Genomic DNA, 144,179 nt, shown 5'->3' with positions numbered 1-144,179 from the left:
AATATTAACAACGTTCATACATAACCTCACATGGGCTTTGTTTGAAATATGTACTGTTGGGGCACATTGAACCAAGCTCTCCCGGGGCACAATGAGCCATGGTTCATTGTGCCCCAGGAATCTTTTAAGTGTCCAATACAAGCACTCTGTACTTTGTTTCCTTAGCATGGGTAAAACATATGTGTAGGAATTTAAGGCTTTTAAATCACAGGCGTTCAGCAGTCCTGTTTTATATTATCAGGTTTGAAGATGGTTCTTTCATACCGCAGGAAGACGGACAGAGGTAAAACTGACCATTACGTTATGCAAGAAGCTCTACAGAATGTTCTTAATAAGGGCATGGCAGTTCACTAAGCAGCTAAATCTCATTTAATACCTTACCCAACTCTTCATTGATATGTTCAAGACATTAAATGTGGTTCCAGAGAAAGATTGACACCCAACTGTGACAATTGTAAGGTATTTTCTGTGGAGCAGGAAAAAGAATTAGGTAAAGGATGAAGCTTTTGTTCCAGATAGCAACATACTTTATGTGCTCCCACGACCTGCTACTGATGGTGTGACAAAGAGACAAAAATCATATTTCAAATTTGAAATCAGCTTCGAGTCCATTGATGTTCGGTAATTCCAAAATAAGTAACATGATTGTGTGCCTACAGATTTAATTATATGATTCACACATGGAATATATGTACACATTATGTTTAAAGTATATTTACACTTACTTTGTATGCTAAATAGGTTCTTTCAATGAACCTGTTTAAAGTGGTTCATTGTACCCCACATTACTAAATTTTCTTCAAAGGCCTGCAGCTAAAAACAAATAATAACAATGCAATCATATAAGGCCATTTGATACTTGAATGATTAAACTGTAACATCTGTAAATCACAACTCTGTAATAAAATTATTGGATAAGTAACATGGAGAAATATTTTTTATGGTTCAATGTGCCCTACTCTCCCCTACGTGTACACTCTACAAACTGTTAGGCTGGTATTACACTATCAAACTTCCTTGTCCAAAATTTGATCAAAGATGTGATCAAATATTCGTCAAATATATTTGACAAAGATCTTTGACGTGGCGCTAAAAATGGGTATTACACTGGCACCATATTTTTCGTCAAAGTTCAAGATGGCTGACAACAACTTGTTATTAACCGTAGCAGTTGCATGTACCACAATTGCGCTGTGTGCACACGCGGAAGAGAAGCAGGGGAGGAAAAGGAAACGTACCTGGGTGAAGCCGTGGGTTTTACGACGACACGATAAAAGCATTAAACAAAACATGAGCTTATAGTGCAGGATATCAAGTCGTACATCAATTACTTAAGAATGGATTAGCATACATTTCTGTATGTGCTCAGTGAAGTGTATCCTCATATCACAAAGCACAGTACTCACTTAAGAACTACTATACCTGCAGAAGACATGCTCACTGTAACACTCCGATTCCTTACTTCAGGAGAGTTAGGTTAGGTTAGGTCAAGTCAGGTCTCCAATCTTCTTAATTCATTTTTGTATTCAGGCTGCCTCACGTTGTAAAGCGTGTCATCGGCTTCATACATCTCTATTAATTTTGTAGTTGTCGGTACACACCAACTGTATTTACCGGCAAAATTTATAAAAACCCTACTGGTGACAGAACGCTGCAGCGATGCTAGCGCTCCACGTGGTGGCATGTCACATTGCAGTGAACAGAAGACAAGCGACTTCTTTTATCAAATCTACAGTGAGGTCCTAGATTTGATCAAAAATTTCTTTGACAAAGATATTTGATAGTGTAATACTGGCCTTACCAATAGGGTCCCAGAGACTACTTATTTTTTAATTTTTTAATTTGCTATTTTATCATAGTCTCTTATCTATACAAAATAAGAGGCTGAATGTTGCACACGAACTGGCCTGAATATAGCACATAACTCTTTAACATAATTTCAAATGTGTTAGTAATAATTAAGTGTTATTCTGTTTAAAAGGGAAAAAAATGTATTTAGAAAATCTGCATAAAGAAAAAATAATAATAACTTTAAAAAAGTCTACATACTAAGATCTGGCCATTTGGCGCACAGATATCTGTTGATCCGGAATCCAGAGGGCACACGCTACTGGTCTGTTGCACTATTCTAGACAACAATAATATAAACAGCGCTACGGTAGACAACACTATGCTACACTACTGTCTTGGTATCGGAACCAAGCTGGATTTCCCAGTTGTCTGGATGATTAGGCCCCGACGCACTAAGATGAAACTCAGGATTCACAGGGACTGCGCCGCTATTCCTCCCAAGGTGTGGTTATTGTGAGATGGCTCGCAAGATCTCAAGAAAACCTTCCACGTGATCCCCTAGGTTCATATCCTCACTGCTTCCAGAAGGGTGCCGCAAGTGGATGTTCTGCTGTGGCGCGCCTCATTATCATGATGTGGGGTCTCTTCTTGGTTGTCAGTCATATGGGCTTGCAGTTCGTAGTCTGATATTTTACCTGTTCGCGAGTTCATCTCGTGCCACAGTTCCTCTTTCCTTATTATACGCCGGCCGTGGTGGCCGTGCGGTTCTAGGCGCTTCAGTCCGGAACCGCGGGACTGCTACGGTCGCAGGTTCGAATCCTGCCTCGGGCATGGATGTGTGAGATGTCATTAGGTTAGTTAGGTTTAAGTAGTTCTAAGTTCTAGGGGACTGATGACCTAAGATGTTAAGTCCCATAGTGCTCATATCCATTTGAGCCAGCCTTATTATACACTACTGGCCGTTAAAATTGCTACACCAAGAAGAAATGCAGATGATAAACGGGTATTAATTGGACAAATATATTATACTAGAACTGACATGTCATTAAATTTTCACGCAATTTGGGTGCATAGATCCTTAGAAATCAGTACCCAGAACAACCACCTCTGGCCGTAATAACGGCCTTGATACGTCTGGGAATTGAGCCAAACAGAACTTGGATGGCGTGTACAGGTACAGCTACCCATGCAGCTTCAACACGGTACCACAGTTCATCAAGAGTAGTGTTTGGCGTATTGTGACGGGGCAGTTGCCAGGCCACCATTGACTAGACTTTTCAATTGGTGAGCGATCTGGAGAATGTGCTGGTCAGGGCAGCAGTCGAACATTTTCTGTATCCAGAAAGGCCCGTACATGACCTGCAACATGCGGTCTCGCATTATCCTGCTGAAATGCAGTGTTTCGCAGGGATCGAATAAAGGGTAGAGCCACAGGTCGTAACACATCTGAAATGTAACGTCCACTGTTCAAAGTGCCGTCAATGCGAACAAGAGGTAACCAATGGCACCCCATACCATCACGCCGGGTGATACGCCAGTATGGCGATGACGAATACACGCTTCCAATGTGCGTTCTCCGCGACATTCATGATGCTGTAAACAGAACATGGATTCATCAGAAAAAATGACGTTTCGCCATTCGTGCACCCAGGTGCGGCGTTGAGTACACCATGTTCGGCGCTCCTGTCAGTGAGGCAGCGTCAAGGGTAAACGCAGCCATGGTCTCCGAGCTGATAGTCCATGCTGCTGCAAACGTCGTCGAACTGTTCGTGCAGGTGGTTGTTGTCTTGCAAAAGTCCCCATCTGTTGAGTCAGGGATCGAGACGTGGCTGCACGATCCGTTACAGCCATGCGGATAAGATGCCTGTCATCTCAACTGCTAGTGATACGAGGCCATTGGGATCCAGCACGGCGTTCCGTATTACTCTCCTGAACCCACCGATTACATATTCTGCTAACAGGCATTACATCTCGACCAACGCGAGAGGCAGTGTCTCGATACGATAAACCGCAATCGCGATAGGCTACAATCCGACCTTTATCAAAGTCGGAAACGTGGTGGTATGCATTTCTCCTCCTTACACGAGTCATCACAACAACGTTTCACCAGGCAACGCCGGTCAACTACTGTTTGTGTATGAGAAATCGGTTGGAAACTTTCCTCATGTCAGCACGTTGTAGGTGTCGCCATCGGCGATAGCCTTGTGTGAATGCTCTGAAAAGCTAATCATTTGCATATCACAGCGTCTTCTTCCTGTCGGTTAAATTTCGCGTCTGTAGCACGTCATCTTCTTGGTGTAGCAATTTTAATGGCCAGTATTGTATTATAGACTGTTGCATTTCGAAATGCGTTCTTGTCCTGGTCTGTAACATCTTGTCTAATTGCAAATTCCCTGACGATATGTCTGGCGTGCGCTGTTGTATTTTTAGTAAGTAGCTATGATACAGACCATTGTCCCGACAGGTAGTGTGTAGCCCGCATGGCCAGACGAAAGTATGTCATTCTTTTTTTTTCTCTAATGTTTGGAAAGAAGTGGTAGATTCTCCTCCGTTTTTATGCACTGTCCCAGATTTCTTGCCATTCTCTATCTACATATGCCCTTATTTCTTGATGAGTCACGGATCTGGTGCCCAGTATCTCCCGTGCCTTATGATACTCACTCTTTTTGAGCCAGTTTTGTGAAACTCTCTCTCTTACTGCTAGGTCTAGAGGTAGCAAACCTAATATTACAAGCCGCTCCTCAGTCGTTGTTCTATACGGGCCTATCTGTGCTCGCCGTAGTTCCTGTGCTGTCTTTACCTTTCTGGTTCTATGAGCCCCAAACACTCGACCCCTAGCCCACAGTAAGGAAGTAAGACAGTGTTGTGGTGCGTTCTTATTGCACTTAGTGCCAGCTGAATACTTCATTGGCCAACTGTAGAAGTTTTATTTAGTATGTTAATGCCGAGAGACTATTGGCCTTAATCACAACGGTCAAATACTGCGGCTATTGCGGAATTACATCACGCTTTGCAAACTGCAACCATTTGGATGGTCAGAGACTAGTGGTGCCAGTCAGACTGCTCCAGTGCTCCACTTATTACTGGGGAAACATGCATACTCTACCAACTGCTTCCAGTCACATAGGCAGAGACTAGTGGCATTAGTTCAAGTGGTCAAACGCTCAAGTTATTTTGATATCTAGACACACGCTGCACGGAGAATCCCAAGAACGTTGGGACAAATTTAGAGGGATTGTAGAGGGTGTCTTGAACAAATCGAGGATAGGAACTCGTGTCCAGAAACGTCATTCAACGGCGTTACAGAGCGTGGAAGCTGTAGGCCATCCCTTCAGCAGCAAACGTGACTTTACACGCTGACGGATCACAAGTGGAACGCCCTGCAGTGTTGGTTGGTTATACAGTGATCGCGACTGATTGCCACGATCTATTGAAGAAGTTGAAGCTAGCTTCTGCGTAGAAAGGCATTGTTTCATATTACTGCGTTGCTCTACCGCCTCGGTAAACAACTGCAGTTTATTTTTCTCCTGGCACCCTCTAAAATCGCCGATGTTTTTCGATGTTGTTATCTTCAGTCTGAAGGCTGGTCTGATACAGCTCTCCACGCTACTCTATCCCGCGCACGCCTCTTCATCTCTGAGTAACTGCTGCAACCTACATCCTTCTGACTTACTGTATTCATGTCTTGGTCTCACTCTACGATTTTTACTCCCCACACTTCCCTCCAGTACTAAATTATTGATCCCTTGATATCTCAGAATGTGTCCTACCAACCGATCCCTTCTTCTAGTCAGGTTGTGCCACAAATTTCTTTTCTCCTCAGTTCTATTCAGTACCTCCTCATTAGTTACATGATCTACCCATCTAGATTTAAGCATTTCTCTGTAGTACGTCATTTCAAAAACTTCTTTTCTTTTCTGTACAGTTTATCGTCCATGTTTCACATCCATACATGACTACACTCCATACAAATACTTTCAGAAAGGACTTCCTGACACTTGCATCTATACTATTCTTCAGAAACGCCAGTCTACATTTTATATCCTCCCTACTTTGACCATCATCAGTTATTTTGCTTCCCAAATAACAAAACTCATTTACCACTTTACGTGTCTCACTTCCTAATCTAATACCCTCAGCATCATCTGATTTTATTCGATTTGCTTTTGTCGATGTTCATCTTATATCCTCCTTTCAAGATAGTGTCCATTCCGTTCAACTACTCTTCCAAGTTCTTTGCTGTTTCTGACAAAATTAAAATGTCATCAGCAAACATCAAAGTTTTTATTTCTTCTCCCTGGATTTCAATTCCTACTGCAAGTCTTTCTTTGGTTGCTTTTACTGCTTGTTCAATGTAAGGTCGAATAACATCAGGGATAGGTTAGAACCCTGTTCCACTCCCTTCTCAACCATCGCTTCCCTTTTATGCCCCTCTATTCTTATAACTGCTGTCTAGTTTTTGTACACACTGTAAATAGCCTTTCGCTCCCAGTATTTTACCCCTGTCACCTACATGATTACAGAGACAGTATTCCAGTCAACATTGTCAAAAGCTTTCTCTAAGTCTAAAAATGCTAGAAACGTAGGTTTGCCTTTCCTTAACCCATCTTCAATGGGAAGTCGTAGCGTCAGTATTGCGTCGCATGTTTCTACATTTCTCCGGAATCCAAACTGATCTTCCCCAAGATCGGCTTCTACCACTTTTACCATTCTTCCGTAAGGGATTCGTGTTAGTATTTTGCAGCCGTGAATGATTAAACTGATAGTTTGGTAATTTTCACACCTTTCAGCAACTGCTTTATTTTGAATTTGGATTATTATGTTCTTCTTGAAGTCTGAGGGTATTTCGCCTTTCTCATACATCTTGCTCACCAGATGGAAGAGTTTTGCACGGGTGGCTCTCCCAAGGCTATCAGCAGCTCTAACGGAATGTTGTCTATTTCTGAGGCCTTGTTTCCAGTAAGTCTTTCAGTGCTTTATCAAATTCTTCACGCAGTATCGTATTTCCCTTCTCATCTTCTTCTACGTCCTCTTCCATTTCCATAACATTGCCCGCAAATACATCTCCCTTGCATAGCCTCTCTACATACTCCTTCCCCCTTTCTGCTTTTCCTTCTTTGCTCAGGACTGGTTTTCCATCTGAGCTCTTGATATTCATACAGGTGGTTCCGTTTTCTCCCAAGGTCTCTTTTATTTTCCTGTAGGCGGTATATGTCTTACCCCTTGCGATACATGCTTCAACATCCATACGTTTGTCCTCTAGCCATTCCTGCTTAGCCATTTTGCACTTCCCGTCGATATCATTTTTTAGACGTTTGTATTCCCTTTCGCCTACTTCATTTATTGGGCTTTTATATTTTCTCCTTTTCTCAATTAAATTCAGTATCTCTTCTGTCACCCAAGGATCTCTACTAGCCCTCATCCTTTTACCCATTTGATCCTCTGCTGCCTTCACTATTTCATCTCTCAAAGCTCCCCATTCTACTCCTACTCGAGGTCTAGCGCGACTGCCATCTGGCGGTAGGACAGGTGGAACGCAGAGAATTAGCAGACACATTATCTGCACACGGAAACTGGTAGCAGTTCCAAATTCCCGTATATGCGTACTAGACAGCAATAAAGGGCACATGCCTGTGTGGGGGTACTCCGAGAGTGCTTTCTACTCGTTATTGTTTACGGTTTACTGTTATTGTTGGTTCAAAATGGTTCAAATGGCTCTGAGCACTATGCGACTTACCTTCTGAGGTCATCAGTCGCCTAGAACTTAGAACTAATTAAACCTAACTAACCTAAGGACATCACACACATCCATGCCCGAGGCAGGATTCGAACCTGCGACCGTAGCGGTTGCTTGGTTCCAGACTGCAGCGCCTAGAACCGCACGGCCACTCCGGCCGGCACTGTTATTGTTATCTGTGTCTAGCAGCTAACTTCAGGTTTGTACATAAGAACTTCCACGCATTTTTCAGTGAGTAAATTCTCTTAAATGCAGTAATTAAACAAATCTAATTCTTTTTGCCGGCAGCCTTCCTTCTATACAAGCTGCTTAAATGCTTGGTATTCTAGAAATGGAATGGACCAAACAAACATTAAACATCTTAATCCAGGTGTATAGTGATTGGTTCAAATGGCTCTGAGCACTATGGGACTTAACATCTGTGGTCATCAGTCCCCTAGAACTTAGAACTACTTAAATCTAACTAACCTAAGGACATCACACACATCCATGCCCGAGGCAGGATTCGAACCTGCGACCGTAGCGGTCCCGCGGTTCCGGACTGAAGCGCCTAGAACCGCACGGCCACACCGGCCGGCGTGTATAGTGAGGAAAGGTGTCTGTATGATCCTCACAACCAGTTGTGTCGTAATAGGAAATTTGGCATTCGTTTATTTCCGAGTAAATAAACACGTAACTTTACATGTGTGATTTTCGATTTGTGTACTTCGCTCGTTAACTGAGTAAAGTTCATGTTTGATTTGATTTCATCGTTTGCTTTATTCTAGCAGGACAGTATGTAGTAACGGGCAATAGTCGACAGAGTGTCTGATCACAAGCTGCATAAAGAAACGATTTAATTGTTACTTCTGCCTTGGTGAAGTTGCCTCCTCCATTTTTCTGCCACTTGAACGAATTCCTTTCTGAATCACTAAAAGCAGCTTGATAAAATAAACAATGTCTATTCTCACGAAGTTCCGAAACACCTGCGGATATTCACTCCACAATTCCTTCATTAATAGGCTATATATGCACCCGCCATCGTCAGTTCTTCCCAGCCAGAGTGGAAACTAACAACGTCTGTATTTTCGTCGTCGTCGTCGTTCTGCCCTTATCCTAAGCGTCAGAGACACGGCCAAGGCAGTAACTCCAAGCACACTGCGTACTCTATGTACAAAATTTAGATAAACATATGTTTGTGCGAACAAGTGACCTAACATGAAACAAACAGTTGACCCCATGATTTAAAACGGTAAAGACATAATTCCTTGATAGCGACATAAGAAGACAGCCATTACTTAGTAAACAAAACCTTGAACTCTCTGAAATTTGTAATTTTCGTTTAATATTTAAAATACGTATATAATATTTATTACTTAATATTTAATAATTTAAACTGAAATTTAATTTAATTTTTTTCGAAGGGGTGACTTCCCAAGAAATGAGACATCCACAACTTTTAGAGTTTCACGCGTTACTGTCCCATAGTACGTATGCGCGGTTTCGAGCCAAGAACATCCCACCTGACTGTGTAATCGGGCGACGCGAACCAGTCTGCTGCAGAGGTGTACACTTTAGATGTGTTGTGTAAAATGGGCTTTAGTCGTGCTGGTCAAATGCTCCATTTATTACAGAATCGACTATTAGGTCCGAAGACTATTATCTTAACCACTTACTTGGTATCTACACGTGTGCTTTATGAAACGGTATCGGCTGTATAGCCTGAGACTGATGACCTTAGCCGTACTGTTGACATACTTGTTACACCTTGTACAGTTTGTTGCAGCAATATTGAAGAATCTCTACATTCCATCCTCTGCTCTCCTCTCGCCATAATACTTCCTTGCTGCTGTGCGACATAAGGATCTCCATCTGTTCTGAGACAGTATGGCTCTTCTCTCGTATGTTGTTCCCTCTTACTTTTACTGATCGTTGTTTTCATGATTGTTGGTATGCTTCAAATGTTTCGCTGCTGCTGTTATACTCTCAAACAAAAAAAAAAAAAAAAAGCCCCAGCTCTCCTACCTGTAACAACACGAATTTGACCATGGGTGACCCAGGATCCACTCACACTGCTCTCTCCGATGATCTCATGATCTCTGCTTCTCCCCTGACGTATTGAAGTGCACACCATACTTCATCACGTTACTCACCTGATAGCTAATAAATTAATCATTCATTTATTGCCATCGAGAGGGATAAACAATGCTCTTACGACCTGGAGCTGCTGTTATTTTATTTGCCTCTCGCAGCTACGTATCCTGCAGGCATTCCACACTGCGCCTGCCTTTTCAGATTCTGTAACAGCCACACTAATACAGTATTTACTTTGTTCCTCCCACGTATTGTATGTGGCTACCGACAGATATTTCTGTTTGTCTAACTAGTGCTTTGATCAAGAATATGTAATCAACAGATGGAAAAGAGATTTAACTTCGCCTCACAACTTGATATAACCATTTATTTTCATTGAAACATGAAATGAAATATTATGTTCGTAACTAAACCTAAGATACAAATTTTGTTGGAACTTAACTTTTGCTAGTTACATCATTTGAAAATTCTCATCTTTACCGTAACTATTCCCCTCTCATATAACTATAAATAAAACTTATTTTTTCCGTAGTATTCGTAGATTAACTACAAAATTCTGTTGCTCTCCGGTGTAAAATACACCGTACTCCTAGAACTTCTTAGAAAAAAATTACTTTCTCTGTGAACGTAATTCTTTTAATACTTGTTTTATACAATAATTCCGCCTTCTTTTGTTTAATACGTCGCTGCTTTCTACACTCTGTTTCGTTGTTGCGTTCAAAGAGCATGCCTTTACCGTCTATTTTTTTATATACTAATAATCTTTCATAATCCAGATTTCGTGACATATTGATAACAGGGAAGAACAAAATTTAGAGCCTAAGTTCGTCCCTTCACATACATTAATTATTCCTTCCCACACAAAACTGGAAAGGAACGAAAAGCTTACGTAATATTTACGCACGTCATAGCAAAGTGTGATCTGACAGACTTGTGAAACCACTTCTACTGATAATCGCAACAGGTACTAGAGCAATAGGCTGTAAGCTAGTCGTCAGCAGTGGTATTTCCACACCATTAATACACTTTAAAGGACTGCTGATACTTGGCTGATCTTGACTTTGAATGCAACTGAAATTGACAAGTTGCACTTTGATGTCTCTAGTAAGGAAGCTATCATATCCAAGTTACTACTCATGTTTCTAACGCTAGTTTGGAAAATTGATATAAATAAAAAGTAACATTTCCTGACATGACTTCAAGAAATTTTGTTAACATCAATGATAATAACAGGAATCATTGAATACTACTACATCTTAAAAGCATCTGTGATTTCGAGTCAGGGTTATTCGAGTTAGTTTTAGCTAAATTTATGCTTGGAACAGCGCCTTTCGAATTTGCAGTGTAGGCGACATTTCACAGAGAATTCCCCCATTTATGTTAGACTGAAAGTGCAGTTACCTGGGCGCTACAGTCTAGAGCCGGGCGACCGCTACGGTCGCAGGTTCGAATCCTGCCTCGGGCATGGATGTGTGTGATGTCCTTAGGTTAGTTAGGTTTAATTAGTTCTAAGTTCTAGGCGACTGATGACCTCAGAAGTTAAGTCGCATAGTGCTCAGAGCCATATGAACCATTTTTTTGCATTTACCTGAATGAGTACGTCAAGTCAACCTCATCTGTTCAGGAGCCGGCTAATCTTTCCCGACACTGTACCACAGAAAGGCAAAAACAAGTTTCTTTCTTTCTTCTTCGATGGTGTTCTCTTCTCTGTTGGTGCGTTTCTTGCGTGTCACACCAGATATAGCCTGTGACACCTGTACGTGGCTGTACCCGATTTGCCGGTAGACTTTTCGGAGGTGGTTCAGTTCTAGTGGCAGACTTTCAGCGTCTGAGACGACTTTAGCACGATGGACGAGGGTATTCAGAACGCCATGTTTTTGTGCCGGACGGTGGTGGCTGAGAGCGTGCAGATACCGATCTGTGTGTGCCGGTCTCCTGTAGACACGGTGTTCAGGGTGTTGTAATGGCAACCGGGTTTTACTCCAGTGGTGGGCGCTCTTGTTACCACTTGCAGGTTTTACCGTGAACTCCTGGGCGCCAGAACCAAATGCAAACAATCTTATTGTTCAGTTTTATCGTGTTGCGACAAGTCAAATGACGATTTGTATCTCGCATTCAATGCAGAGAAACTCTCAGTAGACATATTTCTATTCAAGGGAACAGTGTTGGCTACAAGAGGTTGTGTTATTTCTCCAAGCAGTTTTTCTTATATTTGTGGTGAATACACTAATAAAAGTCAACAGAGAAACACGAGTGATTTTATGAGGAAAGTTTATTTTGTTTACTTTAAATTAAAACTTAGTGATCAAGATAAACCATGGGCCCCGCATAAGGTGTGTAGAAGATGTGAAGAAGATCTTCGTTTGTGGTTTAAGGGTAAGAAAAATGCATTTCGATTTGGAATTCCTATGATATGGCGTGAGCAGAAAAACCATACCACCGATTGCTACTTCTGTTCAGTTGACGTAAAGGGATTCAATTCAAAAAACAAAAGACGCATAAGTTATCCTAACCTTGACTCAGCTATACGTCCAGTGTCCCATAGCTATGAAGTACCTACCCCACAGCCACCTTCCAGTTTGAATGAATACCCGAGTGAGTTGGAGGACGAATTTACTTTACCTCCTCAGGGTGAATCAAGCTCAAATTTTTCTTCGGATGAAGATGAAAGGCTTTAACTATTTTCTCAAAGTGAGCTCAATGACCTAGTAAGAGATTTAGATCTTTCAAAAGATGCAGCCGAATTGTTAGGTTCCAGATTGAAACATTTTCATGGTACAGACACCGAGAAAAAGAATTTACCCAGTTTTTCTCAAAAGAAGGAAATTTAGTTTTTTGCAATGATGTGGAACGACTCATGCATTGCTTTGATATGCATTATGACTCATCTTAATGGCGCCTATTCATTGATTCATCCAAAACTAGTCTTAAAGTAGCATTATTGCACAATGGAAATAAATTGCATTGCTTCCGATGGGACATTCTGCATATGGACGAAAACTATAACGATTTGGCCATTATCCTGGAAAAAATCGAATGTCAGGACCGTCAATGGATGGTTTGTGCGGACTTCAAAATACGATGCTTTTGGGTCAGCAGGCAGGCTATACTAAATACCCATGCTTCTTATGCCTATGGGAAAGTAGAACCTGAGAACAGCATTGGACTAAAAGTGATTGGACTCGCCGAGAAACTTTAAAACCTGGAGAGAAGAATGTTATCAATACTACTTTGGTACCACCAGAAAAGGTTTTGTTGCTCCCTCTCCATATCAAATTGGGGTTGATGAAACAATTTGTATAATCGCTGAAAAGGATGGGGACTGTTTTAAATATCTATGACCAAAATTCTCATAGCTGTCAGAAGCAAAGTTGAAAGAGGGAGTTTTCACTGGCCCCAACATAAGAAAACTTTTAACCGACACCCTCTTTGTGGAAAGTATGAATGAGAAGGAAAAAGAAGCTTGGGTATCGTTCAAGGATGTAGTGCGAAAGTTTTTGGGAAATGCGAAGGATCCTGAATACAAAACCATTGTTCAACGGATGCTAGCAGCATAGGAAGCTCAAGGCTCCAAGATGAGCTTGAATATCCATTTTCTACACTCCGACATAGACAGTTTTCCTGAAAACCTGAGAGCTTACAATGTAGAACAGGGGGAGCGGTTTTACCAGGATGTCCTTCATATCGAGAGACGGTACCAAGGAAGATGGGATGTCACTAAGCTTGCCGACTACTGTTGGGTGCTTAAGCGGGAAACTGAAGATGGAAATCGGAAAAGGACTCGGCGAAGTATCAAGGAAAAGAGAAAAAGATTTCATAAAAACGTGAATAAGTATAATATTGTTACTATATGTCTCAAAATAATGTTTCATGGGTTGTAAAAAATATTATGTTTGATAATTTTGAATAAATGAGTGCTTTTACCTATTTTTGTGTTTTAATCTGCGAAAAAACCTTACGTGATAGAAAAAATGGACATCACTTCTCAAATCAGTGAATTCTAAAACATAATTCAATAAAAATATGTTATGCAGTTGACAAAAAAATAATTTTGCAGACCTGTATAACAGCAGTCCTATAATCAACATCAGCAAAGCGAAAGAAAATGAATAATTTCATTTTAGACCAACATCTTCTTATTTACGGGTAATATAATAAAATAAAAATTGTCCAGATGTGAGTAGGAGGCGCCCTCTGAGCGTTCCGTACAAACTTAATTATGTATACAGACAGTTCATCCATTCCGAGAGTTGAGAATATTGACCGTTGCCTGCTTTCACTTATAGCGGTCCCGGGAATGATTTAATTTTAAGTTTGAAGTCGGATAAGAAACGACAAAGGAAAAATTTTTCGTATCAGTAACTAAAATGTAACAATTTCTGATTTTTTTCCTTTATTTGCACTGTGGAACCTCGTTTCTTGCCAAATTTCATCATTCTAGGTCAGTGGGAAGTGGGCTATAGGTTTTGATGAGTGAGTTTTCGAGTATCAAAGTATGTTACGTAAATGGTCGTACGTTTTGATTGTATTGACTTAGAAACTTACATTTATTAACCGCCAAGAGACCGTAGGACTCACTACGTGACATAAATGTCAACTTGACGTATCTCTTCATTCCTGAGAAAAAGGATTTTTAACAGTCGGACACACAGACAGACGGACAGCAAAGCGATGCTTATAAGGGATCCATTTTTACCAACTGAGGCTCGGAACCCTAATAGTCCTGATTAAGCCCAGATGGCAAACGGGAAGAAAATATGACTTATACTGCTTGTGTCAGACAGCCACATGAACATCAGATTGTGTTACTGAGGTATATTCTTTTTCTATTAATGTTTTTATAAATGGAAATAACACTATCTCAAAACCATATGCACTAGGATACAAATTAGATGTACCCACTGATATTGGCGAAACCTCATCAAAAAATGTTTGGGTGTTAAAAAAGAAGAGTTTTCAAGACAATACCGAATTTTCCGTAATTATATATGAGGAAGCAAACATTGACAAACAGTAAGCTTCAACCACAAATTGAATACAACTATTAAATTTGGAGAATTGCTATATGGGATCGACTGTTATGTACGACACTGAATATTTCATGTAATATCTACAGTTATAATATTTGGGAGAATAATTTGATTATGAAATTTTGTTTTGATCATTACTAATCATTAATAATGCTATGATTTCGATATCGTATTTTTGAAGTTAACTAACCTGGATGTGGATATCGATCACAATAAGTAGTCAAGTTGCATTTGGCGAGCTATATTATGAAATACAATGAGTAACTACTTGACAATTTTGAACTGTGTGTGAGTTCCTAAGGGACCAAACTGCTGAGATCATCGGTCCCTAGACTTACACACTACTTGAACTAACTTAAACTAATTTATGCTACGAACAACACGCACACCCATGCCCGATGGAGGACTCGAACCTCCGGCGAGAGTGGCCGCGCAATCCGTGACATGGCGCCTCAAACCGCGCGGCTGTAACTAATTAATGAACTGTAAAATACGGATAAATATTTAAAGACAGCACTTCACAATTACATTGCTCAACGAAATTAAAGTACCATTCTTTCGAAACCCCGTAATTGTCTCCTATTCCGACGGATAAGTTTGAAATTTGAAATATGGCTCAAGACTCAAAGGCGCCTACAACCTTCCCCTATAATGATGCAAAATATACCGCCCTGCTACGTCACCCTCAGGCTCAGCGACTCTTCAGACATCAGCTCAAAAGTTCATATGAGCTATGAACTAGGTTAATGATCTCCCATGTCATGCGGGGGGGGGGGGGGGGGGGAGTGGCATAAAGGGCATCAATGAAACCACTGCTTCCTTTGGAGCCTTGTTTTCCACACATTTCGCTGCAACAGGACGATGTTCTTGACAACGTTCGAGGCTGCTGCCGTACCATAGGCGTTTCAGCCCTACTCCAAGGACACCGTGATGCTCCAACCCTATTGAACGTGACCTAACTGCCTTGGAGTGCACTGCGACCGCAATTTTTGCTCCGGTATATAGGGTGAAACCAAGAGGGACTGTTGAAAACCACAAGGCGAAATTTGAACTTGATCCGAAGCAGTAAAGGGTATTTACGTTTTTTCAGCTCTCCTGTTTCGACACTGGCCTTCTTTGGCGCGATCACAGGGGATGGGGTGCGGGGGCTGCAACATGAATATGTGCGTGAATAAAGCGGCAAAGGGCTCCTCTAAGCGATCCCGTCCCCCCCGTCCCCCCCCCCCCCCCACAATATTAGCTAGGAACTAAGTTAATGATCTCACATGGCACCAATTTTCACAACGATACTACCGACAATGGCTCTAACACGGCTAGACTATAGCTTACGCTTACATCTTCTGTACCACTCATTCGTCTACTTCGATCATGTCACGAATGGACCTCTCAGGAAGTTCGACAGACATTCATCCTCGGTCGGCCGGAGTGGCCGAGCGGTTCTAGGCGCTACAGTCTGGAACCGCGAAACCACTACGGTCGCAGGTTCGAATCCTGCCTCGGGCATGGATGTGTGTGATGTCCTTAGATTAGTTAGGTTTAAGTAGTTCTAAGTTCTAGGGGACTGATGACCAAAGCAGTTAAGTCCCATAGTGCTCAGAGCCATTTGAACCATTTGAACCATTCAGCCTCGTGGCTCTTCTAGCACCTGAAAGCAGGAAAACTCCAGCTAAGGGCTATCGATAGGGTTGCTTAACCCTCCGGCGCTATAGCAGCCGCCAGGTGACAAAGTTTTTGACAGGTACATTTGTAGCATGCTCAACAAAGTAGCGTCAGAATCACCGGGGGTGTTGCCGAACTGGGGATCTTAGAGCGAACCTTCACCGTTTTATTGACGCACCTGTTAATGTTGCACCTTTATTCACCCCTCTCCCCCCTCCCCCCCTCCACCCCCCCTCCCCATGTGGTCTTGCCACAGAAGGCCGCGAAAAAGAAGAGCTTAAAAAGTCTAATGACCGTTTGCTGCTTCTGATCACGCTCAAATTTCTTCAAATGTTGTTGGAAGGTCCCTAGTGGTTCCACCCTCTATAACGGAGCCCAACCTCCGGTCGCCCTACACTCCAAAGGGGTCAGATCACATTCAATGGGGCTACAGCCCCACGATGTCCTTAGAGTAGGGCTGAAACGCCCAGGGAATGGTAGCAGTGTCCTGTTACTCATCGCGCTGCGAAAGGTCGTTTCCGACCGTGAAATTTGTGAGAATAAACGCTCCAACAAGAGGGGTGGCCTCATTGACGCCCTTTATGCCACACCCGGAAGCTTGCCGTGTCGATTCCGATCGGCGGTGTGACTGAAATATTTTCCTCGGCCACCCATAAGAAAACGACGTGATTTGAACGCTGGGAGTCGCGGGTCTGACCTCCATTGCAGAGGCATCAAAAGAAGGGGTGAAATGTGGGTATGTGTGGATGTAACGACCTTCCCATCGTGTGTCACGTCCACAATGGCGTTGAGCAGTATTGTGGTGAAATCTAGTGTGTAATGTGAAATCATTAACGCGCCTCACATGAACTTCTAAGCTGTGGCTTTTTTCTGGTTTTTTTTTTTTTTTTTTTTTTTTGCGTGTGTTGACACCTTTGTTGCTGTTTGAAGCATCGTCGATCCCAACGGCGACGTCGCAGGGCGCCACTATTTTGTACCGTTACAGAAGAAGGTTGTAAACGCCTTTGAGCCAAATTTCACACTATGCATTGGAATGGGAGGCGATTGCGGTGTTTCGAAAAAGTGATCTTTTAATTGGATGCTTAGTAACAAGTAACAATGACAATAAATTTACTTCCATATGTTTTAAGAATTAAAAGATAATTTTCATAATGAGACCATTAAACTGGCAACACCAGGAAGGATGGTAAATGAGAAAATTTTTCTTCCTATGCATGTACATTACAGTATGAAGAATTCATTACTAAATACGTCGATGATTTGGGTGTGTGCTGGATGAGAAATGCAGCACTAGGAGCTGCGCAACCTGGTAGCAACAATGGCTCTAACACGGCTGGACTACAGCTTACGCCTACAGCTTACGCCTACCGGGCATTAACTGAGGTAGAAAAGAAATATTCCGTTTATGAACTGGAGGGTTTGGCTGTGTTGTTTGGATCTGAAAGGTTCAAGGAGTTGGAAACAGACAGGAACATGCAATTCGTTTTATTATGCGCGTGCATTTGTTGTCAGTGCGTGACGGACTTGACAGCACTGTATAGCACGCAGAACTCTAGCGGCAGCGGCGAGAGTGAGGAATGTTTTTCATATTTAAAGTCGTGGGTACCGCTAATACCGAGAGTCGACTACAAAACTGCGTGTGTGGCATGTTGACAGGAATTGTTGACTTGTGATGACGGCTTGAAGTGGACTTCCTTTTCATCGACTGCAACGATGGATGAGACATGAATCCGATTTTACAGAAATCAAACCAGAAGCATTAGCAGTGGTCATGGAAGCTTGGCAATAACGCCGTGGAAAGTGTGTACGGTTGTATGGAGAACACGTCCAGAAGTGACAGAAGTTTCATAGTTTTCGTCTGATTAGTTTGTGACAAAAATGGTGGAGAAGTTGAATGCAACTAATATATCTCTTTGTCTTTAATATTGTAGATTTGTCAGTCCTAAGTTGTTAGTAAGAATATTGTCAATAGTTTTTCGTATTGGTGGCGCTATATTTAATCGGTTTCACCTAGATGCAGACCTTTAGAACTAAATGCAGCACTCTAAAAGACAAATCGATATTTCCTGCGCTAGAAGAGAGAAGAATGCATATTTTGCTGCGTTGCTTCACTTATAGATCAGAAAGGCATCAAGGTGAGGATATCTTTTCGATCTTTACACTTTGTTTTCCTTTCTTATAGGGAAGAGCGTCCTGGAAATTGAAGATGGATTCCTCTCAGGTTGCTGAGCCGGTACCTTTTTGCAAGTCTCTAAGGGCTGTACGGAGAAGCGGCAAACAGATAGTGAGGATCCCGTTTCGACTCTGTTCTGTTAAGATCCGCATCGGCTTGCAATGCAGGGCAGTGCCAAAACCGCCAGCGCTCCGAGAAAATGGCATAATTTCCCGTCAACAGTATGACGAATTAAAGCCACAGTATTTCTCATCGCGCTCGGCTGTGCTAAATCTTCAGTTTAGTGCAATTATCTGCAAAAATCTCTATAAATGCGTAACAATTCTGCGATAAATAAAAACTACACCTCCAAGATCCAGGAAGGGACATACGCACCCGTTTACTACTTTCTCTTCCTTTGCCTATGGAGACACGAGATTCGCCTTAGGCCGCAGAGCGGCAGACATGACGACAGACGGGTTGTGCGGGAAGCAGGCAACTCACCGTCAGGGGCGGCTAGCTTAACGCTGAGACGCTGCTAGACGAAGCGAGGCGTGGCTGGTGGGGGTGGGGTGGGGGCGGGGCCGCTGCGGGCGCCTCCCCTACCGCCCCTACCACGCCGCAGCACGCCCACTACCGCTCACCACTCACTGTCTACCTTTTTTTCGAACTACTCGCTCTTTCAGATTTTCAGAAAGCGGTCGACACTCGGCTTCTATAGTACTGTATAAATGTAGTGTTTGATTCCTAGCGAAATTTCGTAATGAAAGCACACTTGTTGGTTGTAAAACATCAACGCGAAAAGTTTGTGGCCTGACATACACTTGTTTATTTGGTGCAAGAACGTTATGCTCTGCTTTCTAGCTGCTCTGACGGACTACACATTCCATTAATGACCAACTAACCATCATGGTCAGGACAGTAAAAAGATTTACAATTAAGCATTCGTCTATACAGCGCAGTCTTAATGCACGATAACACTGTGTAAAGTAGCAGGTCTGCTATTGCTTTATGCAGCTTATTACAACTATGTCTAAAAGATATGAAATATGCGGAATTTTGAAGAAATCTGAGAGGTTACGAGAGGAAGGAATGGGTAGAAAATAGGAAAAGATAGGGGTAAGTCCCTGTCGCAGCCGCCGGTAATTGTGGCACTAGGATACGTATCCAGTCTCCATCAAAGAGCGTTCCTCCAGTTTTTTAAATGTTTGACAACATTCTCAGAATGGCGAAACCGTGACTGAGAACATTGTGTTCACCTATAATGGATTAATTTAACAATTTTTGTTGCGCATGAAGATGCGGCTTTAATCTGTGAAACTGGTAGTGAGGTCAATTAAAATCATGTTTTACCAGCTGTCTGCGGTGTTTTAATTAATCATGACCTTCAGCAGCTAGGCTGCCCTGCATATAAAATTTTAAAAAAAGTCTTCTCAAGAGGAGTAGGTTTTAAACACCTGCAAGCTTTGTTCAGACCACGTTCCACAGTTTTAGCTTGAAATATGCGTGTGGCTAGGAGTTCTGATAGCCGGGGTGATGAAAACTTTTTTTGATGTGTATATGTTCATAATGTGGCTTATGAGACTGAGGGAGCTAATAGTTTATCTTTTGATTTTATTTGGGATAAATGTGTTCTTTTATATTTGTGGATCTATTGTGTTTTGTGCAGGTCCTGTACTTCGAGAGGTTTTCTGCGTGTTGTAGGAATATATGAGATGGATTTTCTGCGTACATGCCATATACCAGAGGATCACTACATTAAACCCTGTTAGTCGACTCGCGTGGACGTCCTGTACGTATATGCGGTATCTTCTTTAGAATATTACAAGTTCTGTTGGTCTTTTTGGAGTTTGTCAGTATGTATAGTCATCACATTTTAGTTAAAATATTGCAAATGCACCTGCAGATGGGATTCACGTCCTGAAACCTGGTTGTGGTGTCCTTTCATTGGAAAACATAAGTTACACAACTGCAGCAAATGTTATCACTCATGAGTAATGCATACAGTAGTTTCGAATGTCCTGTCAAGAAAAACATGTGAGTAAGATATAGATTCTACTTCATTTACTTTCAGTTTCTTTTTTAGAACGGGGGGATTAACGGAAGTAAATTGCTCTGTTTACGTTCTTCACCCCCCACGAAATCGTTCATCTTGTTCTGATGCCAGTACAACCGCAAAACGATACGTGTGCGAAACACGAAAGACAAGCACATGAGAAATGTGTCTTAGCCAGCACGACGAATAGACTTCGATGGTTTATTACGAGAAACCAGCCGCCTACACCCACTGAAATAAACCTACGGTGAAGGCTGGAAGTTTGTGCTGGACTGGGACTCGAACCCAGATGCTCCGCTTCCCTAGAACGTTTGTCTTGAGCGCCTGGGCAATCCGGACACGCTTCCCGTTTAGCCCAAATTCTCAGCATGTTACGCGCATGTAGCGCCCCCATCCATTAGCATTTATTAAGTACAACAGGAGTTCAGAAAGTATGGTGGATAAGGCGTGGTGGATCTACACTGGAAGTATCTAGCGCCGTTCTCGCAAATATGCCTGATAGAACGGACGCCCCGTGCCTATATTCCATGGATCACGTATAAAACTCTGTTTAAAGCACCCTACGTCTTGAACGAACACACGGGGATGATCTATTGATTTCCCTTTACACAAACAACGAGTTTCTTGAAACTGTTGATCCCACCGTCGAATGCTTCGATCAGCTGAAGATTCAGTGCCGCACTCATAACGAAAATCAGGAAGCCAAGTTTTAACTGAATCGCACATGCTGAAACGGAGGACGCAAAACGACCTTTGTTGCTGTGTTGCCGCCATCTGCGGCGGTGTTCTTATCGGGAGGTGAATATCATATCCAATATTATTAAGTCAGCTGACTCTCCCACCTTCCCGAGCCTGATCAAGGCGAGGTGCCACATAAAGGGCCTGAACTAAATCGTCTGATAAGGCGCGATGATTAATAGTGTCTGCCTGCAATACTACTCTTATTACGCCCCTTGTGTCCCTCATTAACCTTAAGTATTTTCAGTTAGTAAAAACACAAAGTTAATTAAACTGAGTGTTAGTCAGTACAGCATACAATCCAAACAAGAACTGAACCTCTTTTGCGTCATCAGTCTTCTAATTGGTTTGATGCCACCCGCCACGAATTACTCTTTAGCGCTAACCTCCTCGTCTCCGAGTGGCACTTGAACCCCATGTCCTCAATTTTTTGTTGGGTGTATTTTAATCTTCCCCTACGGTTTTTACCCTCTAGTACCATTAAGGTTATTCCCTGATGTCACAATATATGTCCTGTCATTCTGTCCCTTCTTCTTGTCAGCGTTTACCGTATGCCCATTTCATCGCCTATTCTGCGGAGAACATCCTCATTCTCTATCTTGTCAGTCCACCTAATTTTCAACATTTTTCTGTAGCACACCATCTCAAACGCTTCAATCCTCTTCTTTTCCGGTTTTCCCATTGTCCATGAATCATAACCATACAATGCTCCAAACGAACATTCTCAGAAATTTCTTCCTCAAATTGAAGCCTACGGTTGATCCCAGTAGAATTCTCTTGGCCAGGAATGCTCTCTTTGCATGTGCTAGTCTGCTTTCTATGTCCACCTTACTTCGTCGTCAAGGGTTATTTTGCTTCCAAGATGGCAGAACTCCTGATCGTTGTCTACTTCGTGATCATTAAATTTGATGTCAAGTTTCCGCTGTTCTCATTTGTGCTGCAGCTCGTTCCCTTTGTTTTAGTTCCAATTAGCAGGTATATCAGGTCAGCAACTGGAAGCAGTTAATTCCATAAAATATCTGGGAGTATGCATTAGGAGTGATTTAAAATGGAATGATCATATAAAGTTGATCGTCGGTAAAGCAGATGCCAGACTGAGATTCATAGAAAGAATCCTAAGGAAATGCAATCTGAAAACAAAGTAAGTAGGTTACAGTACACTTGTTCGCCCACTGCTTGAATATTGCTCACCAGTGTGGGATCCGTACCAGATAGGGTTGATAGAAGAGAGAAGATCCAACGGAGAGCAGCGCGCTTCGTTACAGGATCAGTTAGTAATCGCGAAAGCGTTACGGAGATAATAGATAAACTCCAGTGGAAGACTGCAGGAGAGACGCTCAGTAGCTCGTTACGGGCTTTTGTTGAAGTTTCGAGAACATACCTTCACCGAGGAGTCAAGTAGTATATTGCTCCCTCCTACGTATATATCGCGAAGAGACCATGAGGATAAAATCAGAGAGATTAGAACCCACACAGAGGCATACAGACACGCTTTCTTTCCAAGAAGAATAGAAGGGAGAACCGATAGAGGTACTCAAAGTACCTTCCGCCACACACCGTCAGGTGGCTTGCGGAGTATGGATGTAGATGTAGATGTTATTCCCAATCTATATTCTGTACTCATTATGCCGTTCAATCCGTTCAAGAGTTCCCGCATGTCTTCATCACATTCACTGAGGATGGCAATGCCATCAGCGGATTTTGTCACTGATATCCTTTTACCCTGAAATTTCCCTCGTTGCTTCTTCGATGCACAGATTGAACAGCAGAGGCGAAATGGTACTTTCCTGCCTTATATCCCTTTTAATCCTAGCACTTTATTCTTGATATTCCAATCTTATTGTTCCGTCTTGGTTCCTGTAGATATTGTTATCACCCGTCTTTCCGTATAGCTTACTCCTCGTTTTCTCAGAACTACTGACATCTTACAACGTTTTACATCGTCGAACGCTTTTCCAGGTGGATGAATCTTATGAGCGTTTTTTGAGTTTTCTTCAGCCTTGTTTCCATTATCAAGCGCAATGTCAGAACTATTTCTCTAGTTCCTTTAGCTTCCCTGAAGCCAAACTGATCGTTATCTAACTGATCTTCAGTTTTCTTTTCCATTTTTCTGTATATTACCCTTGTCAGTAGTCGAGTGCATGAGCTCTCAAGCTGATAGTGCCTTAGTTTTTGCTCTTATCTGATCCTGCTGTCTTCTGAATTATGTGGATGATTTATTATGAAGGTCTGATGGTTCGTAGTCAGCCTCATAGACTCTACACGTCAACTTGAATAATCGTTTGGTTGCCACTTATCCCAATGATTGTAGAGATTCTGATGGAATTCCTTGTGCCTCACTGAATCTTATTCTTCCAGAAGTCTTTAGAATTCTAATACTGTATCCTCTATGTCACACCTATCGATGTCAATTTCTTCATCTATCACGTAATCAGACAAGTCCTCCCCCTCGTTAATATATAGGGCTACTACGTATAAATGATTCATTCGTTTTCAAAGTCCTATATTTTCCAAAATATTATCTGTACAAACATGACTGATGCATTAGTAGAACCATAAACTCACCGAGTTTGCATTATTACCACAGGTCGGCGTTACGAGAGAAGTGCCTTGACAAAATGGCGAGGAAGCGAAAACGAGTTTTTACGTCTTGGAATATGCGCGATGTTTATCGTTTACAATGCAGCGTGCATTCAGAAGCACTGATGGAGAAGAACGGCCATGTACACAGAACACTGTGCCTTGGTACTGACAATTTAGGGAAACAGGTTGTCCCTGTAAACAGAAAACAGTTCGATCGAGGGTGCCAGATGCAACCGTGAAGAGGCTGAGGGAAAGCTATGTACGTAGCCCAAAAAAAAAGGTCAATGTTTCGCTCAAGCCACGAACTTTGAATAACGCAGCAAATGGCGGTTCCATTTGAAACAGTCTGCAGCTCCGGGAGCAGTTAAAACCGGAAGACTACGGCCTGCGCCTTCAGTTTTGTATCACAATGAAGGAAGCATTTCAGGGTGAACATTTCGTCTAAGCTAACATTCAGCAACGTAGCAACCTTCCACATATCTGGAAAGATAACTCGCCACGGTGAGAGTGTGGGACACTGAAAATCCTGACGAAATTGTCGCGCATGGACGAAATTCGCCGAAGGTTAATGTTGTATGTGCAATCTCACAATCGATGCTGTATGGACCGGGTTTTTGTTTCTTTTTTAGAATTCTGTGACGGTCACCGCCTTCATATGTTGCAGTTGTGGTTATTCTAATAGTCAGGAAGAACACCTAGTATTTGTGGATTATGGAAAAGCTTATGATCCTGAACCTACCAACGCACTACGGGAACCGCCTTGATATGCTGCAGTTGTAATTATTCTAAAGGTCAGGAAGAACACCTAATATATGTGGATTAAGAAAACGCTTATGATTCTGTATCCATCAATGCACTATGGGAACCGAAGAAGTATACAGGTGTACAAGCACACCAAATATCCCTAATTCGTCCCCGAATCGTACGCAGCAGTTAAAGTGAGTGAGTTGAGTGAGACATTCCAAACATCGAAAGGACTTAGGTAGGAATGCAGTATGTCGCCCACCTTATTTAAAATATGTATATAGTATATGTTGGAACGGTGTAGTCAGTAATGCGGAGATATGGGAATTCCTTTCCAGCATGGTACTATCTGCTCATTATTATTTGTCGGTGATCAAGTACTGATAGCACAAATTACGGAAGATCTCAAAGTTGTTATAAAGAAGTTAATGGAAGCATTTGAACGAGGCGGGCTTAGAATAAATATGAGCAAAACAGAGTATCTAGTAGTGGTAGGAGATGGGATGGTTATAGTACTGCCGCAAGGAACAATTAGAGCAGTAATGCTGTTTAAATATTTAAGACCGATTATCCATTCCTCGGGAAGCTGTGAAGCAGATGTGAAACGCAGGATCCAACAGACAAGAGAAGCAACTAAAATGCCAGATGGAGTTCTGTGAAGCTGGACAATATCAAAAGAAACAAAGAAGAGGATTCTGCAAATAGTAGTGGGAAGTATACTAACATACGGCGCAGAAGGATTGAGCCTAGAGGAGCGGCAGAAGCGGAGTACAGGCGGTAGAGATGGATGGAATAAGGAGGGCAGCCACGATATACAGAACAGAGGGGAGAAGAAATGAGGAAATTAAGGAGATAATGGATATGAAACAGTCAGTCGTGCGAAGAAGTGAGAACAGATCTTTTCAATGGTATGGCCATTTACGGCGAATGGAACGAGGAAGATGGCCAGAATCAATCGTGGAATGGTCGCGGCCCGAATGGTCTCCCCAAAGAAGGAGAAAGCGTGAGCGGTCGAGATTAACTTAGAGAGCGGGAGTAGCTACAATGATGACGAAGAGAGATCTGAAAGAGGGAGACTGCCCATTATCGTGAAAACTGGCCAATGAGAATGCAGGACAACTGCTGAAGAGTGGAGAAGCCCTTAAAAGTAAAAGTAATGTAAGATAATTTCCAGAACTGCTGATCCTGATAATTCCAACAAGACGAGGCAACTCCTCATTGGAACATCGATGTTTTTCGTCTCCTAAACAACGAATTTCAGCATCATTGGATTGTGCGTAGTGATGAACATATGGCTCTGTTCCCATGTCCCTCAGGTCAAGTGACCTAATGTCTTGTAACTTTTTCTTATGGGGTACATTAAGGATCGTGTTTACATACCCTGACTGCCAAGAACCCTGGAACAACGCATCGCTGCTGCTGTGAAGATCATTAACACGGTATTGCTGCGCAAGGTATGGAATGGACTTGACTATCGCTTGGACGTGTGTCAATTGACCGGAGGGGAACTCATAGAACGTTTGTTGAGTTCAAAATGGAAACTTTGTGAGTTTACGGCTCTATTCATGCATCAATCATATTTGTACATATAATACCTTGGGAAAAAACGGAACTTTGAAAACGAATCGATCATTTATAGTAGCCCTGTGTAATACGCTGAAGAGCCAGAGAAACTGGTACACCTGCGTAATATTGTGCAGGGCTCTCACGAGCACGCATAAGTGCCGCAACACGACGTGGCATGGACTCGATAAATGTCTGAAGCACTGATGGAGGGAACTGACACCATGAAACCTGCAGGACTGTCCATAAATCTGTAAGACTATGAGGGGTTGGAGATCTCTTCTGATCAGCACGTTGCAAGGCATCCCAGATAGGCTCAATAATGTTCACGTCTGGATAATTTGGTGACCAGCGGAAGTGTTTAAACTCAGAAAAATGTTCCTGGAGTTATTCTGTAGCAATTCTGGACGTGTAGGGTGTCACATTGTCTTGCTGGAATTGTTCAAGTCCGACGGAATGCACAATGGACATGAATGGACCCAGGTGATCAGGCTGGATGATTAGATACCTGTCACCTGTCAGAGTCGTATCTAGACGTATCAGGGGTCCCATATCACTCCAACTGCACACGCCCTACACCATTACAGAATCTCCATCTGCTGAAATGAAGTGTCCATGAATTCATGAGGTTGTACACGTCCATCCGCTCGATACAATTTGAAACGAGACTCGTCTGACCGGGCAACATGTTTCCAGTGATCAACAGTCCAATGTCGGTGTTGACGGGCCCAGGCGAGGCGTAAAAGTTTGTGTCGCGCAGTCATCAAGGGTACACGAGTGGGCCTTCGGCTCCGAAAGCCCATATCGATGATGGTTGTTCGCACGCTGACGGTTGCTGATGGCCAGCATTGAAATCTGCAGCAATTTGCTGAAGGGTTGCACTTCTGTCACGCTGAACGATTCTCTTCGGTCATCGTTAGTCGCGTTCTTGCAGAATCTTTTTCCGGCCGCTGCGATGTCGGAGATTTAATGTTTTACCAGATTCCTGATATTCACGGTACACTAGTGAAATGGTCGTACGGGAAAAATCTCCTCTCCATCGCTACCTCGGAGATGATGTGCCCCATCGCTCGTGCGCCGACTATAACACCACGTTCAAACTCACTTAAATCTTGATAACCTGCCATTGTAGCAGCAGTAACCGATCTAACAACTGCGCCAGACGCTTGTTGTCTTATACAGGCTTTGCCGACCGCAGCGCTGTATTCTGCCTGTTTATGTATCTCTGCAGTTTATTACGCCAGCCTAAAACAGTTTCTTTGAGCTTCAGTGTATATTGCGTTTCATTTTCTTCGGCCGTGGCTGCTGGTGCTAGTTTACTACCGGTATACTGCAGCCTCAATGTCACATCTCGCTCTACCAGGTGCCAGCTGCAATTCATCGAACCAGCACCATCGAAAACTGCGTGGCTCGTACAAACAAAGAACTTCTGCAACGTTGTTAGTCCAACTGCAAGTACAAGTAAATCTCCACGCTTGTCCCCAGAGCAACGATGATGTAGAATAATCTACTATACATCAGATGTATTTTGAAGATCAGAGATGAATTGTGAAGGTGGGGCTAGGCGATCCGCCACACTTCTCGACGCACGTTGATCAATGAACGAGAGAGCGAACTACCTGAACCCCGAAGACCCGTATCGGCAACCACATGAGCCAAGGCAAACAGGTTCCCAGGGAAACTTTTAATTTCGATATTTGATTTAAAATTTATCCCAAGTTTCTATCTTCTTTCATGAAGAAGCAATTGTCTTCTGAAATCGGACGAATCTTTCGGAAACATTCTGTATTCTGAAGCCATGCGAGAAGGATTTGCTAATATTGATCGTCAGGCTCCAGATGGTCACGGTGTCTTTAGAAGAGGTCACGAATGAATAAACTGCTGTATTTAGAAATAAGATGAGTAAAAACGTTAGGGAGCTGGTGTTGAGTGGTAAGGTGCTGTACAAGAATAATTTTATTCGAGTTTAAACAAAACACTTAATTTAAACGAGCAGAAAACTTCACAAGTGTAAAATATGCCAGATAAGAACAGCTCACACCTCTAACATGCATTAATATTAATAACCAAAGAATAATGGCGACAGAATTTACTGAAAAATCTCAACACATCAATTTAATGTCATCTCATCAACATTAAGTAACACTTCTAACAAATTTTACTATTATAATTTAAGGAAAGAAACTGTTGAAACAATTTAGATACCATGAGCGTTAAAACAGCGGCTGCCAATACGACTTAACTATTACAGTTCAGAACAATAACTACTGGCATAGTTTCAAAAAAAATATCTAATGAGTTAAACGACAACGGTATATCAGGTTTACTTTTACAACTTACAGAATGTTGGATCCGGTTCCTGGGTCCACAATCATACCAAATGAACAGACATGATTACAAGAGTCCCCTTTCTGCAATAAGTGAAACCCAGATGAACAACCAAAAAAAAAAAAAAAAATTACAGCCTAGAGATTACTAGACCTCTCGTCCACACAGGGTATAATAACACACAATAAATAAAAGTTTAACTACAGCGCCACAGGAATGACTTAAATTGCATACGGCTTTTCCGTCTGAACAGTGCCGGCCGTTGTGGCCGAGCGGTTCTAGGCGCCTCAGTCCGGAACCGCGCTGCTGCTACGGTCGCAGATTCGAATCCTGCCTCGGGCATGGATGTGTGTGATGTCCTTAGGTTAGTTAGGTTTAAGTAGTTCTAAGTTCTAGGGGACTGATGACCTCAGATGTTAAGTCCTATAGGGCTCAGAGTCATTTGAACCATCTGAACAGTGCTCACACTTAACTCGACCCAACTTCTAGCGGCTCCATTGATACTCTAAGACCAATAACAACCTGCTTATAGAGAATCACTTAGCAGCCGCCCTGACGAAACTAGTTCCCTAAAGCTACTGTCTTTCTGACAAGTTTCTGAGCGATCAGGACAGCAATCACAGAGACCGCGAGATCACGTAACAACATTACAGCCATAACAAAATTCTCACCGTCACTTCTGAGAATCGATGAGAGAACCGAGACACTATCAAATGGGTGCTCTCATCATACAGCTGTCATTCAGGAACCAACGGACCGTAACCCACAGGACGCCCTTATGACAAGTGATAGGAATTGTCTGAGAGGCAGCATGCCGACACCTCCGCTGACACAGGGCTCCTTCAGATATTCAAACTCAAAGCACAAGTGAAGGTTCAGCCCCCACGTCGGAACAAGTTTCCCGTCGGGCGGTATTCGCTGGCCAAACAGTGACATCCTGCACATCGGAACAGCACAGACTAGCATTTGAAGCCTACCGCCGGCTCCCTTGCTTTCAGATCACTGCTGAACGGAACTGATCGCTGATCACTGTGACTGTCCTTTATTAAACCGCCCGTCACGACATGCAACTTTGCCTCTGGTAGCTGACACACCGCTCGTTCCACTGCTACAACCACCAGTGCTGCCATCTGAGGCACCAATCGACAGAGTTCAGAAACAAAAGATAACGCGCACGGCACAACGAGCAAGAGAGAGGAGAGATAGAGAGAGAGAGAGAGAGAGAGAGAGAGAGAGAGAGAGAGAGAGAGCCAACTACGACTAATGAGACGCGACTGTTGAACACGCTGGCTTGTAGATAGCCTGTAAGCGGCTGCATCTCGAGGGTATCTGTGTTTTTCGATCGTTTGTTAGATAAATCATGAAAGATATTTTTCATATCGGTAAACAGTAAAGGTCCCGTCTCTGATCATGGATCTTACAACTTGAAAGTCGGCTGCTATGTATTCTCGCATGTATTGATAATCAGCTGTATGTCTCAAAGAACCTATAGTCACATTCCCTTCCGCGACAGTAGCTTTGAGAACTGAAAAGGCATGTCTCAAGCAACCCACTTAAACTCTGACATTAGGCAACCATTCATATTGTTTGGTGCTTTGGTGCTGATAATCACTTCGCGAGACCCCCCTTGGCTTGTGGACAAAGTGACACACGCTGCTTTGTTGCCTCCTGCTACCTACATGCCGACATCTTTAGTATGGATGCTTTGTCGATGCGGCATCATTCCAGAGTACGGTGAGGTGGTTGCGTGGTTCCGCTGCTTCTGAGTAATAATTGTACGTTGCGTAGAACGTCAGGTTTGTTCACGCGAAATACTTTGCAGCTGTATTTCCCTTGCGCAATGTTGTTCAAGTTCACGTTTTAATCAGAACACGGCATGCCGGTGTGGCCGAGCGGTTTTAGGCGCTTCCGTCTGGAACCGCGCGACCGCTAAGGTCGCAGGTTCGAATCCTGCCTCGGGCGTGGATATGGTTTAAGTAGTTCTAAGTTCTAGGGGACTGTAACCATCAGATGTTAAGTCCCATAGTGCTTAGCACCATTTGAACCAATCAGAACACGTGGGAATCAATATCCCATTTCTGTTCACTCATCAGGGGTTGCAAGTTGCTTACGTCATTATACATGATTGATGAAGAGTTGACACAGTAAACAGTTTTTTAATAGATATGTTAAAATTATTAAATATGAAACTGAATAAAAAGTCCAACATTCCGCTATAGCTGTATTTATTTAAGTCAGTTATAGGCCCACACATTCATTGTTTCTCCACTCACTAAGTAATTTTACGTATGATTATGTTAAATCACATGACCTGTTGAAGGCCAGTTGTATGTATGAGATTTTGTACTCCTTTTCTACACCATATATACACACACGTATACAGTATTAATATTATTTAAGATTCCTAAGAAGTTACGAGTGGCGTTCAGTAAGTAATGCAACACATTCTTTTCTGAAAACAGGTTGGTTTCATTCAGGATTCCAATACATAATATTATTCCCCACTCTTTTGGCTACAAAACCTATTTTTAGCTTATTCTATGCGACGGCCGTACGTTATCTTACTGAGAGGGTCGGTATGCCCACATGGTACTACTCTATTAGTCGATGTCGGAGCCAACGGCGTCCTGTGACGATATTCGACAAAAATTGTCACGATCAGCCTCTTAAGGCAAAAACAAAAAATGGCTCTGAGCGCTATGCGACTTAACTTCTGAGGTCATCAGTCGCCTAGAACTTAGAACTAATTAAACCTAACTAACCTATGGACATCACACACATCCATGCCCGAGGCAGGATTCGAACCTGCGACCGTAGCGGTCGCCCGGCTCCAGACTGCAGCGCCTAGAACCGCACGGCCACTCCGGCAGGCCAAGGCGAAAACAATTCCGCAGACATAGGTCTCTCTTTACCCAACAGACACTCACATTTGAGTACCCCAACGGGTGGGCGAATGTACCAGCATCACCAACAAAGACGTCCAATTGAGCAGTGAGGTGTTTGGTTGTGATCTATCGATCGCCTAAAATGAGAGTGTCAACACGTTCCAACACTGCTGGAGTCACAGCTGTGTGCGGCCGGCCGGCACGCGGGAGATCGGACAGGTTTTCGTCATCTTGTCGTGATGACGACAGACGAATCACCCAACGACTCGCTGTGCTTTTGCTCACTGCCAGGCCTCCGTAGTCTTTCTGCGAGTGTCTATGAATATCTACGATTTTCTAGTCTTCTGCCAACAGAAACTCAATGACAGCCCTCTGCTTGGAACGCAACTCCATTACAGACGTTAGTTCGAAGGTTACGTATAGAGCCTAGAGATGGGTCGTTCGCGACTAACGGGTCCAAAGGAACGGTTCAACAAGATGAACGGAACGAGCGAGGAACGAATTCTAAGGAACGATCTTTCATAGTTCACTTCGGTCGCGGCTTTCTACTTATAGTTCCCGGGAACGGGAAACGGTCGGTCTCTTTCCCGCAACGGCACGTCGGCCGGTCTCGTTCCAGCGTCGGTCCCGTTCCCGTCTGTCTCGGTCTAGCTCGGTCGCACTCGTCCTCCTTCACGTGGCCACTCGTCGCAGTTCCACTGCCGACTGCTCACGGTTAGTTCAGTATCGAGTTGTTGTTCGTTTCCTTCGCTTCGCATGCACATTCTAGATCTGTTTCAAACTTTTTTTGAACTCTGAACTTCTGGTTCTTTTCGTATTCTATTCAGCGTCCACGACCGGTAATTAAAATGTATTTTATAATCACGTAAATTACATAAAATTATGTGGTATGTAATACATACATCTTTTCAGGTAACAAAACGGCATATCAGCTTACTTCATTATTTCGATAAACAGCAGAAGAAATGTAAAAAGGCAAGATTTTTTTTGTTATTACACATGCAAAGGACGTCGGCACGGCACACACGAGTGCCCATTTTCCGTGTTTTTTTGATCCAAGGTAAAAGGGCATGTTCATTGTTATGGAAGGCAGACCGACTTACAACCGAATGCATCCCGCGCAGTCGAGTGTATGGTGTGACATTTTGTAAAGAGAATATGATAACTCCTACAATATTATTTCAGTAGGGACGAAAAATCGGCCCCAAGTACTAGAATGCTCATTGTCGCTTACCAATCGTCATCTCTTGTTTCAAAGTTGTTTGCATTGGCTTATTTGTTATTTCTTCACTGCCTAATTATTACATGTTTATCTGTTCCGCTCGTAGTGGTCAACAAATCGCGCGTAACTGCCGAGCAGTCTGTACTCGTGGCTGGTTTCTCGTGCGCCACCTTCCACTGCGATCAGCGACATAACGCTACAGTTGGCTAAACGAGATGCTTTGCAGAATCACGAAAATTACAAGAGTGTGAGAATTCTGTTATGAATAAGAACTCTGTACTCCAGGGGGGAGAATTTTCAGTTTTTCATAAGAACCATATACCAAGCACAGTGAACGGTGACGGAGTAAAAATGAAAGGTTCCCATAAAAGAGCGACCACCAGTGAACTAGTTCCCAAGGATGAACGAGTTTGCCCATCTCTAACAGCGCCGTCATGAAACTAAAGGGCCTGAAGCGGGAACATTCCACGATGTCCCACATCAAATTCCGCACTTTTTCAACCGAAACTGACCGAGAGAAAATGTATTGCATTTCTTACTGAACGCTCTTCGTAATTTTCAGTTAGTTCACACTGTCATACACTACAACTTTGCCGGCCGGTGTCGCCGAGCGCTTCTAGGTGCTATAGTCTGGAACCGCGCGACCGCTACGGTCGCAGGTTCGAATCCTGCCTCGGGCATGGATGTGTGTGATGTCCTTAGGTGAGTTAGGTTTAAGTAGTTCTAAGTTCTAGGGAACTGATGACCTTAGAAGTTAAGTCCCATAGTGCTCAGAGCCATTTGATCTACAACTTTACATATAACTAGAACTTCTGTTATCTGAGTTTCCTGAAGAACGTGACCTCAAGTCCAGACATCGTTTAGCAAGCACGATTTTGTGGTTGCCATGCACCTGTGCAAATCGATCACTTGTCTCGACATATGTCACGACAGAATTGAGCAGTGTCGGCTCGTTCTATGTTATTACTTCTTTGCCTGCTGGTGCAATCCGTCGCCGGGTGGCGCTTTGGTCGTCTGTTAGTTGACGCTTTGGTTGTAATTTCTTGGAGCGGGTTGTTGACCACAAGAGCAGGCAGTTGGTAGCTGTCAGTGAGAGAGCGACAAGAGGTAGACTACATATGACGAACGGTGAGCTTTCAACGGAGCTCATGGGCGCACGATTATCTAAACGGCCACTGGTCGGTAGAGTTGTGTTGGTCGGCAGTACTTGCGCCTAATGTCGACGCAGGCAATCGCCCTAGGCCCTAGGTTAAGGAGGCATAGTTGCTGATGTGAGTATTGGAATGCTGTTCATTTTATGGTGATGTCTGTTCTGCCCTTTGGGTATAAGGTATTCGTTACTTGATCGACATATGTGCCCCCATGTTGAAGCTGCTATCGCTACGCTGGATTGCCTGTGGTTCCCCGTCACGCTCACAAGTATTACAGTTATTTTCTTGTGACTCTGTCTGAAATTATCTGAGCACCTTATCTGATGGTTTTCAAATTTCTTTTAATTGCAACTTGTTCACTGTCTGCTTATCTCCTCATTCGGGCTTGAAATTGTCGTATGTTCTAGGCCTCCACGTGTATTAGTGACCACTGAGGTCGAAATTGAGTCTTATTTGTATTTGAAGTTGTTGCTTCCCTGAATGATGTGACGGTTATAAAATTGCCTACTGCCTTAGTGAACAAACGCTAGCGGCCCAGTGAATTTTGGCTCATTTGGGTAATTAAGTTCCATAACTCTAGTGAGAATTTGTTCCTTTCAATAAAATATGGTATTTATTGTTCTAAATACAATTACTATTGTGGTTGACTGTTGTTGTTGTTGTTGTTGTGGTCTTCAGTCCTGAAACTGGTTTGATGCAGCCCTTCATGCTACTCTATCCTGTGCAAGCTTCTTCATCTCCCAGTACCTACTGCAACATACATGCATCTGAATCTGTTTAGTGTATTCATCTCTTGGTCTCCCTCTACGATTTTTACCCTTCACGCTGCCTTCCAATACTAAATTGGTGATACCTTGATGCCTCAGAACATGTCCTACCAGCCGATCCCTTCTTCTGGTCAAGTTGTGCCACAAACTCCTCTTCTCCCCCAATTCTCTTCAATACCTCCTCATTAGTTATGTGATCTACCCATCTACCCATCTAATCTTCAGCACCACATTTCGAAAGCTTCTATTCTCTTCTTGTCCAAACTATTTATCGTGAATGTTTCACTCCATGCAAATACTTCCAGAAAAAATAAAAATACTCTCAGAAATGACTTCCAGACACTCAAATCTATACTCGATGTTAACAAATTTCTCTTCTTCAGAAATGCTTTCCTTGCCATTGCCAGTCTACATTTTATATCCTCTCTACTTCGACCATCATCAGTTATTTTGCTCCCCAAATAGCAAAACTCCTTTACTACTTTAAGTGTCTCATTTCCTAATCTAATTCCCTCAGCATCACCCGACTTAATTCGACTACATTCCATTATCCTCGTTTTGCTTCTGTTGATGTTCATCTTATATCCTCCTTTCAAGACACTATCCATTCCGTTCAACTGCTCTTCCGAGTCCTTTGCTGTCTCTGACAGAATTACAATGTCATCGACGAACCTCAATGTTTTACTTCTTCTCCATGGATTTTAATAACTACTCCGATTTTTTCTTTTGTTCCCTTTACTGCTTGCTCAATATACGCACTGTTAACGCTCAAGAATTGCCCGTTACCTTTTAAGTCACTTAAGTTAATGTGTTTGAGTAACTCTGAGATTTCTTGGTTACTACATTAATTTGTTTTATTTTACTGTAATATTAACCAGTTAATCCTCTTTGTAATTCTTATTGTAATATTCTTGTTGTAACACGTAAGGATTGCTTGGGGCTTGGGGTCACGCTTGGTTTGAGAATTTTCGTATATTCTATGATTTATGCGTGAATTTTATGTCTGCTTGTTTGCTCTCTGCTGTTCGTAGCGTTTGGAGGCGCTGCCCCAGGGTGTTATCTGCTACCCATCGTTTCAGCGGGCGTGGCCTGTCTTCGTCGGGTGTGTACTAGCGCGCGGGCGGCGCACCTCTTCACCGTGGCCTCTGAGACGTTGCGGCCTCCTGGCTTGCTATGGCATCCCTCTTAAGTTGGGTTTTTATTTCGTAGGAATCGGGTGTTAATTTAACCTGAAGTGCCAGTTATTCTAAACCATCTTACTCAGACCTGGCCGGCCGTCCCTGCTCCTCCCATGGTTCCCCTGTTTGAAGTTTTGTTTTAACGTAATAGTTTTAATACTGGTGTAATGCTCATTTGTTAAATGGTATTTATTATTTTTCCACGTCAGTATCTTGATTATGCCCAAGGGGCTTCTCTGATTGATATTGGACACTTGCGTTGAGAACTGTTCCTGTACTCGTTGCAAAAAATATTAGTACTTGACGTGCCTCAGCTCGCCAGCTACCAGATTTTCGAAATTTCGTGTTACTATGTACTTCTTGCAAGTTAGGGTAAATGTACCAGAGTGCGCAGAGCCAAAGAGAGCTCCGCTTGTGTTCTTGGGAGTGGACTAAACTGATCAGCTTGCCACTGACGTAATTGTGTTCAGAGTGGTATCGGAAACCCCTCGTGGAAGTTGTGTGAAGAAATCCTGTATATCAGAAGTGAAACAAGTAAGAATCACTTTTCAGTTTTCTTGATGTAGTTCTGGTGCTCTGTTGCATAAGTTATATACAGAACACACGAGAAGTAGCCTTGACTGCCTTTGGAAAGGCTTGCTTGCGGTCTACTGTACTGCATCCACATATTTTGCAAATGTGACGTGTGCTGCCATCCGTTGACTTCGCTTGGAATCACTGCTTCTGTACGAAAGAGCGCGCATATAACATACCCGAAGAGTGCGTGGGTTCTCTTTAGGGCACAACTGCAAATTTGTACCTCTTGAGTGTGTTGTGGAGACCGGAGGATAGATTTTGTTTCTGAACGACTTCAAATTCGGTTGCCGCTGCTCTTGGTACGAAGGAGTCTACTTTAAGGAAAAGACTGAAAGCTAAGAGTAGAGAACATAGTTTTTCGTGTTTCCAGAAGACTGAGTCCAGTGCATTAAGTGTGGGTGATGGTGGCACGAAGAGTGCTCTTCATTTGAGGGTGATATTCAGTTCATTTGCGACGTTTGCTAAATGCGAACTCTTTGGGCGTATTTTGCGTACTCTAAAGTGCTGGTGAACGAAAGAGTGCGCATTTTGTTTTTTTGTATTTTTGAGAAATTCATTAAAATTAATGCCTTTCTGGTGATGTAGTTTTCTGAAAATGGTAGATTTTGTGTTAATAAATATGAACCTAACATGATTTTGTTTTCCTATTGATAATAGCAGACATTTAAGGTTATTCCTTAACTGTGCACTATTAGTTGCGGTTCTCCTATATTCATTAATGCCAAACATCCCGTACGACCAGCCAAATGTCGGAACTGTAATCTTTAGCATCATTGCTGTCATTGAAACTTCCTGGCAGATTAAAACTGTGTGCCCGACCGAGACTCGAACTCGGGACCTTTGCCTTTCGCGGACAAGTGCTCTACAAACTGAGCTCTCGAAGCACGACTCACGCTCAGCCCTTACAGCTTTAATTCCGCCCAGTACCTCGTCTCCTACCTTCCAAACTTCACAGAAGCTCTCCTGCGAACCTTGCAGAACTAGCACTCCTGGAAGAAAGCACATTGCGGAGACATGGCTTAGCCACAGCCACGGGGTTGTTTCTAGAATGAAATTTTCACTCTACAGCGGAGTGTGGGCTGATATGAAACTTCCTGGCAGATTAAAACTGTGTGCCGGACCGACACTCGAGCTCGGGAGCTTTGCCTTTCGCAGGCAAGTGCTCTACCAACTGAGCTATCCAAGGACGACTCACGCCCCGTCCTCAGAGCTTTAATTCCGCCAGTACCTCGTCTCCTACCTTCCAAACTGTGGCTAAATCCATATCTCCGCAATATCCTTTCTTCCAGGAGTGCTAGTTCTGCAAGGTTCGCAGGAGAGCTTCTATAAAATTTGGAAGATAGGAGACGAGGTACTGGCAGAAGTACAGCTGTGAGGACGGGGCGAGAGTTATGCTTGAGTAGCTCACTTGGTAGAGCACTGGCCCGCGAAATGCAAAGGTCCTGTGTTCGAGTCTCGGTCCGGCACTCAGTTTCAATCTTCCAGAAAGTTTCATACCAGCGCACACTCCGCTGTAGAGTGAAAATTTCATTCTATTGCCCAGCGCTAAGCGCGTGTTTGAGTCATATTTGGTTGTACTACTTGCTTGTTAGTCCTTCCTAAATTGGTGCATTTTATTCGTTCAAATGAACTAATTAATGATTTTTTGGTTTTATTGAAGAAATTTGGGTGTAACTGCCTTTATTACTTTATCTAATTTTCTGCTGAAATTTGAGCTACTGTTAACATTTTAAATCTGTTGCTGGTGCCAATAATTCATTCTTTAATTGCAGCTTCTTAATCTTGTCCATTACAAGCAGATATTAGCATTTGTATTTTATTAGTGTTTTTGGTATCTGTACAATAAAGGATTGTTGGACTCTTGTGATAAATGTCCTGCACCTTTCGCATGCCCGTTCAGTTGTTTCATTATGATGGTGCGTCCACTGGCATTTCAGGAATGTTAACAGATTACAAGTGCCTAGTGGTACTATGGGCTGTTGTGGAATTTCCCGGTTTGACAGGACGGCTCCACAGAGTAGCCACCTGTACTCCAGTCAGTTACCGGGCGGCAGAAATACAGGGAGAAGCAGCGCTACAGACTTGGAGACGAAGCGGATCCGACGGGCTGTGAGTGCGCGACTGAAAGAGATACAGGGACGAGGAGCGGCGGCGGCGATGTGGGCCAGATAGTGGCTGTCGCCGCCGCCAGACACGAGGCTCCGCGCCCGCTTTGATGTCGCCGCCCGGCCGCGGCCGCGCCGGCCGCCCGTCTTAACGTACGTACGTCTACCGGCCTCCTAATTAGCTTCAAGAGGAGCCAGAAAAGTGCTCGCTCTTAGACAGGACCTACCGGTTCTCTCGATACTAATTACAGTACTGGGCAGTAAAAAAATGCCGCCAGAGAATTCACCATTCGAATACCGCGCCACACCCTACGCAGCACATGGCCGTGCCAGAATTGCTCCCTCCTTTCTCTGTATAGAGTCACAAAATGTGGACACAGGCACTCGCATTCCTTTCGCTCCAGGAGAACACCCCTCCCCCCCCCCCAGCTCATAATGAGAACAAATATGTACCTCATTTTCTGGATTTCAAAATGTCACCTTCTGCAAAAAAACAACGTACAAGTAGGCCCCGTTATATGCGCATTCGTTATCCGCATTTTCACGTGTACACGATTTTAGTTTAAGTCCACTGCTGCCATCTGTTAACAGTACGCGAAAGCAGTAATGCGCTGGCGCATCTAAACGCTTGTTTTCTTTCGTGTTTGCCGATACGTGAATCGTCAGTTGGTATCAGCAAAGCTGTGAAGTAGCGCTTCATAGAGTTCGTCTTCAAAATGTCTGGTAAAAACAAAGTGCACCACTTGAGCGAAAGAAGCGTATATCAGTCGTATTAATTAAAAACAAGTTTTGGGTCGCCACGAGAAAAGTGAGCGTATTGTTGGAATTCATCGTGCTTTGCGATTTAGCAAATTCTCGATGAGAAATTTTCGTGAAAATGTGGAGCCAAATCGAAAAACTCCTCAATCTAGAATTGTCTTAAGTGTGATATAAAGTGGCCAAATCTCGCTCGAAGATGATGGAAAAAATACATCACAACAAAAAGCACATGCCTCCCTCTGGAGCTAGTATTACAGCTAAAACCAAGAGATTTATGCAAATTTGCCGGCCAGGGTGGCCGAGCGGTTCTAGACGCTACAGTCTGGAACCGCACCACCGCTACGGTCGCAGGTTCGAATCCTGCCTCGGGCATGGATGTGTGTGATGTCCTTAGGTTAGTTAGGTTTAAGTAGTTCTAAGTTCTAGGGGACTGGTGACCTCAGAAGTTAAGTGTCATAGTGCTCAGAGCCATTTATGCAAATTTAATGAAAGAGGACGATCTTTTGTAAACCCTCGTCGCCAGTTTTGAAAAGCCCCCGACGCTACTGACGTAGAGGGCGAGGCCTACGAGAAAGACAGGCGGCGGGGCGTACGTCGAGAAGGTACCCCTGAGCTCGCTCGCTCAACTCGGCAGACAAACTACGTTTCTACACCTGTTAACACGTAAGTAGGTGTGTATGTACAAACGAGAATTGTACCTTCTATTGGAATCCGCTTTTATGGAGTCTTGCTGTTATACAGGGTGTTACAAAAAGGTACGGCCAAACTTTCAGGAAACATTCCTCACACACAAATAAAGAAAAGATGTTATGTGGACATGTGTCCGGAAACGCTTAATTTCCATGTTAGAGCTCATTTTAGTTTCGTCAGTACGTACTGTACTCCCTCGATTCACCGCCAGTTGGCCCAATTGAAGGAAGGTAATGTTGACTTCGGTGCTTGTGTTGACATGCGACTCATTGCTCTACAGTACTAGCATCAAGCACATCAGTACGTAGCATCAACAGGTTAGTGTTCATCACGAACGTGATTTTGCAGTCAGTGCAATGTTTACATATGCGGAATTGGCAGATGCCCATTTGATGCATGGATTAGCATGGGGCAATAGCCGTGGCGCGGTACGTTTGTATCGAGACAGATTTCCAGAACGAAGGTGTCCCGACAGGAAGACGTTCGAAGCAGTTGATCGGCGTCTTAGGGAGCACGGAACATTCCAGCCTATGACTCGCGACTGGGGAAGACCTAGAACGACGAGGACACCTGCAATGGACGAGGCAATTCTTCGTGCAGTTGACAATAACCCTAATGTCAGCGTCAGAGAAGTTGCTGCTGTACAAGGTAACGCTGACCACGTCACTGTATGGAGAGTGCTACGGGAGAACCAGTTGTTTCCGTACCATGTACAGTGTGTGCAGGCACTATCAGCAGCTGATTGGCCTCCACGGGTACACTTCTGCGAATGGTTCATCCAACAATGTGTCAATCCTCATTTCAGTGCAAATGTTCTCTTTACGGATGAGGCTTCATTCCAACGTGATCAAATTGTAAATTTTCACAATTAACATGTGTGGGCTGACGAGAATCCGCAATCACGTCATCAACACAGATTTTCTGGGAACGTTTGGGCAGGCATTGTTGGTGATGTCTTGATTGGGCCCTATGTTCTTCCACCCACGCTCAATGGAGCACGTTATCATGATTTCATACGGGGTAATCTACCTGTGCTGCTAGAACATGTGCCTTTACAAGTACGACACAACATGTGGTTCATGCACGATGGAGCTCCTGCACATTTCAGTCGAAGTGTTCGTACGCTTCTCAACAACAGATTCGCTGACCGATGGATTGGTAGAGGCGGACTAATTCCAGGACTCCATGCTCTCCTGACCTCAACCCTCTTGTCTTTCATTTATGGGGGCATTTGAAAGCTCTTGTCTACGCAACCCCGGTACCAAATGTAGAGACTCTTCGTGCTCGTATTGTGGACGGCTGTGATACAATACGCCATTCTCCAGGGCTGCTCCAGCGCATCAGGGATTCCATGCGACGGAGGGTGGATGCGTGTATCCTCGCTAACGGAGGACATCTGAACATTTCCTGTAACAAAGTGTTTGAAGTCACGCTGGTACGTTCTGTTGCTGTGTGTTTCCATTCCATGATTAATGTGATTTGAAGAGAAGTAATAAAATGAGCTCTAACATGGAAAGTAAGCGTTTCCGGACACATGTACACATAACATATTTTCTTTCTTTGTGTGTGAGGAATGTTTCCCGAAAGTTTGGCCGTACCTTTTTGTAACACCCCGTAGTTCTACAAAGACTGAAGTCCGTAGGCCTACTTATAATTTGTTACGGCAGTACTGGATACAATGAAATCAAAATCATGCCAAAATGATTCAGTTGCATAAGGCGCCACTTCTTGTATGAAATGAGGGCTGTTAAGCAGAGGAGACTAAATACTATACACAAGCCGTCATTCAATTTATATCGAGTGTAGCTCTTAAATTAAATTTTGTTGTAGTACTGTTAATCAGTAAGGCTTCATAATAGCACCCAGCTGCGAGTTAACAGGTTTAGAAACGCTTTTGTCTGCAGTGCTGAGCGAGGGAGCGAGTCCAGGCCTACCTTCGTGACGGATACACCGCGGACTGTCTTCCTCGTGGGCCCCAGTGCAAGGCGAGTTGCCACTGTTGCTACGGTAGGCCGAGTTTACGAGTTTGTCAAACGGATTCTGGTGCACTAAACCGCTAAGACAATTTGTCCCTGCCACTATTACACAGCTATGCCCCAGGGTCAGGTAACAGGATAGGAGAACGAAGGTACTACAACACTCCAACAAATTAGTAACAAAATCACACAAATGAGTTACAAAGGTTTACTTATCCTTGTGTTTTATTGAATAATGAAGTCTGCAGCACTGCTTGTAGTATAGCACAAAAAGGCCTTCAATGGCCAAGTGCAAATAATCATAGGTAAACGTCACAGTATACAGCAAATGCAGTTTGCAGCAACTGTCTGTTAAGTTCTGAGAGTTCACTAAACGACCTTCCCTGTCGAAAACGATGCCGTTGTCAAGGTAACACAGAGGCCTAGCTGGCAGTCCTGAAACCGGAGAAGTGCGTAGTTAAAGGGACGCCGTTATCATGGTAACGGAGAAACCAATATGGCTGCTCCAAAAACAAATTAGTACAGATGGGGAAGCCGTATATAATAAGAGACTGAATGTCTGGAAACTGGTTATTCGAAAAAATAAATAAATAAATACCGACAGTTAATGCGAAATGATTTGTTTAATGTATTTCAGAACTATTACACCGGCTGTATCCACTTGTATTTTGTGTCACCTGTGTTTCTGTCTACGTTCGTTAGGTACTATGGATCCCGCTATTTTGAGTGGCTTGACATGTTCCTGTCGCTTCAGCTTCAATTTTCCACTGACGTTTCTCCCTGCCCCCTGTACACTGTTACACCTACACTCTCTCTTCAAAATTCTCCGGACACACCCATCTAACGAGGAATTGACCACCAGAGGTCGCGAGAAGCTCATCCGCCAGTATAAATAAAGACTGGCAATGTTGCGTTGTCAGTGGATAAGCAATAGCAACATACTGGAACGGTCAGGAAAGCTCAGTGACTTAAAACGTTGACTGGACATTGGATGTCACTTGAGCAGCAGATTCATCAAGGACATTTCAGTCCTTCACACCAAGACGGGATGACCTCATGTGCTGGCTGACGGGAATCGCCGAGCACTGAGAAGGACGGTCGTAAATTATGCATCGTTCCTTTCGACACATCTGAATTAAACACATTACTAATTTGTAGTTGCCATACACTTCTTTATTACAAACACAGACACAGATCTTTCAAAATTTACTCAAGCGATTTTCACTAATCAAAACAATGTTCATAAAATCCCATTAATAAAATTTAACTGACATAATTGAATGCTTCATGACTTACATAGGAACTGGCTTCCATATCAAATTCTAAAACTGCTTCCATGGACTGATTTTAATCAAGTGTAAAAAATTAAAGTATTATAAGATTAATGCACTCGACTAAGCTTCTTTTTAGCATTATTCACAGGTACGAGGTTCACATAGATAATAATAGCATATTAAATAGTCTTAACATGGAGCCATATAGCATATTAAATAGTCTTAACAGGGAGCCATTACAATTTTTTTTTACATTGAAAATTAGTGATAGAAGCGAGCAGACCGAAAGGTGCTACCAGATAGAGGAGATTCGCGGACGAGAAGGTAAAATGGAGCTATAATCAACTTTGGCTACAATTAAGCTTCCAGATTGGAATTGCAGGACACTAACAACGTAAGCACAGACTCCGATCCAGGTCCTTAAATTTTCTTCTTCCACAGTGATACCCCGATCGGAGTTAGCTCGCGTCGACCACTGCCAATTATCTGAAACATAAACACGTTAGCGACAGACAACATTCTGGCGCATCAGATAGACAAATATATCTGCCCAACTGGTTATAAATAAACTTTTAACTATACACGGCACCAATCAACCCAAGTCTGACTAACCTAAATGAGCACTTGCTCAGTAACGTCTCTTAAAATTTGATAAGCCAAGTCTCTAGAACAAAGAAATAAAATAATAACATAGAAACAGGAAATAGGAAAATTATTTCGGCCCGCTCTTGAACGTCATGCACAGACTTATGTGCTATTTGGCATGGCCTCTAGCTACGCATTAAGCACGGCTTCATGTCTGTTGGTTGTACGTAGTTAGCACTCCCTTAAATACCATCAGCATATCTGGCAACCCGACGAAGTACAGTGACAAATAAATGAAACAACCAAGATAGTTTTCAGTGCACTCGGGTATTCAATTAACGTGAACAGAACCCACCAAGAAACAACTCGGCGACTCCAGTTCGTTCACTCTGAGTAACATGTAACAGACGCGAAGGAAACCTGTTCATCAAATCTCAAGGAAATCCCACTCACCATCGGCAGCGGATCTGCATTCAAACGCGTAACACGCCGCAGCAGCTGCCCACGCTCCTTCGTCTTATCGACTCGATCACTCGCTAGCGCCACACGTCACTGTAGCTCACAGAGCTGATACCCGAACGCAAGCCCCTGCAGAGCGCGCGCGCCGCAGTTAAATAGCCATCCGCCAAAGATGCGAAGAAGACAAGCAGGCATCGAAAATCGACAACGATCGGGATGACAATCGATGGAGACTGGCGCCAACAGCGCACCAGCTCAGTAAAAATTTCATGAAATTAGCGGGAGGAATCACTCGTGAGTTCCAAAGTGCTACTAGCAGTCCAACTGACACAATGACTGTGCGTAAGGAGTTAAAAAGAATGGGGACAATGGCCGAGCAGCCCGTCATAAGCCACACATTTCTGCAGTCAGAGCTAAGCGGCGCTTTAGGTGGTGCAAAGTCTGACGCCTCTGGACAGTGGATGACTGGAAAAAGAGTGATTTGGAGTAATGGATCGCACTATAATCTGCGACGGTCCTATGGAAGCGTTTGCGTCTGGTGAATGCCTGGAGAACGTTATCTGCTTGTACGAAGTACGGAGACGTGGTGTACGGTGTGTGAGTGTTTTTCTTGGTTAGGATGTGTGAACCGTAAAATTACTACTGGTTCATTCAATACACAAAATGTAAAGTGGAAGTAGGTGCCAAGGAATAACTGGTGAAATTACACACAATTTTCACTAACACCTTTTATTCAAATTTGGTGCAAGACTTGACGATATTTAAAAGAAAAACAATCATTTAACAAATAAGTCACAATTTACAATAGGAAAGGACTTTTAAATTATTAAATTATTATAAAAAGTTTCACGCCAGTAAAAGGCAAGTACAGGCAAGCAATTTAACTTATACAACACGACGCTGTATAATATTTCAAGCTCAGCTAAATTACAGGTGAATTTCACTCCATTCATTAAATGGCGCAGAATCTAACTTGTCTGCAACATATAAAGACCTGTTTACAAAAGTTCTCAAAATAGAAAAACCCAAACGCATGAGCCATGCACACGGGGGGACACTCACAGTTAATAACATTAACATTTCCAAAATATATAAAAAACAAATTTTACAAATTTCGTCCAGTTAACTTACGGCAAACACACACGCTCGCCAGGTAGGAGTTGCGAACTTTTACAACATTCTCCTTTCAAGGCAACAGTTTTTAACCGTAATGAAATGGCGAACTTTTGCATGGCAAGTAAACATACTAATAACCAACTACCTGTATAAAACACATAAGGACGTTGAGTAAGAGCCTTAAAAGGTATTGAATTGGAAAAAACACACAACAGTTTTGCTGACTAGAAACAATATAAAAAATCCACTACGGCGCTCATTAACAACCTTGCTTAATTATAACTAAATATACATAAACGCAAATTTACGTAAGTTACAGCTTCCAGATGAGCAGGAATTCGTTATGCAATTGACTAGTTCTCACCACGAGGCAAAATGAATTTTTCTTCTTTCTTAGAGTACCTTTTACACGTGAGTCTAGTAATGCTAGTTATGGCAAGCGAGAGAATGGATCAAGTCTTAGTGCCTTGCATTTTAAACAGTACAGTCATTGGTGCCTTAGACTTTCACAGACACGGCAGAGGCTAACAGTCGAATCAACCCGTAGGTAAGCTGGGAGGGGAAAGAAGCAATCCGAACCACAGATTTGCTCTGACTTCCCCTCTTTCGTCCTCAAAAGGGGATAAACGGACAACCCTTTCTAATATTACGACCTTCCCGCGGGTGGGCAAACGAGAATGAATGGCGAGAAACCCCCCAAAAATACGCTGGTATAATTAACAAGAATAAGTAAATTGAATTCAGTTAAACTTCGTAAAATCTGTTAACAATCAATACTCAACTTCTGGTGCGTTACGACTCCCAGGACTGAACCAACGCAGCACCTCCAAATGCTCTGCCGAGCCACCCGCTGCCAGCCGTTTCAGTGGACGCAGGAAGGTGCGCCGATTTTCAGAACCTCCTCGCCGGACGACAGCATACGGCCGAACTGCAGATTAGGCTCCTTGCGGACCCACGCTCAGGAAGATTCCTTTCGCGACGAGCAGGTAACGCCCCATACCACGGAGCCGCTGCTCGCGTCGCTTACGCTGATGCCGCGGTCTGCGTGCTGTCCCTCTAGCACCGGCAGAGAAGTCGCTTCTTGATGCCCCGACTGCCAACTCTCCACCAGAGTCCATGCAGCCACATCTTAAACCCACGCGAACAGCCCACTTTTCCCCTTTCCCGCTAGAGGGAGACACCGAAACCTTCAATTGCGACAACGACGCCACCGCCAGCAAACGGAGGCGACTGCTTCACGCTACGCGCTGCGGCGCGCTTTTTAAAGCTAACTTTACTGCGGCTCAATGTGGTACTCTTATTATGCTTTAAAAGGAGCTAACTGCGGAATCATATGATTACATAGTACATGGCTGCGTATAGGAACAGTTCGAAGATGATGACTGTATCCGCATGACATTGCAAACTGTCGTAAAGCATCATGTGTTGAAGTCTTCCATGCAGTCCTCTCGCAGGAAATCAGTTGTCCTCTGCCGGCTCCGCATTGGCTTTACATGGCTACCTACGCCGTCGCGAGGACCCACCTCTGTGTTGCTGTGACTCCCAAACGACAGTCGTCCACCTCTTGCTGGATTGCCCACTTTTAGCCGCTCTTAGGCGGACTTTTAACTTTCCTAGCTCCCTACCTTCGGAGTTGGGCGACGATGCCTCAGCAGCAGCTTTAGTCTTAAGTTTCATGCGTGAGAGTGGGTTTTATACTTCTATGTAGGTTTTGGCGCATGTCCTTTGTCCCTCTATGCCCTCCACCCTAGTGCTTTTAGGGTGGAAGTTTTAATGTGTTGCAGAATGGCTGGCTTCTCCTTTTTATTCTCATGGTCGGCCAGCCATTGTAATCTGCTTTGTTTTACTCGCGTCTGTTTCTAGCGTCTCTGTTGTTTTTTGTCCTCTTTCGTACCTTTTAGGGTTCGTTGCCTTTCCTTCGTTCTTGTGGTTTTTCCTTTCTTTCCGTTTTGTGTTATATGTCTCGTCGGTTTTATTTTCACACTTGTGGCATTGTTTTACTAGGAACAAGGGACCGATGACATGGTAGTTTGGTCCCTTTCCCCTCTTTTAAACCAACCAAAGCATCATCGTTGAGGCGATGGTTTGAGGACAACAAAGTTCCTGAAATCGACTGGCCTGTCCGCAAAATGGTTCAAATGGCTCTGAGCACTATGGGACTTAACTTCTGAGGTCATCAGTCCCCTAGAACTTAGAAATACTTAAACCTAACTAACCTAATGACAGCACACACATCCATGCCCGAGGCAGGATTCGAACCTGCGACCGTAGCGGTCGCGCAGTTCTAGACTGTAGCGCCTAGAACCACTCGGCCACCGCGGCCGGGGCGAGAGTAGTGATCTCATTCCAACATAGTGGCTATTTCTAAATCATTTACTACCGTCTGTATGTAGGCTTGGGGATCTCCATTTTTGGATGGGATTTGGGGGAATACGAACTGGGGTATTATCTACACTACATTGTTGCACTTTCCAATGATTCTAGTCCTGCGCTTTTGTTCTCCATTTCGAAGAACTGATAATGGATGATAGTGCTAATCATTTGTTGCTCTTGATCTCTAGCATAGAATCACTGCGTGATCGGTCGCTGGGTTCTCTATTCACATACGCAACTCGGCTCATGGTTGGCTGTCTCCATCAGCCAGACGCCAGTTGACACTGCAGTGCACCTGGTAAAGTGGGCCGGTTTATCCGAATTTATGGTCTTGTTGTGGCCCGGCGAAAGGGGAGATCACGCCGTGCGGGATTAGCCGAGCGGTCTCAGGCGCTGCAGTCATGGACTGTGCGGCTAGTCCCGGCGGAGGTTCGAGTCCTCCCTCGGGCATGGGTGTGTGTCTTCTGGTAAACCTTCCGGGATGTAAGGTCGTGGTCCATGAAACTCTTCAGCTCCTAACGTTTCGTCCAGAGCTGCGCTGAACATCTTCAGAGGGGTGTTTCTCTTCCGGTGAGTCTTGCCGACTGACAGTCGGCAAGATAGTCAGTCGGCAAGACTCACCGGAGGAGAAACACCCCTCTGAAGATGTCCAGCGCAGCTCTGGACGAAACGTTAGGAGCTGAAGAGTTTCATGGACCACGACCTTACATCCCGGAAGGTTTACCAGAAGATATGTCATCCGGTCGTGAAAGCCTTCATACTATGATGGGTGTGTGTGTTTGTCCTTAGGATAATTTAGGTTAAGTAGTGTGTAAGCTTAGGGACTGATGACCTTAGCAGTTAAATCCCATAAGATTTCACACACATTTGAACATTTTTGGGGAGATCAGCAATATTTGGGTAGTGGAGCACTGCGTACGTTAGACCCCAACGGTTGGCTCGCTGTCACTCAGAGAAGATGTCGTGCTTTGGCTACGCAGTGCGTTACAGTCTCTCAGACGCACAGTAGAATCTCTGATGTCATGTTGCCGACGCACACGGCGAAGCGTTCTGTTCTTCGAGGTGACACTGTAGTTCTCTCTCATTAGCGTAGCAGCTGTTTTTAAAGCTCGTGTTGCTTTCAGTAGCCCAATGAACGACCAACTTGTTTGTGCAAACAACTCAGTGACGCCAGTAAATCGAATAAGAAGCGAGGCGACAGTACCGTAAGGCCAAACTGTCAAGCCGGAAACGGCTTGAACGCGAGCTGCGCACGCCTCGGAGGGATCTCTGTTGAATCGCCGTTGCAGAGTGGGAGAATCTGGATCAATAGATGTGCAATTGTGGATAGTATGCCACGACGAATACAGGCTTGCATCAATGCAAGAGGACGTGCTACTGGATATTAGAAGTACCGTCGTGTACAGCAGTCTGGACCACCACGTCTGAAGGTCTCGCTGTATCGTGGTACAATATGCAATGTGTGGTTTTCATGAGCAACAAAAAGGGCGGAAATGATGTTTAAGTTGATGTCTATTCCAATTTTCTGGACAGATTCCGGAACTCTCGGAACCGAGGTGATGCAAAACTTTTTTGATGTGTGTACATTCGATTCGTTCTAATCGAAATCGCATACTGTTTCCAGTAGCATCCCAATCAAAAACGCTTGGGCTCTATTTAGTATTTAGTCCAGTTATGAAGACTGTATGTGAAACAATGCGTCGTCTGACAGGCATGCAGATATCATTCTACTACAGGACGGGGAGAGAGACAGGCATTGCATTTTGCCACCCAATACAATCGCGGATCCGAGGGAGGGGATATCATGATACCATTAGCCCCTGAAACTGTATGTATTTTACTGAAACTGTATATATTTTTACGTATATAAATTTCTCTGCAATCTTCCTGAGAATAAGGTAATAAGAACACAAGGAAGTCTAGAACATTACAAGCTATGTTTGTCATAGGACACTCTTCTATTGCTTGACCGACTACATGTACCATTACAGTTGCAAAAAGGCATCCATCACAAGCTGTGACCTTACTCACTACCAATAATAAACCAAATAGGATTCAGAAATCTACAGGTGGAACTGGAAAACCATGGAAAGTTCGGTAAGGCAAGACAGACAGAAAATCAACTTCTAGTTAGAAAAAAATATGGAAAGACTGCCTATCGGGAGCATAAGGAGAAACACCATTTGTTCCATTTACAGGATCGTATAGTAAGTGTCTGCAGACCTGTGTTCACATTCGCAAAGGAAAGTGTAATATTGATAGTGGAGAGTGCAGATTTCGATTTCATTCCGCATAATTACGAAGCTGTCAGTTGTCAGACGTTATCGCTGTTACAGTTCATAAATAAATTGCATGCCTGTTGTACTTCACAAATTTTTGGACGAATGTTTTTCATGTGGCGTATTTCTTTGAACACCAGTTGTTGTTGTTGTGGACTTCAGTCCTGAGACTGGTTTGATGCAGATCTCCATGCAACTCTATCCTGTGCAAGCTTCTTCATCTCCCAGTACCTACTGCAACCTACATCCTTTTGAATCTGCTTAGTGTACTGATCTCTTGGCCTCCCTCTACGATTTTTACCCTCCACGCTGCCCTCCAATACTAATTTGGTGATCCCTTGATGCCTCAGAACATGTCCTACCAACCGATCCCTTCTTCTAGTCAAGTTGTGCCAAAAACGCCTCTTCTCCCCAATTCTATTCAATACCTCCTCATTAGTTATGTGATCTACCCATCTAATTTTCAGCATTCTTCTGTAGCACCACATTTCGAAAGCTTCTATTCTCTTCTTGTCCTAATTAGTTATCGTCCATGTTTCACTTCCATACATGGCCACACTCCATACAAATACTTTCAGAAATGACTTCCTGACACTTAAATCTATATTTGATGTTAACAAATTTCTCTTCTTCAGAAACGCTTTCCTTGCCATTGCCAGTCAACATTTTATATCCTCTCTACTTCGACCATCATCAGTTATTTTGCTCCCCAAATAGCAAAACTCCTTGACTACTTTAAGTGTCTCATTTCCTAATCTAGTTCCCTCAGCATCACCCGACTTAATTCGACTACATTCCATTATCCTCGTTTTGCTTCTGTTGATGTTCATCTTATATCCTCATTTCAAGACACTATCCATTCCGTTCAACTGCTCTTCCAAGTCCTTTGCTGTCTCTGACAGAATTACACTGTCATCGGCAAACCTCAAAGTTTTTATTACTTCTCCATGGATTTTAATACCTACACCGAATTTTTCTTTTGTTTCTTTCACTGCTTGCTCAATATAAAGATTGAATAACATCGGGGATAGGCTAAAACCCTGTCTCACTCCATTCCCAACCATTGCTTCCCTTTCATGTCCCTCAACTCTTATAACTGCCACCTGCTTTCTGTACAAATTGTAAATAGCCTTTCGTTCCCTGTATTTTACCGCTGCCACCTTCAGAATTTGAAAGAGAGTATTCCACTCAACATTGTCAAACGCTTTCTCTAAGTCTACAAATGCTAGAAACGCTGGTTTGCCTTTCCTCAATCTAGCTTCTAAGATAAGTCGTAGGGTCAGTATTGCCTCACGTGTTCCAACATTTCTACGGAATCCAAAATGATCTTCCCCGAGGTCGGCTTCTACCAGTTTTTCCATTCGTCTGTAAAGATCTCGCGTTAGACTTATTAAACTGATAGTTCGGTAATTTTCACATCTGTTAGCACCTGCTTTCTTTGGGATTGGAATTGTTATATTATTCTTGAATTCTGATGGAATTTCGCCTGTCTCATACATCTTGCTCACCAGATGGTTAAGTTTTGTCAGGACTGGCTCTCCCAAGGCTGTCAGTAGTTCTAATGGAATGTTGTCTACTCCCGGGGCCTTGTTTCGAATTAGGTCTTTCAGTGCTCTGTCAAACTCTTCACGCAGTATCATATCTCCCATTTCATCATCATCTACCTCCTCTTCCATTTCCATAATATTGTCCTGAAGAACATCGCCCCTGTATAGACCCTCTATATACTCCTACCACCTTTCATATTTCCCTTCTTTGGTTAGATCTGGGTTTCCATCTGAGCTCTTGATATTCATACAAGTGGCTCTCTTATCTCCAAAGGTCTCTTTAATTTGGCTGTAGGCAGTATCTATCTTACCCCTAGTGAGATAAGCCTCTACATCCTTTCATTTGTCCTCTGGCCATCCCTGCTTAGCCATTTTGGACTTCCTGTCGATCTTATTTTTGAGACGTTTGTATTCCTTTTTGCCTGCTTCATTTACTGCATTTTTATATTTTCTCCTTTCATCAATTAAATTCAATATTTCTTCTGTTACCCACTACTTCATCCCTCAAAGCTACCCATTCTTCTTCTACTGTATTTCTTTCCCCCATTCCTGTCAATTGTTCCGTTATGCTCTCCCTGAAACTCTGTACAACCTCTGGTTCTTTCACTTTATCCAGATCCCATCTCCTTAAATTCCCAGCTTTTTGCAGTTTCTATAGTTTTAATCTACAGTTCATAATCAATAGATTGTGGTCAGAGTCCACATCTGACCCTGGAAATGTCTTACAATTTAAAACCTGGTTCCTAAATCTCTGTCTTCCCATTATATAATCTATCTGAAACCTGTCAGTATCTCCAGGGTTCTTCCATGTTTACAACCTTCTTTCATGATTCTTGAACCAAGTGTTAGCTATGATTAAGTTGTGCTCTGTGCAAAATTCTACCTAGCGGCTTCCTCTTTCATTTCTTAGCCCCAATCCATATTCACCTTCTACGTTTCCCTCTCTCCCTTTTCCTACTACCGAATTCCAGTCACCCATCACTATTAAATTTTCGTCTCCCTTCACTATCTGAATAATTTCTTTGATTTCATCATACATTTCTTCAATTTCTTCGTCATCTGCAGAGCTAGTTGGCGTATAAACTTGTACTAATGTAGTAGGCGTGGGCTTCGTGTCTATCTTGGCCACAATAATGCGTTCACTATGCTGTTTGTAGTAGCTTACTCGCACTCCTCTTTTCCTATTCATTATTAAAGCTACTCCTTCATTACCCCTTTTTGATTTTGTATTTATAACCCTGTATTCACCTGACTAAAACTCTTGTTCCTCCTGCCACCGAACTTCACTAATTCGCACTATATCTAACTTTAACCTATCCATTTCCCTTTTTAAATTTTCTAACCTACCTGCCCTATTAAGGGATCTGACATTCCACGCTCCGATCCGTAGAACGCCAGATTTCTTTCTCCTGATAACGACGTCCTCTTGAGTAGTCCCCGCCCGGAGATCCGAATGGGGGACTATTTTACCTCCGGAATATTTTACCCAAGAGGACGCCATCATCATTTAACCATACAATAAAGCTGCATGCCCTCGGGAAAAATTACGGCCGTAGTTTCCCCTTGCTTTCAGCCGTTCGCAGTACCAGCACAGCAAGGCCGTTTTGGTTAGTGTCACAAGGCCAGATCAGTCAATCATCCAGACTGTTGCCCCTGGAACTACTGAAAAGGCTGCTGCCCCTCTTCAGGAACCACGCGTTTGTCTGGCCTCTCAACAGATACCCCTCCGTTGTGGTTGCACCTACGGTACGGCTATCTGTATCGCTGAGGCACTCAAGCCTCCCCACCAACGGCAAGGTCCATGGTTCACACCAATGTTAACAAATTTTTATATACAGGATCTCTGAGAAATGTTCCGACAAACTTCAAGAAGTTGAAGATGGTGTCTTGAGGAACAAATCGAGGATATGAACCAGCATCCAGAAACGACTTCCAATGACCCTATATAGTGTCGAAGTTAAAGGCGCTGATGCCTGCCACTAGGGCCCCCTTATACAGCGGATGTGACTTTGTACCCTGACGGACCGTAAGTAGAACGACTCGAACTGTTGTTTGTCATTCACTGTTCGTGACTGATTGGCACTATCGTTAGTGGAGAAGGACTAGCTGCTACGTAGAAAGTGCATATCTCCTATGAATGCGATGCTCTGTTGCCGAAAAACATTGAAGATTTCAGAGGGTTCCAGGAAAAATATAAACCGGAGATGGAAGTCCTTGTCAGAAATCGTCACCCACCGAGGCAACAGAGCATCGCACTCATAGGGACAAGGCCCTCCTGCTAGCTTCATTTCTCCATTGGCGATCGTAGCTCTGTCTACAATCCCCCGAGGATTCTCGCATCATTTCTGGGGCACTCTGTGTGCATTACCAGAATGGAATTTTCACTCTGCAGCGGGGTGTTTGCTGATATGAGACTTCCTTGCAGATTAAAACTGTATGCCAGACCGAGACACGAAATCGGGACGTTTGCCTTGCGTGGGCAACTACGCTACCTAAGCACGACTCACGACCCGTCCTCACAGATTCACTTCCTTTATATATTTGTTTATACACGAGATATATCTCCTATGCGTCATCGCAGTGTTTAGTGTTTCTGCAGGTATTTGCAATTTAGTTTTTGCAGAGTGTAGCTGGGAGTTAACCCAAGCAAGTACTGCTCATCAACTCTCTCATGCGACGATCGGTGCTTACGAGCAAAGTGATTCTTGAAGTGGAATTTTACGTGCGCATTCGATTGAGCGGTCTCAAATTAGCCTACTATAATATATTCGTTTTATCGGTATATATCAACAGTGAAAGTAAACACGAACAATAACCAATACTCTAGCAGCGATAACATCACGAACAATAACCAATACTCTAGCAGCGATAACATCAATACTACCGCCATGCAGCAGCTCTCTTCAGTCGCTGCTGAACACCAGTCATTCTTCGTGTTTTCTGTCCCTATTAACACACATCGATAAAACAAATATCTCACTAGACTAACTTTGGACTGCTCAATGGAATGGACACATAAAATTCCTCTTTAAAAACAATTTTGTTTGTAACGAGAAACAAACCGACAGTTTCCGTTCAGCAATGAACGTGACGAGCAGTATTTGCTTGGACTGACTCCAGACACACATTACGAAAAAGATATTGCAAATATCCGCCGAAACGCATGAGTGAGTCTCTTAGACACACATACGAATCATGAATCGGCGTCCGAGTCTTGGCGTGCAAGTGGCGGCGTCAACGTGCCCCACTGAAGTCAGAGGTTAATAGTTTCTGGACAATGGAAGCCGTCACAATGGCATGCGTGCTACCCAACCAACCCACAGCTGACAACTCAGATTCGTCGATGCAGTTCGTTGCACAACCATTATAATTCTCCAGCACCGAACCGAAATTGTGGACCAAGCTTTACTGCCCGTTACGGTCACGAGTACTAGGTGTACAACACCCATTTCTCCAAAGGAACTGAGACAGAGAATATTGCAAAACCACAGATCAGTGAGGCGAAAAAGCAGCAACCATTAACTGACTCACATTACACACAAAATAAAGACAACAAGAACAAGTCAGGAAAAGCACACAGGTTTGGGCATAAATTGGGAAAGCAGTTAAACCAAGTGACAGAAAATTAAAGACCAGCTTAGCAAAGAAAAATTCAAAAGAATTTCTGGAAATCTTCCTGAGCAAGCAGAAAACTTGTCTAAATAGGAAAAGACTATCAGACCAATGGGTAAATCATCAGATGAAGATAGTCTAAACAATTAAAAAAAACATCCAGTACGTCAGTAGAGAAATGTAATATATATGAGGGACTATAACAGAAACGAATTAAAATGGTACTCAGAAAAAACCACACGACTTAGAACTTAGTAACATAGGAACTGAAGCTAACGAAAATGTCTGGTTGTTAAGGGGAAGCACAAAGAAATCATTACATTTGTTCGATGAGAATGAACCCGAACTGAATAGGACTGAAATAACTCGGAAAAAATGTTGTGTCCAAATTAAGAAAGAAAAGAAATTTAGAATGTCATGAAGCATTTTAAATTAGCCAAAAGAGGAGATAAAATAGGAGATATTTTTAAATACAGCGGAAGTGGGACATTCTTGGCAGTTGTTAAACTGACGACAAAGATTTGTGAAAAAAGGAAGTTACTAAATGACCGAAAAACAGTACTGACCAGGCAAACAAAAAGACATAATATAGATTGAATCAGTAGTACAGGTATATCCTAGCTACCTACACAACACAAAATTTTTTACAAAGCATTCCCTAGCCTTTTCAGTGCCAAGCACATATTAAAAGTTCAAATGGGCTACTATTGTGTTAATTGCTTTGCGTTCAAAAATTTTTGAAGCCATAGTGAATTTTTTATAGATCATATCATATATGATACCTCAAGACCGAAGCAGGACAATTATACACACCATTTTGCAGATTATTGTAAAAAAATTACACATATTCCTCATTTCATGTAGATTTCAAGAAAGCTCGAGATACATACTTGGAGTCTAAACTTTCAACAATTGCAAGTAAAGCATTCGAAATACTTAAACAAAATCACCATAGCAATTTTTTTCAAAATATTTTGTTTTCCTGATATTACGACATGGATTGGTATTAAGTTGCTTCTCCTAATTCAATTTTGCTTTTTCTGGAATGTGTAAAACAACTACTGTCAAAAGTGAAGCAAAGATACACTTTGCACTGCTTACACTGTACAAAGGTAAGTCCTCAGCAGCCCTCTGCCCGGCATTTTGATCTGTTCTTCCTAACATGGCAATCAAGCCTGGTAATCATGCTAAAAATACATATATATACAAGGTGAATCACCTAAATGTTGCTCCGCAAATATTGCGATAATGGAAAGTGCTATTAATCTGCGGTTTCCACAGAATCGATTGATCAGGAGGTCGTATTGTTAACCAATTAATATTAATACTTAGAATGTACATTTTTGTGAAAATATGCACTTTATTAAATAGAACAATGCCTATTGACATTAACAAACTAAAAACAGGGTAAATTAGAAGGTCAATGACGTTTGTTGCAAGATTCTAGTAAGAGTTGTTTACGAAACGGTATTTTGAAAAGTTCCTATACTGAAGTACGATACCGCTGTGATAAAACACACACACACACACACACACACACACACACACACACACACACACACACCAAACAACAACGTAAGTGCAGACATTAGTTACGGGGATTAGACCAGTAACTAGAAAATTGATCATCACAATTTGTGTTCATAAACGCCACCGGCAGCGACAATACACGCTCCCGGGCTGATACGGAACGATTGTTGCACACGTGTTAGAATTTCAGCGGAAATGTCCGAGTAGGCTGCAGTAAGACGCCGTTGTATGTCGTAGGGTGTAGTAGGCACGTCTTTTCAGACAGCGTTTTTCAGCTTTCCCCACAGAGAAAAGTCTGCAGACGTCAAACCTGGGGAACGGGCCAGCCAAGGTACAAGTCCCCTGCATTCAATCCAACTATTTGGAAACAGTTTGTGAATACATGCTGTAGTATTTGGTGCACTAGGGGCTGGACAGCCATCATCTTGTTTTCATAGGTTCTTCCTAGCCTGCAGAGGAACGTCTTCTAGCATCCATGGAAGATGGTCTGTTAGGAGGCTGCAATACTTGTGCGCGTTCAGCATTCAGTCTGTGAAAAATGGGCCTATGTACTGGTGGTACCCTCCGTGGACACTTACATTCCACCTGAGGAAGCCAACGGGGTCTGTCAGCAGATCAATAGTGCATGTTTCGGCGGTTTACCTGGCCGTCATTGGTAAACGTGGCTTCATCATTAAACAAGATCCACGATACGTCTGGGGTATCCTCTCTCAGTGTCCATGTACAGAAGTTAACACGATTCTCATCGCTTCGATGTAGCTCTTGTTGGAGAGAGATATGATAAGAATGGAATCTGTGTCGACTAAAAACGCATACGGCACTTGCCTAACTCATGCCACTTCTTGTCGACTGCGCGGGGGCTAGCGTGCGGATCAACTGCAACAAAAGCAGTCATTTCCCCTCCCTCTTCTGTCGTCATTTGTTTTCTTCTGTTATGTTGTATAGCTGTTACGCAACCAGTTTCACGTAACTGGTTGAAGAGCTTGAACAATAGTTGTCGAGATAGTTGACGTTTATTGGGACATATTTCCGCACACACCGTACAAGAACGCACTGCATTCTTCCTACACCCTCCATACAACCGAGCGAGGTGGCGCAGTGGCTAGCACACTGGGCTCGCATTCGGAAGGACGACTGTTCAATCCCGCGTCCGGCCATCCTGATTTAGGTGTTCCGTGATTTCCCTAAATCGCTCCAGGCAAATGCTGGGATGGTTCCATTGAAAGGGCACGGCCGGCTTCCTTCCCCGTCCTTCCCTAATCAGATGAGACCGATGACCTCGCTGTCTGGTCTCCTCCTCCCAACCAATCCAATCCAATCTCTCCATCCACTAAGAGCAAGTGGACTGGTAAAGCCCATAGTCCACTCATGACATACTCCTTGGACCATCACACACTACCTGACTAGCAGGCAGTGCACACAAGCACACTATGAGCAAACACAACGACACAACACCTAGCAACTACGCAGGATGAGTGGCACAAACAGTTGCCGGCGTGGAAACTTTTCAAAAAAAATACCTCGTAAACGACTTCACCAGGATCCTGCAACCCTACTTTTGTTAATGTCGACAGGCATTGTTCCATTCAAAAAAGCAAATATTTGCACAAAAATAATTTCTACGTATTATGATAATCTGTGTATTTGCTAACATTATGAGCCCCTGACTACGAATCCGTTCCGTGAAAACCGCACATCAATAGCACTTTCCATTTCCTCAATATTTGTAGTGCAAGTTTTAGGTGATTCATCCTGAATACAAAACCATTTCCTCTGACATAAACGAAGTTGGCATTGACTCCTCAGGTGTCATACGATACCCAGAAGTTTAATGCTTATAAATCCGTTGAAACATTAATATATAGCTAGTTATTGACTGAGAAATGTTTTCACACCTTTAATAAGTCATTAAAGTATGTGAAAACATAATTAGAAAAAGTTTAGCTTTACCTTTATTTCGCCGAGACATGCTGTACAGTTGCAGAATCCGAAATTTGAAAACAATGATGGTACATTGTGGTGTTTGGTAGAAGGATGTACAAGTGAGTTGTGTAAGTGCGATGTGTATCGTTCATGATACCACAGGCCAGAGAAACTTCAGCTGCGTACGCGCCCGAGAAAAAAATGAAACCTGAAGCTATCATACATGATACTTCACACTGAAGAAATTAGAGGGAATCACGAATGACTGAATAGAGATAAAAAGGAAATATTAAGCAAGATGTATCCTATAAGGAACAAATAAATTAACTCCAGCTAATACGGTCACAAATTACTAAACAGCTAAGGAATATTGATGTACAGTTGTTGATATTTAAATGATTTATGTAGATAGTGCCTTTATTGAAAACACTAGAAGAATTTGAAATACCTAACAAAACGTTAATCAATAAAAATTTTATAGCAAAATGCATTGGAGGATTATCAGATTCATTGGAGATCAAGACAGCAGATAGACAAGGCGATGGAATATTTCTTGTGTTACTGATTATAAAATGCTACCTATCAAGAAACTGAAGAATTTATCATTAAAAGTGCAGTACAAATAGATTAAAAATGTAATATTTAAAAACTGATTGTTTAAAATCTGCAGATGATTTAGCAAGCAATATAATGGCAGCAAAATAAATAAATAATTAAAATACGGTAAACAAATAGTTTTAAAAAAAATACTACCAGCCTCATAATAAGAGATATTACCATCTGCAGTAAGCACAAATATTAGAAAAGTTATAAAAATTCAATGTCTAGAACACGTAATACAGTATAATGATCGACGGCATCAGGATGCAGAAGGCAATGGAAACCACTACATTAAAAACACATAACGTAAATCCATAGGATATATGGTCTGTAACTGAAGAGCGTGTTAATGATCTCTCCATTGGCAAAAGATTCTAGGTTAGTCCCCGATTCGGATTTCCGGAAGGGGAATGCCAGAAGACAGGTGAACATCAGAAAAATGATGGAATAATCAACGAAAGAATAACATTCTGGGAGACGGGGCATGGATTGTCAGAAGTTTTAATATACTAGGAAAGGTAGAAAATCTGAAAAAGAAATACAGTCCAACGTCGCAGACAAAAGAGGAAGAGAAAAAGAAAGTACATTAGGATACAGAACGGGTAATTCAGCATGTAAAGGGGGACGAAAATCTAATAATCATTGGGGTCTGAAACGCGGCTGTAGAGGAAGAAGTAGAAGAAAGGATTACAGGAGAATACGCTCTTGGCAGTAGAAAAGAGAGATGAGAAAGACTAACTTAGTTCTGCAATAAATTTCAGACGGTAACAGCGAATACTCTATTCAAGAATCACAAGCGGAGGAGGTATATGTATACCGTGGTCAGACAGAGAATGGATTGTAAAGCGTACCCGGGCGCAGATATGCGCTCAGATAACAATTTAGTAATGATGAGTAGAATGAAATTAACATTATTCCATGACTGGACATTGCTCACTACAGACACCCGTTGAGGGTGAAGAGACTTCTCTGTCGCGAAATGCGGATGCTCAGTAACCCGAAGGCGCCAATTTTGCTTATTGACGAACCCATCCAGATGAAAGTAGCTTCGTCGCTAAACCAAACCATACATGCGCTTACTAATTTCCATCATGCCCTGCGGCCAACCGTGCAGTTTGAACGTCCTAACGCAAACAATGCAGAAGTTATGACGATTTCATTTCATCTAGTTCAATAACTGTCGCTCTGTACATGAAGAGTGTACCCAAACAACCATCTGTGAAAGGATCATTCAACACACAAGCAAGCTCAACGACAGCATAGAAGCCCTACACCCACGTCACGCCACCTAGAATATGCTGGATCAGTAACTCCTGAGTGATTATCGATGTCGCACAGTAATTATCCATTTCAAATTTCACCTTTGTGCTATAAGGGCCAAATGACAAAAAGCCCAACGCCCTTATCAAGATTTCAATAAGGTAAAGTTACACCTTGAACTCTCAGCCTCTAAGTTCTACATCTACATCCATACTCTGCAAGCTACCTGACAGTGTGTGGCGGAGGGTACTTTGAGTACCTCTATCGGTTCTCCCTTCTATTCCAGTCTCGTATTGTTCGTGGAAAGAAAGATTGTCGGTATGCCTCTGTGTGGGCTCTAATCTCTCTGGTTTTATCCTCACGGTCTCTTCGCGAGATATACGTAGGAGGAAGCAATATAAAACTTGACTCCCCGGTGAAGGTATGTTCTCGAAAGTTCAACAAAAGCCCGTACCGAGCTACTGAGCGTCTCTCCAGCAGAATCTTCACTGGAGTTTATCTATCATCTCCGTAACGTTTTCGCGATTACTAAATGATCATGTAACGAAGCGCGAAGCTCTCCGTTGGATCTTCTCTATCTCTTCCAGCACTTAGTCGCAACCATAAACAAGAGAACTTCGATACCTCCTTTAACCATACTGATGCAACCCACATAAAAGTTTCTTATTGCCTGAACATATCTACAACCGATACCAAAATTTTACACTAGCGCAATTGTACGGTAAAGTAATGAAGCATAACACAGATGTTCAAATAACGGAGCTGGAGGAGAAAAATCGGGTTAGAGCGGGACGTTCATGTAAAGTTGGAGTAGTCATTCTGAAACACCTCACAAAAAGAGGTAGGAAAGGGGAAAGACAGTTCATTTAACATGTACTGATCTGCATAAGCCGTACAAAGTCGACTAAGTAGGCTGGAGGTAACAACGCAGAAGACTGACTAAAACAAAAATCACAACAAAAGAAATTGTATAACTTGATAATTTTTTCATAATTTTTCATAATATGGGGCCACAGTCATAATGTATTTCTTTAAAGTCAGTACTGCCATTAGACTGTTTTTTTTTTTAATTTGCAGTGTTACATTTACGCGATCATGATATCGGATTTTAAATGCCATTATCAGGTGTTTTAATGTTATACAGTGTCTAAGATGGCATACTGTCGTAATAAAAATACTCTATTAGACACATTGTCTAAGGGTCAATATTTCTGGTAAAAGCCTACTACTTTATCACTTGGTAATGGCACTGTTGTTGTTGTTGTTGTGGTCTTCAGTCCTGAGAGTGGTTTGATGAAGCTCTCCTTGCTACTCTATCCTGTGCAACCTTCTTCATCTCCGAGTACCTACTGCAGCCTACAACCTTCTGAATCTGCTTAGTCTATTCATCTCTGGGTCTCCCTCTACGATTTTTACCCTTCACGCTGCCCTCCAGTACTAAATTGGTGATCCCTTGATGCCTCAGAACATGTCCTACCAACCGATCCCTTCTTCTAGTCAAGTTGTGCCAAAAACGCCTCTTCTCCCCAATTCTATTCAATACCTCCTCATTAGTTATGTGATCTACCCATCTAATTTTCAGCATTCTTCTGTAGCACCACATTTCGAAAGCTTCTATTCTCCTCTTGTCCAAACTACTTATCGTCCATGTTTCACTCCCATACATGGCTACACTCCATACAAATACTTTCAGAAACGACTCCCTGACACTTAACTCTATACTCGATGTTAACAAATTCCTCTTCTTCAGAAACGCTTTCCTTGCCATTGCCAGTCTACATTTTAAATACTCTCTACTTCGTCCATCATCAGTTATTTTGCTCCCCAAATAGCAAAACTCTTTGACTAAGTGTCTCATTTCCTAATCTAATTTCCTCAGCATCACCCGACTTAATTCGACTACAGTCCATTATCCTTGTTTTGCTTTTGTTGATGTTCATCTTATAACCTCCTTCCAAGACACTATCCATTCCGTTCAACTGCTCCTCCAAGCCCTTTGCTATCTCTGACAGAATTACAATGTCGTCGGCGAACCTCAAAGTTTTTATTCCTTCCCCATGGATTTTAATACCTACTCCGAATTTTTGTTTTGTTTCCTTTACTGCTTGCTCAATACACAGATTGAATAGCACAGGGGTGAGGCTACAACCCTGTCTCACTCCCTTCCCCACCACTGCCTCCCTTTCATGCCCCTCGACTCTTATAGTTGCCACCTGGTTTCTGTAGAAATTGTGAATAGCCTTTTGCTCCTTGTATTTTACCCCTACCACCTTCAGAATTTGAAAGAGAGTATTGCAGTCAACATTGTCAAAAGCTTTCTCTAAGTCTACAAATGCTAGAAATGTAGGTTTGCCTTTCCTTAATCTTTCTTCTAAGATAAGTCGTAGGGTCAGTATTGCCTCACGTGTTCCGACATTTCTACGGAATCCAAACTGATCTTCCCCGAGGTCGGCTTCTACCAGTTTTTCCATTCGTCTGAAAAGAATTCGTGTTAGTATTTTGCACTTTAAAGCCGAAATCATGATCGTGTATATGTAGCACTGCAAATAAAAAAAAAAACAGTCTAAATGGCTCTGAGCACTATGGGACTCAACTTCTGAGGTCATTAGTCCCCTAGAACTTTTTTTAAAAATTCTTTATTTCCGTAATAATAATAATAATTATTATTATTATACAAAGTAACCCACCACCTTAATGATTAGTGGGTCTTAATTTTCTTAGTGTTATTATAATAGCAGCTATTACATATTTACTTTACTACAGACAGTACTACATTTTTATTTAATGGACAGACTACTTCTGGTGTTAGCATAATTTCTAATATCTACGAGTGATTAGTGTTGACTGCCTGCAGCGTTACATATGTGCCAGTGTTAATATAAACCTACTTGGGTGCCTGGCTCATAGAGCTAATCCCTATGAGCATGCCCCTGGCACAGGGCAGGCAAGGGGTTAATTATCGTTGCAGGTTCCTAATCTACTGTCCTATTATATTTAACTAAACTCTACTACCTATTCTAAGTCGTAGTCGGTGCGTTGTCTAGTTCGTGAAGAAGATCACCCCAGTCCCCCTAGTCTTATCCACGAACAGGCGGTACGGGATTGGAGTGCTGGACGCGATCGGTGATTACTAACTAACTAGTCACGAAGGTCTCTCAGGAAAGTTGTTAATACTTTTTGTGATACCTCGTTGACTAGCGTGTTCAGTCTTTGAAAGGTCTCTTCTTGTCTGAGTAGGTCATAGGTGTTGTTACTTGGTAGTTGTTGTCTCAGTGCGGCTGCTACATCATCGAAAAGGGGGCTCTCATAAACCACATAGTCAGGAGTACCCTCTGATGCGCCACAGTCACACACGGGCGTCGCCCTTTTCCCAAACCGACATAGAAGTGGAACAGTCCCCGAGTTGGCTCAAAGTACGAGGTGCATTCAAGTTCTAAGGCCTCCGATTTTTTTTTCCGGACTGGAAAGAGATAGAAACATGCGCATTGTTTTAAAATAAGGCCGCGTTCATTGTCAATACGTCCCAGAGATGGCAGCACCATACAGCAGATGGAATTTTACCGCCAGGGGCGAGAATGAGAACTGTTTTAAATACTTAACATGGCGACGTTTTCCTTACTTCAACAGTGTACAATAATTCGTTTTCTGAATTTGCGTGGTGTGAAACCAATTGAAATTCATCGACAGTTGAAGGAGACATGTGGTGATGGAGTTATGGATGTGTCGAAAGTGCGTTCGTGGGTGCGACAGTTTAATGAAGGCAGAACATCGTGTGACAACAAACCGATACAACCTCGGGCTCGCACAAGCCGGTCTGACGACATGATCGAGAAAGTGGAGAGAATTGTTTTGCGGGATCGCCGAATGACTGTTGAACAGATCGCCTCCAGAGTTGGCATTTCTGTGGGTTCTGTGCACACAATCCTTCATGACAACCTGAAAATGCGGAAAGTGTCATCCAGGTGCGTGCCACGAATGCTGACGGACGACCACATGGCTGCCCGTGTGGCATGTTGCCAAGCAATGTTGACGCGCAACGACAGCATGAATGGGACTTTCTTTTCGTCGGTTGTGACAATGGATGAGACGTGGATGCCATTTTTCAATCCAGAAACAAAGCAGCAGTCAGCTCAATGGAAGCACACAGATTCACCGCCACCAAAAAAATTTCGGGTAACCGCCAGTGCTGAAAAAATGATGGGGTCCGTGTTCTGGGACAGCGAGGGCGTAATCCTTACCCATTGCGTTCCAAAGGGCACTACGGTAACAGGTACATCCTACGAAAATGTTTTGAAGAACAAATTCCTTGCTGCACTGCAACAAAAACGTCCGGGAAGGGCTGCGCGTGTGCTGTTTCACCAAGACAGCGCACCGCACATCGAGCTGACGTTATGCAACAGTTTCTTCGTGATAACAACTTTGAAGTGATTCCTCATGCTCCCTACTCACCTGACCTGACTCCTAGTGACTTTTGGCTTTTTACAACAATGAAAGACACTCTCCGTGGCCGCACATTCACCAGCCGTGCTGCTATTGCCTCAGCGATTTTCCAGTGGTCAAAAACAGACTCCTAAAGAAGCCTTCGCCGCTGCCATGGAATCATGGCGTCAGCGTTGTGAAAAATGTGTACGTCTGCAGGGCGATTACGTCGAGAAGTAACGCGAGTTTCATCGATTTCGGGTGAGTAGTTAATTAGAAAAAAAATCGGAGGCCTTAGAACTTGAATGCACCTCGTATCTCATTCTCATTCTTTCCATTACATTTGGTAGGAACTGAAAAGTTCTTCTACCAGTTTCATCTGTCTCCCATAACTCCCCTAGAACTTAGAACTAGTTAAACCTAACACATCCATGCCCAAGGCAGGATTCGAACCTGCGAGCGTAGCGGTCTTGCGGTTCCAGACTGCCTGCTGCGCCTAGAACCGCACGGCCACTCCGGCCGGCGAAAAAAATAAAAAAATAAATAAAAAAATAAAATAAAATCTAATGGCGGTACTGACTTTAAAGGAGACGTGTAACTTGACAGTTCCGATGCTGTCGCACTGGAAGGATGAGTACAGTGGGCCGCTGGCCTTTGGGACGGGAGGTTCCCTCGTGGCCCGGGTGACCAGGTGGAGAGGCTGCGGGCAGAGGAGTCGGGACCCCCCAGCTCGGCGGCCGCCGGACACGCCATTATGACGCGGGCCTGCTCGCAATTTGGGGATCGCGCCGTGCGGCGCAGCATCTTTTGTGCGGCGCCGATGGCCGCCCGGGGCTTTGTTTCCGTCTGGAGATGGCGCGCGCATTGTGGCCGGCTTAGCGAGCTGGGCCCACAGCTGAGGACGTCGGCGCCTAAAAAAGGTAACGCGTGACGGCGTTCCCTGTATGGCGGCGGCCAATCTGGGCCCGCCTCGCCGCCGCCCTGCCGGCTCCTTCTCTTCTCCTTCTTCTTGTTGCGGCCGCAGATGTCTCGCGGAGCAGCGGAGCGGTAACGCTGCGGCGGCGGCGGCAGCGGCGGCTCCCATTGATCGGCGGCTGGCGCATCCCGGCCCAAAGCAGCGCCGCCGCGCTTTGTACGGAGGCCTCGCGGTTTTATAGCCCATTAGTAGCACGTGGGAACCGCCGGCCGTTACCCGCGCTCACGGGGCCTGCTTCTTTTCGTGGCTCACAGTACGGGCCGGGGAGTACGTCCGCTTACACTGTTCCCGTCGCAAACAGCCGTCCCTCTCGGGTTAATCTCACAACCACCCCGCGAACGCCTTGTGCGAGTTCGAGGCTCCTATTATTATTTTCGGTGTCAGGTACGTGGCACGAACACGGAGTTACTATCTCGCTTCAGTTCTGCACTGAAGAGCCAAAGAAACTGGTACACCTGTCTAATATCGTGTAGAGCTCCCGCGAGCGTGCAGAAGTGTCGCGACACGACTAGTGTCTGCAGTGGTGCTAGATGCAATTGACACCATGAATCCTGCAGGGCTGTCCATAGGAAACTGCGGGGGTCCTCTTCCGGGCCCTGTTGCCTGACTATAGAGAGGAAGATGATTCTGATGAACAACAGAGAATCAGGAGAGAGAACCAACGGGTCTACGAAAATAACAGCACGGTTTACCCCTTCTCCGAAGAAGAGGTAGGCTCTCAAATCAAGGCTCTTAAAAAAGGCAAAGCTCCTGGCCCAGACGGTATCACTGCGGAAGTAATACAATTCCTCGCCCCCCAGCTGGAGGCAACTCTCACTAAGCTGTACAATGAGTGTTTACGGCTTGGGACATTCCCCTCAATATGGAAAAAGGCGAATGTAGTCATAATTAAAAAAGGCCCAGATAAAGACCCTAAGGAAGCCAAATCGTACAGACCCATCTGTTTATTGGACCTGTTGTTGCTTTTTGAGAGGTTGCTAGCAGATAGTCTGGCAGCACACCGAGACCTGTGCGGGATGAGTGATAGACAATTCGGTTTTCCGCCGGGGCGATCGGCGTCTGACGCAATCGCCCTGGCTGCGGATGTCTGTGGCTCCACCCTGCACAAGTACATTGTCGGCATCATGGTGGACATCAGTAGCGCCTTTGACAACCTGTGGTGGCCTTTACTCTTCTCCTGCTTGCGGTAGAAGGAGTGTCCAGGGCCGCTGTATGGCTGTCTCAGGAGCTATTGTGAAGAAAGGGAGGTCTGGCTATCGGCCCCTAGGGCCAAAGTCAACAAGAATATTACCGAGGGGTGCCCTCAGGGCTCCGTCCTGGGGCCTCTCTTTTGGGACATAAATATGGAGCCACTCTTAGACGAACTAAAGAGCAGTGAAGATGTACTAGAGGTCATAGCCTAAGCGGACGACCCCCTCCTGCTGGTCGGCGGCCGTAGAGAGCCAAAGGTAGAGAGAGCGATAGCTATATTGACCACATGGTGTCACAAAACAAAAATGACTATCGCACCTAACAAGTCCACCTACCTATTACTCAAAGGTCAGCTACTAAGAAACCCAACAGTCAGAATCAATGGCTTACCGGTTCTCAGACGCCGTGAAGCCCGATACCTAGGTGTAATCGTCGATGAGAGGTGGACCTATGCATCACATATTGACACGGTAACACAGAGATCACTAACAGTACTAAACAACAGTCCATCTCTAACCTGATCTAATCAAATTGTATCACAATATCATTCTTACATCCATCGTAGGATACGGGTCAGCGGTCTGGGCACACAGGCTCACGAGGGTCATGCCTGCCATGGCCGTAAGAAGAGTGCAGCGAAATATGCTCCTACGTTCAGTAGTCGCATATAGAACAACTCCGGGAGGGGCACTTTTAGTACTAATGGGGTTATGTCCACTGAACATAAAAATAAGGGAACAGGCCACTGGTACTGAATAAAGGACAGAAGAGAAAAAATAGAAGAAATTATGGGGGTATACGTAGGAGATAAACCAAGCATTAAAAGAAGGGGGATTGAATTATGGCAGGATCTTTGGAATACCGATGAGACAGGGCGAAGAACACAGGAGCTGCTTCCAAACATAGAGGAACGCTTAAAACTTACATATATCAAACCAACTAGAGGCTTGCTGCACTTTCTTACTGAACGTGGACCCTACCCGACATATCTGTGTCGGTTTGGGAAGAGGGCCACACCAGCGTGTGACTGTGGAGCAGTGCAGGGCACCCCAAACCCTGTGGTGTACGAGTGCCCCCTCTTCGAAGATGATGCACAACAACTTAGGGAGCAACTACCCAACAACGACACGCACCACCTGCTCAGGCAGGAGGACACATTTAATGTCCTAAATAAACTAGCAGATCCGATCTCAAGCAAAGTCCTCAAAGAATACCTGAGAAACAATTAATGAATAAACACCAGACTTCGTACACCCTCCCTGTTCCGCCAGGACATGGACTTGGCCAGCCGCCTCACGGCTGGAACCCGCCATGTTTTAGGACTAGGTTGGTGGGGGGGGAGGGGGGGTAGTACATCATCACCGGACTTGACAACGCACCGATCATGACAGTAGATATAGAGATAGATAGATTAGTTATAGGCTCAGAATTAGAATAATTAGATTAGCATAGAACTGCAGCGACAAAGTCATCGGCCAGCCCAGTGCCAGGGGCACTCCCACTGGGATTAGCTCAGTGGGAAAGGCCAGCAAAATTAGGTTTGTATCTTCTGGCACACCTGTGACGCTGCAGGTAGAGTAGTCACAGTAACTTGTTAAAAGTAGTAGTCTAACAGTAGTCGAAAATTCAATCCAGTAATCATAACAACATGCGTAGTAAATAACAGTAGAATAGTCCCCATAGTGGTGAAGGCATTATAGTATTAACCTGTAGTGTTAGAAAGTAAAAGCTGCAGATTGTCAATTATAATATAAATAGGACCTACTAATGTACTTAGGTAGTAGGTTAATTTGTATAATTATAATGATTTGAATAAAGATTTAAAAAAAAATCCTTAAGAGAACTATGAACAGTCAGGCTCCAAAGTTGGGAGAAATACGTGTAAAGCCAATTGGGTATGGATCCCTGGGGCATGCCCTATAAGATAGTAAGGGAGAAAATTCGGTCGCCAATGGTGCTTTCCACGGTCAGGGATGGGAACCGGATGACGGGGTCTTGGCAGGAAACTGCTGAGGTCCTTGTCTGGTCCCTGCTCCCTGATGACAGAGTCGAAGAAGATACAGAGGAGCAGCGCCTAATTAGGCAGGCAATGCAGGAAGAATATAGGAATAACACGATGGTCTACCCATTCTCTGAAGAGGAAGTGGCGGCGCACATAAGATCATTAAAGAGAGGCAAGGCCCCAGGACCAGACGGCATTGTTGGGCAAGTGGTACAATACCTCTAGCAAGAATTTACAATGAGGCTCTGCACCTTGGAACGTTTCCTTCCATCTGGAAACAGGCCAATGTGGTTGTCATCAAGAAAGGGCAGGTTAAGACTCAAAGGAAGTAAAGTCCTACAGACTAATTTATTTGTTGGACCTGTTGGGCAAATTGTTGGAGAGGTTGCTAGCTGACAGACTGACAGCACACCGAGTGCTGTGTGGGATGAGCGGCAGGCAGTTCGGTTTTCGGCCAGAGCGATCTGCATCTGACACAATTGCCCTGGTGGCCGAGGTCTGTGAGTCGTCCCCGCACAAGTATAGTTGGCATCATGGTTGATATCAGTGGCGCCTTTGACAACATGTGGTGGCCGTCGCTCTTCTCCTCTTTGTGGGAGAAGGAGTGTCCAGGGCCGCTATACGGCTGTCTCAGGAGCTATTCTATGGAAAGGGAGGTCTGGCTATCGTCCCCTAGCGGGAGAATTGGTAAAAATATTACAAAGGGGTGTCCACAGGAGGTAGCTTCTTAGAATAGCTAGATTAAAGAGACTATAGTTCTTACCCACTGAATAACTAACATCTCACATCCTGTAGCATGTAAGAAGGTTAAAACTAGAATTAGTAAATGCTGCTAAATATCACTGAGTGTATTGTAGATCTTAAGACCCACTAATGTATGAGGTGGTGGGTCATCATGTATGATATTATTGGTTGAATATTTTTAAAAAAATCCTTAAGAATACGAGGGGGTGGAGATCTCTTCTCAACAGCACGTTGCAAGGAGTCCCAGATATCATTAAATAATGTTCAAGTCTGGGGAGTATGGTGGCCAGCGGAAGTGTTAAAACTCAGAAGAGTGTTCCTGGAGCCACTCTGTAGCAATTATGGACGTATGGGGGGTCGCATTGTCCTGCTGGAATTGCCGAAATCCGTCGGGATTCATAATGGACACGAATGGATGCAGGTGATCAGACAGGATGCTTATGTACGTGTCACCTGTCAGAGTCGTATCTAGAAGTATCAGGCGTCTCATATCACTCCAACTGCACATGCTCCACACCATTACAGAGCCTCCAACAGCTTGAACAGTCCCCTGCGTACATGCAGGGTCGATGGATTCATGAGGTTGTGTCCATACCCGTAACACTCACCAACATCATAACGTCAGTGTAGGAACAATTTTGTAAAGAAACTTCTAGTTAAACTTTAATATTGTCCGGTTTTGGATAATTTAATCTTCTGAGAGTTAATATTTAATATTCATGTTTTTAGGATTATTTCACTTTTTGATGTTGACGACATGCGTTATCCTGACAACTGTTTTTTTGTTGACACATTGAAAACTGTGTAAAAGCGTGTAGTTTTGTGCTAATATTGCGACATTAAACATGTCATTTCAACTTACACAGTTGTCTTCAATCGTAGAGTAAGTAAATCAAAAATATCGCACCTTACAACATCTTCCACATTGTCATGCTTTAAGGCTACTGGTTGAAAATAGTAATTATTTTTGTTGCAGGTAATCAGTAGTACAGTAGTATAGTGACAATAGCTTTGCAACCGAAGCACAATTGGACCCTTTTGTTTTCACCCTTCAGAAAATTACAGTTTACCCCTCAGAGGGAGCCGCTGATCTATGGCGACGATTCTCGCAGGCTTATTGTCTCCTTCTTCCTGTTAACACGCTAAACGCACACGACAATTTTCGTAACGTGTCCACCCTTCCGCTTAAGTGCAGGAAGCACCCACTTTGCAGCAACTTTACGCATGTGTAGCTCGTCCCTGTTGTCTTCTCAATATCAGTAAGCAGCTGGAAGTTCTGCAGCGTCCATCTTCTGTCGTTCTCCAAGTACTGGGTGACCTGGGTACCAACACATCCGAACCCACACTGACAGGTCGATTGGTTCGATGCATGTTGACCATTGCTGCTCTGCCACGCCAGAATGCACGTACCCAACGATCAACCGTTCGGCACTGTAGAGCAGCATTTCCTATCGCTTTCAAAAGCTTCTCATGGCATTTCCCCTGTTCCTTCCACGGTGAACTGCAATTTTTACGTAAGAGAGCTGTTTCAGTCGGATAACGCCCATCCCGAATGGCTGCTCAACTCACGCTGTAATTTCTCTTCACCCTTGGTTCTCCTGGAAAGGACCGCCATCTAGCGTCATGTCACGTTACTGCATATTCTTGGGGAGACTCCTGATGCACTATTGAGTACGTTGCAGTTGATGGTAAAACACATTTGCTAAGACAAACTTTTTTCGTCTTCTTCCTCGTCCTGTATCTTTATGGCGGTGTGTGTGTTCATTCATTTCATTCATTTCATTCATTTCCATACATGCAATGTTTACATATGAACTAACCTTCAATTTGCAAATGTCAGAATTTTTTAATTCATTACCATTTTCGGACAAAAAATAGTTACCATAGGTTTTGCAACGTGATTGCAATACGCAATGAGAAAATGTACCTCGTTATACACTACTGGGCATTAAAATTGCTACACCAAGAAGATGACGTGCTACAGACGCGAAATTTAACCGACAGAAAGAAGATGCTGTGATATGCAAATGATTAGCTTTTCAGAGCATTCACACAAGGTTGGTGCCGGTGGCAACACCTACAAGTGCTGACTTGAGGAAAGTTTCCAACCGATTGCTCATACACAAACAGCAGTTGACCGATGTTGCCTGGTTGCCTGGTGAAACGTTGTTGTGATGCCTCGTGTAAGCAGGAGAAATGCGTACCATCATGTTTCCGACTTTGATAAAGGTCGGATTGTAGCTTATCGCGATTGCGGTTTATCGTATCGCGACATTGCTGCTCACGTTGGTCGAGATCCAATGACTGTTAGCAGAATATGGAATCGGTGGGCTGAGGACGGTAATACGGAACGCCGTGCTGGATCCCAACGGCCTCGTATCACTAGCAGTCGGGATGACAGGCATCTTATCCGCGTGGCTCTAACGGATCGTGCAGCCCTGAGTCTACAGATGGGGACGGTTACAAGACAACAACCAGCTATACGAGTAGTTCGACGACGTTTGCAGCAGCATGGACTATCAGCTCGGAGACCGTGGTTGCGGTTACCCTCGACGCTGCACCACAGACAGGAACGCCTGCGATGGTGTACTCTACGACGAACCTGTGTGCACGAATGGCAAAACGTCATTTTTTCGGATGAATGCAGGTTCTGTTTACAGCATCATGATGTTGGCATCCGTGTTTGCCGACATCGCGGTGAACGCACATTGGAAGCGTGTATTCGTCATCGCCATACTGGAGTATCACCCTGCGTGAAGGTATGGGGTGCCATTGGTTACACGTCTCGGTCACCTCTTGTTCGAAATGACGGCACTTTGAACAGTGGACGTTACATTTCAGATGTGTTACAACCCGTGGCTCTACCCTTCATTCAATCCCTGCGAAACCCTACATTTCAGTAGGATAGTGCACGACCGCATGTTGCAGGTCCTGTACGGGCCTTTCTGGATACAGAAAATGTTGGACTTCTGCCCTGGCCAGCACATTCTCCAGATCTCTCACCAATTGAAAACGTCTGGTCAATGGTGGCGGAACAACTGGCTCGTCACAACACGCCAGTCATACTCTTGATAAACTGTGGTACCGTGTTGAAGCTGCATGGGCAGCTGTACCTGTACACGCCATCCCAGCTCTGTTTGACTCAATGCCCAGGCGTAACAAGGCCGTTATTACGGCCAGAGGTGATTGTTCTGGGTACTGATTTCTCAGGATCTATGCCCCCAAATTACGTGAAAATGTAATCACATGTCAGTTCTATTATAATATATTTGTTCAATGAATACCCTTTTATCATCTGCATTTCTTCTTGGTGTAGCAATTTTAATGGGCAATAGTGTATTTAATGTACTCATATGAATAGTACAAAGAGTCGTTGCAAAATAGAATTGACTTCTCCGTTTAGCCCAGATCCCAATTTAATCTTACACCTCGAAAGTGCGGGTGGCTCTCACTATGTGATGCTGGAAGCACAGTTCCCGCACGAGTTGCTACACAACGCTTGCAGTAGTGGGAATCATAAAGCGGTTACGGCATCGATGATTTCAGCCGTAAATAGGAATATTAAAAAGGGTAGGAAGATTTTTCTGTTTAGAAAAAGTGACAAAAAGCAGATTTCAGAGTACCTGTTGGCTCAACACAAAAGTTTTGTCTCAAGTACTGATAGTGTTGAGGATCAGTGGACAAAGTTCAAAACCATCGTACAATATGCGTTAGATGAGTATGTGCCAAGCAAGATCGTAAGAGATGGAAAAGAGCCACCGTGGTTCAACAACCGAGTTAGAAAATTGCTGCGGAAGCAAAGGGAACATAGAGAAGATCCAACGGAGAGCAGCGCGCTTCGTTACAGGATCATTTAGTAATCGCGAAAGCGTTACGGAGATGATAGATAAACTCCAGTGGAAGACTCTGCAGGAGAGACGCTCAGTAGCTCGGTACGGGCTTTTGTCAAAGTTTCGAGAACATACCTTCACCGAAGAGTCAAGCAGTATATTGCTCCCTCCTACGTATATCTCGCGAAGAGACCATGAGGATAAAATCAGAGAGATTAGAGCCCACACAGAGGCATACCGACAATCCTTCTTTCCACGAACAATACGAGACTGGAATAGAAGGGAGAACCGATAGAGGTACTGAAGGTACCCTCCGCCACACACCGTCAGGTGGCTTGCGGAGTATGGATGTAGATGTAGATGTAGATGTAGATGTAGAATCAGTGTAGAAGCATATTTGTAGAAAAATTAACATTTTCGGTTGGTTGTTTGATGTGAGGGAGGGGACTAAACAGCGAGGTCAACGGTCCCATCGGATTAGGGGAGGATAGGGAAGAAAGTCGGTCGTGCACTTTGAAAGGAACCATTTGGGCACTAGCCTGAAGCGATTTAGGAAAATCACAGAGAACCTATGGCAGGATGGCCGGCGGCAGTTCTGAACCTTCGTCCTCCCGAATGTGAGTCCAGTAACAATAGCGGTTGGAATATTTGTGCACAGAGTCTATGTAATAGTATAAGATCCAGTATACCGACAGACGCAGTCAAATGGTATCGCATTCGATGTCAGTAGTACAGTATATAACAAGACATCAACGCTTCAAGTGGTAAACGGTGGGGCTTGGTATAAATGCAGTCAGCTATATGCAATGTTAGTGTGCGTACGTGCCTTTACTACGGCGTCGCACGATGTGGACAGAACGGAAAATATGGGCAAAGTAGAAATTATCTGGGGCTTCGAAACGGTTCTTTTTTCACAAAGCAAGAGCCACAAACCATTATTCTTCTCAACTTGATGCTGATTTACTGTCGCCAGTAAGAAATTGTCACATGACAAGCATCTTGCATTCAAGAAACGACTGCAGAAACCCTGCCCTGACACTCAAAAATAAACAGGCTAAATTGGCGTTTCCTGAAAATGTATGTCATGGACTTCAGAATGGGATAAAGTGTTCTTCAGTGATGAAAATAAGTTTAATTTAAATGTTCCGGACGGATCTCACATTATTGGCATGATCTGAGAACAGAGAAGGAGGTAAGAATGAGCAGAAATTTCGTTGGCGAAAGTGTTATGGTTTGGGCAGCTTTGTATGCTAAAGGTAAATCACACACTGCTTGGCTGAACATTAGAATGAACTCTAAAATGTACACTGAAACGATAGAGGAAGAGCTGATTAGAATGCATGATGACGTAAGAGACGAAAATCTAATGTTTCAACAAGGTACTACATTTGTATGTTTCTGCTACAACCAAACGGTGGTTTGAAAATAAAGATATCAGTGTCTTGCCCTTGCTTGCACGTAGCCCGGATTTGAGCCCCGTGGAAGATCAAAAAAATGGCTTTAAGCACTATGGGACTTAATATCTGAGGTCATCAGCTCCCTACTTAAACCAAACTAACCTAAGGACATCACACACACCCATGCCCGAGGCAGCATTCGAACCCGCGACCGTAGCACCAGCTCAGTTCCGGACTGAAGCGCCTAGAACCGCTCGGTCGCAGCGGCCGGCCGTGGAAGATCTTTAGGGAATACTTGCAAGGCATGTTTATCGACGTAGAAGGAAATTCCGCATGTGAGCTGAAAAGAACCATACGAGAAGAGTATCATTCTTTGTAAATGTTGCAGATAAAACAAAAGAAAAGAAAACTGTAAAAAGATGAAAAACGAAAATTGTAAGATGTACGACCTGTTTTAAACATCAGGTAACACGTCTATAATTTGGCAATAAATAAAATAAAAAATAATAAAATACGAGAAGAGTGGACGACACTGCAAGAACTACAAAACCTAACAAAATCAATGCTGAAGAAAATTTTTGAGTTATTCAGGGAGAACGTAGGTTGGACAAAGTACTGACAATGCAATCACACAATAGGACAGTGAGTGCCTCTACACCAATTTCCATCTAGGAAATGCAAACGCCGTATTTTGTTACTCGTATTATCATAGAAACTATGTAATTCCGTCATGATTGTTTACGTCCGATATGGATCTACTACTTCATAAAAGAAATCGATACAAGTATGCTTCAGACATTGTATTATTACTTCCGCACGAAACCTGCCTTTATACTGATTTCCATTACTGTACTGCTCGCGCAGAGCTTTTGAATTCGTTGCACACCGCCTGCTAAACGTACCTAGGAATGACAAGGAATGAAAGGGCTACGAATACTCCCGATTCGACCCGAGCCTGATATAAGTTTCATGCTGGAAAGGACACATGGCGCGCAATAAAACGTATTCGGTACTCCGTCTCATAATCGAATTGACCCACGGAGAAAAAGAAATTGGAGGAATTTTGAAACTACCGGATCGCCACGAACTGCTTGCGGGAAAGGAAGAGATGCGAATAACGAAATGTTTCCTTCTCTCGGAGTCCGCAGAGGGTAGCGAAGTGCTGGATAGAAAACATGCGAGTAACGAAACCCTTCAGGCAGCAACGAAACGGTACTTCGTGTCTTGTAGCCTATTGGTTGCACAGTGACGAATGCATTGGACATCCTACAGCTGTACAGAGAATACTGTGACTGGCATTAGTCGCTGGACAGAAGGCCTTTTGAAAATGTCAGATCACGACAGTATCTGTGACAACACGCGCCTGACAGCGGCGTTCCTCTGAGGCGGTGCCGTCTGCCCCAAAAGGAGGCGCACGACGATTGCTGCCCGTACTCGTCCTGCAGGTTACTAAAATACCGAGGACAGCGGCCGACGTCGGCACCGGTTAGTCTCGTTCTGTCCAGCCGGCGCGGCTACATGTTCTGTTCTTACTTTAACAGCGTGAACTAAACTGGAAGATGTATCGTCAGGTTTCCATAAGAGCTTTGCCACATCAGTATCGAAAAGTGTACGAGAGGACAAATCTCGAAATTATAGCAGTCTGACTACTCACTCACGTAATGACTAGGGACGAAGATGCGACTGAAAAAACGAAACTGCGAGAAAAGCAATTCAGGAGCATCGTCTCAAATCGTATTAAGAGCACGGATCATATTTTTTTTCTTTTTTTTCGTTTGGTCATTAGAGATGAGCAAAGTCGTTCATCCTTGGGACTAGTTCACTGGTGATCGCTCTTTTTTGGGAACCGTTCATTTTTACTCGTTCACCGTTCATTGTGTTTGGCACATGGTTCTTAGGAAAAACTGAAAATTAGTAGCATAGGTGACTGAAGACGGAAGGCGCCAAGAGGGGGCACTTGTCTCCTCCCTGAAGTACAGAGTTTTTATTCATAACAGAATTCTCACACACTTGTAATTTTCGTGATTCTGCAAAACATCTCGTTTAGCCACCTGTAGCGTTATGTGGCTGATCGCAGTGAAATAATATGAGGTGGGGCACGGAAAACCGGCCCCGAGTACAGAATGCTCGCCAGCTGCGCTCGATTTGTTGATTGCTACGAGCAGAATAGATAAACATGTAATAATTAGGCAGTGGAGAAATAACAAATAAGCTACCGGTAATACAAACAAGAACTTCGGAACAATGGATGTCGACTGGTGAGCGACAACGAGCAGTCTAGTACTCGAGGCCGATTTATCGTGCGCCGCCCTGTACCACTGAAATAATATCGTAAGAGTTATCGTATTCTCTTCACAAAATGTGACACCAGACACTCGATTATGAAGCGCGGGCTTAATTCGGTTGTAAGTCGGTCTGCCTTCCATAACAATGAACATGCTCTTTTACCTTGGATTAAAAAAAAAAAAAAAAAAAAAACACGGTAAATGGCCACTCGTGTGTGCCGTGCCGACGTCCTTTGCATGTCTAATAACAAAGAATCTTGCCTTTTTAGGTTTAGGTTAGTGTTGTTTAACGTCCCGTCGACAACGAGGTCATTAGAGACGGAGCGCAAGCTCGGGTTAGGGAAGGATGGGGAAGAAAATCGGCCGTGCACTTTCAAAGGAACCCCCGGCATTTGCCTGAAACGATTTAGGGAAATCACCTTGCCTTTTTACAAATATTTCTTCTGCTGTTTATCGAAATAGTGATGTAAGCTGATACGCCGTTTTGTTACCTGAAAAGATGTATGTATTACATACCACGTAATTTTGATGTAGTTTACGTAATTATAAAATGCATTTTAATTACCGGTCGCGGACGCTGAATAAAAAATGAAAAGAACCAGAAGTTCAGAGTTCAAAAATGGGTTTGAAACAGATCTAGAATGGGCGTGCGAAGCGAGCGAAACGAACAACAACTCGATACTGAACTAAGTATGAGCAGTCGGCAGTGGAACCAGAGGGGAGAGGGACCGAGGCTGGAACGAGAGCGGCCGACGTGCCGTTCGGGAACGACACCGACCGTTTCCCGTTCTCGGGAAAGCCGCGACCGAAGTGAACTATGATAGACCGTTCCTTAGAATTCGTTCCTCGCTCGTTCGGTTCGTCTTGGTGAACCGTTCCTTTGGACCCGCTAGTTCGCGAACGACCCATCTCTATTGGTCATCAGTCTTCTGACTGGTTTGATGCGGCCTGTCACAGATTCCTACCCTGTGCCAAACTCTTCATCTCAGTGTAGCACTTGCATTCTACTTCCTCAATTATCTGCTGCATGTGTTCCAATCTCTGTCTTCCACCACACTTTTTGCCCTCTACAGTTCCCTCTAGTACCATGGAAGTCATTCCCTGGCCGGCTGAAGTGGCCGTGCGGTTAAAGGCGCTGCAGTCTGGAACCGCGAGACCGCTACGGTCGCAGGTTCGAATCCTGCCTCGGGCATGGATGTTTGTGATGTCCTTAGGTTAGTTAGGTTTAACTAGTTCTAAGTTGTAGGGGACTAATGACCTCAGCAGTTGAGTCCCATAGTGCTCAGAGCCATTTGAACCATTTGAAGTCATTCCCTGGTATCTTAACAGATGTCCTATCATTCTCTCTCTTCTCCTTTTCGGTGTTTTCCACATTTTCCTTTCCTCTCCGATTCTGCGCAGAACCTCCTCATTACTTACCTTTATAAGACCACATAATTTTCAACATTCGCCTGTAGCATCACATCTCAAATGCTTCGATTCTCTTCTGTTCCGGTTTTCCCACAGTCCATCTTTCACTACCATACAACGCTGTACTCCAAACGTACATTCTCAGAAATGTCTTTCTCAAATTAAGGCCTATGTTTGATACTAGGAGACTTCTCTTGGCCAGGAATGCCCTTTTTGCCAGTGCTACTGAAATATCCCCTTTGAAAAATTAATGACTTACTATGCTGATAAACCTCTTACTTTATTTGATTTTCAAACAGCTGAGCAAAACTGAACGTACTCAGACATTTCTCTCTTTACTTATTCTGATCATCACTAAACGGACACACAATATTTTCTTAGCACAACGCAATCTGACTTTAAATAATCCCTACAAAAGAATGGCCCTGACTGACAACAACCTATACCTTTCATGAATCACTTACCTCACAAAAATCTTCGTTACACAAACTACTGCAATACAGCGTGCGCCACTACTGCCAGCTGAATAAGAGATTCTAACTACTGAAAGCGCTAACTACTGATAGGCATAGTTAGCAAATGAAAGATTTTGATAGAGAACAAACATTGTATTTACCTTAATAATGTTCAAAATCATATATATATATGATTTTGAACATTATTAAGGTAAATGATACTAGTAAGGTATATATATATCAGTTCATGATATCCAATATTACAAATTTACTCTTTCTGATGGACACACGTCCAGATCGTTCGCTCTCATAATTCTGCCATCTCTCTCCCCACATACACCACTGCTGGCGGCTCACCTCCAACTGCACAACGCTAAGCGCTGTTCACATCCAACTGCCCAACACTACAATAGCAAATATTCCAACAATGCAAATCAGCCACAGGCTTCACACAGAACAGTCAGTTTTTTTTCATATAGAGCGCTACGTGGCGTTACCAACATAAAAACCTGAACAGCCTACTTACACTAGTCTGCTTTTGACGTCCTCCTTGCTTCGTCCGTCATTGACTATTTTGCTGCCTAGGTAGTAGGAGACTTCTCTTAGCCTTTACTCAAAACGTCCTCAGTCCCAGCTACGAAACCCGCCAACGATTAGATTTTCATTTATAACCAGAATTGGCTTCCGAAAACTTCCGGTATAAGAAGCTAGCCTCATTCTGCCAACGGCCTTGTCAAAGAGGGTGGAGGAGCAGGCAGAGGTTCCGGGCACTCTCTTCTCCTAGGAATGGGAAACTATCCCTAAAGACGGGCGAATCAGCAGTGATCAACGACATGAGAACACAGAAGGCAATGGAAACCACTGCATTAAAGACACATAACGTGGCCTGTAATTGAAAAAGTGTCATGATGATCTCTCCATTGGCAAAAGATGTCGGAATAGTCCCCATTCGGAACTCCGGAAGGGGACTGCCAAGGGGAAGCTAACCATGAGAAAAAGATTGAATAAGCAACGAAAGGATAACTTTCCACGAGTCTGTGTTTGAAATGGTAGTAGATTGAACGTGGTGGGGAACATGAATAGATAAGGAAAGTATATGAGGATACTGAAAGAGTAATAGAGTACGTAAAGAGATATAAAAACCTAATAGTCTTGGGGAACTGGAATGCAGTTGTAGGGGAAAGAGCAGAATAAAAGTTTACATGAGAATATGGACTTGGGGCAAGGAATGAGAGAGGAGAATGACTGAGTTCTGTAACATATTTCAGTTAGTAATAGCGAATACTCTGTTCAAGAATCACAAGAGGTTCAAATAGTTCAAATGGCTCTAAGCACTATGGGACTTAACATCTGAGGTCATCAGTCCCCTAGACTTAGAACTACTTAAACCTAACTTAAAACAAAGACATCACACACATCCATGCCCGAGGCAGGATTCGAACCTTCGACCGTAGCAGCAGTGCGCTTCCGGACTGAAGCGCCTAGAACCGCTCGACCACAACGGGCGGCGAATCACAAGAGGACGTGGTATACTTGGTAAAGGATGGGCAACACATGAAATTTTTATTTAGATTACATCATGTCAGACAGAGAATCCGAACTCAGATACTGGATTATAAGCATACTCAGGAGCAGATTTAGACTCAGATCACAATGTAGTAATGATGAAGAGTAGGCTGAAGTTTGAGATTAGTAAGAAAGAATCAATACCCAGAGAAGTGGGATACAGAAAAACTAAGGAATGATGACATACACTTGTAGTCTTCTAAAGCTATAGATACATAAATAAGGAATACCTCAATTGGCAGTACAGTTGTAAGTAGGCTATTTAGGTTTTCTTATTGGTAACGCCACGTAGCGCTGTGTATCAAAATCACTGGCTGTGCTGTGTGTAGTCTGTGGCTAGTTTGCATTGTTGTCTGCCATTGCAGTGTTGGGCAGCTGGATGTTAACAGCGCGTAGCGTTGCGCAGTTGGAGGTGAGCCGCCAGCAGTGGTGGATGTGGGGAAAGAGATGGCGGAGTTTTGAAATTTGTAAGACTGGATGTCATGAACTGCTATATACATTATGACTTTTGAACACTATTGAGGTAAATACATTGTTTGTTCTCTATCAAAATCTTTCACTTGCTAACTATGCCTATTAGTAGTTAGAGCCTTCAGTAGTTTGAATCTTTTATTTAGGTGGCAGTAGTGGCGCTGGCTGTATTGCAGTAGTTCGAGTAACGAAGATTTTTGGTGAGGTAAGTGATTTGTGAAAGGTATAGGTTAATGTTAGTCAGGGCCATTCTTTTGTAGGGATTTTTGAAAGATTCCGTTGCGCTAAAAGTATTGTGTGTCAGTTTGAACACAGTCATGTATAATTGTTCTAAGGGGATGTTTCACAGTTAAAGAGGAATGGACATCTCTAAAAAAAGTAATCACAGAAGGTGGAAAGAAAAACACAGGTATAGAGATGGTAATTGCGAAGAAATCATGGATAGCGGAAGAAGTAATTCAGTTGGTCGATGAAAGAAGGAAGAACAAAAATGTTGATGAAAATTCACGAGTACGAAAATACATGTCGCTGAGGAATGAAATTGCTGCAGCCACCACAGACGCCTACTGCAGCGCCAACTCCGCAGACAGACCAACGATGCGGGCTGCCGAATACGCTGGGAAGTCTGGCCGACGCAAGAGTGTTTACAAGCAAGTACCACAGTTGGCAACAAACACGTAGGTGCATTCAACGTCCAACAGAGGGCATCAACCAACAGCAGAGGAAGGTTCAAATGGTTCAAATGGCTCTGAGCACTGTGGGACTTAACATCGATGGTCATCAGTCCCCTAGAACTTAGAACTACTTAAACCTAACTGACCTAAGGACATCACACACATCCATGCCCGAGGCAGGATTCGAACCTGCGACCGTAGCAGTCGCGCGGCTCCGGTCTGAGCGCCTAGAACCGCTAGACCACCGCGGCCGGCAGCAGAGGAAGGGGGCGCGACGATCAACGAACTATTTCCTGGCGATCACGTGTGTGCAAATAGTCCCGAATTATTCTTTCGCCTAGGGATAGGTAAGTCGCCGCCCGGCCGATCAGCAGGCACTTCTCGACTCGCAGAGTGCGGAGAAGATCGGCCGGTCCAGCGGTGTGCCACCTCGACCATCCTCTCTCCCGGAACGCTTGTGAGACGTCGCCTCCGCCGTGGAACAGTCGTACGGGTATAGAGTCGAAGGGAACTCTGATTATGGGAATTAGTTATTTGTTTGATCCGCAGAAGGGATCGTTATTGTTTTGTTGGTTCTGAAGAGTGTTACTGCTGGTGGTTTATTGTAGTCTCCTTAATAAGAAAGTTGGCACAACGGGTTGTTTCTTGCTCCGTAGATTTAGCAGAAATAAATAGGAAGTGCAGAGAAGCTAAGACGAAATGGCTACAAGAAGCATGTGAAGACATCGAAAAAGCAAAGGTTGTCGAAAGTACTGACCCAGCTTATAGGAAAGTAAAAGTAACCTCCGGTGAAATTAAAAGCAAGGGTGGTAACATTAAGAGCGCAACTCCACTGTTAAATGCAGAAGAGGGAGCGGATAGGTGGAAAGGGTTGATTGAAGGTCTGTACGAGGGAAGTTTGTCTGATGTGACAGAAGAGGAAACAGGAGTCGACGTAGAAGAGATAGGGGATCCAGTATTAGAATCAGAATTTAAGAGAGCTTTGGAGAACTTAAGATCAAATAACGCAGAAGGGATAGATAATATTCCATTAGAATTTCTAAAGTCATTGGAGGAAGTGGCAACAAAACAAGTGTTCACGTTGGTATGTAGAATGTATGAATTTGGCGACGTAACATTTGACTTTCGGAAAATGTCAACACAATTCCGAAAACTGCAAGAGATGACACGTGCGAGAATTATGGCACAATAAGCTTAACAGCTCATGCATTCAAGTTGCTAACAAGGGGATATGTTGGTTGTTTTGTTGCCTAGGTAGTAGAAGTCCTTAACTTCATCTACTTCTTGATCACCAATTGTGATATTAAGTTTCTCGTTATTCTCATTTCTGCTACATCCCATTACTTTTGTCTTTCTTCGAGTACTCTCAATCCATATTCTGTGCTCATTAGTGTTCAATCCATTCAGCAGATCATGTAATTCTTCTTTACTTTCATTCAGGATAGCAATGTCATCAGCGAAGCGCTTCATTGTGACCGAGCGGTTCTAGGCGCTGCAGTCTGGAACCGCGCGGCCGCTGCGGTCGCAGGTTCGAATCCTGCCTCGGGCATGCATGTGTGTGATGTCCTTAGGTTAGTTAGGTTTAAGTAGTTCTAAGTTCTGGGGACAGATGACTTCAGAAGTTAAGTCCCATAGTGCTCACAGCCATTTGAACCATTCGAAGCGTATCAAATGGTTCAAATGGCTCTGAGCACTATGCGACTTAACTTCTGAGGTGATCAGGCGCCTAGAACTTAGAACTAATTAAACCTAACTAACCTAAGGACATCACACACATCCATGCCCGAGGCAGGTTTCGAACCTGCGACCGTAACGGACGCTCAGTTCCAGACCGTAGCGCCTAGAACCGCACGGCCACTCCGGCCGGCTCGAAGCGTATCATTGATATCCTTTCACCCTGAATTGTAATTCCACTCCTGAACCTTTCTTTTATTTCCATCATTGTTTCTTCGATGTTCACATTGAACAGCAGGATTCGAAAAACTACGTCCCTGTCTTACACTCTTTTTTTAATCCGAGCACTTCGTTCTTCGTCTTCCACACTTATTGTTTCCCTCTTGGGCCGTGTGCATATGGTATATTACGCGTCTCTCCCTATGTAAAAAAATAAAATAGTTAATGCGGATAGCAACGGAAAACAATCCTGTGATGTTTGAATACAGTGTTCCGCTTGATACAGTCACGCCAATTAAATGTGTAGGTGTGACATTGAAAAGCGATAGTGGTCGACCTCGGTTTATTGAAACAATTCTAACAAAGTGTAGCTCATCTACAAAGGAGACCGCGTATAGAATACTAGTGCGACTCAGTATTGAGTACGAGCGAGGTGGCGCACTGGTCAGAGCAATGGACTCGCATTCGGGAGGTCGACGGTTCAAATCCGCGTCCGGCCATCCTAGTTTAGGTTTTCCGTGATTTCCCAATGTGGCTTAAGGCAAATGCCGAAATGGTTCCTTCCAAAGGGTACGGCCGCTATCCTTCCCTAATCTGAGCTTATGCTCCGTCTCTAATGACCCCGTTGTCGACGGGACTTTAAAATCTAATCTCCTCCTCCCTCCTCATGCTCGAATGTTTGGGAGTCCTTCAGGTCGGATTAAAGGAACAGATTTATGGAATTCAAAGGTGTGCTGCTAGATTTGTTATCGGTAGGTTTGATTAACACTATAGTATTATGGAGATGCTTCGTGAACTCAAATGGGAATCCCTGCAGGGAAAGACGACGTTCTTTTGGGAGACATCACCGAGAAAATGTAGAGAATCGGCATTTGCAACTGACTGCGGAGCGATTCTACTGCTGCCAGCGTTCACCCGCGAAAGAAAGATAAGAGAAATTAGAGCTCGATAATATTGTTCTCGGGTGTGCAGCCGGATCATAGCGTCATTTTGACACTATATTTCAGAGGTCCAACTGGCCGCCATCTTCAGGTGAGAGTGCTGGTACACGATCTCGTCGGAACTGACTTCACAGCGCAAGCGGCGGCCCACAGCGCGTGCGCGAGAAGGGGTGCCGCAACTGCCCTCTAGCGCAAGTAAACATACCGCGCCGCCAGTGGTGGAAACAGGCGAAATCGAGATGTCGCTATCAAAAACTAAAAATTATTCCGACGATCGAAACACAGACCGTTGTTTTTTAATGTCTGATAACACCGGGTTCCAAGTCTTACTTAAAAGGTAACCCTTGTCTCTATTGATAAGATTATCAGATAAACTAATCTCTATGGATTCTTTTAAAACACAGTCCCAATAACGAGATGCAGGGGCAACAATTTGTGTCTCGTCATACATCATTCTATGTACCTCGGTGAGACAGTGTTCCGCCAGCACTCTCACCTGAAGATGGCGGCCAGTTGGACCGCTGAAATATTGTGTCAATATGACGTTATGATCCGGCTGCACACGCGAGAAGAATATTATCAATTATTACGCCGGGAAAGCCTTCGTAATTAGGGCTCGATCGGTGGTCCATATACAGTCGATTTTCCCTCGCTCCATTTGCGGGTGGAACTGGAAAAGGACTGACTGGTAGTGGTACAGGGTAACCTCCGCCACGCACCGTACGATAGCTTACGGAGTTTGTATGTAGATGTAAAAGACGAGAGCGAATACATTTTTGAAGACTTATACAATATTAACATTCACTTTTTTATTTCATTCTCAGATTGTATTAGCTACAGGATGCATGGTGTAACTACAGGATTGTGTGTCTACATTGACGTACAAATTCCACGAACCACCATACGACGAATGGCGGATGGTTCCCTGTACCACTACTTATCATTTCCTTCCCTGTTCCACTCGCAAACAGGGCGAGGGAAAAACGGCCGTGTATTTGTCTCCATATGAGCTCTAATTTCTCGTATCTTATCTTCGCGGTCCTTACGCGAAATGTATGTTAGCAGCAGTAGAATCCTTCATCAGTCAGCTTCAAATGCCGGTTCCCTAAATTTTCTCAGTAGTGTTCCTCGAAAAGAACGTTATCTTCCCTCCAGGGATTCGCTTTTGAGTTCCCGAAGCATCTCCGTAACATTTTCTTGCTGATCGAACATACCAATAATAAACCTAGCATCCCGCCTCTGAATTCCTTCTATGTTATCTTTTAATCCGATCTAGTGCCGATCGTAAACACTTGAGCAATACTCCCGAACAGGTCGTACTAATTTCCTATATGTGGACTCCTTCACAGATGAACCACATTTTCCCAAAATTCTCCCATTAAACCCAAGTCGACCTTCCACCTTCCCTATACCAGAATGCTCAAATTCTCTGTCATATACTGACGACTTAATGACTTTACATTGTTAAGCTTAAGGCTGCTGGGAGCCAACAAGGGCACTCAGAGATAGGAAATCAGAGACACAAGGCAGAGAGCAGGCAAAAGTGGTAAATTCAGAAACTCTAGGCAACTGTCCCAGGGAAGACTTTTCACCTCAGAGAATTAACTGGTAAGTCCACCCACCTCTTAGACGCTGTTGTGAAACGTCACAGTAGAATATGGCCACGAAAAGGCACATCTTAGCAGAGACTGAAAGCTTGATACTTGCTCCTGAGAACTGCATCAGTAGGTTTACAGGCTAGAGTGCTACTACCTGCAGCCCCCCTCTCACTAAAGGACGGAAGGCGGGACCAAGTGACGTAAGAAAATTAATTATATTAGAACTGAGAATGTGTTGTAGGATTCTGCAGCAAACCAATTAGTCTGTAATTTTGCAAATCCGTTCTTTTATCCTTCCTATTACAAGAGTCACCTGAGCTTTTTTCCAGTCGCTTGGGACTTTGCTCTGGATGAGAAGTTCGCGATAAATTCAAGCTAAGTAAGGAGCCAATACCGTAAAGTACTCTTTGTAGAAACGAACTACAGTCGATGTCCGTCGACCACCTGTCTACTGTATCTGGCGACGTGCCTTGCGAAATACGGGGTGTCCGGACTAGAGGTAAAGACGAATACTTCATCTCATTTTATGTTGCTGCATAAATACGCATTCGACAGAGACGCTCTCCAAGATGTGATCCTCACCATTTCATGAACAGCCCTGATTCGTATCGCGCATGTGCACAAATGTTTATTGTGCAGCAGGCAAGCAACATTTGGATGCCACAGCGAAAGGCGTAATGTGTGCTACGGTTAGCAGAGTTAAAATCTGTAACACTTTAGTAGTGGCGTGGAAATGAGACTGAAATTTGGATCCTTCCACACGTAAATCCATTTATCAGTGGGACAGAACTCTTTGAGAAACGGCAGGTATGATTCTTTTTTTAATTTTTTGGCCATACAGCCATCTCAACACAGAAAATAGAATATTACAGTTGGTTTTGACAGTTCATGGTAGACATTATTTTAAATCGTGTTCTGATGCGATGTAATGTACGATTAACAAAGGACTGATTCGGCATAAAAGAAGATTTACGATCAGAGTATATGAAAACGAATAAACAAGTCGAAAATGGAACACAGGATACACAGTGATAGTGTAATACAAAAATGCCAGAGGTAACATAATAAGAGGTGATAAATCGTCGATGTTACACATTTGTGATGTTCCCAATGCAGTCCACATTCGGAAAGTTGATTTCAAATGCTCGAAAACATCCTAAAATGTAAGTGAGTGAAGAGACCGTGGAACGTGTGCACGAAGCATTCGCTAAAAGTCCACGTAAATCCGTTAACAAGCTAGTGGGGGAATTAGCCGCTCCCCGTCCGTCAGTGCACGACACTGTGAACAAAGTCTCCGTTTGTATCCCCACAAACTCCAATTTTTATACCACATTATGCCTGAAGATCACCGCAAACGATGTTATTTTTCTGTTGAAATGTTGCATTCTGTAGAAAAAACAACGACTACCTCAATGCAATGCTGTGCAGTTACGAATCTACCTTCAATGTCTGTGGTAAAATTCACCGACATAACTGTAGAATCTCGGAAAATGAGACTCTAGGAGCAGTGACTGAGTACGAGAGGGACACACCAAAACTTAATGTGTGTTTTATATTGTCACGTAGAAGGAGGTGTAATTAGATCAATGACGAACACTAACATCACTAACCGAAAGTTTATTAACACTTGCACATGCAAGAGCGCGGAGCGAACTGTCTCCGGCCAGAACACATACAGTATATACCGGGTGTTACAAAAAGGTACGGCCAAACTTTCAGGAAACATTCCTCACACACAAAGAAAGAAAATATGTTATGTGGACATGTGTCCGGAAACGCTTACTTTCCATGTTAGAGCTCATTTTATTACTTCTCTTCAAATCACATTAATCATGGAATGGTAACACACAGCAATAGAACGTACCAGCGTGACTTCAAACACTTTGTTACAGGAAATGTTCAAAATGTCCTCCGTTAGCGAGGATACATGCATCCACCCCCCGTCGCATGGAATCCCTGATGCGCTGATGCAGCCCTGGAGAATGGCGTATTGTATCACAGCCGTCCACAATACGAGCACGAAGAGTCTCTACATTTGGAACCGAGGTTGCGTAGACAATAGCTTTCAAATGCCCCCATAAATGAAAGTCAAGAGGGTTGAGGTCAGGAGAGCGTGGAGGCCATGGAATTGGTCCGCCTCTACCAATCCATCGGTCACCGAATCTGTTGTTGAGAAGCGTACGAACACTTCGACTGAAATGTGCAGGAGCTCCATCGTGCATGAACCACATGTTGTGTCGTACTTGTAAAGGCACATGTTCTAGCAACACAGGTAGAATATCGCGTATGAAATCATGATAACGTGCTCCATTGAGCGTGGGTGGAAGAAAATGGGGCCCAATCAAGAAATCACCAACAATGCCTGCCCAAACGTTCACAGAAAATCTGTGTTGATGACGTGATTGCAGGATTGTGTGCGGATTCTCGTCAGCCCACACATATTGATTGTGAAAATTTACAATTTGATCATGTTGGAATGAAGCCTCATCCGTAAAGAGAACATTTGCACTGAAATGAGGATTGACACATTGTTGGATGAACCATTCGCAGAAGTGTACCCGTCGAGGCCAATCAGGTGCTGATAGTGCCTGCACACGCTGTACATGGTACGGAAACAACTGGTTCTCCGGTAGCACTCTCCATACAGTGACGTGGTCAACGTTACCTTGTACAGCAGCATCTTCTCTGACGCTGACATTAGGGTTATCGTCAACTGCACGAAGAATTGCCTCGTCCATTGCAGGTGTCCTCGTCGTTCTAGGTCTTCCCCAGTCCCGAGTCATAGGCTGGAATGTTCCGTGCTCCCTAAGACGCCGATCAATTGCTTCTTCCGTTCTGGAAATCTGTCTCGATACAAACGTACCGCGCCACGGCTATTGCCCCGTGCTAATCCATACATCAAATGGGCATCTGCCAACTCCGCATTTGTAAACATTGCACTGACTGCAAAACCACGTTCGTGATGAACACTAACCTGTTGATGCTACGTACTGATGTGCTTGATGCTAGTACTGTAGAGCAATGAGTCGCATGTCAGCACAAGCACCGAAGTCAACATTACCTTCCTTCAATTGGGCCAACTGGCGGTGAATCGAGGAAGTACAGCACACACTGACGAAACTAAAATGAGCTCTAACATGGAAATTAAGCGTTTCCGGACACATGTCCACATAACATCTTTTCTTTATTTGTGTGTGAGGAATTTTTCCTGAAAGTTTGGCCGTACCTTTTTCTAACACCTTGTATACAGCTACAGAACATTCCAGTACAATGATTCTCTACATTTGCGGATACTTCTAGAATGTACTCGAACCAAATATAGAAATTAAAAATGTACAGTCCAGGTGAGTTTTGAACTCACGGCCCTCCATGCAACACTTAAGTATCATAACCACTACATCACGGTGCTTCTGAGCTTCTTCTGCTACAATGTTACATAGACATGTAGTTATTGGTCTTCTTTTTGTAGGGAGTCTACAGTGACAGGTCATACCTGTCTCGACTTGCTGGATAACTATGCAGTTCCACAGATGCCTCTCGACGTCTTATTCCAGCAGGATAATGCCCCACTCCACTATCATAGGTATGTTACCACATATCTCCAAGAGACGTTCGCTGAGCGCTGGATTGGAAAGGGAGTACCGTTTCCTGGGCACTTTCGTCTCCCGACCTCACTTCGTTGGATTTCAGTGCATGGCGGCCTAGCAAGGACATTTTTTTTACAGAACAGAGGTTCCGAGATCTGGTAGATTTGTGACAAATTATATTTGCCGCAGAAGAGTCTTTATACCTGCGAGGCTTACGAACAAGTGGCGAGAAGTGGAGTGCCGTTTCGATGTCTCTCGAGCTACAAACGTTGGCCACCACTGAATTGCACCAGCAAGCATAAAAATGCTTCAGCTCCTGTGTACAGTGTTGGACAAATAATGTTATACATCTTAATAGATACTGAAATAACAAGCAAATGTTTTTGTGCAGGTCTAGTCCGGACACCCTGTATAGCCGTTAGCGTTCGTCATATCACCGCGACGTCGAATAACAAACAAAAACAAACAAAACACTATTTAGTTTATGTTAAACAAAAATATTCTAATAAATACGAGACATAATTACAGTACCAGACACCGTGTAAGCGACGAACTTCTCTGTGATCCTGAGCGGCTTCTGTATCACTACAAAGGCGCCAGTCTGCACCCATTAAACAAAGCAGACGGCTCAGCGACAAGTTTTTCAGAAGCTTTCAGGACGGTTTTGAAATTTCTGTGGCCCCCGCACACAGCAGGAAAGGACAATCGGGACGGCAGAGGACGCTGAATGGAGCACAGGATGCGCTTGCAGTTGGTGCCACTCGTCTGGCGTCCCCGACACCGTTTAACTCGTCATTCAGAACGGCACGCGAGAACCGCACCAAAGTCGCTTTCTCTCGCCGCGTATCTCGCGCTGGGACGTAAATGTCACTTCCACAGAGACACGGCCACGCCTCCCAAGACTTCAATTCGCATTCCCAGCAGACGTCACGGAGAGAAATATGAAAAGAGGCACTCTTTGCGAAACAGTCTTTAGAAGATGTGCTAAAGCGGAGATGTGTACAGCGGAACAGACGGGGAAGGAGCGGGAAAAGGGAGGCAGTAAATTTCGAGGGGAAAGAGTCTGCGGTTTCTTTTATGTGTGGGGTGCGGCGGAATGTTTCTGGCTGAGGGCGCTCAATGATGGAGGCCGCTTCACTTTGCATGTCTTTGCGGCTGGCGGCGCTTTTTCCCTCGGCCCTCGGCCCTCGGCCGTGTGTAAGTCGTTGCGAGGCGCCGCTCCCCAGAGATATGCAGATAATCTCCTCCCTGGCCACACACACTCCAGTCGGCACTGATTCCAGTCTGCTTGCGTCGTCTGGTCGCACTCGCACGTCCGAGCTCGAGAAACAGACGCCCGTTTCATTTAACACTCGCCGCACGACGTGTCTGCTCAGTGGGTGTGCCAGCTCCTCATCCTATCATTACTGATCTTTTCTAAGATTGTATCCAGTATTATTCCACTCTTATTAGGCTCCCGATGTTCTCTACAACTTCCCATAGTTTCAAAACCCCAATATCTTTCATACTTCGACGTGAACACCGTAATCGTGGTCTTTAAACAGTCCTCTTTCCATAACCCTTCTTTCATTAGGAAAAACAGAGAAATTGCCTCAGATCTAGAGATGGGTAGTTCGCGAACGAACGGGTGCAAAGGAACGGTTCACCAAGATGAACGAAGGGACCGAGGAACTAATTCCAAGGAACGATCGGTTCATAGTTCACTTCCGTCGCGGCGGTCTACTTATAGTTCCCGGGAACGAGGAACGATCGGTTCATAGTTCACTAGTTCACTTCGGTCGCGGTGGTCACTTCGGCAGTTCTCGTTCCAGCCTCGGTCGCGTGCTCGCCTCAGTCTCGGTCTCCCTCGGCCGCACTCATCGTTCTTTGCATGACCACCTGTCTCAGTTCCACTGCCGACTGCTCCTAGTTAGTTCAGTATACAGGTGTTGGTTTCGTTCACTGCGCTCGCCTATTTTACATGTGTTCCAAACTGTTCTTGCACTTGGTTCTGGCTATTCAGCGTCCACGACCGGTAATCAAAAAGTATTTTATAGTTACGTAAATTTCATAAAAATTACGTTGTATATAATAGGCACGTCTTTTCAGGTAACAAAAGGGCATATCAGCCCACTTCATTACATCGATGAACAGTAGAAGACATTCTTATAACAAGGCAACTTTTTTTGTTATTCATATTTTTTTGGTTTCATCGACTTGATTTAGCAGCTAACTTTCAATAATTTGCTTAATTTTTAGTGAAAGAAAATTCATATAAAACGATTTTCGTGTATCTTTCATATGCAAAACATCATACGTAGGAAGGCTCTAATTATTTTTAAGTTTGGTTGTTTCCAATTTGCATTACCTGCTAGTCTGGTTTCTTTGAAAAAAAATTGGGTTGTGGGTCATTTTGGCTCAGTAAGAAAAGCGGTGCCTCTCCATTTGAAAAGACATAGATTGCCATAAAATCGTATTTACTTATTATCTCAAAAACATTTGTTCAGAAGGAGCTTTCAAACCAAAAACTTTATTACTGCGAACTTTATTATTATTATTATTGCTGCATTAACTTTAATAATGCAACGTAAAAACCTAATTTTTACTAAGCATGAGACGCAAGTATGAGAAAACCACATTTTATTTTATGCTTCCATAAAGTCTCTACTTCGCCTACGAACTCAGAGACAACGTGAGGTATATATAGGGTGTAAACGATTATTGTTTACAACGTAGCGTAGCTATGTAGTGGAAGTCGAAACGAAGAATTTTATACAAGACACTTGTGGTGTATTAAGTTGGGAAACAGCCACCAACAGGTTTACAAGACTACATGAGCTATAGCTCATGCGCGTCGTGTGAGATTTTCATGTTCTCTTCTCCAGCTCTCTACAACCCGTCATCGATTGTTTCGCAATTGTTGCTTGCATTAGCTTGTTATTTCTTCACTGCCTAATTATTACATGTTTGTCTGTTTGTTGTATCTGCTCGTAGCGGGCAACACATCGTCCGTAATTGGCGAGCAGTCTGTACTCGGGGCCGGTTTTCCGTGCGCCACCCTATATTATTTCCCTGCGATTAGCCACACAAGGCTACAGTTGGCTAAACGAGAGAGTCACAGAAATTACTTCTAAAAGTGTGTAAGAATTCTGTAATGAATAAAAACTCTATACTCCAGGGGGGAGGCAAGTGCCTTCTCTTGGTGCCCTCCATCCTTCTGTCGCCTACACTACTATTTTTCAGTTTTTCATAAGAACCATATACCAAGCACAAATGAACGGTAAACGAGTAAAAATGAACGGTTCCCAAAAAAGAACGATCAGCAAGGATGAACGAGTTTGCCCATCTCTACTCAGATCGCAACCAAATGTTCTTCGTTTTATGTATGTTTGCAGGTGGGGATATTCAGCCGCCAAATAATTATTAAAATTCATTGTGAAACCTTCCGTTGTCATTTACTTTGCACATTTCGCTACTGGTTTGGGTCAATGGCCATTATCAAGCTTAGCTTCAAACGAATAAATCAAACCATTAGAGACATCACAGTTTACAGGGAAATATGTGGTTAAATAGAATTACACTTACTGGTATACACGGAAGGAAAGTTATATCGTAATTTGAACAAAAGTTATTTGCTTTTTTAAACCCACCATAGTATCTAAAAAAAAATTCTCACAATAATAACTGTGTACAATAATTTTCGTCAAGAAGCAAGTCCACATCGACAGCTAGTAACACACTGACAGATGTAACTAGGCCCTACAGTCAAGGATACAGTGAAAGACAACCCCATGTCAGAGATAAACTATCGTACCTGCTAGCAATTGCCGTATCAATTTACTGAGAGGGAAATAACAACATCCTAGCCCAGTAATATGTCCTAAATGACTTATCTTTAGGCGTTTTGTAACATACAAAATGCAATGTTCACATAAAGTTTCAGTGGTGTGCTGGTTGATGCTGTCACTTCGATTATCTAGACGTAACGCTGCAAAGCGATGTGAGATGGAATGAGTGCATAAGATAGGTAGGGAAGGCCAATGATGAACTTCGGTTTGTTGGGAGAATTCTAAGAAAATGTAGTTCATCTATAAAGGAGACCCCGTATAGAACACTAGTCCTACCCGTTCCTGAGTACCGCTTTAGTGTTAAGGATCGCCACCAGGTGGGATTAAAGGAAGACGTAGAAGCAGTTCTGAGGCAGGCTGCTGGGTTTGTACCCGTAGTATCAATCAACACGCGAGCATTGCGGACATGCTTTGTGAATTCAAATGGGAATCTCCAGACGACGTTCTTTATGCGAAACACCACTGAGAAAATTTAGAGAACTGGAATTTGCAGCTGGTTGCGTTTCGCGTAAGGATCGCTAAGACAAGATAAGGCAAATTAGAGATCGAACAGGGATGTATAGACAGCTGTTTCCCAACTTCCATATGATATTAAGACACAAAGTAATTAATGACATTGGCAGCGAATGGACATTGATTTAAATCAATGGTAAAAATTGAAAGTTTGTGCCGGACTGAGATTCGAACCCGGGTCTCCTGCTTACTAGACAGACGCTCTGACCACTAAACCAACCGGACACAGTGGTCATCGCAACTGGACGGCTGCACTAGCACGCCTCCCGTCAGACTCAAATTCTCAACTTACCCAAACACTACTAATGCAGTGCCCCTTGCCCATTATCCTCATTAATCGCCACATTTCGCCGATTCCTGTAAGCGTTCGAGTCACATGTGCATCCGCACTGAAGATGTCATTCGTCGTCTTCGCCTCGGACGTGACACCACATATAGACGAGGATATTTCCACTCTATGCCATGCTGATGGAATTTCCTAAGCAGTCCTATTGCGCTGCCCTGAGGAAGCATTTACAGCCTCACTTTTCCGACGAGATTTGCAAAATGTCGTTGGATATATTCTCGGCAACAGACCGCCGATTTTCCAAGGGGTAATACCTAATCCTTCGCAGACTTTGTCCATAAGAAAACGTTGTTCCTTTCCCCCAGCAATGTTGGGTAAGAATCCGTGATGACACTCTGTATCTCAGTAAGTGTAAAAATAATGTTGCCAAAGTATTAAGGTTCATATAATCTTAATCTCAATCACAACAATATACTTCTGTCTACAAAGAGTACCAGTTTGTAAAAAAAGCTGACTAGTTTTGGAAATAAAGTAACTGATTTTCGTTCTCTTATTTTTATATTTTTCGACGAAAATACATCAGAACTTCACAATGCTGTTACCGGTTTCAGCTAGCCAGGGATCATCTTGAGACTGTCAACAGATAAAAAGAGGAGACAGTCATTGTACAGTGTATAAAATCTGCAAATTAATTATCTATGTAATGACAAGAAGTTAGCCAGGTGCGAATAGGAGTCGCGCACTGATCGTTCAGTACAAATTTAATTATGTATGTAGACAGTTCATCGATTCCTGGAATCGAAAATCTCGACCATTTTTCCCTGTTTTAGATATTGACGCTGGCAAAATATTGGATGGGTCCCAGGGATTCCAAGATCATCAAAATATTTCAATTTAGGTAACATAAATCAGGCATAAAATCATGCAGGAAGTAGACGAACGTCATTATAATAGTGAGTAATTTTGCCTTCAGGCTGACTGGGTCGCAATGGTAAGTCAAACGTCAGTCGAGGAATGACTTTACTGTTCACACGACGCCTTCCGGAATTTATCCATCCTTACATACCCGGGAGCGATTGCTGCTCGTTTGTTTCACATAAAACTAAACTACGTTTCACATAAAACTGGATATCTGATTATCTATAATTTTCAAAACGTGTTATGAGCAATAAAGTCATTCCTCGCCTGATATGACTTTTACCATTGCAATCCAGAAAGCTTGAATGAAGAACTACCGACAGTTTTAATTTCAAGTTTGATGTCGGATAAAAAATGACAAACGGGATATTTTTTCTGCGATATAATTGCGAATAGTTAATTATCGGGTACATTCTTTACTTGAACTGCGAAACCATGCTTTTTGCCAAATTTAATGGCTCTAGGTCACCGGGAAGTGCCCCAAAGGTTTTGATGATTGCGTTTGTATCAACATATGTGACTTAAATGGCCGTACCTTTTGATTCCTTTGGCTTAGAACCTTACATTTACTACACTACTACGTGACCAAATACCTTAGTATGAGACATAAAAAATGTGTGTGAATTCCAAACTGCTGAGGTCATCGATCCCTAAACTTACACACTACTTAAACTAACTTGTGCTAAGACCAACGTACACATCCATGCCCGAGGGAGAGCTCGAACCTCCGGCGGGATGGGCCGCGCAATGCGAGACATAGCGCCTCTAACTGCACGGTCACTCCGCGCGACAGTATGACGCATAAATTTCAACTTGATACGTCTGGTAGTTCCTGGGGGAAAAGGTTTTTAACAATCGAACAGCCAGTCAGAAAGTCAAAAATGTGATCCTATAAGGGTTCTATTTTTATCGATTGAGGTACCAAATCCTAAAAAGCAAAATAGTCGTACCTGCAGACACATGCAGCCAGCGGATTGTCAACAATACTGAGGGAAACATAGGAGATCATAGTTTCGAGGTATGGCATCTGCAGAAGTAGAGATTTATTCTGCGAATGTAAACAAAGAAGAGATTTCACTCCAGCTACAAAACCTCGAGTTCTGTCTATACTGAAAACTGGTAAAAAGACTTTATTAGTGGTGTTGAAAGCTGTCTGTAGTTTTCGTAATGCCGCGCGGGATAGCCGCGCGGTCTGGGCGCCTTGCCACGGTTCGCTCGCCTCTCCCCGTCGGAGGTTAGAATCCTCCCTCGGGAATGGGTGTGTGTTTGTTTTCCTTTGAATAAGTTACTTTAAGATAGATTAAGTAGTGTGTAAGCCTAGGTACCGATGACCTCAGCAGTTTTGTCCCATAGGACCTTACCACAAATTAAAAAAAAAAGTTTTCGTAATGTTTATATCTCTGCCACTACGTCTGGTGATTCGGTTAATCAGCCTTCTACCTGACACACACATAAAGTAGACCACTATGTAACATAGGTTAAGATATACGATCCATTCACATTATTGTGAAGACCGCCTATGTTCGACGTCAACATGCAATAACCACTCACAGACGGCATGTGGCAGCACTAGCAGTGGAGGGTAGTTTAAGTGTGTTGGGGGGACACGAAAATAGTGCAGTCGTTGTCATTATATGGGAGCAGGGTGATTTATCTGTCGTCTAAAAGGGCACGATCATTGGCTATCGGACCAAGAGTGGAAGCATTTACGAAACGGCTAAGTTTGTAAATTGTTCACGTGCATGGCAAAATAGCGCTGTCCAAAAACCGCGCCGAGCCAGCTGTGATGCACCACGGATCGTAGATGACAGGGCTGAACGGCGACTGTGGAGACGTGTACGGGCGAATAAACTTGCAACTGTTGAGCGACTGACTGCCTAGGTGAAGCAGGTGACGATCAACAGTGTATGCTGAACGACCGTTCAGCGAATGTTGCTGCGTAGGGGCTTCGCAGCAGACAGCTGGTTCATCCACCCATTCTGAGTGCTGTACATCGGCGAAGAAGGCAGAAATTTGCAAGCCAGTACCGCATCTGGACGCCCACTGAGATGGTATAGGCGGTCTTTTAAGATGAATCACGTTTTATGCTCCGGCGGGCATGAAACGTCTGAAAAAAGTACCCTACAATCGTAGGAAGTGTGCCAGCCGGAGGAGAGGACGTTATGGTCTGGGGAATGTTTTCGTGGCGTTTCATGGGTGATTTCGTCACTCTGAAAGGCAAAATGCATCAGCATAAGTATGCTTCTATCATTGGGGACGATTCCACCCCCACAGCAACGTTTCACGCAGCTCCCAGTTTTCGAGTGTGATTTGAATAGCACGAGGTTGAGTTTACCGTACGTCTTGTAAGTAGGCTGTTTAGGTTTTTTTTTTATTGGTAACGCCACGTAGCGCTCTGTATGAAAATCACTGGCTGTGCTGTGTGCAGTCTGTGGCTGGTTTGCATTGTTGTTTGCTATTGTATTGTTGGGCAGCTGGATGTTAACAGCGCGTAGCGTGGCGCAGTTGGAGGTGAGCCGCCAGCAGTGGTGGATGTGGGGAGTGAAATGGCGGAGTTTTGAAAGCGGATGATCTGGACAGAGACAGTAAATTTGTAAGACTGGATGTCATTATATATATATATATATATATATATATATATATATATATATATATATATAATGACTTTTAAACACTATTAGCCGACCGCGGTGGCCACGCGGTTCTAAGCGCTGCAGTCCGGAACCGCGCGACTGTTACGGTCGCAGGCTCGAATCCTTCCTCGGACATGGATATGTGTGATGTCCATACGTTAGTTAGGTTTAAGTAGTTCTAAGTTCTAGGGGCTGATGACCTCAGATCTTAAGTCCTATAGTGCTCAGAGCCATTTGCACCATCTGAACACTATTAAGGTAAATACACTCCTGGAAATTGAAATAAGAACACCGTGAATTCATTGTCCCAGGAAGGGGAAACTTTATTGACACATTCCTGGGGTCAGATACATCACATGATCACACTGACAGAACCACAGGCACATAGACACAGGCAACAGAGCATGCACAATGTCGGCACTAGTACAGTGTATATCCACCTTTCGCAGCAATGCAGGCTGCTATTCTCCCATGGAGACGATCGTAGAGATGCTGGATGTAGTCCTGTGGAACGGCTTGCCATGCCATTTCCACCTGGCGCCTCAATTGGACCAGCGTTCGTGCTGGACGTGCAGACCGCGTGAGACGACGCTTCATCCAGTCCCAAACATGCTCAATGGGGGACAGATCCGGAGATCTTGCTAGCCAGGGTAGTTGACTTACACCTTCTAGAGCACGTTGGGTGGCACGGGATACATGTGGACGTGCATTGTCCTGTTGGAACAGCAAGTTCCCTTGCCGGTCTAGGAATGGTAGAACGATGGGTTCGATGACGATGTACCGTGCACTATTCAGTGTCCCCTCGACGATCACCAGTGGTGTACGGCCAGTGTAGGAGATCGCTCCCCACACCATGATGCCGGGTGTTGGCCCTGTGTGCCTCGGTCGTATGCAGTCCTGATTGTGGCGCTCACCTGCACGGCGCCAAACACGCATACGACCATCATTGGCACCAAGGCAGAAGCGACTCTCATCGCTGAAGACGACACGTCTCCATTCGTCCCTCCATTCACGCCTGTCGCGACACTACTGGAGGCGGGCTGCACGATGTTGGGGCGTGAGCGGAAGACGGCCTAACTGTGTGCGGGACCGTAGCCCAGCTTCATGGAGACGGTTGCGAATGGTCCTCGCCGATACCCCAGGAGCAACAGTGTCCCTAATTTGCTGGGAAGTGGCGGTGCGGTCCCCTACGGCACTGCGTAGGATCCTACGGTCTTGGCGTGCATCCGTGCGTCGCTGCGGTCCGGTCCCAGGTCGACGGGCACGTGCACCTTCCGCTGACCACTGGCGACAACATCGATGTACTGTGGAGACCTCACGCCCCACGTGTTGAGCAATTCGGCGGTACGTCCACCCGGCCTCCCGCATGCCCACTATACGCCCTCGCTCAAAGTCCGTCAACTGCACATACGGTTCACGTCCACGCTGTCGCGGCATGCTACCAGTGTTAAAGACTGCGATAGAGCTCCGTATGCCACGGCAAACTGGCTGACACTGACGGCGGCGGTGCACAAATGCTGCGCAGCTAGCGCCATTCGACGGCCAACACCGCGGTTCCTGGTGTGTCCGCTGTGCCGTGCGTGTGATCATTGCTTGTACAGCCCTCTCGCAGTGTCCGGAGCAAGTATGGTGGGTCTGACACACCGGTGTCAATGTGTTCTTTTTTCCATTTCCAGGAGTGTACATTGTTTGTTCTCTATCAAAATCTTTCATTTGCTAACTATGCCTATCAGTAGTTAGTGCCTTCAGTAGTTAGAATCTTTTATTTAGCTGGCAGTATTGGCGCTCGCTGTATTGCAGTAGTTCGAGTAACGAAGATATTTGTGAGGTAAGAATTCATGAAAGGTAGAGGTTATTGTTAGTCAGGGCCATTCTTTTGTAGGGAGTACTGAAAGTCAGATCGCGTTCCGCTAAAAATATTGTGTATCACTTTAGTGAATGTCTGAGTACGTTCAGTTTTGCTCAGCTGTTTGAAAATCAAATAACGTAATATGTTTATCAGCACAGTAATTCATTAATTTTTCTAAGGGGAAATCTGTGAGACCATCTCGATCGGACTGTTCGCGCCATGAATTCTCATCCGAGAAACCTACCGCAGCTGGTCACAGCAATGGAATTCGCATGGCTACACGTCCCAGTCGGTACACTGCAGAACCTCATTGATTCTCTCCCTGCACGTATCGCTGCGGTCCACATAGCAGAAACTGATTATTGAGGCGTTTGACAGGTGGCCACTTTAATGTGACTAGACAGTATAATATTAGGGGACGTCCAGGGTCTTTTGGGCGGCAGGTAGATCCGTGGCAGACACATGTGGGCACTTGTTTCCTGGATGCCGCGTGGAGCAGACTGACATCCGCTGCCTGCTTCTGCGTACTCAGCAAGGTAAAGTGTATGAGTATTTTCGAGTGCACTCCCCAATCTTCAGAACTATAACGTGCTCGTAATAGTACAATAATGTTGTGAGTTATTCTTTTTAAGTCTGATTCTTGGTTATAAAATCGCTTCTTTGGTAGCAAGTTTATGGTACCCTCGCACTGCTTAGTGTTGACCTGGCCAAGGCTATTTGGGCCATTAACTCGCTTTCATACGTAAGCTTACCATGATTAATGTGATGCGGAGTCAGGCTTTCATCCTGAAACATTCACTGACATGTGCATTTTCAACTTCTCGCGGCGTAATGAATACTCCATTAAATTTCGGGCATGCAGTCGCGCAAATAAAATTTCCTTCGAATCGTCCGGTCATTCTCAGAGTGAGTCACAAGACTGACGACAAGGTGCCAAGCGCGACATTATATGCTCCACCGCTGCGGTACTGATCATGCGGGTCACAGATGCTGGTCGGCGGCAAAGAGATACGCTTACGCATGCGCCGCCTGTGGCGAAGGCCTACAGACATTAGACTCGCTTATCGATTTGTGATCGGCGGCGGTGATTCACTGATATGATTCAGTTTATTTCAATGGTGATTGCCTGCTGTGTCCTTGTGATATGAGTTTAACTGACATCACGTGATTTCTCACCATGCAAGTGTTCAGGAAGTCGCTGCTTCACCGTTTCACTTTGGTACATTTAACCACTTTTCGTGTAAAACAATAAATCATCCAATGGATTAGTGTGATATCATATTAGGACAGTTACTGCACTTCATGCCTGCCCTCTATTGTTCTTAACCGATACCTTAGGTGAAAGCGATGTACACTTGAACTTACAATTTAAACGGAGCTCTTTTAACTATGTACTGGCTTTCTTAGTTCAGTCCTCCACGCTTCCCGTTTGCTACTGAGAAACAACCTTGCTACAGGAAGAGCATTCGCATTGCATTTATTTCAGATGGAAGCAGTCATATTTGAGGTGGAGTCTCGGAGCAAAGCATATGTTCTATCGCACAGGGAAACATTTTATTTTAAGGCATTGAGGCTCAGTTCTTTTGTTTTAAAGTGAAACTTCATTACTAAAATATTTTACTTAAGCTGCTGAGATAAATTGAATGCAAGTGAGCCTACGTTCTCTTTACTGATTCTTATTATGTCAACACTGATCCGCAATATTCAAGCGCAACGAAATTTAACTATTCAAAAAAATTACAACCTGGCTTCAAATAATTAATTCAAAAGGGTAGCCCTGACTAAAAATAAATCTTAATAACCTAGATACTTCATTAAGCACTTACCTCACAAAAATCTTCATTACGCGAACTACTGCAATACAGGGGAGCGTCAATACTGCCAGTTAAATAAAAGATTCTAACTACTAAAGCCAATAACTATTAATAGGCATGTGGTTAGCAAAGGAAAGATTTTGTTGCAAACCAAATAATGTATTTTTTATCATAATAATGTGACATCCAGTTCAAACACGAATATAAATCGTCATTGACATCCAGTACAAAGATATATAATCATGAATAATTTTCCATCTCCAAGTCGGATACTTCCAGATCGTTAGACTACGCTAGCACTTCAGACCTCTACCCTCCATCAATGCTAACTTCTCACATCTAACATCCATCACTGCTGGCTGTTCACCTCCAACTGTCCAAGAGTACTTCCATCACTGCTGCCGACTAACTTCCAACTGCCCAACACTACTGGCGATTAACTTCCAACAACGAGACCAATCAACCACAGAGTCTCTTACAAAGAAAGCGCAGTCAGAGATCCAATGCAAAGCGGTACACAGCGCTGCCAGCACGGAAGCAGCCCACTTACAAAAGCAACAGATTATGCAACCGTTTCCTAAAATCCCAGGTGGAACCGATAAAATTTGTAAGCCGGATTTTTGCTACACTTGTTAAAGACTACGTTATGTCACCGAGTTGCGTATTAAAAGTGATCCCAGTTGAAATATAGTGGCATTCACTAGTATGTTTCACAGACCAACTTTCAGAGTAGAAATTACGGTGTTCATAAGCTAGAAATAAATGTTCAAGAGTGGAATTAAAATTCAGGGTGAGCGGCTATCAAGATTCGTTGATGACATTGCTATCCTGAGTGAAAATGAAGAAGAATTACAAGATCTGTTGATTGGAGTGAACAGTCTGATGAGTATCGAATATGGAATGAGATAAAACTGAAGAAAGACGAAAGTAATGAGATGTAGTTGAAATAAGAACAGCGAGTAACTTGACAACAGAATTGGGTATCATGAAGTACGAGTAGATGAAGTTCAGGAATTCTGCTACCTAGGCAGCAAAATAACCCGTTATGGACGAGCAAGGAGGACATAAAACAGACTAGCACTAGCGAAAAGGGCATTCCTGACCAACTGAAATATGCTAGCATCAAACATAGGCCTTAATTTGGGGAAGACATTTCTGAGGATGTACGTTAGGCGCAGAGCATTGCATGACAGTGAAACGTGGACTGTGGGAAAACCAGAACAGACGAGGATCGAGGCATCTGAGTTGTGGTGCGACAGAAGAAAGTTGAAAATTAGGTATACTGACAAGGGAAGCAATGAAGAGGCTCTCCACAGAAGCGGCGAGGAAAGGTATATACGGGAAAAACTGACAAGGAGAAAGTGCAAGATATGATATGATATTTATTATGTCATCAGGGAATAAAATCTGCAGAGGAAGACAGAAACTGGAATAACTGAGGACTAGCTTGCAGGTGCTACTCTCAGACGAAAAGGTTACTGGCAGGACACACCAAACCAGTCAGTCGACTGATAACTCAAAAACAGGTAGGTTCGCTCTAGAAACAGCATATGTGACACCTTACTGCAGGCCCGATGCACAAGTGTTAAATTAGTATTTGGCGATCGTCAATTACGAAACAAAGTCTTCTTCGAAATATTTTCTTACCTGTTGTGGTGTCTGTTCTCCACGTTTTGTGTCTCTTTCCTTTATTGAGGTGCCCTTGTCTGTCGGCCCGCTCTTGTCTAATAGTAGCTTCACGTATCAGCTCCTTCATACTGCCTGTTCGGCATACATTTGAAACTGTCACGTGCCACTTTGTTACTCGTGGATCCCGTCTGCAGGCTGGCGTCGTGTACCCTGCTTCTAGTGTACGTCTAACTTATCCACACAAGTAGTTAAGCAACATTTCACTAGTTTTCATCTTTAGGTGAGTTTCTCTTACAAATTTATATTCTAGATATTTTTAATCTTTCACTTGCAATTTAAGAGCTATCATCTTTACACTGTTATGTAGTTATTTTTACTCTTCAGTTCCACCAGTACTTAGTTTGTGAGCATCTCTCCGGGCTTGTTCTGTTGACAAGTTGTAAAGTAACTTACTCAGATATTGTGGCGAAGTAAATAAAAAATGATTTTTTTTGATCTTTTGAAAAGACAAAAGATGATGGATATGGAACTTTAACTTTAGAACTTTTGACAGGCTTGTTTTTAATTTTTTTATTTTTATTTTATTTTATTTATTTTTTTATTTTGCGGACTGTATTGACCGGCGTGAATGCGGACAAATTCAGTGCTGCGTTAAATTTGCCTGTAATATAATTTACAATTCCGATTAATTACATTTTTGAATTCTATGTCATTTTTGATTTAATCAGAGTGAGAACCTTAGACATAGAATTAGTCCACAATATTAATTCATTAGTCGCCATCGATATTCTTCTCTCTGCTGACCGTGTGTATCTTCCTATGTCGGCATCGGTTTACTTCACGAAGACGGTGGAAGCCAAGGAATACAATGCTACGTCGCTTTAAATAATTCTCGTAATACTTAGATACTTCTCACTATCTGTTATTCACAAGACAATAAGACTTGCTCTGCTCGTCGCACAAACCATAAGTACTAACAAGATGGCTGCCTTTCCGCACACACCAAAAATTACGTCCATCCCCTACAATGTTGTTGTTGTTGTTGTCTTCAGTCCTGAGACTGCTTTGATGCAGCTCTCCATGCTAATCTATCCTGTGCAAGCTCCTTCATCTCCCAGTACCTATTGCAACCTACATCCTTCTGAATCTGCTTAGTGTATTCATCTCTTGGTCTCCCTATACGATTTTTACCCTCCACGCAGCCCTCCAGTGCTAAATTTGTGATCCCTTGATGCCTCAGGACAAGTCCTACCAACCGATCCCTTCTTCTAGTTAAGTTGTGCCACAAACTTCTCTTCTCCCCGATCCTATTCAATACCTCCTCATTAGTTACGTGATCTACCCACCTAATCTTCAACATTCTTCTGTAGCACCACATTTCGAAAGCTTCTATTCTCTTCTTGTCCAAACTATTTATTGTCCATGTTTCACTTCCATACATGGCTACACTCCATACAAATACATTCAGAAACGACTTCCTGACACTTAAATCTATGCTCGATGTTAAACAAATTTCTCTTCTTCAGAAACGCTTTCCTTGCCATTGCCAGTCTACATTTTATATCCTCTCTACTTCGACCATCGTCAGTTATATTGCTCCCCAAATAGCAAAACTCCTTTACTACTTTAAGCCTCTCATTTCGTAATCTAATTCCCTCAGCATCACCCGACTTAATTCGACTACATTCCATTATCCTCGTTTTGCTTTTGATGATGTTCATCTTATATCCTCCTTTCAAGACACTGTCCATTCCGTTCAACTGCTCCTACAAGTCCTTTGCTGTCTCTGACAGAATTACAATGTCATCGGCGAACCTCAACGTTTTTATTTCTTCTCCATGGACTTTAATACCTACTCCGAATTTTTCTTTTGTTTCCCTCACTGCTTGCTCAATATACAGATTGAATAACATCGGGGAAAGGCTACAACCCTGTCTCACTCCCTTCCCAACCGCTGCTTCCCTTTCACGCACCTCGACTCTTATAACTGCCATTTGGTTTCTGTACAAACTGTAAATAGCCTTTCGCTCCCTGTATTTTACCCCTGCCACCTTTAGAATTTGAAAGAGAGTATTCCAGTCAACATTGTCAAAATCTCTAAGTCTACAAATGCTAGAAATGTAGGTTTGCCTTTCCTTAATCTATTTTCTAAGATAAGTCGTAGAGTCAGTATTACCTCACGTGTTCCAACATTTCTGCGGAATCCAAACTGATCTTCCCCGAGGTCGGCTTCTACTAGTTTTACCATTCGTCTGTAAAGAATTCGTGTTAGTATTTTGCAGCTGTGACTTATTAAACTGATAGTTTGGTAATTTTCACATCTGTCAACACCTGCTTTCTTTGGGATTGGAATTATTATATTCTTCTTGAAGTCTGAGGGTATTTCGCCTGTCTCATGCATCTTGCTCACAAGATGGTAGAGTTTTGTCAGGACTGGCTCTCCCAAGGCCGTCAGTAGTTCTAATGGAATGTTGTCTACTCCCAGGGCCTTGTTTCGACTTAGGTCTTTCAGTGTTGTGTCAAACTCTTCCCGCAGTATCGTATCTCCCATTTCATCTTCATCTACATCCTCTTCCAATTCCATAATATTGTCCTCAAGTACAGCGCCCTTGTATAGACCCTCTATATACTCCTTCCACCTTTCTGCTTTCCCTTCTTTGCTTAGAACTGGGTTTCCATCTAAACTCTTGATATTCATACAAGTGGCTCTCTTATCTCCAAAGGTCTCTTTAATTTTCCTGTAGGCAGTATCTATCTTACCCCTCATGAGATAAGCCTCTACATCGTTACATTTGTCCTCTGGCCATCCCTGCTTAGCCATTTTGCACTTCCTGTCGATCTTATTTTTGAGACGTTTGTATTCCTTTTCGCCTGCTTCATTTACTGCGTTTTTATATTTTCTCCTTTCATCAATTAAATTCAATATTTCTTCTGTTACCCAAGGATTTCTACTAGCCCTCGTCTTTTTACCTACTAGATCCTCTGCTGCCTTCACTATTTCATCCCTCAGAGCTACCCATTCTTCTTCTACTGTATTTCTTTCCCCCATTCCTGTCAATTGTTCCCTTATGCTCTCCCTGAAACTCTGTACAACCTCTGGTTCTTTCAGTTTATCCAGGTCCCATCTCCTTAAATTCCCACCTTTTTGCAGTTTCTTCAGTTTTAATCCACAGTTCATAACCAATAGATTGTGCTCAGAGTCCACATCTGCCGCTGGAAATGTCTTACAATTTAAAACCTGGTTCCTAAATCTCTGTCTTACCATTATATAATCTATCTGATACATTCTAGTATCTCCAGGATTCTTCCACGTATACAACTTTCTTTTATGATTCTTGAACCAAGTGTTAGCTATGATTAAGTTACGCTCTGTGCAAAATTCTACCAGACGGCTTCCTCTTTCATTTCTGTCCCCCAATCCATATTCACCCACTATGTTTCCTTTTCTCCCTTTTCCTACTCTCGAATTCCAGTCACCCATGACTATTAAATTTTCGTCTCCCTTCACTACCTGAATAATTTCTTTTATCTCATCATACATTTCTTCAATTTCATCATCATCTGCAGAGCTAGTTGGCATATAAACTTGTACTACTGTAGTAGGCATGGGCTTCGTGTCTATCTTGGCCACAATAATGCGTTCACTATGCTGTTGGTAGTAGCTTACCGGCACTCAAATTTTTTTATTCATTATTAAACCTACTCCTGCATTACCCCTATTTGATTTTGTATTTATAACCCTGTATTCACCTGACCAAAAGTCTTGTTCCTCCTGCCACCGAACTTCACTAATTCCCACTATATCTAACTTCAACCTATCCATTTCCCTTTTTAAATTTTCTAACCTACCTGCCCGATTAAGGGATCTGACATTCCATGCTGCGATCCGTAGAACGCGTTTTCTTTCTCTTGATAACGACGTCCTCTTGAGTAGTCCCCGCCCGGAGATCCGAATGGGGGACTATTTTACCTCCGGAATATTTTACCCAAGAGGACGCCGTCATCATCTAACCATACAGTAAAGCCGAATGCCCTCGGGAAAAATTACGGCTGTAGTTTCCCCTTACTTTCAGCCGTTCGCAGCACCAGAACAGCAAGGCTATTGTGGTTAGTGTTGCAAGGCCAGATCAGTCAATCATCCAGACTGTTGCCCCTGCAACTACTGAAAAGGCTGCTGCCCCTCTTCAGGAACCACGCGTTTGTCTGGCCTCTCAACAGATACCCCTCCGTTGTGGTTGCACCTACGGTACGGCCTTCTGTATTGCTGAGGCACGCAAGCCTCCCCACCAACGGCAAGGTCCAAGGTTCATGGAGGTAGTCCCCTACAAGGTAACAATCTAAAATGTATCTTAATTCCTTCTTGGAGTATGAAACAAAAGAGAATCCAATATGAACATTACAGATATTATATTCTACATTCCTCTCAGTTTAATCTTTGGCGCAGAATTTAAAGTGTTGTACCTCTCTGCGTCGGAATGTGTCATTACAATATGTATGATCGTGTAAAAAATTAATTTGATCTGCAATTTAGTTTATTACACTATTTTTCTTTAGTTTTCTTACAAACAGATAATCTGACGTCTTGGTAACAAGTCGAATCCGGTAACGACAGCTTCTGTGAGCTGAGGCTGAAGTATTCAAGAATGATTGTAAGGTACCCCTTATTTTCAGATAAGAGCGCATTTTACTTTATTTCCAGTTTTGCTGTTTCACGTAACGTGAAGTGAATGTATCAACGCTGCAGGACGTACGAGCAGTATGTTTCCATGCAGGGTAACAGACAGTTGCCCGGCGCTTTCAGAGCCAGTGGGTCGTGGTGCCGATCCAGAAATCGCACGTGACATCGACAAAGAGATACGTTTGGAAAGTGCATTTTTTCTAGTGCGAATAAAATAATTGTTATTAATAAATATTTGTTAACAAAAGTTGCCTTTAGGAGGAGTCTCCGATCTATAAATACTACCTTTCATTAATTTTACAACATCAGGAAACGTTGATAGTAAGAATAACTTCGGTTATGCAAAAGAAGTACGATCTTATACGAACTACACTCCTGGAAATTGAAATAAGAACACCGTGAATTCATTGTCCCAGGAAGGGGAAACTTTATTGACACATTCCTGGGGTCAGATACATCACATGATCACACTGACAGAACCACAGGCACATAGACACAGGCAACAGAGCATGCACAATGTCGGCACTAGTACAGTGTATATCCACCTTTCGCAGCAATGCAGGCTGCTATTCTCCCATGGAGACGATCGTAGAGATGCTGGATGTAGTCCTGTGGAACGGCTTGCCATGCCATTTCCACCTGGCGCCTCAGTTGGACCAGCGTTCGTGCTGGACGTGCAGACCGCGTGAGACGACGCTTCATCCAGTCCCAAACATGCTCAATGGGGGACAGATCCGGAGATCTTGCTGGCCAGGGTAGTTGACTTACACCTTCTAGAGCACGTTGGGTGGCACGGGATACATGCGGACGTGCATTGTCCTGTTGGAACAGCAAGTTCTCTTGCCGGTCTAGGAATGGTAGAACGATGGGTTCGATGACGGTTTGGATGTACCGTGCACTATTCAGTGTCCCCTCGACGATCACCAGTGGTGTACGGCCAGTGTAGGAGATCGCTCCCCACACCATGATGCCGGGTGTTGGCCCTGTGTGCCTCGGTCGTATGCAGTCCTGATTGTGGCGCTCACCTGCACGGCGCCAAACACGCATACGACCATCATTGGCACCAAGGCAGAAGCGACTCTCATCGCTGAAGACGACACGTCTCCATTCGTCCCTCCATTCACGCCTGTCGCGACACCACTGGAGGCGGGCTGCACGATGTTGGGGCGTGAGCGGAAGACGGCCTAACGGTGTGCGGGACCGTAGCCCAGCTTCATGGAGACGGTTGCGAATGGTCCTCGCCGATACCCCAGGAGCAACAGTGTCCCTAATTTGCTGGGAAGTGGCGGTGCGGTCCCCTACGGCACTGCGTAGGATCCTACGGTCTTGGCGTGCATCCGTGCGTCGCTGCGGTCCGGTCCCAGGTCGACGGGCACGTGCACCTTCCGCCGACCACTGGCGACAACATCGATGTACTGTGGAGACCTCACGCCCCACGTGTTGAGCAATTCGGCGGTACGTCCACCCGGCCTCCCGCATGCCCACTATACGCCCTCGCTCAAAGTCCGTCAACTGCACATACGGTTCACGTCCACGCTGTCGCGGCATGCTACCAGTGTTAAAGACTGCGATGGAGCTCCGTATGCCACGGCAAACTGGCTGACACTGACGGCGGCGGCGCACAAATGCTGCGCAGCTAGCGCCATTCGACGGCCAACACCGCGGTTCCTGGTGTGTCCGCTGTGCCGTGCGTGTGATCATTTTTTGTACAGCCCTCTCGCAGTGTCCGGAGCAAGTATGGTGGGTCTGACACACCGGTGTCAATGTGTTCTTTTTTCCATTTCCAGGAGTGTATATCGATTGTACGCTCAAGCTGCAGACTGTGCTCCACAGTCAGCAGTCGTTGATAGGCTGCCTTTCGATCTTGTCAAGCGGTAGACCATGCCCTCGTACCGTTAACAGTTAGCTTATAATCAGTACGAAAAAGTTCACTTTTCGGCGTTTCTTAAATAGAGGCACCGTAGTGGCATCCTGTGTGAAAGTTATTTGCACAGAAGAAACTTCTTTTCTCTTCATTGCGTAAAACATAGACAGTGTATTGCACTTTCAGAATCAGATGGTGCTGCTGCGGCTCTGCAAGGGGACATAAAACTACTAGAGCATCTCCACACCAGAGGTAGGACGAATTCCTACGCGACGACTCACTACGTCAGTTACGGACGGAGTGGCTTAATTATCGCAAAACTCTGGTGGAAAAGCGTGACCAGTTATAGTGTACGCCCCTTATACCACCATTTACCGACTCACCGGCTAAACTGAGGCATTTCTGGAGGTTTAGTATGAGTGGAGGGCTTTTTGCATGATTCAAACGGAAATCTTAATTATTTCAAATTATGCAAATGATATTATATAGAAAAATTAATTATATCACGACGTGCAATGCATACATATCGCTGCTTCGGAAGTGCATGGATGCTTTTTGTGATGAATACAGCTACTCGATTATCACAGTTTTCAGCTAGTCATCGATTCCGAAATTGTTGCTTCCCAGCGCTTCCCTGAGCCATCCGAACACATGAAGGTCAATCGAGGCGAGTTTTAGTTAATTAAGTGGGGTATTATAGACTGTCATATTTCATGTCCTGTGTTGTCGGTACGGTTGAGCGGGCTGTATGGGAACGAGCGATGTCGTGTTGCAAACCAAATACCTGTGGTCAGAAGTCTTATTTACTCCTGATTGCAGGACTAAAGTGGTTTCATGGCAACTTTCAATTTAATGCTCGAAAGTTGTTCTTTTTGTGTCCCAGAAGGGAGTGAACATGACTTGTCCAGCCGCTGGTTAAGTGCAGAAATTTTTTGGTTATCGCGAATGCCTATGGTGACATTCCTTGCCCCATCTTTTCGCCTCATGGTGCTCCCAGGTTTCACCTCCTGTGACAGTTCTGTCCAGAAATCCAGTTTCTTCTACCTGGAAAAGACGCAAAAATTCCTCGCAGGCGTCGACGCGATTTTTCAGTCCAGCAGTCAGCTGAAATGGCACCCACCTTGCGGACGCTTTATTGAATCGCGGCGCGTAATTGACAGTACTGTGTGCTTAACTAACACTAATACCCAAAACAAATGGCTATTTAGTTTACAGTAAAACGTCCGTTCTCCTTCACAAGCGCTTGCACTGCAGCAATGCTTTCGGCCGTCATAGCGCGGTGTGTTCGGCCAGGGCGCGCATACCTCTTATAAGTTTTCTGCAGTATTTGCGCGAGTGCTGCAGGGTATACACGAATCAGCTTACTGTGTTTTCATCCTGTGATATCTGTCCACAGGTTTACCAACTGAAAAAATGTATCACAGATCGTTGCTTGAACGTTGTGCAAGTTGTCAGTGGGGCGGCAAACTTTGCACAGACACAGCATGCTTTCCTGTGATGCTACAACATGTTGCCAACTGTCGGAACACAAGGATAACTCCTGCCAACTGACAAATCGATAGTACAATTTATGAGAATTTTATTTCACTTTTAAAGTTTTCACTTCAATCACATTCGCATAATAAAAAAAGGTTAACAAGTCCATAAATTGTACCCCAATGCAGCATGCTTAGTGTGATTGGAGACACTACACTTGGTTGACATGCGATGCGTTTTGTGTACGTCTTGCTAATTTTAGTTCTGCGGACACGATACATTATCAGACTCGAGAAACCAGTTGTATTAGAAACGGCAATCTTGCAACCTCTTGGATTAATTTTTGCGAACTTCTATCCCGAACAACACGAAAAAAATACCCATACTTCTTGGTATCGAGTATTTTCCACTTGAAATACTTGTTAATCGATATTTGTTGAATTCAAACTTTTACTCATGCCAGTATTTTACAGCAGGTATCGCACCGAATGATTACTAAATCGTTTGTTACATTTTCATTCTTTACCCAAAGTTTTGCTCTCGGAACTCAATTAGAGACTTTCAACAGTTGAATGCACGAGCACCAACAGGTCAATAATTGAAACGAGCCGTGTGTGCACGAACGACGAATGAGTGGACGAAAACGTTTGCTACAGTTCGCCAACGTTGGCAACGTTTCGACAGCAGATCATTCACATGGAATCCCCTTGTTTTCACGATTCTAGTTAGTTGCTAGTTTTTGTATTGTTGCTAAAATATTTTAAGTGCAAGAATTACCGAAACAAAAGACATAATGGAGCTTAACGAACGTGAAACATGGCAGTATTTGGACAGCTGGGTAATAGGGTACAAAGTCGGTTTCAAAAACCTGAAGTCTTCGGGAAATACTTCAAACATGAGAAATCATTTAAGAAAAATTACTACTTAGGAAGATAATAAGACAGTGAATAGTGGTTTACACATTTGCTAGCATAAACAGATCACGACACGAATGGAAGAAGGGCGGAAAAAAAGATATATAGCTTTAAGATAATCAAGTTTCAAAAATTACGGTATTTAAAAGCTGTACTTGGAAATCGTAGCAATACGATCTACGACGATAAGCTTGATTATCAGGAAGAAATCACTTTAATACTTTTACGAATTTGGGAATTACGGCACTCTTTTTCAGTCTGAATTCGCCTTTCTACCACAAATGGGCACATTTTACACTACATTCTCAAGAACAGTAATCTACAACGAAAAATAAAAAATTGCTTAATTTAACACTTGTATTTTTCTGTTTAAAAACGTGATAAATCAACTATCATCTCTCTCTATAACACAGGCCAACAGTTATTTTTGTAATGTGACATTTGGAGCTGATATCTATGAATCTGGTGCCTTGAGTTCAAATATAACAATTTTTGCTTAGGACCTCAAGTTTCTAAGATACAACATTTTATTGAAATATATGTTACCTTATTTTAAGTTAAATCCCTAGCTCAAATAAAAAACTAAAAACGGAATTTTTAATATTACTTACTAAAAATGTTATTATGAACTAAAATAAAGCAAAAGGTCATCGATGAAACCGACTAGCCTCTGAACACTTCGGAAGCCTCTTTCCTGTGACATTCTTGTATGTAGTTTGCAACATCGCCTTTGTGACCTCCAACTGTAGTCGGCCAAAATGTACGTATCCCACGTTCCTTGGTAGCGGCCTCGTAGTTTTTGTTGTTATTATTATTATTATTATTAGTATTATTATTGGCTTTCGTAAGGTACCATTCAGCCATCCAAACGCAGGAAATGTTACATTATAGTTGGTTTCGACACTTTATGGTAGACATTATTAAAGTCGTACACTGAGACGATGTAACATAGGATTAACAAAGGACTGATTCGACGAACCCCCATAGTTTTAATAACCTTGTGAAATCTTTCACCCTGTTCCTCAATGATGTCTCCTAAATTTTCAGAGTAATTCAGAAGTTTCTTTTGACCGGTTGAGATCTCTGGTAAGGTCACTTATCGTAGTCGAAACTTTGAGGAAGACAACACACGTTCCCCACAGAGATCTGGCAGCTGCTGAAACGTTGGGTTCGCTTATTCCTGGCAGTGAGGGACCGCGAGTCTTGCACAGACCAATTCAGGATAAGTCTACTTGTTACGGTTATTCCGATTGATTCCAGTAATTTTTACTAGGCAGATATATGCAGCCGAAGTGGTTTTTGGATTCTCTCCAAACCATCGATACGCCGAATTTCAGGCTTTCTTTTGCTAGTAGTCCACTGTCCTAAATTTTCAGTACAGATTTTACACACCTGGTGCGGTGCTCAGGTTTCTTATCCTGATCACCAAGCTTAACACCATAATGTGCAAGGTAAGCGTTCTATACGAAGTCACTAACAGTTCTTTTGTTTTCTTTCAACATGTATATCCCGCATAAAAGAGTTGGACAAAATATGGGAACCCCAAGAGAATTACGTCCTTGAACATAAATGGAGATGTTAGCCAAGCCTGCACATTGTGCTGTCGTATTTGACCACGAATGGCGCCTATGCAATGCCCTCAAAATGGTGCAAATGGCTCTGAGCACTATGGGACTTAACTTCTGAGGTCATCAGTCCCCTAGAACTTAGAACTACTTAAAGCTAACTAACCTAAGGACATCACACACATCCATGCCCGAGGCAGGATTCGAACCTGCGACCGTAGCGGTCGCGCGGTTCCAGACAGTAGCGCCTAGAACCGCTCGGCCATTCCGGCCGGCGCAATGCCCTCAAAAACGTCGCATTGTCAATCGTGGTCAGAAAAGTGCACTACGTCGAGTCCAGAGGAATTCGTGGGCAAAATGATGGTGTTCGCATGGTACCTACTTCCCTAGGCAAGGTAGCTGAAGTGTATTGTGTTTCGTGAGGATCCTCTCGAAGGTTTATACCGCATAATCCGCCAGGTCAAACGCGGACGAAACTGCGTGTTAAGCGATCGTGACGAACAGTCGTCGAAGAGGATTTTGGCGCAAAATAAGAGCAATACAGCTGGAAAAGTTACTGCAGAATTGAATGTCGCACTCACGAACTGTGTCACAACTAACACAACACCAAGAGAGGTCCATAAGCTAGGAATTGCAGGGTGAGCTGGCATTCCTAACGCACAAATCAGTGATGAAAATGCTCGTAACAGGAAAACGTGGTGCCGAGACCATAAAATACTAGACTATGGAGCAACGGAACACAATAAAGACATTTGGTTAGTTGAATCTTGTTTAGCACGTTTCCAGTTTCTGACCGAATTTACGTCTGACGCACGCCGTCCAGAGCCCACGACTTAGACAGCTTGCAGTCAAGAGCAAAACGGGGGCAGGTTTCGGTGCTGATTAGGGCAGCCATATCGTGGTATTCCATGCATCCAAAATTTAATCTGCCAGGTTTCATTACTGCCAAGGATTATGTGACCGTTTTGACTGATTACGTCCGTCGCACGGTACAGTATTTGTTCCCCAATGGTGATGCTGTGTTGCAGGGCGACAGGGCCCCTGCTCATGCAGCTCGCACCGTCCAGGACTTGGCCGCGCGGGGTAGCCGAGCAGTCTTCGGCGCCTTGTCACGGTCCGGGCGGATGTTCGAGTCCTCCCTCGGGCATGAGTGTGTGTGTTGTCCTTCGTGTAAGTTAGTTTAAGTTAGATTAAGTAGTGCGTAAGTTTAGGGACCGATGACCTCAGCAGGTTGGTCCCATAAGGCCTTAGCACAAATTTCCAATTTTTCCGTCCAGTACTTGTTTTGTGAGCACGAGGATGAACTGTCGCATCTTCCTTAGCCACCTCAGTCATCAGGCGTCAATATTATTAAGCCTTCGTGGTTTACTTTGGACAGAAGGGTGTGTGATCGCTTTCCACCTCCTCCATCGTTTTCTGAACGTGTCACTGTTCAGATTCCATTGAAAACCATACAGGATCTGTATTTATCCATTCCGAGACGATTGGAAGCTGTTTCCCTACATCGTATTAGATATGTCAGTGTGTTCTGTTTTTGGTGTTTCATATTTTGTCCATCCTCTGTGTGTAGCAAAACACATCGTCTTCTTGAACTCAGTTTATTTCTGTTCAACAGCACAAATACAGCAATCTAAAACACAGTACATTTTAGCTTCAGTTTATAATGACCCTTCCTTAAACACAAATGTCATGCGGTACCAACTTCACTCTACGTGGTCCGACTGGAACTCAAAAAGGAACCTCAAACCTAGCTTAGAAGGTCGCGCAAGTTACCAGATGCTTACCCTGTTGGGTAGATTTGCCTTGGCAGGCTGACAACAGGGCAAATATACAGGAACCATCCTTGTATACGTGATTTGGAATTACCCAAATGGAGTTAGAATTGCACATTTTGTGGAGAACAGCACATTAAAAGAATAATTAACCTAAAAAGGTAGAGCAGATACACAGACATTGATTTCATATTTAGATTCAATGCCCTCTGCACACCTAAAATCACTTCTAAACTCCTAGGCACAAAAAATTGTTTGTGTTACAGATTTTAAAAAATGTATAACTCTAGTGTTGATCATCGTATGACGTGAGATATGTGAGTACTTTCTATAACAACTACGTTTAAGATTAGGCGCTTACACTAGAGTGGTTTTGAAGTAAGTGCCGTTATGAAATAAAAATAAAACAAATAGACTTAGCTTAACAATTTTATTTTTACATGGAAGTCTGTACTTTTTAGTATATTTTAATTCCCATATATATTCGGCGTGTTTACTTTTGTTGTGATTATTTGAAATGGCTCCTCTAATTGAGAATTCCGCCAACTGTGACGTGCTAGCTTTTTCGTTTTCTTGGCGCTGAAGGTGTGAAAGTAGCTGAAATTCATCTTCAGATCAGTGAAGTGTGTGGAGAAAACATTATGAGCGATGGGAAATGGGTGAGAACATTTAAAGATGGCCACACGAATATGCGCAATGAGGAACAAAGTGTGTTGCTTTCAGTCGTTACTGACGATCTGGTGCAGAAAGTGGACGAAAAAATGAATGAACAGACGCTTTACGATTTCCAAGTTATATGATGAGTTTCCTCAAGTGTGAAGCAGTATGTTTTGTGCAGTTGTCACCTGCTCAGGTAGCAGATTTTTACTAGGATGGTATTCAAAAACTGACTATACAGTACGATTAGTGCATTAATATTGGTGGGAATTACGTTGAAAAGTAGATTAAAGTACAGGCTCTAATGTGAAAATAAAATTGTTAAGAAAAGTCCTTATTTCTTTAGAATTTGCGTTTCTTCGCGCACGCACCCTAGTTCCTTTCGTTTTGTTTTAAAAAGAATTTTAAGATCTATTTTGTTGAAATTGAAGACGAGGGACCCATGCCGCAGTGGCAGAGAATTTGAGTTATGTCGCTATTTGTTGTTTATTACTGCTTATGCGTGTGCTTGACTAGTATCATCAAGGTGGTCCATGGAGTTACAAAAAAATATAAAGCGATTTTATCACCATTTCCATCTTTTTATTTTAGGCAAGTTTTGATAATGTGACAAATTTCATTGCAATTAATTTATATCAACCCACACCGCAGCGGACTTACGTATTTAAATAAGACGTATATATTGAAACAAGTATGTGAATTTTTTTATTGGAATAAACGATTGAAATCAACCTGTATGCGTATTTTTTGGAGATGCTCCTAAATATATTTAAATGGGAGAAATTTAAGTACTATTATGTTAAAGGACTGTAAGTAGGTTATTTAGGTTTTTTATGTTGGTAACACCACGTAGCGCTCTGTATAAAAATCACTGACTGTGCTGTGTGCAGTCTGTGGCTGGTGGGCATTGTTGGAATTTGCTATTGTAGTGTTGGGCAGTTGGATGTGAACAGCGCGTAGCATTGCGCTGTTGGAGATGAGGCGCCAGCAGTGGTGGATGTGGGGAGAGAGATGGCAGACTTTTGAGAGCGGACGATCTGGACGTATGTCCGTCAGAAAAACGAAATTTGTGAGACTGAATGTCATGAACATATATATATGACTTTTGAACATTATTAAGGTAAATACATTGTTTGTTCTCTACCAAAATCTTTCATTTGCTAACTATGCCTATCAGTAGTTAGTGCCTTCAGTAGTTAGAATCTTTCATTTAGCTGCCAGTATTGGCGCTCGCTGTATTGCAGTAGTTCGAGTAACGACGATTTTTGTGAGGTAAGGTATAGGTTATTGTCAGTCAGGGCCATTCTTTTGTAGGAATTACTGAAAGTCAGATTGCGTTGCGCTAAAAAAATATTGTGTGTCAGTTTACTGTTGATCAGAATAAGTAAAGAGAGAAATGTCTGAGTACGTTCAGTTTTGCTCAGCTGTTTGAAAATTAAATAACGTAAAAGGTTTACCAGCACTGTCATTTATAAATTTTTCGAAGGGGTCGTTTCAGAACTTACAAAATGTGTGAATGGAGCATAGATCAGTACTAGTTTTAGCACAGTTTACTTTTAGGTTATTTGTGTTACGATCATTATTATTCTAGCGATCTTGCTCACACTGCAAAATTAATAGTGAGTTGGAATCTTGCATTAGCTTTACTCCTCTTTCCACCGTATCCTATGTCACCTTTGATTTTTCGTAACCTCTTCGGCACTAAGCTAGTAAGTGTTTGCACCCGAAGAAAAAGGAACCTAATTTAAGAAACGGAAATCTATGCTTAACTTCTTCAACATAGCCAAACTCTTGAGTGAAATCAACTCATCACTCTGGGAACATCGCCAAAGCTGTGTCTAAGCCATGTTTCCGCAGTATCCTTTTTTCCAGGAATGGTAGTCCAGCGTTTCGCACGAGAGCTTGACTGAAATAATAAATGAGGTACTGGCACAAGTGAAGCTGAAGAGGGGATGGAGGAGTGTCATGAGTTATGCTTGGGTAGCTCAGTCGGTAGAGCATTTCGCCGCGGATCACGAGTTCGAGTCCGGAGTTCGAGTTGCCAGGAAGTTTCATATCAACACACACTTTGCTGCAGACTGAAAATTTCATTCTGGAGTATGATACCAGTCAAGCACTCGCATAAGCAGTAATAAACAACACGTAGTGAGAACCTTCAACATCGCAGCGCGTCAGCAATCGTTAGTTAATATATTAAAAAACTAGAAACCCGCCTCGATTGCGAAAAAAGCACCTAGTGTTAACCTAGGTTTCGGCGTAGATAACTACACATTCTTCAGAGCAATAAAACCCAAAAGTGCCTAAGAAGACCTTTGTCAATGATTAAAAGGTTTGGTAAGTGAGCGACCATTTGTAGCTGCAGTTTATGGCGGGTCATGGCCCATCGAACACAGGCCGGTGTGAGGTGGAGCGTACACCATTAAGTTAAGTAGTGGTTTTGACTTTGTACATATGCACTGTTTGTGTTTTCCTTTTTTTTTTTATAAATGTATAGCTATGGTGTTCTTTTAATCATTGACAAAGGTCTTCTTAGGCACTTGTGGGTTTTATTGTTCTGAAGAAGGTGTAATTATCTACGCGGAAACCTAGGTTAACACTAGGTGCTTTTTTCGCAATCGAGGCGGGTTTCTAGTTTTTTAATAAACACGTAGTGACATGAAGCAATTTCTTGGCCACTGCGGCATAGGTTCCTCGTCTTCAGTTTCAACAAAATATGTCTCAAAATTCTTCTCACAACCAAACGAAAAAAGCTAGCGGTGTATACGTAAAGAAACACGAAAATCGAAAAAAACAAGGACCACTAAAACGTTTATATCTAGATGTTCATCTGAAGATGAGGTTGTAATGCCAAGAAACCGGTTGTTAGTCCAATAAAAAGATTTTCATAGAGCTGAAGTGGTTTTCTAATTTCCAAGAGATGGTGAGATCGAAGCCGGCAGTATCAGCTCTAATCATCGTAAAAGATATAAGTATCGATACTTTTCCTACGATGATTTGATGATTAGGTAGCTTGCTTACGACGAGTAAAATATCGATCGTATTCTTTCGATAGCGTGTCCCCAGCCGTGCCCTCAGGTGAGCCCGCGAGAGGCAGAGCGCCGCCTCCCCAGACATGTGGCTGGCTGGCTGTTTGCGCAGCCTTGTAAAACAGCCCGCCGGCTGCCACGCTATAAAATGCACCGCCGCGCCGCGCCGCTTGGAAATATGGTTCCGCCCCCCGCGCAGCAACAATAACAGAGGGGAGCCACAGTAGACGGAGGAAGCTGCCGCCGCGGGCCGCGATTGATATGCCAGCCAATGGCGGCGGCCGGCCGCGTGACGTCACTGCCGCCGCTTCCTGCGCCTTTTTTTAAAAAGAAGGGGAGCGTCCCCGCTCCACGTAGGGGGCAGGGTAGCCGATTCTTAGACTTATTTTGCATGTCAAGACAAGGGCGGTCGCCGGGAAGGGCTGGCGCCGGACCGCCTTCCGAAAAATTTACATTTCAAACGGCGGTGCATTACAGAGTTTTGCAATGCATACTAATGCGTGTTTGTACATGCGTGATTGCGCGCCCGACGTCGCACACGGGCTATCGGAGGATTTTAAATTAACCCGTAGATCGCTCGGGGTGCTGCAGTTTTGCTTATTCGCGTACCTCGTCCGGTTGCCGTAGATCAGCAAACGTGTGCTCTAAATCACGCCGGGTTTAGTGCCGTTTCCGTTCGTAGCTTCCCTATCGCCAATAATAGGAATGTGTTTGTACGCTGTGGTAATCGGTGATCATACGCTGAGGTGACAAAAGTCATGGAATACCTCCCAATACCGTCTCGGAACGCCTTCCGCTGTGCAGCAACTGAACGTGGCATGGAAATACGGGAATACAGAAATACAACTCACTTAAAAACGAAATAAGTACAGAGAAGCTAAGGCGAAATGGCTGCTTGAGAAATGTGAAGAAACGTAAAAAGAAATGAGTGTTGGAAGGATGGATTCAGTGTACAGAAAAGTCGAAACAATCTTCGGTGAAATTAAAAGCAAGGGTGTGTAACATTAAAAGTGCAATGGTAATTCCACTGTTAAATACAGAGGAGAGAGCGGATACGTGGAAAGAGTACATTGAAGATGGGAAGACGTGTCTGATGACGCGACAGAAGAAGAAATAAGAGTCGACAGGGAAGAGACAGGGCATCCAGAATTAGAATCAGAATCTAAAACAGCTTTGGAAAACTTAAGATCGAATAAGGCAGAAGGGATAACAACATTTCACCGGAATTTCTAAAATCACTGAGGGAACTGACAACAAAACGACTATTCACGTTGGTGTGTAGAATGTATGAGACTGGCGACATATCGTAGAATTTTGGAAAAACATCATCCACCCCATTTCGAAGATAGCAAGAGGCGACAAGTGCGAGAATTAACGCACAGTCAGCTTAACAGCTCATGCATCCAAGTCGCCGACTAGAATAACACACAGAAGAATGGAAAACAGAATTGAGGATCTGCTAGATGAAGATCAGTTTGACTTCAGGAAAGGTGAAGGCACCAGAGAGCCAGTTTTGAAGTTCAGGCTGATACAGAAGCAAGATTAAAGGAAAATAAAGAGACGCTGGATTTGTCGACCAGAAAAAAGCGTTCGACAACATTAAACGCTACAAGATGTTCGAAAATCTAAGAAAGCTATAGGTAAAGGCGGCTGATATACACTACGCATGAGCACGAAGTCGTTTAATCAGCTACGAACGTCGATGCTCCAGTGAGAGGGTGCGTCGTCTTGTTGGAAGATGAAATTCACGGAATAAGTAGTCAGTTGTGGAAACAACCACTACTGCAGCATACCAAGATAAGAGGTTCCACAATTTTCTCACAGAAGAAAAATCCATATAGCTTCGTGCTATATTCCACAGAAGTATTACAGATCGCCCCCACGCTGGCAGTGTCAGAAGTGTAGAGAAAACATTAATTTTCGGCAAATCTCGTTCATGCGCCTCAAATTCATGAGTATTTTCAGTGCACCACACTCTCGCACTGTGATGTTTAACCCTTACAGATAAATGAGAGGTTGTTTCGCGCTGAATATCAACTTAGTGCCTAAATGATTCTCCTCGAGTGTTTCCTGCAACGTGATGCAAAATTGAAGGTTTTAACTGTGGCACGAGCTGCAGATGAGACAGTTTGATATATAACAGCTGTTGCAAAACCTTCCACACAGTTTTCTGCGCTACTCCAAGTTCGCGGGCTCTGCGGATCGTTGATTTAATTGAATTGGGTACGAAACTTTCTCTCACCCACTCCACGGTTGCATCTGACGCACTTGCTGGACCGGAAATTTTCTGTTTATAGAGACAACCAGTGTCCCTAAACTATCGATATAAACGCCCAATGCTCTATTGACATGGCAGTTCTTTTCCAAAATTCATTCTGAATTAGAGATGTTATACCTTTTCAGAGCATTATTGTAACAGATAAACACCTCCTAATTCCACGGCAAAAAAACTCTTTTCTTGCTTTGTTGCCCTTTTACCACGACGTTGGGCTCGTAATGTCAACTTGTGGGCACAATGCAAACTCGGAGACTATAGGGATCTATTCGTCCATCAGTCATATCTGTACGTGTAATAATTCGGAAAATACAGAATTTTGAAAATGAAAGTACAGAGTGTACAACAACCGGAAAGAAATAATGGGAACGGAAGATCAAAAACAAAGTGCTCAGGTTACGAAGGGTGTAAGACAGGGACACAGTCTTTCGCTCCTACTGCTGAATCTACCAGTCGTAGAAACTATGACGAGAAAAAAAGAAAGATTCAGTAGTGGGATTAAAATACAAGGCAAAGGATATGAATGATACCATTCGTTGATGGCATTGCTATCTGCGGTGAGGAAGAATTGCAAAACTTGCTGAATGAATGCACAGAATTGGTTGAGAGTAAACCGAAAAAGTAATAAGAAATAGCAGAAATGAGATGAGGGACAAACATTTGATTAGTGACAACGAATTAGAAATGTGAAGGAATTCAGCTACCTTGGAAGCAAAGTAACAAATGAAGGACGAAGAAAGGTGGACATAAAAAGCATAATACCACAGAGCATTTCTGGCGAAAAAAGTCTGCTAGCAACAACATTGGGCTTAAATTGAGGAAGAACGTTCTGAGAATGTGTAATACGTCTGGAGCACAGCGTCGTATGTAAGTGTATCATAGACTCTGAGAAAACCGAAAAAGAAAAGAATCAAGGCGTTTGAGATGTGATGCAATAGAAAGATGATGAAAATTAGGTGGACCGATAAGAAACGAGGATGTTCTCCTTAGAAACGTCGAAGAAAGGAACATACGGAAAAAAATTGACAAGAAGAAGGAACAGTTTTATCGGACATGTGTTGCGACGTTAAGGAATAACTACCGTAGTACTAGAGGGAATCGTAAAGGGAAAAGCTGTAGAGGAAGACAGATTTGAACACATTCAATATACATATAATTGAAGATTCTTTGAGCAAGTGCTGTTCTGAGTTGGAGCTGGCGGTCCTCACAAAACTAGTCAAAAGGCTGGTTACGAAAGAGATGCAAAAAGCTTTTCATCTCACACACTTGCCAAAAACAGCACTTTTTACTCTATTTCTGTTGATTCTACTCTGTTGTGTTGTTTCGATACCCAGTATGAATGCACCACCACAAACGGACAATTATGAATCTGGTTCACTAACTTAGAAATAATAGTTTTCTATCACTATCAGTTACGCTAAGTAGTAATAGTAGCGTCGTCACTTGCATCACAAACTCCATATAACTTTAGTAACATATTTATACACTACTGGCCATTAAAATTGCTACACAAAGAAGAAATGCAGATGATAAATGGGTATTCATTGGTCAAGTATATTGTACTAGAATTGACATATGATCCTGAGAAATCAGTACCCAGAACAACCACCTCTGGCCGTAATAACGGCCTTGATACGCCTGGGCATTGAGTCAAATAGAACTTGGATGGCGTGTACAGGTACAGCTGCCCATGCAGCTTCAACACGATACCACAATTCATCAAGAGTAGTGACTGGCCTATTGTGATGAGCCTGTTGCTCGGCCACCATTGACCAGACGTTTTCAGTTGGTGAGAGATCTGGAGAATGTGCTGGCCACGGCAGCAGTCGAACATTTTCTATATCCAGAAACGCTCGTACAGGACCTGCAACATGCGGTCGTACATTATCCTGCTGAAATGTAGGGTTTCGCAGGGATCGAATGAAGGGTAGAGCCACGGGTCGTAACACATCTGAAATGTAACATCCACTGTTCAAAGTGCCGTCAATGCGAACAAGAGGAGACCGAGACGTGTAACCAATGGTATCCCATACCATCGCGCCGGGCGATACGCCAGTATGCCGAAGACGAATACACGCTTACAATGTAAGTTCACCGCGATGTCGCCAAACACGGATGCGACCATCATCCTACTGTAAACAGAACCAGGATTCATACGCAAAAATGACGTTTTGCCATTCGTGCAGCCAGGTTCGTCGTTGAGTACACCATCGCAGGCGCTCCTGTCTGTGATGCAGCGTCAAGGGTAACCGCAGCCATGGTCTCCGAGCTGATAGTCCATGCTGCTGCAAACGTCGTCGAACTGTTCGTGCAGATGGTTATTGTCTTGCAAACGTCCCCATCTGTTGAGTCAGGGATCGAGACGTGGCTGCACGATCCGTTACAGCCATGCGTATAAGATGCCTGTAATCTCGACTGGTAATGATACGACGCCGTTGGGATCCAGTACGGCATTCCATATTACCCTCCTGAACCCACCGATTCCATATTCTGCTAACAGTCATTGGATCTCGACCAACGCAAGCAGCAATGTCACGATACGATAAACTGCAATCGCGATAGGCTACAATCCGACCTTTATCAAAGTCGGAAACGTGATGGTACGCATTTCTCCTCCTTATAAGAGGCATCACAACAACGTTTCACCAGCAACGCCGGTCAACTGCTGTTTGTGTATGTGAAATCGGTTGGAAATTTTCCTCATGACAGCATGTTTTAGGTGTCGCCACTGGCGCCAAACTTGTGTGAATGCTCTGAAAAGGTAATCATTTGCATATCACAGCATCTTCTTCTGTCGGTTAAATTTCACGTGTGTAGCACATCTCCGTGGTATAGCAATTTTAATGGCCAGTAGTTTCGGTTTCCTATCTAGTCAACCAACAGCATATCTGCTTTAGATATCTTTTGAAACAAATCTCTTTCTCTGTTTCATTTCGTTGCCACTGTCCTTCCCCCTCCCTCCCTTCCCAATCCCCCCTCCTATGAGTTTCTAAGTACGAGTCTCAGCCATCAAACTTCTGAATCGAAAGCTGTCTCTGTAGTATTGAAGGTGAGTAACTAACAATGGCTGTTTTAAAGCCACAGTATTCGACCCACTCCTATCATTGAATGCCTCAAAGAAACACTCTGTCTTTTCTACCATTCTATTCCTAGCGGATTGTACTCCAGTTATACCGTTTTCTGCTGCCCTTCACATTATTCATCTGACGAGCAGCCTTTATCCACTTTCCACTTGACTTGGCTGCTATTATAAATAGACTAAGGCTTTACATTTCCCTTGGCACAATTTTCTAGCTTTCCTATCGTTTTCGGACTACTGATGTACCACGTTCCGAAACGTAAAAATCTTACCCTTTCGACAATTCTTCAATAATTTCCTTACGGGCACCTCCTCCTTGGCAGTCCCATTCCGGAGATCGACGTGGGGGACTAATCTCACTCTCAGTGGAAATAGGAACAGTGGCGCGATACGAGCAGCATATTCGTTGCGCCGGACATCGTGGAAAAAACCGCTGAAGAAAGAGAAGATGGATGGGGACTGGGCTCGGGGGCAGGAAGTGCAGAAATCCGTCTCACTTGCTCAGGCGGCCGCTGACAGCGGGGGCGTTTGCGCTTATTTTTTATTATTATTGCGGGCAGCGCCGGTGATGAGGGCGCGTCGACGCCGCCGGCGGCGGCCATCCATCAGCGCGGCGCGCTCCCCGGGCAGCCGGCTCGCAGGGGCGGGCAGCCGGCGGCCGGCGGGCAAAAAGCCGCGCCCAGCACGCAACGCGCCGTTCTGGCCTGCTAACCCCACGCACTGCCCCGGCCGTGTCTCCGTAGGCACTGCAGAGTCAGCCGCAGCACGCCACCTTCACTCACTACATCTGATGGCATACGTTGTCCTGACCAGGCGCGGCTCGTAATTAAAGGCTCTGAGGCGGAGCCGCCCCAAAATATATGTTAAAGTAAATTTCGCAAGAACGTATACATAATTTAAATTATCAGGACGAATTTCGCATGATTCCCATTCCGATTAAAATAACGACGGTCAACGTTATTGGAACTGTTTGTATCGATAGATGTTTTCCGAGCGGTTGGTAGTGTTCAGGCTGCGCCTTGAAACGTCCGTAAGCTGCATGTAGTAGCGGTTTGGGGGCGTGGCTTCTACATAGTACTGCTCTTTATGGGCGTCCAGAAGGCTCAGAGCTTGCAGCCTAAGGGTGTCATACCAACCACCACACGTTTTTCACGTTCCACTATCTATGTAATAAAGGAATGTAGAGTGGCCGAAACTTCGCTATCCAATCTCTGTCTCTGCACATCTCTACTAGGCTTCGATGCGTCACTAATCGACGTTTAGTATTATTGTTTTGATAATGTTTTACATAGTTCTTTTGTTTCTGTCATTGGTTATTTAGAATAAGTTTGCAAATATCCCGCCAGAGTGCACTAGACTACAGTAACATAACAGTACTCCCATCTAGCGAGAGTTTCATAAGTGATTAGAAAACAAAGCGCGCGAAATTTTTCCCATTACTTTACTTTCCTTGCTTGCTGATGCTGACTGCTTTTGTTGATATCGTGTGATATTAGCAAGTTTCTTTTTCGGAGTGTATTTTGCAAGATTTTAGTGAGTTTTACTTGCACAAGACCTATGACGTCACCAAAACATCACAGTATCGTCATGCGAACTCGTAAACTTCGAGCTTTGGAGGTAAACCACAATAAACGTCTTACGTTTAAAACTGAAAACACCTGAAATATTAAGCAGCCGCAAAGTTAACATTCATCGCATTAAAGACCTCTCCGAAACGCGTCTTTTCATATGATTTGCTGCAAAGTGTCAGAAAATGTAATGATGACGTTCAAAAACACTAACCACAGATTTTAACTCGAAATTAGCTTCTAATGATATTTAATACCTGATTATAGAAGATACAGTACGTAAAATTATGGGTAGAGAGTGATATTCCCACCACCCCTCCCCCTGAATTCTTAGTTGTTTATGTCAGACTAATCTGTAGCATGACCCGAGGCCTATGTTGGCTCCGATTGATAAATACCGCAGCCTTCCCCAGTAAAGAAACCACGAGCCGCGCCTGGTCCTCACAAAGTATAACAAGGTTTACACACGTGGACTGTTGATGTTTTTAAAAATACATATGACGGTAGTATCTGTTCCCGAAAGAACAGTTACTGTTGATGACCATGCAGCTTTGCTAGAATGAAATGGACAACCTAGCTGCAAACAGGCGTTGATATACTTCATTGAGGACATGTTGAAAATGTGTGACCGGATCGGGCCTCGAACCCGGGATCTCGTGCTTACATGGCAGACGCTCTAACCATCTTTTTTTTTTCAAGGTTTTCGCTTTGACACTAAGGGTTACTAAAAGAAGCAATACGAATTTTGCTAGACCGTTATCTTACGATTCCCTCATTGAATTTGTATCTGCCTGCCTGTAGCTCTGCTACAAAACAATTAAAAATATGGCTTTCGGAGAGGCTCGAAAGGCGAACAGAGGCAGCATGCACCTGACAGGCAAGCACGTTACCTTTTTTTTTTATTTCAACTTTTTAAAAATTTTTTAAGAGTGTTTACTTATGAGCAGGTGGAGACAAGGCGGGCAGGGGTCGGAACCCGAGGCCTGGCCGCGATGTCTCCCATCTCCCGTCCCTGAATCACTCCCTCAAAGTAGCTTTCTGATTTATTTTTATTTTATTATTTTTATTATGTTTTTTTTCACCAGGAGAAGGGTAAATGAACAAAAGATCTTTATTGGTACAAACTTAAATACTACAGAAATGCCATCCTTCCGGCGAAAATAACACAAGACATTATACTCCTAGAAGGCGAGCAATTTTTTTTATGAACAAGGTGTAGGAAAAAAAAGAATTTTTTCTTTGGCGCTACAGTGTATGTATCGAAGGAAAAACATTGATATATCAGTAGTAGGGAGTTGAGGTTAGAGCGCAATTTTGATTTCAAATTGATATGCAAATTAATTAAATTGATCAAGTAATCTTCCCCCGCCCCTACCACTCCCACTCCCACTCCCACCCCCCCTCCCGGATGACGTCACGTGTTTTCTCAGCTGCACGTGTCTCCCAGCCCCCTCCTGCACTTCTCCCTCTCCACAATCTACCCTATTGGCCGGAATTTCTAATTTTCTTGGGTATTTCTTTGTCCCAGAGTTGTGCTGACATCCCACCCCACCTCCAACTCCCACCCCCACCCCCCATCCGGGAATTGGAGGGAATACTGATGTAAGCTAAGAGGTGTGAAGCAATATACAGTGGAGTGAGGGAAAAACCAGTATTTTCTGGTATAGTGCATAAAAGAAAGGAGGCGCGTGTCCATGCGCCTACTCCACTGTGGGTTACAATGTAGAAAGTAGCGCGGGGAGTCTCAGATGTCAGCAGAGATCGCATGAAGGTAATTGGCGAAGAAGGCGCGGTAGCGCGGTCGGTGTTTGACTTCACTGTGGGCGGTTTGTAAGTACTGCCAGAAATCAAGGCGTGATTTGTCACCATCATTATATATGCAGGTGATCGTCCATCCCTTGATCCATACAATCGCATGATTTTTGGTGGCGGGGAAATAAGTATCCTCAGGATGGATAAAAGTCCATGGGTCAATCGTGTCAGGCGGAACGCGGAGGTAACAGGCAACGAATTGTCGGGCAAGTTTCCAGACGCCACTGGTGGCAGCGCAAGTCAGTTGATGGACATCGTCATCTATGAGGTGGCAAATGGAACAAACTGGAGAATCCGTTAGTCCGATGGCGTGAAGACGTTGGTTTGTGGCGAATTTTGCATTTGCGACTTGGTACCATGTTGCCCGGACGTTGGAGAGCTGAGCCACCGAGGGCACACAGAATAATGCGCCTGCAGGGACTTATCCCTGACCCACATTCCCAACATATCCACACCACTACATTCGTAGTGCGCCTAATAGATGTTTGCCCATCATACTCATTACTCGTGGCAGAATAATCTACCAACTCCCGTACGAGTTTGGACAGAGCGTGTGCATTCACACAAGAAGGTCAATGGCCGGGAAGCCATATTTTAACTACATGTGACGGTAGTATCTGTTCCCGAAAGAACAGTTACTTTTCATGACCATTTTCATTCTAGTAAACCTGCATGGTCATCAACGGTAAACTGTTCTTTCTGGAACAGATACTACGTCATATGTAGTTAAAATATGGCTTCCCGGCCATTGACCTTCTTGTGTGAATGCACACGCTCTCTCCAAACTCATTCGGGAGTTGGTAGATTATTCTGCCACGAGTAATGAGTATGATGGGCAAACATCTATGAGGCGCACTACGAATGTAGTGGTGTGGACATGTTGGGAATGTGGGTCTCACGGGGAGCGTGCAAGAGATAAGTCCCCTGCCGGCGCACTATCCTCTGTGCCCTCGGTGGCTCAGATGGAATTGTCGGCGTATACGACGGTCTCACTGTCATCCCCAGTGATGATCTCGGATGTTCCGGACCAGTTCCATTATATAAGATACTTCTTTCTTGAACTCAGTTATCTACGCCTCACCTTACCAAGAAGGCTTTTATTCAAGACAAAGGCAGTATACAATGTCCTCCAATTAGGTCGTCCACCTAACCCGATTGAACTGAAGTTCCCCCTGGTTGACTGGCGTCATGTATGGCGCTCGGTGTTCGCCTGTTACCTTGACACGAATGTTCAATCTGTCTGGTACCTAAGTGTCAATGGTAAGCAAATCAACCAATCTCCCCTTCATCGTATACACCTCGCCCAATCACCTCTATGTTCCACGTGTGGAGTGCCAGACAATGACGAACATCGGTTTGTTTGCCGACCGGCGGCGGAGGTTTGGCAATTGATTCGTCGTATTGTGGCTTTTCTAACGCGGGACATTCCGGATCGGATTACTCCCCTTTCATTATTATTTCCGGAACGTGACTATTTTCCTCGGACAAAGACCAATGCTGTGAATTGGATTCGCGGACATGCCATTCTCGACCTATTTGGACAAACTGTAGACTCTGTACTCAATTTTTGGACATACCTCAATGACCGTCATTATGTCGTTGTCCTTCACCCAAAATACTGACAATTTTTCTCGAACTTCCTTGGGAGCGCTTTCCACGACCAGCCTCGCAGCTGGAATGTGTTAAGCCAAGAGAGAAGAAGGTTTCCTGTTTGAACCAATGAACATTTCTGAATAATTGAACGGAACACATCAATTTCGAGAAGACGTGACTCAACATATTACCAGGGGCGCACAAGGCCTCTGATCAATTACACAACAAAAATAAACAAATAAAAATAAAAATAAAATTCAGAAAAAAAAGATGGATAGGGCGTCTGCCATGTAAGTAGGAGATCCCGGGTTCGAATCCCGGTCGGGTCACACATTTTCAACATGTCCCCAATGATGTATATCAACGCCTGTTTGCAGCTAGGTTGTCCATTTCATTATCATTTTTAAAAATATCGGGAATCCGATAAATCGATATTTAAAAAAATTATCATTATCTGCCATGTGATATATCGACAAGAAATATCTACACTGTAGAGCCAAAGAAACTGGTACACCTTGAAACACCCCCGTTTAAAATTCCTTTACTGGGTTTTGTGTAATTTATCGTAGCTGCCAAACAGTTAATTATTATATGACCGTGTGCTTAATGGATGAAGGCTATCGGTTTCCCTGCTGTGGTTTCGGGGGTATTTCAACCGAGTGCGGCTGTTCTGAGATTGAATAGTGGAAATGATAGAAAGTTTGTCTATTATTAAGGACCACACAGGTTGCGATGTACAAACTGATATATATATATTTCCTACTAACACACAAATGCTGAGGCAGTTGCTACCTTCGTCTTACACGTCTAATCACAGTTATATCTTTTTATTGGTTGTTGATTTTCAGTACATCGTCACACGCAATGCTGATGGTTAACACTGACAACAATCCTCACTGCAATCCATGGTTGTTGCTGGCCGACGCGGTTGACGCGAAACACGTAATTCGGCACTTGTCACTTTCTGTTCCATATCACTCGCGAATCGGTATTAGTGAGGGTCAACCCCACGACGATCAGGGGGACGTGCTCACTCGTCATACTCCGGTGAATGTTACCGTTTACAACTCACTCGACCACCATTCTTGCCCGTCTCTCCAGGACCACAGCTCGCTCGACTCTCTCCAGTACTACTCCGCACTCAACACTCGTCTCACTGCCTCCTGCAGCGCTCGACAATTGACTCCTGTCTACTATCGACCTGGGCGTCAGATACTAGCATCTATGCTTGTGGGATCACAACCTGCCTAATATCGTGTAGAGCCCCCGCGAACACGCATAAGTGCCACAACACGACGTGGCATGGACTCCAGTAATGTCTGAAGTAGTACTGGAGGGAACTGACACCATGAATCCTGCAGGACTGTCCATAAATCCGTATGAGAACGAGAGGTGGAGATATCTTCTGAATAGCACGTTGCAAGGCATCCCAGATATGATAAATGTTCATGTCTGGGGAGTGTGGCGGTCAGCGGAAGTGTTTAAACTCAGAAGAGTGTTTCTGGAGCCACTCTGTAGCAGTTATGGACGTGTGAGGTGACGCATTGTCCTGCAGGAATTGCCCAAGTCCTTTGCAATGCACAATGGACATGAGTGAACGAATGAATGCAGGTGATCAGACAGGACGCTTATGCACCCGTCACTTGTCAGAGTCGTATCTAGACGTATCGAGGGTCCCATATCACTCCAACTGCACACGCCCCACACCATTAGAGAGCCTCCACCAGCTTGAACAGTCCCCTGCTGACATGCATGGATTCATGAGATTGTCTCCATACCCGTATTCGTCCATCCGCTTGAAGTAATTTGAAACGAGACTCGCCGACCAGGCAATATGTTTCCAGTCATCAACAGTCCAATGTCGATGTTGAGAGACCAGGCGAGGCTTAAAGCATTGTGTCGATCAGTCATTAAGAGTACACAAGTGGGCCTTCGGCATACCGTTGATTTTTCAGTGAATGGTACGCACGCTAATGCTTGTTGATGGCCCAGCATTGAAATCTGCAGCAGTTTGCGGAAGGATTGCATTTTTGTCTCGTTGAACGATTCTCTTTAGTCGTCGTTGGTCCCGTTCTTGCATCTTTTTCCGGCCGAAGCGATGTCAGAGACTTGATGTTTTACTGGATTCTTGATATTCATGGTACACTTGTGAAATGGTCGTACGCGAAAATCCCTTCGTCGCTACCTCGGAGATGCTGTATCCCATAGCTCGTGCGCCAACTGTAACACCGCGTTCAAACTCACTTAAATGTTCATAACCTGTAATTGTAGCAGCAGTAACGGATCTAACAACTGCGCCAGACACTTGTTGTCTTATACAGGCGTTGGCTACCGCAGCACTGTATTTTGCCTGTTTACATATCTCTGTATTTGAATACGCATAGCTATACCAGTTTCTTTGGCGCTACAGTGTATGTATCGAAGGAAAAACATTGATATATCAGTAGTAGGGAGTTGAGGTTAGAGCGCAATTTTGATTTCAAATTGATATGCAAATTAATTAAATTGATCAAGTAATCTCCCCCCGCCCCTACCACTCCCACTCCCACCCCCGCTCCCGGATGACGTCACGTGTTTTCTCAGCTGCACGTCTCCCCCAGCCCCCTCCCGCACTTCTCTCTCTTCCCAATCTACCCTATTGGCCGGAATTTCTAATTTTCTTGGGAATTTCTTTGTCCCAGGGTTGTGCTGACATCCCACCCCTCCTCCAACCCCCACCCCCACCCCCACCCCCCATCCGGGAATTGGAGGGAAATTAAAATTGGTGGTATCCTTTCCGAGACTCGAACCCCGGTACTCCTGGGCAGAAAGCCCAGTTGCACCCCCTAGCGCAATTAAATCACCAAAGGCGCTTGAAATTGTTAGTAGCCAATAGGAACGCAACATCCGATGACAACGGGGACTTTAGGCGGGCCCAGCACCTCTGCTGCCTCAGTTGCGGTCAGTTATCCAGAATGAAGCGCCACTCTAGAACGTCCAGCGCCTTCCAGCCACAGCAGCAACGGAATCCGAAGAATCCGAGGAAGAGTAAGTACCCCCTTCTTAATGTACGTGTTTACTGCGGTGTGCGTCTATCATCGCTTATAACGGTTTTTCTTCTTTGCTCATCAGCAGATGCAACGTCCTCCAGCCTGCCGGGGTCTGCAACAGCGATGTGTCCTCGCAGCAGTGGCAGCACCCTCGGATCCTGTCGCGCACCTGATCAGCTGGATTGAGCTGGACAATCAGCTGTTATTGTCGGCTGAAGACAACCAGCCAGCCCCTGACTCGCTGAAGTGCCCCGGAGGTCCTAATCAGCGTGACGCAGGTCGGTACTGGTCTTCATCATACGCTTCATCGCAGAATATTCCAGTCATAATGCATGGACAGAGTGAGGATGAAGTGGATGAGAAGATACCAGTTAAGCATTGTGCACCACTACTGTTTTCTTCAATGTATAATTTAACCGTTAGTGGTTGGAAACGTTTTCATAGTATTATAGAAGCAACCACAGACAGAGAGTGGCGTATTGTGATGGAGATGAAGAGTGCAGCTGAAAGTATTAAACTGCGATTTACGGGGGTGGCATGAGATGAAATCTGTCTTGCAAAAGCGTATATCACGCAACAGTTGACCGCCGAGTATCACCCGAGCCGTCCTCCGGACATTTACTGTGCTGCTCTAACTCTGTCCATTAGAATAGTGTACAATGACTCTGCACTTCGTGTGAAATCAGGTGATACATCTGTTTATCTACAGCACTCCACGGTTAAAATTTTTGCGATCTACAGATGGTACTATCCATTGTGTTAGAAAGGCTGAACAGATGGCTGCCTTGTGTTGAAGCTGAGTATAGAGACACTGCATAGTATCTAAGAATGAACAGTGTGCATGTAAACCACTAGGAACCGTGGGTCAGCATGTAAGTAGACTGTATAGGTTTTTTTATTGGTAACGCTCTGTATGAAAATCACTGGCTGTGCTGTGTGCAGTCTGTGGCTGGTTTGCATTGTTGTTGGCTATTGTAGTGTTGGGCAGCTGGATGTTAACAGCGCGTAGCGTTGCGCAGTTGGTGGTGAGCCGCCAGCAGTGGTGGATGTGAGGAGAGAGATGGCGGAGTTTTGAAATTTGTAATACTGGATATCATGAACTGCTATATACATTATGACTTTTGAACACTATTGAGGTAAATACATTGTTTGTTCTCTATTAAAATCTTTCATTTGCTAACTATGCCTATCAGTAGTTAGTGCCTTCCGTAGTTTGAATCTTTTATTTAGCTGGAAGTAGTGGCGCTCGCTGTATTGCAGTAGTTCGAGTAACGAAGATTTTTGGTGAGGTAAGTGATTTGTGAAACGTATAGGTTAATGTTAGTCAGGGCCGTTCTTTTGTAGGGATTATTGAAAGTCAGATTGCGTTGCGCTAAAAATATTGTGTGTCAGTTTAAGCACAGTCATGTATAATTGTTCTAAGGGGACGTTTCAAGCACGGTGGCGGCGAAAACAAATGTACTGCCCATAAGTTTGAGAGGAACAATTCTGTGCTTACAAGAAGGCTATATTTTCTATTTCTGTACTGGCATCAAGATAAAGGAAGGACCAGTTGATGTAGCGCGTCCTGTGTATGATTACTGAATTAAAAAATGTATATAATCATGTATGTGTTTTTTATTTCCCACCTCTTATTATATTGCAAGTACTAATACTATTGCCCAGTATTTTCACCGGAAACATGCAACAGCAGAAAATTGTATCGTTTGACTAAATTCTCCGTAAAAACCCTTTGCACGCCATTACCTGAAATGGTCGGTATCATGGAAAGGGCATAGCGTTAATTATTTTCTATAAAAACCCATTGCATGCCAGTACCTGAAGTTGTAGGTATCATGGCAGGGTGGGTGAAGCATCAAGACTTTTTTGTAAGCGGTTGGAGCTGTGACGGTGCGCAAGAAGACCGGAAGAAGAAGAATGGCGCACTCCTTCCCGACAACATACGTTCGATAATTGTAGGTCCATCCAACTGCGGCAAAACAGATGTTCTCATGTGGCTGCTAACACATCCGGATGGTGTGCGCTTTGAGCATGTATGTGTATTTTCAAAAACACTGTTTCAGTCCAAATACCAACTATTACAGGAGATTCTGCAAGGTGTAGATGGTGTGACATACACGAGAGCAGTGATATCCCTCCACCGGAAAAAGTAAAGCAAACACAGTGTTCATATTTGATGATGTTGCTGTGGAAAACCAAGATCAAATTCATCATAAAACACAACAGACCTCCATCCCACCGTCCAATGAGAGCTCAGGCTTGACACCAGTGAGGTCGCAAATGGCGGTGCTTTGGAATCTGTGGAATACACGCTACAGGGCTTCTGTCTTCCAAGTAATCGATTTTTAACAGTTCGCTGTGTCACTGTGGTGGCAACTACTGCTCAAACTGTTGCTGCAGATGCAGTACGATACACCAGAGCTATGCGTCGGACACGATGGTCTTCACTCTCGGACGTGCCACGTGGCCGTCCGAACCCCGGTTTTCGTGCGACCGAACCTTTCCGTGACCACAGCGCCTTCAGTCATGTACAGTGGCCTTCTGCCTCTCATAGCCCTATTACAAGACCTCTTTAAAACCCAGTGAGGTGTTGATAATGGCGTCTTGTTCACTAAAACCGTCTCGCCGCGTCCAGCCTCAAAAGTAACCAACGCTCACGAGCGTTACAGCGTGTATTTAAAGCAAACCTGATTTGCATCCTCTTAGTGGCGCTACCGCCGTTATCCCGCATTGTGAACAGGGTCGGCAGGGTTAAGTACGGATTTGGCGTGGTTAATTTGTAAGGGGTGGCCGGATGCCCTTCCTGCCGCCACCCCATACCCCAGCTGTCTGCGTCTAGTGTAAATTGTGAAATAGTGTGAACGTGTTTCAGATGTCTGCGAGTCGTGTAACTGAGGCGGGACGTGGGGACCAGCCCGGTATTCAACTAGTAGGATGTGGAAAACCGCTTAAAAACCACATCCAGGCTGGCCGGCACACCGGCCGCCGTCGTTAATCCGTCGGGCGGATTCGATCCGGGGCCAGCGCGTCTACCCGAGTCCAGGAAGTAGCGCGTTAGCTCTCTCGGCTACCCTGGAGGGACTTCAGCCGCTTGTACTACTGGCGCGAAACTGCAGTAGACATCATCTTTCAGATGCATAAACACGCCTATCAACTCCCTCTTGGTTGCGATATTTTTCCGTCATTGTAAGCAGGCGCAACATATATATTTTTTTTTTCTTTGCCCCGGTATATTTCGTCACGAGTAAGAACAAGCTCCAAATGGATGTTCTCAAAACATTGTTATTCAGTTTTGTTTCTCCGAGGCTCCGATAACTCGACTCTATAACCTTTAGCCTCGAAGAAAATAAAAACAATTTATTGACAAACAGCCAACATGGATTCAGAAAATATCGTTCCCGTGAAACACAACAAGCTCTTTATTCTCACGAAGTAATGGGTGCTATCGACAGAGTATGTCAAATTGATATATTTTCAGTTGTGCAGCTCGATTAGTGATTTCCTGCCGGAAAGGTCACGGTTCTAATAGCTGACGGAAAGTCATCGAGTAAGACAGAAGTAATATCCGGCTTTCCCCAAGGAACTGCTGCGTGCTCTCTGATGTTCATGATCAAGATAAACGATTTAGGAGACAATCCGAGCAGCCCACTCAGATTGTTTGCAGCTGATGGTGACATTCACCGTCTTGTAAAAGTCATCACATGATCAAAAACAATTACAAAATGATTTAGACTCGATGTCAGTATGGTGTGAAAAGTGGGAATTGACACTAAGTAACGACTGCGATTTATTGACAGAACACTTAGAAAATGCAACAGGTCTAGAAAAATGACTGCGCACATTACGTTTTTCCGCCTTCTTCTGGTGTACTGTTGTGCAGTGTAGGATCCGCATCAGTTAGGATTGACGGAGGACATCAAAAAAGACCAAAGAAACGCAGCCCGTTTTGTATTAATGCGAAAAAGGCGAGAGAGTGCCAAGAATGTGATACGCGAGTTGGGATGGCAATCATTAAAACAAAGGTGTGTTTCGTTGTTGCGGTATCTTGTTATGAAACTTTCTCTTGTCCTCAAAGAGTGAAAATATTTTGTTGGCGTAGAGATAAATTATCATCAAAACAAAATAAGAGACATCAGAGCTTGCAGGGAAAGATTTAAGTGTTCGTTTTTCCCGAACGCAGTTCGAAAGCGGAACGGTAGAGAAATAGCTTGAAGGTGGTTCGATGAATCCTCTGCCGGATACTTAACTGCGAAATGCAGGGTGATTATGCAGATATAGATTCAGATAGATGTTAATTTGCATCCAGAACGTTTGTCATTACAGAGAGAATCTTGGAACGAATAAAAATGGTTCAAATGGCTCTGAGCACTATTGGAGTAACTTCTGAGATCATCAGACCCCTAGAACTTAGAACTACTTAAACCTAACTAACCTAAGGACATCACAAACATCCATGCCCGAGGCAGGATTAGAACCTGCGACCGTAGCGGTCGCGCGGTTCCAGACTGTAGCGCCTAGAACCGCTCGGCCACTCCGGCCGGCAGAACGAATAAGAATTTTTATCTTATCGTGTGATGATTACATTCTCTTAATGATTAAAGTACATAAATGTGTAAATTCAAAACGGTTATACGGTTATTAGATCTTCTGCATAACCTGTAACTAATATCATTTTTCCCTTGTGTGGACGAGAATCCACTGTTGTCCATGCAAGTTTGGAAGAGGATTGTGTTTAAGGCTTGGAACTAGGGAATGCTGTGTCTGACTAGAACTATAGCGATAGTACTACAATATACTTAATGATGCGATAATCAGTAATACGGTTGAGTTATCCATCGGCGAAACATATAAGGGGCAGTCAAATGAAAACAAGACAGATGGGAATAAAATGAAGTTAACTGTTTGTTATTTCAGAGGTAATCGCCATAACTGTTAGTAGATATTTTATCCCACTGTGAGGCAAGATGGCCAATGCCTTCATGCAAAATGTTTCCAGTTGTCTACGGTTGGTTGGTTGGTTGATTTGGGGGAGGGGAGCAAACAGCGACGTCATCGGTTCTCTACGGAACCGTGATTGTACCCAGGCGTACACCTGTTCTCCCTAAACAAATCGAAGAACACAAATGTCTTTCTTCAGGGCTCCAAAAATATGAGACCCGCATGTCGTCAAGGTTGTTTTTAGTACACTGCAGAAATTTCGCTGGGAACCTCTTACACATCCTCCAAACAGTCTCCACGCAATTTTCACATTTTTGTAGTCCCGAAGAAAACCTTTCGTGACGGTCGACTTATTTTAGCGGAAGAAGTGCACGCCAGGGTACAAACATGGTTTTGTAGGCAACTGCAATTTTTTTTTCATGAAGGTATTGAATGTTTTGTGTCACAGTGGGATAAATGTACTAACAGTTTTGGCGATTCCTTTCGAAATAATAAAGTCACCTATTTTTTTCCCACCTGTCTCGTCTTACAGACAGAGCAAATATTCAGATTCCGTAAATGATTCAACAAGTCGCCGACAGAATAGTTACAATGTTCTCAAGTTTACACTGCAAGTTAGCTAATCAGGCTGTTCGCACGCAAATTCAAGCGGCCCCCCAGAGGCGCTGTGCAATACAATCACTATTCTGCGTGGCACGGATTCGGTAAACCATATGTAGTTTTGCCGGAGGTATGGGGCGACGGATGTCTACGTACAATTCTCTCGAATCTCTCAAATTAGAGGTTTGGATGTTTGTGAGTGTCCGATAGCATCCGAACTGTGTTCTGTACTGTTTAGATTTAGACGAATTTGGTGGCCAAGATACCAAGGTAGTTCCACTATCGTGCTCTTCGAACCCACTGTAGTACGACTCTGGTCTTATGACTGGACTGAAAGACAAGGCACACTTGTGTTTCCGTTGGGGTAGTCGCATCAAATGGGCCTTTCCTGCACTTTTCATGGATCTATTGATGCAAGCTTCCATGTCCTGTGGAGTTTCAGTTCATGTCTGAACGTTTGTGAGCTTGTTACTGGGTGTAACATGCTGAACAAGTTGTACTGTAAATTTGAAGTCTCCGTTTGTCTTTGTCATTCTGGTGCGTATGTTGATGGCAGACTACGCTTGGGGTCTAAAAATGAAGCTTTTTCGTGTCTAAACTGTAACATGTTTTCAATAAACAACGTTTGAATTACAGAATAGCTACTGGTTTCAATTTTCCCTATTCAAGAACGTGATGGGTTATAGATGGTACGTTTTAAAGTTCATCTAGTCCATAACTGTCATGGTGCCTTCGATTACTTCCACAGATTCCAAGGAAGCCCATGTGAATGTCCTCCATAGCACAATACTACCCTGTGTCCATGCCATGATGAGCGTTTCGAACAGCACTAATGACACCGTATCGGTACACGACTATCATTATGGTGCAACGAGAAACATGATCCATCCGACTAGGCAGTACGTCTCCACTGATACGCGGTTCGCTCTCCATGTTTCCATGCCAATTGCAATCGTAACTGACATTGCTGAAAGCTATGTGTTACAAAGCGTGTTTCATATCATATACAAGCTGGACAGAAACAGTCTGAAAAACTTGCAAAGATGTTCCAGGGCATGTTGTGCTACGAATTAATTGTTAAGGAAAACATTCGATAAATGGGATGAGAAGTTCCGCCTTATGCAAGACACCTTTTTTTCTGTTTTGTTTCACCCATACATGTTTCATCACTTTTATGCCATCATCAGGGGTTTAATGGCTCTGAGCACTATGGGACTCAACTGCTGTGGTCATCAGTCCCTAGGACTTAGAACTACTTAAACCTAACTAACCTAAGGACATCACATACACCCATGCCCGAGGCAGGATTCGAACCTGCGACCGTAGCAACAGCGCGGCTCCGGACTGGAGCACCTAGAACCGCACGGCCACCGCGGCCGGCGTCAGGGGTTTAATTTTTATTTTTAACTGTAAAATTGTTGTTACATACTATCATTTGTGTTGTTTATAACATTATGTCAAAGTTCCATTTACAGCTTAATTAGCGAAAACTAGATGTATGCATTAGTTAACATACCTTACATGATGTTATTGCCCATTTATTTTGGTAGCTATTCTGCTACACAATATACAACTTGTCATCTCTATCTATCTATCTATCTATCTCCTCTCTTCTCTCTCTCTCCTCTCTCCTCTCTCTCTCTCCTCTCTCTCTCTCTCCTCTCTCTCTATCTATCTCTCTCTCTGCCCTAGTACTCAACACACACACGCAAGCCCACACAAACCACACACCCTTGACGCCAAATACAATTCAAACTCGCGCGCCTCACCCAGCCAAACACGCTACGAAATAAATGAACACCACACAGCCACAAAAACATCTAATGACAGCGGAAACTTCGCCTGTGTTTTGAGATATCGAAAAAGTGCAGTGCCAAGCGACCAACAACACAGGAGAACGCACCACAACTTCAAAACGGTAAGTTACACGCAAAAAACGTGATACAGACTCATTTCCGTTCGTAAATGTATAACAAATATAAAAATAAATTACGTTTCGCTGTTTGCAGATGACAAGTTGTATACTGTGTAGCAGAATAGCTACCAAAATAAATCGATAGTAACATCATGTAAGGTATGTTAACTAATGCATACATCTAGTTTTCGCCAATTAAGCTATAAGTGGAACTTTGACATAATGTTATAAACAACACAAATGTTAATATGTATCAACAATTTTACAGTTAAAAACAAAAATTAAACCCACTGGCGATGGCACAAAAGAGCTGAAACATGCATGGGTAAAATAAAACAGAAAAAAGGTGTCTTGCGTAAGGCGGAACTTCTCATCCCATTTTCGTAGCAAGCACGGACACAACAAGAAGAACTGCTACACAAGATGATTGCATTCGATAAATTTCGCGAGTACCCAGTTAATTAGAGCGTTGAGCGCGCGATTTCAAGCGGCCAGCCAGACACAATTAGTGCTAGGTGTTCTCATAGCGTAGACCATAGCACACGAGACTTCTCGGCCTTTGTCTTACGGTCGATCCTTACTACCGTCCAGTTTCCACTTTTTGCATCGCTTCCTTGATCATTTTAAAGGAAACCAAACGAAGAATACGATTGGCGGCACCGTCTCTGGGGGGCCGCTTGAATTGCGTGCGCAACAGCTTGATTAGCTAACTTCATTGTTAATTAACTCGGAAACAGCGCAACGAATCGAAATTTTTTTCTTAAGAATGATTATTTCTCAGCACATCCCACCGTTCAACAGTCTTACAAACATTTTCAGAGCGTTTCTGACCAACCTGTATATCACAGATACAAGTCACTGGCTAGATGCAAAGACATTCGTCTGCTGGGAATGTCACAGTATTTGGCTGCATAGCTGTACTTCGGAGGCAGTTCTGAACTGACCAATCATGTGTCAGAGCAATTGAGAACTGAATTACCGTGTCCACCTGGACTGAAAGAGAAGGCACACATACCGGTGTTTCTGTTGGGTTGGTCACATAGAGTGGACGCTGGCTGCATTTATCATGGATCTATTCGTGTAAATTCGACGACTTTGTCTAGTGTTTCATTTCGATACCATTTCTACGATGCAGCATACATGAATTTATGGCGAAAGCTTACTAATACGCTTTGACATAATATTCTATTCGCCTAAGTCTCAGCTTTATAGACATGCCAGTTTAAATTCGTTGTTCGGAGCTCTTTGTAGATTAGTTCAGACGTTCTTTGCACAACACTTTTTAGCATGGGTAGGGACTGCAGCTGCTGTGTTCGGATGCAGGCTGAGTTGGCATCCCTTCGCTCACAGCTTCAGACAGTGTTGGCTTCGGTCACACAGCTTGAGGCTGTTGCCAATGGGCATCACTGTGGGGGTCCGGATGGGGGTTTGTCGGGGATGGCCAGCTCGTCCCACGCATCCCCCAATCGGACTACGACTGTGGCTGCCCGGGATACTGCCCACTTTGAGGCTGATCCCTCACCTGTGGTAGAGTGGCAGGTCGTCTCGAGGTGTGGCAGGGGGCGAAAGACATTCCGGAGGGCTGAACGGAAGGCCTCTCCAGTTTGTCTGACGAACCAGTTTCAGGCTCTGTCTCAGGCTGATACTGATCTTCGGCCTGACATGGCTGCTTGTCCTGTTCCAGAGTTTGCCCCTCAGTCTGCAAGATCCGGACGGTCGCAGAGGGTGGGCTTACTGGTAGTTGGGAGCTCCAACGTCAGGCGCGTAATGGGGCCCCTTAGCGATATGGCAGCAAGAGAGGGGAAGAAAACCAATGTGCACTCCGTGTGCATACCGGGGGGAGTAATTCCAGATGTGGAAAGGGTCCTTCCGGATGCCATGAAGGGTACAGGCACCAATGATGTGTGTCGCTATGGATCGGAGGAAATCCTCTCTGGCTTCCGGCGGCTATCTGATTTGGTGAAGACTGCCAGTCTCGCTAGCGGAATGAAAGCAGAGCTCACCATCTGCAGCATCGTCGACAGGACTGACTGCGGACCTTTGGCACAGAGCCGAGTTGAGAGTCTGAATCAGAGGCTGAGACGGTTCTGCGACCGTGTGGGCTGCAGATTCCTCGACTTGCGCCATAGTGTGGTGGGGTTTTGGGTTCCGCTGGATAGGTCAGGAGGACACTACACGCAGCAAGCGGCTACACGGGTAGCAGGGGTTGTGTGGCGTGGACTGGGCGTTTTTTTTAGATTAGATGGCCTCGGGAAAGTACAGAAAGGGCGACAGCCTCAAAAGGTGCGGGGCAAAGTCAGGACATGCGGCGACCAAGCAGCAATCGGTAATGTAATTGTAAACTGTCGAAGCTGCATTGGTAAAGTGCCGGAACTTCAAGCGCTGATAGAAAGCACCGAAGCTGAAATCGTTATAGGTACAGAAAGCTGGCTGAAGCCAGAGATAAATTCTGCCGAAATTTTTACAAAGGCACAGACGGTGTTTAGAAAGGATAGATTGCATGCAACCGGTGGTGGCGTGTTTGTCGCTGCTAGTAGTAGTTTATCCTGTAGTGAAGTAGAAGTGGATAGTTCCTGTGAATTATTATGGGTGGAGGTTACACTCAACAACCGAGCTAGGTTAATATTGGCTCCTTTTACCGACCTCCCGACTCAGCAGCATTAGTGGCAGAACAACTGAGAGAAAATTTGGAATACATTTCTCAGCATGTTATAGTCTTAGGTGGAGATTTCAATTTACCAGATATAGACTGGGACACTCAGATGTTGAGGACGGGTGGTAGGGACAGAGCATCGAGTGGCATTATACTGAGTGCACTATCTGAAAATTACCTCGAGCAATTAAACAGAGAACCGACTCGTGGAGATAACATCTTGGACCTACTGATAACAAACAGACTCGAACTTTTCGACTCTGTAAGTGCAGAACAGGGAATCAGTGATCATAAGGCCGTTTCAGCATCCCTGAATATGGAAGCTAATAGGAAAATAAAAAAGGGAGGAACGTTTATCTGTTTAGCAAGAGTAATAGAAGGCAGATTTCAGACTACCTAACAGATCAAAACGAAAATTTCTGTTCCGACACTGACAATGTTGAGTGTATATGAAAAAAGTTCAAGGCAATCGTAAAATGCGTTTTAGACAGGTACGTGCCTAGTAAAACTTTGAGGGACGGGAAAAACCCACCGTGGTTCAACAACAAAGTTAGGAAACTACCGCGAAAGAAAAGAGAGCTTCACTCCAAGTTTAAACGCAGCCAAAACCTCTCAGACAAACAGAAGCTAAACGATGTTAAAGTTAGCGTAAGGAGGGCTATGCGTGAAGCGTTCAGTGAATTTTGAAAGTAAAATTCTATGTACCGACTTGACAGTAAGTGGCTCGAAACAGCATATCCAGACGACTTGACAGAAAATCCTAGGAAGTTCTGGTCTTACGTTAAATCAGTAAGTGGCTCGAAACAGCATATCCAGACACTCCGGGATGATGATGGCATTGAAACAGAGGATGACACGCGTAAAGCTGAAATACTAAACACCTTTTTCCAAAGTTGTTTCACAGAGGAAGACCGTACTGCAGTTCCTTCTCTAAATCCTCGCACAAACGAAAAAATGACTGACATGGAAATAAGTATCCAAGGAATAGAAAAGCAACTGGAATCACTCAACAGAGGAAAGTCCACTGGACCTGACGGGATACCAATTCGATTCTACACAGAGTACGCGAAAGAACTTGCCCCCCTTCTAACGGCCGTATACCGCAAGTCTCTAGAGGAACGGAAGGTTCCAAATGATTGGAAAAGAGCACAGGTAGTCCCAGTCTTCAAGAAGGGTCGTCGAGCAGATGCGCAAAACTAAAGACCTATATCTCTGACGTCGATCTGTTGTAGAATTTTAGAACATGTTTTTTGCTCGCGTATCATGTCATTTTTGGAAACCCAGAATCTACTCTGTAGGAATCAACATGGATTCCGGAAACAGCGATCGTGTGAGACCCAACTCGCTTCATTTGTTCATGAGACCCAGAAAATATTAGATACAGGCTCCCAAGTAGATGCTATTTTCCTTGCCTTCCGGAAGGCGTTCGATACAGTTCCGCACTGTCGCCTGATAAACAAAGTAAGAGCCTACGGAATATAAGACCAGCTGTGTGGCTGGATTGAAGAGTTTTTAGCAAACATAACACAGCATGTT

At 43.8% G+C, this 144,179-nt stretch overlaps 1 protein-coding gene across 1 annotated transcript; it reads right to left on the bottom strand.

Annotated features, from left to right (window-relative positions):
* Positions 1 to 46,132: 46,132 nt before the first annotated feature.
* On the bottom strand, positions 46,133 to 125,137 carry LOC126095554 (uncharacterized). Its single transcript, XM_049910332.1, has 3 exons — positions 125,033 to 125,137; positions 65,321 to 65,868; positions 46,133 to 46,325 (listed from the first exon to the last, which is right to left on the bottom strand). The coding sequence occupies exons 1-3, from the start codon at positions 125,135 to 125,137 to the stop codon at positions 46,133 to 46,135; spliced, it is 846 nt and encodes a 281-aa protein (XP_049766289.1).
* Between the last annotated feature and the right edge of the window lie 19,042 nt (positions 125,138 to 144,179).

The sequence above is a fragment of the Schistocerca cancellata genome, chromosome 8 (assembly GCF_023864275.1).
Source record: "Schistocerca cancellata isolate TAMUIC-IGC-003103 chromosome 8, iqSchCanc2.1, whole genome shotgun sequence".
NCBI classification, from domain to species: Eukaryota; Metazoa; Arthropoda; class Insecta; order Orthoptera; family Acrididae; genus Schistocerca; species Schistocerca cancellata.
This window is presented reverse-complemented; position numbering and strand designations above follow the sequence as displayed.

Coding starts and splice junctions, on each gene's coding strand:
- LOC126095554 (XM_049910332.1), bottom strand. CDS start 125,137: ATGGCCGCCGCCGGCGGCGTCGACGCGCCCTCATCACCGGCGCTGCCC. Junction 65,869..125,032: donor GTCAGCGGCCGCCTGAGCAA/GTGAGACGGATT, acceptor CTCCGTACAAAG/CGCGGCGGCGCTGCTTTGGG. Junction 46,326..65,320: donor AGTTACACGTCTCCTTTAAA/GTCAGTACCGCC, acceptor CGTGGGTTTAAG/ATGTGGCTGCATGGACTCTG.